Source organism: Akebia trifoliata, chromosome 8, assembly GCF_017979445.1.
Source record: "Akebia trifoliata isolate Shusen 1 chromosome 8, ASM1797944v1, whole genome shotgun sequence".
Classification (NCBI taxonomy): Eukaryota; Viridiplantae; Streptophyta; class Magnoliopsida; order Ranunculales; family Lardizabalaceae; genus Akebia; species Akebia trifoliata.
This window is the reverse complement of record NC_141382.1, coordinates 35,887,908-36,032,086: the sequence shown is the minus strand read 5'-3', so window position 1 is coordinate 36,032,086 and position 144,179 is coordinate 35,887,908. Positions and strand designations below refer to the sequence as shown.

The following is a 144,179-nucleotide window of genomic DNA, read 5'->3' as shown; positions in this document are numbered from 1 at the left end:
CAATGACATATCTCGACTTGACGTCCTAGCTTGGTGAGGTTTGTGACTCTTGGTACAACAATTTGGATTCAAATCTTTTCACTTATGAATTACATACCAACAATCTTACTGCCTATAAAATAAAAAATAAAAAGAAAGCAAAGGGTGAGTACCAAAACATGTGATGAAAACATTCCAAAACATATGCCATTACAAGAGGCACTTCTCAGAACGATTTAACACCAACATTATGGCTCGTAGGACAGACCAAATCGTAGTGTCAATCCCTACAGGAGTGAGGGATCACGCTTGAAGCACGAACACCATGTGGAACATCACGGTTAAAGAGCAATGCTGTCACACCTTCCCCTACAATGGAAAGGGAAGTGCCCGGGAACAAGTGGCTTGTTTCCTATAAGTCATGGGGGAGAATACGGTCTTGTCCATATCTTTATTAGGTCTGTTAGAGCAACTCCAATGCATGACCTATCCCACTACCCATCCCCTTTGAACTACCATTTTGGGTTGTGAGTCCAAAATAATTAAGGGTCTCCAACTCGCTACCTATCCAACTACATTTTTTGGGTCATGAAATTTTTAGTACCCAAAATAGGTCACTCCACTTGGTTAGCCATCCTTTTTGGAGGAGGGAAAAAATTAAGACAATTAGCTGAAAATAATTCAATTTCAAATAATTTGAAACCTCATTTGAATTGAAATGAGAATAAACTATGAGAGATTCTATTATCACACCAACTTTTGCTAATGCCACCCCCAATTCATATGTAAATCACTAAAGATTAGCACACATCTTGGAGTGGCATTAGCAAAAGTTGATGGGAGCAATAGTGGCTTTCTAATATATTTATGGATAGCAATTTTTGGGTAGTGCGGTTTAAATGCATACCTCATGGATATCAAGAGTGGCTACCCATAAGCACTTGATGACTCATAAATGAGAATGGGTATGGATATCTCCCTTTGAGTTGCTCTTGTACATAATTTCATTACTTAACATGCACACTTACAAATGGGATTGTCAACCATGACTGACTAGACCAACTAAATATAAGGGTTAAGCTTATAATTTTCAAGCCTATAATATAATCTTAAACAATCCAACCAAATAGTCTATATCTTTGAAAATCTATCATCCTACTTAGCATTCATTACATACTATCGACAACACATTTTGTGATCTAACTCGAAATTTGTGAAATAAGATCATAAATAATTTTTTTATTGATTTTTGATAAAAAGTGGTGTAGATCTCAGTATACTCGATTAATGAAGTGTTCTCCTCTGATTAACAGTCAAGTACAAAATAATAATGAATGTATAGATTTCTTCTCTTCGGACTTCGTGTTTAATCAGTTGAGAAAGCTACTTTTGTAATGGCTTTGTTGTACTTGATCTTTCGTAAAAAAAAAATTGTGTGGATTTCTTATTTTCGGACTTCGTGCTTGATCGGTCAAGAAGGATTTCTTGACTTTTGGAGAAGAACTTTAGGTTTGATATTCTCTTTAATTGGATTTCAGGACTCTCTTGAAGAGTCTTGCTTTGTCTTTGGAGGATGGCTTGAGAGCTTCTTCTTCTTTAGAAGAATATCTTTTGTCTTCTAAGAGAAAATAATCTAGGCCCCCCCCCCCCCCCCAAATGAAGGAGGCATTGGTGTTTATAGACTTAAGGTAAATTAAGTATGTCTCTTACTTGATAAGTTAACTTCATCTAATTCCAATTTTAAGGACTCTATGGATTTTTGGTGGACCAAACTCATTTATTTGGGTGTAAGGGCCAATATTTAATGTGAATTAGTTGAACTTATTGGACCATGGGTTTTATCTACAAAAATCCAAAACCCAAATTGTAGATGTACGTATCAATGAGCTTTATTTTGATGCATGGACCCATTTGTGGCTTCTAAGAGTTTATTTTTATTGATAAGTTTGTAAGGTCCTCCTTAAAATTTTGATGTTTGCAAATTCCCTTTCAAGGACGCTTGTCGGATGTGCGGCTAACGATATCGCATCCTCGAGGCTTTTGACTATGAATGGGTGACTTCTACATCTTTGAGCTCTTTTGTAGAGGTTGTTGCCTTTCCAATTCGAATCGAACATTATATTTCCCGTCTTCTATAAAATTTGAGTTTAAGAGTGGTGGAGATCCTGAACTTGAGGGGGGGGGGGATTTCCACGTAAGATTTTGACTTGTAGTATATAAATTTGTTTCTGAAAAAAATTTTCAACAAATATTTTTTGAAAACATTTTTAATACTTTTTTTTGAGAAATATTTTCAATTATTTATATTGAAAAATATTTTCAAGAAATCTTTTCTTTCCTTAAAAACATTTTAAGAAAAATATTTCATGAAAGTCTTTTTTAAACTTTTAGTGAAAAAAGATTTTCGTGAGAATAATTTCAAAATTTTTATAAAATATTTTCAAGAAAATTCTTCTATTATGAAAATTATTTGTTTTCAAGATTTCATTTTTTTTTTCCAGAAAAAAGAAGTTTTCAAAAAATAATATTTTGTTGAAATCTTTTTTTTCTCAGGTCTTATTTTTGAAAAACATTCTCCTTACTAAATTAGTGAGATTTCAAATCTTATTAAGGGTCGTTGAACTCAAATGGATTATCAAGTTGGCCATCTAATGCCACATCCCTTTAGATTTCATGGACAAAAGCTTAGATCCAAATTTAAAAAAAAAAAAAAAAAATTTCTTTTATGCTTGATCCAAGATTTGAAAATGGATGGTTACCGAATTTCCATTGAACTTTCAAAATTAAAATTCAACGATGTAATATAACCCCACAATGTGAAAAAGCCCAAATTTGACGGTCGTGGGCCGTCAAATTTCATAAAATTCGACGGATCAAGAGGTCGAATTGGCGTCGAATTTTTCATTGTCAAATTGTTTTTTTCAACGGGTTCAATCTGGGAACATCAAGAATTTCGACGGTCTTGGACCGTCCAAATTCAAATTCTAAAATTCATGGGCCTTGGCCCGTCAATTTTTTCTGTAGAATTTTCCAGTTTTCATGTAGTGCCCCCTCCATTTTTTTTTTTCTTTCAAGCAAATAGAATTTTGTCCTTTACAAGCACGTAATATTGTGAAGTATTTGATATGAAAAAATTTCACTCTATTTTTGTATTGAGTTAATGGACTGTTTAAATAGAGTACAGAAGATACACATAATAACAGAAAGATAAGAGTTACAAGAAACCAACTGAAGTTGGTATTGCTGTTCCTATAAATGTGGAGATGTGAAAACGTCCCCACAAGACTTGGTCAATATTGTTGGAGGGATTCTTTCAAGTAGATACATTAATACGCCCCCGCAAGCTATGCGTCACTGGTTGAAGGCTTAGCTTGTCTCAAAGAAGAGTGAATCGAGCAGTTGAGAGAGGTTTGGTGAGAACATCTGCAGTTTGATCTTTTGTGGAAATATAGCGCACATCAAGATCTTGGTTTGCAACTTTGTCACGAACAAAGTGAAAGGCAATCTCCACATGTTTCATGTGGTTATGAAAAATTGGATTTACCGTTAGGTAAGTGGCTCCAATATTGTCACACCAAAGAGTTGGGCATTTTGACTGTGGAACTTGAAGTTCTTTTAGAAGGGATTGAATCCAAGTAAGTTCAGCTGTAGCATAAGCTAGAGCACGATACTCGGATTCGGTACTGGAACGTGTCACTGAACGTTGCTTACGTGATGACCAAGAGATGATATTTGGGCCAAAGAAGATGGCCTAGCCACTGGTCGATTTGCGATCATCTGGACAGCTAGCCCAATCGGCGTCAGAGAAGGCAGAGAGAGTGAAGTTATTGGAACGTTGAATGGGTATTCCAAGATCAATGGTAGACTTCAAATATCGTAGAATACGTTTGACTGCTACCCAGTGATTAATTGTGGGTTGGTGCATATATTGACACACACGATTTACTAAAAAGGCAATATCAAGCCGAGTTATAGTGGCGTATTGGAGTGCACCTACAATACTTCTATACAAGGTTGCATCAGAAAATGATTCACCATCAGTTGTGAAAAGTTTGGTAGTAGGTGAAAAGGGGTTGCTCAAGGGTTTAACACCATCCATAGAGCATTTTTTGAGGAGATCCGCAATGTACTGGTGTTGGGTAAGCTGAAGACCATGGGAGGGATGGAGAACTTCAATACCCAAGAAGAAATTTAACCGGTCAAGATCTTTAATGGCAAACTCCGTGCCAAGTTGATGTATAAGAGACAAGATAGCTGAGTTGGAATTTCAATGATAATCAAGTCATCCACATAGATTAAGACATAAGTAACTATGCCAAAATGAGAGAAGATAAAAAGTGATGTGTCCGTCTTAGAAGGCGAAAATCTGTTGCTTATGAGAAAAGAACTGAGACAAGCAAACCATGCACGAGGAGCTTGCTTCAAGCCGTATAGAGATTTCCATAAACGGCATAGATGATTGGGATAACGGGAATCTATAAAACCAGGGGGCTGTTTCATGTAAACTTCCTCTTGTAATTCACCATGTAAGAAGGCATTACAGACGTCAAATTACCGAATTGACCAGTTAAGTCCCATAGCTAAGCATAGAATAGTACGAATTGTGATAGGTTTGATCACGGGACTAAATGTCTCATGATAATCAACACCTTCTTGTTGATTAAACCCTTTGGCGATAAGGCGTGCCTTATGGCGTTCAATGGTGCTGTCTGTTCATTTTTTGATGCGAAATATCCGTTTGCAACCGACTATATTGGAGGTGGGCTGAGAGGGGACTAGTGTCCATGTCCCATTTTTGAGGAGTGCTTGGAATTCATCAGCCATTGCAGCACGCCAAAGTGAGTTCTTTGAAGCTTCTATGAATGAAGTAGGGACTGGTGCATCATTTGAGGTGGCAAGATAGCAAGAGGGTAAAGGGTAGCGGGTGGCAACATTAAGGACCTTTGGTTTGCGAGTACCATCTCTAGTGCGGGTCACCATAGGATGAGTGCGAGCTGTAGGGAGGGTAGTTGACTGTTGAGAGATTGGGTCCTGAGTAGAGTGATTTTCAATAATAGGAGCTGGTGTACTAGGTGATGGAGATACAATATGTGAAGGCTGAATGTTGTTTGATGATGCTATTGGTGAAGAAGACCTTGGAAGAACCGGTGGTGACGACACAAATGTAGCTTGCGGAAAAGGCTGGGTTGTCTTGCTTGGGCTATCTCTAAAAGGAAACTAAGATTCATCAAATATAACATTGCGACTGATGTAGATGCGGCCATTTTTTGGATCAAAACATCTGTAACCATGATGGTTTGGGCTGTAGCCAAGGAAGATGCATTTTGTCGATCGAAATTCGAGTTTGTGATTACGATATGGACGAAGACATGGGTAGCATGCACAACCGAAGATCTTCAAGAATGGGTAATCAGGTGGTGTTCCAAACAATTTTTCCAATGGAGAGATATTTTTTGTAACTGGAGATGGCATACGATTTATCAAATAGATTGCCGTATCGAATGCGAAGTCCCAAAAATGCATTGGAAGAGACCCGTGAGCGATTAAAGCAAGCCCTGTTTCAACTATGCGACGATGTTTCCGTTTTGCCGAACCATTTTGTTGATGCGTATGTGGACATGAGAGGCGATGTCCAATACCACAAGAGACAAGAAAAGAAGAGAGCGAGCGATATTCACCGCCCCAATCAGATTGGAGAAATTTTATTTGTTTGTTAAACAATAGTTCAACGTGCTTTTTGAATCGAATGAAGCAGTTCAATACATCACTTTTCTTAACAAGTGGAAAGATCCAAGTAAATTTGCTAAATGCGTCCATAAAATGCACATAATATTTATTGCCATTAAAGGAACTAAGAGGAGCAGGGCCCCAAACATCAGAATAAATTAAATGAAGAGGTTCAGAGATCGGAGTGGATGTTGAGGGAAAGGGGAGAGAGTGGCTATTTCCTTTTTGACAAGCATCACACACCGGTCTCTCATTATTGAAAGTAAAATGTATGCCAAGTTTTTGAAGAATGCTCTGAGTAGTGCGAAACGCTGGATGTCCAAGACGTTGATGCCATTTATCTGAGCATTCATGAAGAAGTGCTGTTTTATTGTTTACAGAATGTGCATTGTTTGTCCGCAACTCATAAAGACCGTCAGTGCTCGGCCCTTGAATCAGAATTTTCTCTGTTCGAATGTCCTTGATAGAGAAATGAGACGGATGAAATTCAAATGAGCAATTGTTATCCTTAGTAAATTTGTTGACAGAAAGTAGATTTTTGGTAACCAAAGGCACATGTAAAATATCATTCATTTTGAAATGAGATGTAGGAGTTCGAATAGTAGATTGACTAATATGATGAATAGCCAAACCTGCTCCATTACCAATTTTCACCGAGTCTGAGCCAGTGTATCCATTTGAGAACGTGAGATTACTCAAATCTGAAGTAATGTGATGAGTTGCGCCTGTGTCAGAGAACCAACTTCAGACGGTTGAGTATTGATAGTAGAGGAGTAAGCCTGGGCCGTGTGTGTATTAGGCGGAGCATATTGGAAAGCTTCATTAAAGCGATTGCGACATTGGAGAGCAACATGGCCATAGCGGTTGCATACTTGACAGATGGGGCGAGAGCCAGAGAATGACGCAAATGAATCATTGGATCCATGGCGTTGGTGGCCAGAGGATTGGCCACGGCCGCGATATCTAGGATTGCGGTTATTGTTATACTGTTGACCACGGAAAGGTTGCTGGCCACGATTTGGATCAGATGTAGAAGTGCTACGATGAGCAATGTGGGCGACAACACCAAGGTTGCTGGGAACAACATCTTGAGCGATGCGATATTCTTCTGTCAAGAGGAACCCAAGCAAATCAGCAAGGGATACAGATTCGACACGAGTAGAGATGGAGGTGCGGAAGGGACCATATTCGGAGGGGAGACCGTCGAGGATGTAGAGCAAAAGATCCTCATCTTGAATGGGACGAGCAGCAGCATCAAGTTGGTGAGCAAGCGTCTTTGCGTGTTGAAAATATTTCTGAATAGGGTCAGATCCCTTTTTGAGACATTGCAACTCCATACGAAGTAGAAGAATGCGTGCGCGAGAATGTGCCGCAAAGGAGGTCTCAAGTGTTTGCCAGACTTCTTGACAAGTATCAATTCTAATAATTTGGGGGAGCACCTCATCAGAGAGGGAAGTAATAAGCCAACTAAGTAAAAGTTGGTCTTGACGATGCCAATGAACAAATTCTGGATTCAAGGTGGAAGCAGCTGATGTAGTAGCACCTGGGATCATTCGTGGAGGACATGGAGTAGAACCGTCCACATAACCAAGGAGTTCGTTACCACAAAGTTGTGATAAGATTTGGGAGAGCCACATAGGATAATTACCAGGTTTTAATTTGGTATTGATAGCATGAGAGTGGGAAGAAGAAGATGGGAAGAAAGGTCTGGTAGATGAAGAAGACAAGGTGCTGGATGTATCACTCATGTTTGAGGAGAAAGAAGAAAAAGATAATAATATATGAGAGATGATCAGATTGAGGGCTCTGATACCATGTGAAGTATTTGATATGAAAAAATTTCACTCTATTTTTGTATTGAGTTAATGGACTGTTTAAATAGAGTACAGAAGATACACATAATAATAGAAAGATAAGAGTTACAAGAAACCAATTGAAATTGGTATTGCTGTTCCTATAAATGTGGAGATGTGAAAACGTCCCCACAAGACTTGGTCAATATTGTTGGAGGGATTCTTTCAAGTAGATACGTTAATAAATATCAACTAATATTTTAGAGGAAAATTATTAAAAGAGGGTTAAATATTTTAATATTTACAAAAACAAATCTATTTCTTCAAAATTTACTAAAAACAAATTAAGTCTATGGACAGTCCAACGTTTTAGTAACTTGATGGACTGTCCAACGTTTTAATGTGTTAAAATACATTGCTTTGCCATGGGTGCCTTTTGAACAACTAAAAAGTTGGATTGTCCAGCATTTTAATAGCTCTCTTTAACACCCCCAACAATTAGCCTTCATTTAAAAGAGTCGTGCTGGGGTGACACAGTATTTACTGCAATTCTCACAATTCTGACGTGGACATGCATTCATAACCGTAGATGGTTTGTACTTGTATCACGAGGAAACATATCTATGGTTATGTGCACATCCCACGTCAGATTTGTGAGAATCGTAGTAAATACTTTTTGTCATTTTAGCATTCTCCCATTTAAAATGCTAGATATTCCAATGTTTTAATAGCTTGGTTTTTTCACAGTGAAAGAGGGTTAAGACAAGGTGATCCTCTGTCACCTTATATGTTCACTTTGGTGATGGAAGCTTTTTCTTGCATTCTGCAAGAAAAAGTTGATTCTGGGGAGATTCTTGTTCCAAAAATTTATGGTGTTAATGGGATTTCACATTTTATCTTTGCAGATAATGTTTTACTCTTTTCTAAATTTTTTGATTCTTCTATTCTTTCTATCAGAAAGGTTTTGGATACTTTTTATATCTTTCGGGTCTTCAAGTTAATAATAAAAAAAGCTTAGTGTTCTTCAGTGAATCATGTTTGAACAGAGATTTATCTTTGAGCTTATTTGGATTTAAACATGGTAGTCTTCCAATTAAGTATCTTGGCCTTCCCATTTTTTCTTCCCGTTTAAACCATCATCTTTGTCAACCTCTTATTGATTGTATTTATAAAAGGATTGAAGGTTGGAAATCGAAATTGCTTTCTTATGTTTCCAGTTTTAATATACATTGGTTAGCTTCTTTTAAAATCCAAGTCATTATTTAAAAAAAAGTCGAATCTATTCTCAATAAATTCCTTTAGGGGTGAGTCTTCTCTTGCAAGTTGTAACCATCTTGTCAAATGGAAAAATGTTTGCATCCCATTTGTTAATGGGGCTCTCGGTATTCAACGTTTGAGGGAAGTTAACAAAGTAGGGATGGCAAAGTTGTTTTGGAATTTGGTAGAAAATAAATCTTGGTGGTCTCATTGGATATGTGGGATCTGGGAATTTGTGGTAATGTCAAGCCCCTCAAAATGCTTCTTAGGCATGGAAAGGGACGCTTAAGGCTAAGGATTTTATACTAAAGCACGCCCATCTTTTTTATTAGAAATGGGGAAAATACTTTTATGTGGACGGATCCATTGATAAAGGACAAGAGTTTAATGGCTACCTTCGGTAAGAGAACAATTAATATTTTTCGAAGTCACAAAGATGTAAAGATTTGTAATTTTGTGATGAACAATGATTGTAAGTTTAATAATCCACATTCTGAGAGGATGCAAGAAGTGATTGACAAAGTTAAAATCCAGAAAATCCCAAGGAATTTCCTGCAAGATCAAATCCTTTGGTCCTTAATGCCAAATGGTGGTTTCTCTTCAAAGAGTGCATATGAGGCTTATTGTGGTGATAGGCAAAAATTGGGATGGGTTGACATTGTATGGAGTAATCCATAGGTTCCACGGTTTTCTTTGATTTCATGGCTTGTAGCTAAAAAGAAGATATCCACGATGGATAATCTACGACGAAGAGTCTTATACATTGTATCTCGTTGTATTTTATATCTAAAAGTTGAAGAGAATGTTGATCATGTGTTTATGGAATATCCATACAGTAGTTGGATATGAAAGACTTGCTTGCCACAGTTTGGTATTGCTTGTGTTCATGTAGGTAATTTCAGGGAAGTGCAAGTGATTAAAAGCATAAAATTCCCTAGTAATTAATTCAGATCTGTTTTAATGCATTGATCTACCATATATGGAGATAAGAAAATAGAAGACTTTCTTAGGGACATTTCTTGTGGAAAGAGATGATGTTTTCACAAGTAGTGGAGGACAACACTAGATTTGTTATTTGGAGGTCATGTTGTAGTTGATGATGAGAAGGGTGAAACTCTTATTTTTTTTTTCCATTAATGGAATATTCAATGCATCATGAATATACCTCAGGTCAAGCATCTATTTTGGATTTGCCCGAGTGAAAGTTAACATAGATGGATCTTAATCTTTATTTGGGGGAGGCTTTGATTTTATTCGAAGGGATTCAAACCAAAAGTTGATTTTTGCAGGTTGCAGAAGGATCGAGGAAGGGGACATTATTTTGATCGAACTTAACGCAATTTTAGAAGCTTTAAAATTTGCTAGCATGAATAATTACTTGAGAGTAATTATTTCCTCAGATTCTTTATATTTGATTAAATTGATAAAAAAAAGATATTGCAACATCTTGGAGATATTGGGAAATAGTGAAGGAAATACAATCTTTATTGTTGGATTTTCTAACTTGCGAGTTTGAGTTTTATTGGATAGAAATCAATAGTGCTTAGGGTCTCATGGAGTGGGGTTTTTTGTAAATGAGGATATGACTAGCATTTCATAAAAGTTGTCAAGGATTCAAGTAGAGGATAGGAGTTTTACTCTCTCTCTCTCTCTCCCGGTCTTTGTATTTCACACAAGTCACATCAAAATTTTATGACTTTGCTTCACTTCAGGAATTTTAGGAAGAGTTGGAATCTGGAGACACCATGTGATCTTTATGGGAATTTGGCCAATATTCAGAATGTCATCTTACACAAAATTAACCGACTAACTGGAAAAGATGAGGAGCCATGATCGAACAAGCATGAGCCCATCTTAGTAAACTCTCATCATGTACAAATTTTAGGTCAAGTTCCCATGACATTATTAGATTATATATATATATGGGAAATGATCGGTACGCTTTACTCTACACTTTACCCTACATGTTTTGTCTTACATGGGTTAGAAGTTTTGGAATGAGCTGATTTTTGGTGAGAATGATCTCTATGGTTAGAAGATCCTCCTCACCAAAAATCAGCTCATTCCAAAATTTCTAACCCCATGTTTACAAGTTGAAAAATTGTGGACCGTCCATTTTTTGTAAATCATTTTTGATGGGGTTAGAAGTTTTGGAATGGGCTGATTTTTGGTGAGAAGATCATCCTCACCAAAAATCAGTCTATTCCAAAAATCCTAACCCATGTAGGACAAAACACGTAGGATAAAGTGTAGGGTGTCGAACGGGACCCTATATATATAGGATGCGGTTCATGGGTAAAAATAATGGCTTTTCAAAATATGGGTTAAAGATTTTGGATTGAGCTGATTTTTTGCGAGGATGGTCACTATGATGAGAAGATCATCCTCACAAAAAATCAACTTAATCTGAAATTTCTAAATCCATCAAAAGTGATTTACAAATTATTGGTAAAAAATCAACGGTTCACATTCTAAATCACTTTTAATGGGATTAGAAGTTTCAGATTGGACTGATTTTTTTTTTCCGGATGATCTTCCCATCATAGAGGTCATCCTCACAAAAAATCAGTTCAATCCGAAACTTCTAACCCATATTTTGAAAATTTATTAATGTTACATTGTTTTTACATATGTCCCTAGATCCGTGGTCCCGTTAGGCACCCAATCATTTTCCCAACAATTTTCCCAACATGTTTTGCCTTACATTGGTTAGAAGTTTTGGAATAGGCTGATTTTTGGTGAGGATGATCTCTACAGTTAGAAGATCCATGAAAGTGTAGGACAAAACACGTTGGGCAAATGGTTGGGTGTTAAACATTTCCCTATATATATTTTGTGTGGGAGAAGAGAAAAGATAATAATTTGAGGGGCTACTACCAATGAGGTGGAAACCTTATAAAGAATCAAATTACATACGAAGATATTTTTTTTCCTTTCCTTTCATTTTTTATCCTTAACAAGTTTTGAGTAATTACATGCTAGCAAATGTGTGTATGGAGTTGCATGAATCCATGGAACATAATAAATAATAACTCAAAACAACAACAAAAGATTGATAAGGTTGATGAAGTGAAAATTTTGTGACTAACACCTATTAGTGTCATGAAGATCAGTCATTTGTATCATTGTGTAGACACCCTATTTTTGCACTCACTCAATTTTTTGACTCGTCAATCCAATTATGGTGGTTCCCGATGATAAATGAATATTCTTAAGATTTTTGTTTCTCACAAAAATGATCAAATTACCAAAATACCATTAACGTCAAAACACCCCTAAAAACAACATTATGCTTAGGAAAACCCTTTTGAATACAACAAAAACCTAATTTAACTCTAACCCTATAAAAAAAACTTTTATAAAAGGCAACTCTACAACTAAATCTCAAAAGATCTTCAGAAATCCTAGAGGAAATAAATCAAAACTTCCTCAAACTACTCCCAAAACTCTAAATTTAAAGTCCCAACTCAATACCTAACCTTCAAACCTTGATTTTCAACCCCAAAAACACATAAAAACCCTAAAAAATATTTAAAAAAGTTAAAGAACATTTAGATTTAGAAAAATGAGTTCTCATCTTCGAGTTCGGAAGCAAATCTAGAAGTGGATATAGACCAAGGAACTTCGCACGAGGAATGCTTACCATCAATTTCTGAGGGAATTAATCACCACAATCACATAGGTAAAATTGGTAATTTTCTTATCTTTACTCTAGATTTAGTACATTTTTACAATGTAGATTCTTTTATAATAGTAAAGACCGACTTTCACTGGGCGGGATTGTTACATAACACCTTGTAATCCCGTAACCTGATCCCTATACCCATAGTCTATTTGTAAATTTTGTTTTTATCTTGTTTAGAGTCAGTTTTCAATTCCTACACTGTAACCTTAGGTAGCGGCTCCAAAAATTAGATCCACACCAACGGATTGAGGGCGTTTTCAATGGCAACTTCATTGGGGAGTTCGAAGATCAAACTTGAAAATCTCAAAATCAGTTACATTACAAAATTGCCTTTTTAACCTTTTTAAATTATATTTTAGGTGTTTTCTTTATTATTTTGTGGCGCCCTTGTTGAGCCAAAAAAAAAATCGAAGACTTAAGGGTCAAAATTTTGAGGTCATAATCGATAAAAAAAAGAATGTAGTTGCTACAATAGTGTTGTACGTAGAGAGGTTTGGAGAAAAAAAAGGAAAAAAAAATATTTAAAGATGAAGGGGATTAAAAAATGGGTTGTGTCTGCTGTGCATAATCGAGAAGGATGAAGAAAAGACGTAGAACAAGAAAGAAAAAGAGCGTGTATGCGTATTTGATGAGGTTTATGTGTGTGCTATGGCAAAATAGTTTTGCTAAAGAAAAAGTAGAGGAAGGAGTTGCAGTTCTGTGAAGTCAAAGGAGAGGGGCAATCGAGCAAAATTAAAATAAAAAAAAAAAGATGTGGGCTGTGTGTGTTTTTTTTTTTTCGATCTTCTATCGTACGGCAAAAAAAAAAAGTGGAAATTTGAAAAAAAAAAAAAAAAAAAAAAAAAAAAATATATATATATATATATATATATATATATATATATATATATATATATATATATATATATGTGTGTGTGTGTGTGTGTGTGTGTGTGTGTGTGTGTGTGTGTGTGTGTGTGTGTGTGTGTGGGATGTGTGAGAGAGAGAGGGAGGGGTATGTTTGTGTGACTATATGTGTGTGTGTGTGTGTGTGTGAGAGAGAGAGAGAGGGAGGGGTATGTTTGTGTGACTTACCTGAACAGATCATTTTGTGGAGTTTTTTATTACTTATTTTATTAACTTTGTTATTGAAAAAAACATCTAAGAGTCGTGATAATTTGAGTATCCCACGTGGCATATTCAATCGATCACTTAACGTGACAAGTTCAAGTTTGGGAATCGTAGATATGTGTTTCTTAGGAAACAAGTTTCCCTCGAGATACATCTTTTTACGAGGAAATGCAGCCGTGTATCCCGACGAGTGCATATCTACGATTAGCAAACTTGTCACATCAGAGTAATAGATTGAATATGCCACGTGGGATAATCAGATTATCACGACTCCTCCGGAGTGGGACAGACAGACTTTACCAAGTTTGTTTTGTTGAAAAACTCCTTAATATATCAAGTTTTTCATAACATAATTTACATTGGGACCCACCTCTTTCAAAGTTAAAGATATTGCAGGCGATTCATGAGTTTGTTTATTCAAGAAACATTGAAATGGGGCCCACGTTTTTAAATGAATCAAATTATTTTTGTCACCATTTGCAATAATGTGGTCCTCACATGAGATTTTTTTTTTTTTTTAAAACACTTTCCTTAATAAATTAGTGTGGAAAGTTTCTTTGCCTCCAGTGCAAGAGCTTGGGGAAAGAAAATTTTCATTTTTTTTTTTTTTTTTTTTTTTTTAATTTGCTCATTGAATTTTAATTTGGATTTGGGATCTGGGTAAGCATACATTTTCAACACTTTTTAGATCAAGTTATAATATTATAAAAAAAGAAAAAGTAGTCTGGTTCTTGTTCAGAACTTTAAAATGTGTAACAAGTTATTAAGTAAAGGGGGTTTTGCAATAAAAATTCAACAGGTGGGTTTGCCCAATAAATTTCTCACCAAATAAATAAATAAATTGTGAAATATGGAGTGACTTCTTTTATGCAAGTCAACCCAATCGAACATTTAGTGTATCATGCAATATAATACCCTACTAGATATGTGTTCTCAATGGATCATATGATATCTCCATGATCAAGTTTAATCCAAGATTATTGATTTTTTAGGTAACCTAATGCTATGGATATCATGTTATATTATTTGTCATTGATGCATGCTCTTGATACATCACTTTGCCATGATACATATGTTCTACTATGATCAATCATTCTTGAATGCTTGATGATATCATATAATACATTAATTATTATTCTTGCTATGTGCTTTGATGCTTCATATGATCTATTGTCATGATACATGCATAATCTGATTGGCTTGAGGCTATTGATTTTCTTGATACTTATGCATATATTTTTGGATTTAATCAGGCCTATTCATTCGAAAAACGCCCTGGGCGCATCCCTTTATTTTGCACACATTCACAAGCATGCATACTTGCATTTGCATCATTCTTTCACCTCTATTGCCTTATAGTTGGAACATAGTCAATCTAGTCCCTCAGGACACGAGTGACGTATGCGAACACTATAACTTCAGTTCATTACCTTCGGATATATTAAACTGGAGTACTACGTACTGTTTAACCAGGAGAAACTGGGAGGTATATCGATGTTCTAGGTTGAAGTGGCCTAAGCTTTGTCCCAATCTAACCTCAATCATATAGTGAGCTTGGAAATCCAAAGCTAAGCACGGTCCCACTAAATCACGAATCGAACCGACTATGGGTGTTTCTAGATTGCATTTTTTTAATATAACCATCAGGTAAATGGTCAGATCGGTCCACACTGCTCAATTTAAACCCACAATACCGGTTTAACCCAATAAAATCAACCTAATTGATGAAATATGTTAATCAAACTGAACTAGTTAAACCAATTGGCAAAAGAATCTAATTGATCAACTTTAAATCAGTTAGACCAATTGGTTAAATCCATTTTTTCAATCCATTAGATCAAACTGATTCTAATTCAAACCAGTAAACCTAACGTGTCAGGTAAATTAAAAATCCATATCGAACCAATTGGATCGATTGGTTCTAATCACTTCATTCCAACCATCCCCTGTCAATCGATCTAATTAAATGAATTAATTGGTTGACCAATTTCATCAATTTGAGTTGTAAACTGATTTAACTTGTTAATTCACCATTTAATGTCTTTGAATTTTTGACAAGCAATCAAAAAGTGATCATAGACTAGGATATTGTTCTATATAGGTAGAGTCCATAATCAATTTTTTTTTAATTTTATCTCAAGGACTTAAAATAACATTTTAAATTATCATATCATCATTGCTTCCAAAAGGCTCAAGCCTAAACCATTTTTGGCTCGAAATCCATCTTGTCAGAGAACAAGCATTGAGCCCAAGTCATTGTCTCATTGTCTGTCAGACCTTAGGCTTTGAGTCCTTAAGACCATCATACACCCTTTTCTCGATTTTCTCATGTAAAGGTCTTTCATTTTTGTTGAGTCGATCTCATCTATTGATTAGCTTTTTTCATATTTATTGAATCAATCAATCATTTTATGTCCATCATAGAGTTTTCCTATTGAGAAAAATGAATGGATCTATTGATAGCCTCATGCGCAACGAGTGAGCGATGAAATTAATCGAATTAGGCTCAAACTAATAAATGAATTGATGAATATTAGGTTGAAGGATAATCTTGAGAACTACAAATTAGAATAAATGTATCCCAAGAGGAATATGAGGAAATAGTAAACTTGCTTAGAAAGTTCAAAATTATTTTCGCATGGCCTATGGGAAAATATTTAGCATAAGCATTGACTTGTTCATTATTATGTCTCTTTGCTTCCAAATGCACAATGAATCAAATAAAAGGTTTATCAAACTAGATTAGAAGGTTGCCTCAAACTCAAGAAAGAAGCCATCGAGAATGTGATAGAATATCCATGAGAAAACAGTAACATGGTATCAAAAAGTGGTTAACCCTCGATCTTATCATCTTTGACAATTGATTACTACTCTAGATATCAAGATTAGACATTGTATTCGCAAAGATACTAAAAACGTTGTTGGTATTGATTTGAAAAAATTTTCTTACACCCTTTCAGTTTACTGCCCTTCATCATACTACAATCATGGTCAGTAAGGAATAGAGAATACAACAATCATTGATATTAATGAAAGGTCAACCATTCTGAGCATAGTAGGTCGACATTTACGAAAGAATCGGCCTCGCCAAGGAGAAGCAACTCTTAGAATTACATTAAATTCAAATTTATCGAATAAAAGTGGAAACACGATAATTAGAGACTTCATCTATTCATCTCAGAAAAATCTTTACCAATGAAGAAGTCAAACTTTGAGACACCAATGGAATCAAGTTGATAGTGTCAACCAACTTTTGCTAGATCAATCGAAACTGCACCTAAGGAAGTCATTTTTGGTCGTATTAATATCCTTTACTACTTTGATTAAATTTAAATATATTGTCACCCCGTTGCAACCTATGAAGATTCTAAAATTACGTATTTTGTACCGTGTATAATTCTAGAGGAGGGTGAATTGGAAAATTTTAAAAAAAAATTGAATATTCCAATTTACCTAGTTTAGTTAATTTAATTATGTGATCACCTAGGTTTATTTAACGATTTTCGATTTTGATCTGATTCTCTAATTTGCAAATAAAATAAATTACACTTAGAATTTAGACATTCAACTCATGTCATTCATGACATTCAAAACATTCAGGCGTAAATATTGTGAAAATACAAATCAAACAAGAGACACAAGATTTATAGTGGTTCAGTAACCTGCCTACATCCACTCCTAAAGTCATCTTCACAAATGTCTTGGTCTTCACCAATCAATGAGATTTTCAACTCACCTCAAATCGTGCATGAAATTTTTTCCTAGGCTAAATCCCATAATCTTCTTGTTTGAGAGAGGTAACATCTCACTCTAACTCTAAGTTTTGTCCTTAAAAAACTTATAACCTTATTACTTGACAAGAGTCATCGACTCAAGCAAGTGCTTGGCTTTTGACAAGGTGAAACCAAGAAACACCTTTAAAAGATTTTTCAAATTAAAAACAAAATACAAAAATTCACTTAATACACAAATTTTATCAATCAAGATATTGAGTTCTTCAGGTCTTTAAGCTCTACTTCTTCCGTCAACTTGTGCTCCTTGCTTCAAGTGATGTACATATAGATTTGTGGGCTTCGAAATCTTTGGGGAGATTTGAGCTCATCTACTTGGATTTTGGAATCGCCACCATTCAAAGAGTTTGAGTGTAAATAGACACTACTAAAATTATTTTAAAATTTATTTTTTATTAGTTTATAGTGACTCTCTAGGTAAGAGAGTTTGGTTGAAGGACAAGGAAGGTGTTAAGCACATTGTCCCTATCATCCAAAAATGATTACCAATATGACCATAGATGAAGTTTTTAAAACTATTTTTTTTTTAAGATAGACAGAGTTAAGAAAATTTGATTATAGTTTATTTCTAGAAAATAGGCAAATTAAGATGATGAGCAAATCCTTACTAGAAATAGGTGCTTACTGGATTTTTTTGTGAGCCAAAAACTTTGGTGGGAATTTACTTGGATTCCATCATTTTTGAGTCCTTAGGCTTTAAAGAAAGATTATGAACTCATTTGAGAGTAATTATTTATTAGTTTAACCTTTAAGATGTATCCATGGGTTGGACACCACCATTGAAAAGACTAGGAATTTTCATGCATGATTTCTATCCCTTTTAGGACTATTTTTTGTTAATTTAAAGAGTTAGGTGAGGATCTAAAGAGATCATCCATTTTGACTCTTAACCCTTTTGTAAAGAAAAATGTGGTGTGTGGGGGGATGTGTATGCATGGGATGGACTTAACAAAAGAAAATTACTTCCTAAGAAGATTTACTCTCTAGCTCTATTGTCATCAAATAAAGAAAAAAAACTATTATTCTAGGAAACTTATAATGCAAAAAAACTAAAAAATAAAGCCTATGCACTACGAATTTAAATTTCATAAATAAAGAAATTAAAAACAACATATTCTAGTGCTCTCAAAGAGCTTATTGAGGATTTATTGGGGGGGATCACTTTTAGGAGGGATTACTCTCTATCCCCAAACCTTTAGACTAAAGATTAGATATCTATATTATTAAATAAATATGAATGAAATCTTGAAATTAAGTAACTAAAGTAAATAATAGGGAGGTGAGGATAGGAGATTAGAAATGATAGTTGTAGTAGATCTTCTTCCATCTTATTCTTATTAATTCTTGTCCTTTTTAGATTTTTCTTCTTGAGATAGTTTGAACAGAATTTTTGGAAGGCTTAGGAGCTTTAAGAAAGAATTTTGATAGAATTTTGAAACTCTAATTCTTTGTCTTCCATTTTACTTTGAAAATATTTTCTATTTATAAGACTTTGGGAGACCTTTGGGGGTAAGCTTATCTTAAAACCTTGATTTCCCAAATATTCTAGGAAAAAATTTCATGAAAAGCTTCAATTCTACCTTCTAATTTTGACTTTGATTGTCTTTAACCTCTTGTAACACACCAATCTCGATGATCAGGGGATATAATAGTATTTGCATCTAAAGTTCTAAATAATTCTTAGTGGGGGTTAAATGGTCCTAGATCTTATGATTTGGGCCAATTGTGAGAGATCTATGTCAAATGGCATGTAATTTGATGACGGTTTTTTGTCTTTCTTGGTAACTCCTTAGACTAACTCTCTAACAAACTAGGGATACAAAGGTCTTGAGTACAAATTCTAGAGATTTCTTGAGGTTGGATAAAATGGTCATAAGTATAGAAAGTGGTCAATTTACTTTGAATGCCATGGAATCCTTTTGAGATTTGAAAAAAGTTATAAGGGAAGAAGAGGATTTTTGACCTTAATGTATCTCAACAAACCAAAGTCAGAGGATGTAATTATTTTTTAGTAGGGACTAAACAGAGCTTTACTCAAGTTTAGGAGAATAAGAGGATTATCAAAAGGTCCATGGTAGGGGAGATTTGAAAATTTAAAACATAGGTAAAAAAGAAATTATGGAGGATTTTCTTGGAGAATAAGTCATTAAGAGAAATATTTTAAGAGTCATTTCTTGTGAAAAATCTCATGCACAGATGGGTTCTCTAATTGCCTAATTGAATTGGATGTACCTCAGGTATGATAAAAAGAAATTATATCTGGTTATACTTAAAGTAAGGCTAGTGCAATTTTAAGCTTGCACATCACAAAGGTAAAGTCAGTACAAAAAATGACTTGGCCATATAATCTGTATGACCAAACAAAGCTATTCTTGGCCTTACAAGCCATATAGCCAAGCCAAAATTAATTTTTTAATGATCAAAGTTGACCATCTTTGATTGGTCCAAGTGGGTCCTATTTTTTATTGAAATTCTCTCGATTTGATCTTTAATGCATGGATTCGAACGAGCTCTCTATTTCCATGACTGAGAAGTTAGGCGTAATTGTTCCCACGAAAATCAAGGTAAATCGCTAAGTAGGTGCAACCACTCAGGCGAGAATCATGGAAAAAATCTAAGAAGATCTAAAGACAAAAAATCCTATAAGTACAAGGGTGCAACACACCAAAAAGGTATGAAATTTCTCTTTGAGAATACTTTATTAAACTAGCACTAGATATTCTAACTTGGGCGACCGAGTGATTTTGTTGCAGGCCCTCCCCTGAGCACAAGAAGAAAAAAGTATTCATATCAGCGAGGATCACGAGGTAGAGCAAATTTATGCATCTATAATTTGTCACAATTTGTAGGATTCGTTACAAAAAGAAAAATGACCAACATGGTGAGAACGAGAGGAGAAGGACGTAGGGAGCCAGCAAATCCCTTACTAATGGACCCACCTTCAGTACCACAAGATCCAATGATAGCACTGCATCATTTACTAATAGAAATGAGGAAAGAAATACGTAAGAGATTAGAAAAGCAAAACGACAATATCACAATAATAAAGAGTAAAAAAGAAAAACTAAGACAAAAGCAAAGTGAGGGGACTGAAATAGGGAAAATCTGGTAAGGGAGGTGGAAAGGAAACTCTACCCCGCGCAGCAGAACGGATCGAGGATGAGCGTACTGTTGACTCAACCTGTTCCGATGCTTGGAACCCAATTATGAGGGAAAAAATGGAAGATGTTGAGGAAGAGAGATGAAGAAATCATTTGAGGAAGAAATCCGGGACAACAAACTCATAATGCAATTGAGGAACTCAGGGGGACACCATTCTCACCAACAATAATGGGATCCTACTCCTCGAGGGCATTCCATCCACCAAAATTCGTAACATATGACAGAACAAAGAATCATATGGATTACATCCTCCATTACTGAAGTCAAATGATCTTGTACCAGAATGAGGATTCATTACTTTGCAAGCTCTTCCTATCAACTTTGAGGCAATGAGCTATGTCGTGGTTTCAGAGACTGTCCACAAGATCAATAACAAAAAATTTGAGTTGGAAGAAGCCTCCATCTGATAGTTCATCCACTTATGTAAAAGGAAAGTCGGAGTAAACACACTTTTCCATCTGCGATAAGAGGTCAACAAGAGTATCCGATCTTTTATCACTCATTTCTGGACAAAAGCACTAGCCATCGAGAATATGGATGAGGTGACCGTTTGTGCGGCCTATATAGCAACGGTTGTCCTTAGAACCCAATTACATGAGTCATTAATCAAGTCTGACCCATCACGACTTGAAAACCTCTACACAAATGTCAAGAAGTATATCCTTGTGGAAGAGTTACTAGAGAGTAAGAAGCAAGTAGTATAGACAGTCGTTGTTAGTACGACAGATCCTGAGGCCCCAAAAGCCGCAACCTAGCCAAGTAATGGGGGTGGTAAGAAAAGACGTCGGGAACAGAAAGAACAATCAAAATGGAAAACAGAATGCGTATACATGCAGCTCAACGAAAAGCTATCAGTGATATTAATGCACATCTGCAATGATCTGCGCTTCATACAACCACCTCGTGATTACTGAGAAGAATCGAATAAGCCATACTACGAGTATCACAGAACAACAGACTACCCGATCGAATATTGCTACAGGTTACAACATATCATATAGGATATGGTCGAAGATGGAAAACTTAGAAGATATGTAGCAGTTACTACCAGGGAAAGACGAGGAGATAAGAGAGACGAAGATCAAAGACCAAGACCTCAACCACCTAGGAGAGAAAGAAAACATGAACTCGAGGGTAGTGCACACAATCGTAGGGAGATATGAATCAGAAAGGTAGCCAAGACATATGGCTAGAGCAATGGTGAAGAAGATACACCACAAAGTCAACATCAACCAGGTATCTTTGGGGGCCAGCAAAGCACGGAGATCGTGTCTTGTCTCAGGGGAACAACACGATATTGTTTACTGAAGATGACCTCTGAGGTAGAGCTACGTCTCATCAAGATGTACTCGTAATAGCATTGTTAGTCGAAAATGTAAATCTTAGGAGAATTTTTGTGGATGTTGGAAGCGCAGTGGACATCTTTTTTTTAGGAGCAGCAAAGAAGATGGGGGTATCGACAAGCCTTGAGTCGACTTAGTCCACTGTTTTTGGATTTATCGGAGTCCCAACTACTTCAATTGGAGAAATAATCCTCCCAATGGTGGTAGGATTGTAGTAATTGATGCAGATTCAGCATACAATGCCATTCTTGATAAGAGATGGATACACAAGATGAAAGCCGTCCCATCAACATACCATCAGGTGATACAATTCCCAAGTAAGAAATGAACGATAAAAATCAAAGGAGACCAAGAAATGTCCAAGAGATATTTTACAATAGCACTCAAATCCAGAAAATGTGATAAAGCCGAGCCTTAGAAGAAAATGAAGGAACTACCACTTGAAGTCAAGCAATTGTAATAATTACAGAAAGAACAGGTGGCAGCGATTGAGGAAATGAGCAAATAGATCTCGATACCAGCGGAGGGCAGCTAATTAATATTGGGACGTCTCTACCAAGGGAAAAACGAGATATGTTGGTGCAGTTTCTAAAGGCCAACAAAGATGTTTTTGCATGGTATTTTGAAGATATGTCAGGGATAGATCTTCTTATCGCATGCCACTGATTTAACATCAATGAAACATTCTGACTAGTTCGGTAGAAATCGAGGAGATTGTCTTTAGGCTTAAGGTAAAGGGTAAACAAGGATATTAGCAAACTCTTGAGAGCAGGATTCATCAAAAAAGTCAAGTATCCTGAGTAGATAGCTAATATTGTAGCCATGACAAAAAAAGACGGGAAGATCAGGGTCTACATCGACTTTACCAATCTCAACAAAGCCTCCCCAAAAGATAGTTTTCCCTTGTCAGATTGGTTGATTCCACCTTGGCACATGAAAAGATGTTGTTCATGGACGGATACTCAGGATATAACCAGATTCCTTTGGCAGTGGAAGATAAAGAAAAAACACCTTTCACAACAAAGTAGGGGTTGTTCTGTTACAAAGTAATGTCTTTTAGGTTAAAAAACGCTAAAGCAACCTATCAAAGACTGGTCACCAGAATGTTTGAGAAGATGATCAGGAGAACGATAAAAGTGTACATCGACGATTTGCTAGTAAAAAACAAACAAGTAGAAGATCACTTAAGAGATCTCGGGGAGACATTTGAGCACTTGAGGGGTTATTGGATGAAGCTAAACCCAAAGAAATGTATGTTCAGGGTGTCTTCCAAAAAATTTCTCAGGTATATGGTTATGAAAAGAAGAATTGAGCCAAACTCGAACCAGATACGATCCCTGCTTGAGATGTCGAGTTTGAAAAATCTAAAATAAGTGTAGGTTTTAACCAGATGGACAGTAACTCTCGGCGAACATGATCTGCAGTTCGAATGACGAACACCGCTAAAAGAAAAAGTATTGATAGACTTCCTGGTCGATTTTTGTATTGAGGACCCCGATTGGTAGGAGGAGGAAGCCGAGGTAGTAGAAGAATTCAACGCATGGAGTACCTAATCAAGGTGGAGAATGTTTGTGGATAAATCATCAAATTGCATTGCATTAGGGGTCAGCATAGTACTAGTAACTCCGAGCAATGACAGACTTGAAAAAGTATTGAAACTCTAATACAGTGCTTTGAATAACAAGGCAGAATACAAAGTTATTATAAACGAACTCAAAATGGCAAAGGAGTTGAAGATCGCCATACTTATAATGTCTATCGACTCCCAGTTAGTTGCAAATCAATTTAGTCGGGAGTACCGAGCTAAGGATGAATGGATGACAAGGTACTTGGCGTTGTTGAAAAAGGAACTTGATTGGTTTGCACAAGTAAAAATAAGTAGAATTTCGAGATAAGAAAATAGACACGCTGACTCACTAGCATTTATCGCTTCAATGCTTGGAGATTCGGAATCACAAGTGATACCCATAGAGTACCAACAAAAAGAGAGCATCAATTGTCAGATGGAAAAATGTATGAAGATTGACTGAGAACTAGATTGGAAAAACGATTACATATAATACATTCGGCCAAAACCTCTTTTTGAAGACAAAAAAAGGCTAAGAACCTCCTCTATAAAATCAGGAGGTACACACTAGTCAACGGAGAACTATACAAAATGTCATTTGGGGGACCACTCCTAAAATGCCTGAATTCAAAAGTATCCTAGCTAGTAATGGCGGAGATACACAAAAGAATATGCAGGAATCACTCGGGGGCGGTCGTTGGCAAACAAAGCAATAAGCAATGGTATTTTTGGCCGAAAATGTAAGAGGTATGTAAGATCGTGCGACAAGTACCAAAAACACGTTCAATTAAACGTCTGACATTTGGACGAGCTTCATTTAATAGTAGTTCCCTGGCCATTCGCAATCTAGGGGATGGATATTGTTGGACCCCTACCTCGGGGAAGAGGGGGTAAGATGTTCATATTAGCATCAATGGGCTACTTCACGAAGTGGATAGATGCTATCCCACTCATTCTGATAAGGGATGAAGAAGTTATCATGATGTGCTCACATCATAACACGCTTCGGGATCCCATACGCAATAATCTAGGACAACGATACTCAATTAAAAGAAAATCGAGTGCTCTCGTATTGTAAAACATACAGGATTTACTCACTCTAGTCGTTGTCGAGGTATCCACAAGGGAATAAACAAGCAAAAGCTTCAAACAAAATAATACTAGATAACTTAAAGAAAAAGTTGACCAAACATAAGGGAAGATGGGTAAAATAATTACACAACGTATTGTGGGCATACTGAACGACGGCCATACAAGCCATGAGGTTAACATCATTCATATTAGTATATGGAATGGAGGTTGTTATCCCTACCAAGGTACAAGTCCCGACAACCAGAACTCAGGTTGCCAAAGCAAGCGTGAACAATGAAATGATAGCACAAAACCTTGATTGGTTAGATGAAACTCGAGAACGAGTAATGAAAAAACTTACACAATATCAGCAACAATTGAAGAGATTTTATAACTAGAGAGTGCGAAAGAGGGTGTTTAAGGTCAAAGATATGGTGCTACGGAAGGTATTCTCCAACACAAAAGAGCTTAACAGTGGGAAGTTTGGAACAAACTAGGAAAGGCCATATATCATACATAAAATAGGAGAGGCAGGAGTATATTATTTAAGAACTATACCAGGAGATGTAATCATGACACCATGGAATGCTTTCAACCTTAAGAAATATTATCAATAAAGATTCTCTCTCCAAGATTTGCTACCTTCAATTATTTAATAAAGTCTCAGAATAATGTTTTGAGCTCTATCTGGGATTTTGGTCGATTCATCTATTATACATCAAAGTCTTGGCCCTTCACTAGAGTCGAGCCCAATTGAAGAATTGGTATAACATAAAGCCTTAGCCCTTCACTGGAATCGAACTTAACTAAGGAGTTGGTATAGCATAAAGCCTTGGCCCTTCACTAGAGCCGAGCCCATATGAGAAATTGATATAGCATAAAGCCTTGGCTTATCATAGAAGTCGAGTCCAACTGAGGAGTTGGTTTATCGTAAAGTCGTGGCCCATCTAGGAGCTGAGCCCAATTGAGAAGTTGGTTTATCTTAAAGCCTTGGCCCAACATTAGGGTCGAGCTCAGTCTGTGACTTTGATCAATCATCCTATTATTTATCTAAGATTTTGATCATTTCGATATCCAAGCTCGATCTGAGGCTTCGGTCAATTATTCTATTATTTAGTGAAAACTTTGGCTCATCACGGAAACTGAGCTCAACCATGTGGGGTTGGTGCAAAAATTAATGTTCTGAGCCTTAGATTGTTTCAAGGTCCAAGTCCGATTTGAGACTTCATTTGATCGGATTTAATTAAGTCCAATTTTTTTTAATATGGATCATCGGTCCTAGGTGGAGTTTATTGGGGGATTTAAGGAAATTGCCTTGTAAAACAAAAGATAAAAGAAAGAAGAAACCTACTTTCATTAATAAAAATTGAATTCATTACAAACAATTACAAAATCTTTCCTAAACATCGGCAGTACGGTTGGCATCTTCGAGAACATTTTCCATGTCTTTTGATATTTTGGCAAGGTCAACAGGAGTAATGGCAACCTTCAAAACCAGCTCGTCTTTCTTTAGTTTAGCTTTTATCTTATTATAAGCCTCCAAAGTCGACTCTAAGTCATCGAGTTAGGCTTGGAGAAGGGTGAACTGGTCCTCGAGTGCCTTGTCTTTCTTCGCTTCCTTGGCATCCAACTCCTTCTTGACCAAGGCAATCTCTCCCTCCACCATGGCGAAATCCTTCATCGCCTGTTCCAACTCAGACGTCACATCATCCAGGTCACCTCGGATCTTCAAAGAGTTGGACATAATAGCATCCCTTTCACTTTGAAGCTTTTTTACGATCGCCTCAATGTTGTCACGATCGATAAGCGTTGTATCCCTTGACTAACCGAGCTTCATCACGCCGTGTTGAACCTAAAAAGGAAAAAAAAATTTAGAGCTCAGTAGATAAATACTAAAAAGAATTCAAGGGAGTTAAGAAGTCTCACCATGTCCAAAGCTCGGAACACATTGTTGAAAAATTGAACGAGGTCCGCCACAAAGTATTTGTCAGTAGTCACCATATCTCTCAGAAGACATGATGATTCAAACATTGCTCAAGCAACTCAAGAGTTGGTGAGGGTAAAATCGTGGTCCATGATATGTCGGTCGATCACAGAAGGGAAAATGATTTATAGGGTGTTCGGAAGCCCAGTTTTCCTGTGCCTAAACCCAATGGTGGAAGTTGAGGTCTATGATGGATTTGCAGGGGTCGGAGGCGGAACAGCAACAGTAGAGGCAGGGAGTTGGGGGTAGCAGGCCCATTTTTAAAAGGCTGGGGGTCGATACCCCTCCTTTGCCTTTTTAGAAAAGGTTGCTCGTCTTTTTTGTAATCTATTCAAATGTGGGAAGGATGTACGTCCACCACCTCGTCGTCAGAGGCGTTAGAGTCAGTGACGAGTGCCGGTCGGTTGGATAGGAGGGACATATCCTCGTCGTCTACAAGTCGACGAGGGAAGTTTGGTCGCCTTGTTCGATTACCCTCTCTGCGATAATCAATAGATATGAAAAACTCAATTGGCATGGTGATACAATTCTGAGTCGGCGAATATGTATGTGATAATCTCATAGTCACCGACGCCTTTATCCTTACTCATACCTGCAATCATGGGAAAAGAAAAGTTAAACCTCAGAAACTAAATGTAGAATTGAAAAATGTTGAAGGGATAAAACTCACCGAGTCCATTAAAAGAGTTGAATGCAAGAGAGGGAAGCTCGTCCCCAAGCACGCTCTCCCACTAACCAGTCAATTTTATCGAGAATAAAAATCATTCCTAATCTGAGTCTGAAAGCTTGAACAAGGACAACTTCCCCCTCCTTTTGGTTAAGTAGAAGAACCCTTGTTTTTTGGGGTACCTCTTCAGGACGAATTGGGCCCTTATATCGAGGAGTCTGAGCTGGAGACCTTTTTCCAATCGAGTATTCATTTGTTCTATTGCGTAGATTAAGTGGTCAAAGTTTCTGCTCATTTGACCTGGAACCCTCCAATAGAAATTTAAAATCTCCCGAGTTAGCTTGCTTAGAGGGACTCGGAGGCCAACCTTAAACTATCCCCAGTATACCACCATGGTACCCTGAAGGAAGTCCTGAGAAGACGAAGGCTCATCCATGAAAGACGTACCCACATCATTAGGGATAGCATAGGTTTCCCTGATCTCGGCTAGTGGAGGGTATGTGGGGGAATAAGTCTTCCCCTAAGCCATAAAGGAAGAAGAAAAAAATATAAGAAATGAGATTTTTTTGAAAATAGGGGAAGGGTCTTGTAATCTAACCTCGTGATCGAAAGTAAACACTGGATGTGGAAAATTTGAAGAAGAAGACTCGCTGGTACCGAGCTAGTCAGAGCTTGGAAAACAATAAAGCAGAGCTCTAAGAGAGAAAAACAGGGAGTAAAAAGTAAAAAATGAAAAATGAGAAGGAATGGGGTATTTATAAGCAATGGATCATCGAGATGTGCAATATAATGAAAAGCCTAGATGCACTCGAAAGACGAGGCAATAATAAGAAATACGGCGTATTGATTAGCGTAGGAAATGAGGCGAAGGGTACAAACACGCTTGCAAAACCCATCAATACCAAAATGCCACGTGTGTACAACGCATAAATGCACCACACAATAGAGCAGTCAATGGCACGTATTACGAAGGAAATCATTTAGAGCGCGGTCAAGGAAGTTTGAATGATCGAACTTTAAATTTAATACTATCAATAAAAACCTATCGAACTACCACCCAACTAGAAATTGCCATGCGTCCTCCATTAAGTCTATGGTCTTAGGGTCTCAGATCACGATCCAAAATCCCGAGAGGGGGTATTGTGGAGGATATTTCTTGAACAAGTGACACATGGTAATCTCGAAGAATTGTAGTCGAATAACCAAATTATGACATAAGTTAACCGATCATCCGACCAACATTAAAACCAATCTCCCAAGCTACATTGGTGTGGAAGTCAGAAAAAATCTCGTAAAATTTGGGGTGTAACTATTCCCATGACTGAGAAATTAAGCGTAACTATTCCTGCAGAAATCAAGGCAAATTGCTAAGCAAGTGCAACCACTCAGACAAGAATCATGGAGAAAATCCAGGAAGATCTAAGGGCAGAAAATCCTATAAGTACAAGGGTGCAACACGCCAAAAAGGTATGAAAAATTCTCTCTGAGAACACTCTATTTGATTGGCACAAGAAATTATAACTTGGGCATCGAAGTGGTTTTGTTACAGGTCTTCCCCGAGCACAAGAAGAAAGAGTATTCATATCAACGAGGATCACGAGGTAGAGCAAATTTTTGCATCTACAGTAGATTTAGATCGAACTTCTTTTAGCAAATTTGTTAGGTACCTACTGAATATTACCTAACAGATTTGATACACTACAAAAATGACGTGCATTTAGGTCAGAACTTAGGGCAATTTTTTAAAACAGCCAGTATTTCCTTAAAAACAACAGCATTTCTTTAAAAATTGTCAATAATTTCTCGATCAATTATTTTAATTTATTTTAAAATATATAAAATAAAGGTACTGACTATTTGTAAATCTGATAGAAAAGAAGCAATGACGTTTCTTATAAATTGTTAATAATTATGGATGTATAGGATTGATTGGTATAGTGTTCGTCGTTATATCTTTTAGAAAAGATTTCTTTAGCATATAGTGACGAGTGTGGCCATCATTATTGAAAACTAAGGTTTGAGAGTTAAATATGGACTCGGGACTTTAGATTTAGAATTTTTTGAAGTATTGAGAGAGTTTTTGACATCTCTTTTCTAGGATTTTTCTTGACTAATGAAATTAGGTAATAGAGGCCCCTTTTAAAGAGTTTTATGAATATTAGGATTTGGATTAGATCTCTTAGAAATAAGTTATATCTCTAACTAATCTATTAGGTGATTTGGATAATATTTTAAATAAGTTTTATTTGAATTTTGAATTTTTTGATTTATGTAGAATGAGAATTTTTTAAATTTTGGAGAACCCCCATCCCAATGGAGAGTTATTGATTAAATTATATTTTGAATTCTTTGAGACCTCTAGTGGAGGGTTCTTTATTAAATATCAAGTAGGCCTCATTTGAATAAATTGATCGTCACTTGAAATTTGAACCATGGGCTTAATTAATTGAATTTTTTTGTTCAAAAATTTTAATTTCATTTTTTAAGATTTGACTTTAAGTTAATTATTATTTTAATTATTAGTTTCAGATTTTTGAATTTTAGAGTTAGAAAATTATTGTTTTGCCCTCAAAGAGGACTTGTTTTGGGATGTCATTTTTTGACGTTTTAAAATATTTCAGAATTAATTTTTTATAAGGAATTCGATTAGAATATTAGTTTGTGTCACTTATAGATTTTTTATGTGAAAAGATCGTGAATCCTATAAGGAGTGTTTTCATAATTTTGTCAAATTTTGTGAAAATTAGCTAAATGGTTTATCTAGTTTTAGTTTGTTATTTTATGTGTTCGAAAAGATTTTTTTAAATGTAATGTGGATTCTAAGGATGTTCTGGTGTTAGGGGTATTTTAGTAATCTAATCATTTTTTAGTGATTTTTCTCGTAAAGATTCTTTTTATCTCAAAATGATGATTTCTATATTTTGGGGTTATATTTTCCTAATGTAGCATGATTTCTAAAGTTTTACTTGCTTGAAATATCTCATCTGATCTTTGGAAGTACATCTAGTGACAACTAAAAATTTTAGAATTTTCATCAGTCATTAGGAACCGTCGCAATCGGGTTGACGAGTTGATTAATCAAACAAGTGTAAAAATGAGGTGTCTACAATGTGTTTGTACTTGGTCCATGTGTTCGATGCATTTTGGATAGATGTGTACTCATGGATAGATGTGTACTCATGGCTTGATGAGTCTACCTTAACTTTTTATTTGATTTGCATATGTGTTTCTCTATTGAAAATTACTACTCTAGTAGGAATCGATTTGCATTGCAACCTTACACTCACATATCAAATATTTTACATGGCTTTTTATAGTATTTGTTTAGATGTTGATTATGTTCCTATGAATTTTATTTTAAATTTTTTTTTATTAAGGACGGTTTTAATCTGTCAGGTATAGTTCATCTATTTAATTATAGAAATTAATTCATGACGGTTATAAACCACCTCTAAAAATCTAATAATCTTCTTAAATCACATTAATTAAAGATGATTTTCAAACAACCTCTAAAAATATAACAACCACCCTTAAATCATATTAATTAGAGGTGGTTTTAAAACCGCCTTTAAATTGCTATTATTCGAGACGGTTTTGTAACCACCGTTACTTAGCCACTAAAAGTAATTAGCAATACCACTACAGTGGGCGTATGACTAAACTGCCCTTATATATATTTGAGGCAATTTTTAATATTTGATGGCAATTTAAAATCGTCACAAAAAACTTCATTTTTTGTAATGATAGGTACCTACCAAATCTTTTAAAAAGAAATCGGTAGATACCTACTAAATAAAATTTTCTCCAGTAAATCTATGAATTTGTTATGATAATATTAATCTGTATGTACAGAATTGGTAGGTATAGTGTTCGTCGTTATATCTTCTAGCAAGGACTTCTTTAGCATATAGTGACAAGTGTTAGTCTGTTTTGTTATAGTATACCTACCAAACATGGCAAATGAGAAGCATCCGGTGGACACTTGGGTGGGTGCAGTGAGAACAAGACAAAAAATTAAAAAAGAATTTAGGTGTGTGCAATGATACACTTTGTCTTTAAGATGGGTATCACGAGGAAGTGGGTACAATCAGCCATTTTCGTGTGTGCAAATAGCGCTTCCTTCATCATCGAGTCTAGCCCATCACTGCCATCAAATGAGATTTTGATTAAATCCGTTGCTTATGGTCATCCGATCTAGAAAATCTCCTCCATTAGACCATGTAATAAGGCTCACTTCAAATGCATTCTCATCCAAATTACCAATAAAGTCAGAAAAGAAAAAGAGATGAGAAAACAGTAAAAGTAGTGTCAGCTGACGTTTCTTCTTCCCAATTCCCACCATTGGTGCATTGTTTTCTTACCAAGAGAGATAAAAGCTCATTCGCCACGTCTCTCTCTCTCTCTCTCCATTCTACTCTGTAACCCTCAAGCACCAACATAGCCCTTAAAAACAATTACATTTCATGTTCCTTGGCTTCTTTACTCTTATTTCCGTCTGGGATTTTGATGTCTGGTTAACTCTCACGACTTCTGCATCTTTGGGTTCTGTTTCTTTCAACTTGAAAGTAGGTTTCACAATTGAAACTTAGTTGATTTTATGAAGTTTTTTAGCTGACCTTCACATGAAACTGCTCAAAACATCATTTCTTTTGATGGGTTTTATCAATTTTTCTAATAGATTGTTCAAGTCCTGGTGATGTTCTAGAGTCTTCTAGAAACTGCAACAAATGGGTTCAAGTGATAATGCTACGGTTACTATATGCAAGCCATTCTCCATAAGGTACATGGGTTCTTTTCAAATTCCTGTATAAGGTGCACACCCATCTCACTACATGCACAAAATTGATGATGGTGGTATATAATTTGTTGATTTTTTTAGTAGAAACCTTGTTTTTTTTTTAATCATTTTTTGATACTTGGTCGTTGTTTCGTACATAAGATGTTCAATATTGATGGAGTGGGGGTGTTTGATTACATCCCTCCCACTTGGGTTTTTGTTTCGAGAAGATCAATTTGAGTGAAATGGGATGGTTAGTGTATCATCAAGAGTGTATTCAGAGTGTAGAACTAGTGGTGGGTTTATATTTTGATTTTCGGCTTTTGCAAATTTAAGTTTCGATGGTCATTAATCTCCAAATTGTTGAACACTTCAAATTAATTGTCGTCCATGGATTTAGTACATAAGATCTTTAATGTTGATGATAGTGGTGTTTTCAGATTGCATCTGTTCCATTTGGTGATTGTTTCAAGAAGATCAATTCGATTTATGTTGGTTGGTTTTCGTATCATCAAGTGTGTATTCAGAGTGTAGAACTGGTGGTGGGTTTATATTTTGATTTTTTGGTTTTTGCAAATTTAAGTTTCGATGCTCATTGTTCTCCAAATTGTTGATCACTTCAAATTAATTGTCGTTAGTACATAAGATCTTTAATGTTGATGATAGTGGTGTTTTCAGATTGCATCTGTTCCATTTGGTGATTGTTTCAAGAAGATCAATTCGATTTATGTTGGTTGGTTTTTGTATCATCAAGTGTGTATTCAGAGTGTATTAACGTCTAGATTTGTTTCTCCAAGTTCTAGATTATGGCTTAGTGCATATGATGTTCAATGTTGATGAAGTGAACTTACTAGATTACATCTCTTTCACTTTGGGTTTTTTTTAAGCATTAAATTTTGATTTTTCAGTTCACAAACTTAATGTCCAGTGCCTTATTGATCTCTAAATCACTTACATTCTGAAGCATTTCCTAGATTTGCTTCTCCTAGCTCTTGATGTATGGGTTTAGTTCATAAGATGTTCAATGTTGAGGAAGTGGTCGTTTCGATTACACTACTCCCACTTGGGGTTTTTGTCTCGAAGAAGATTCATTTTAGTTCTACTGGTTGGTTTGTGTATAATCAAGCTTGTATTCAGAGTGCATAACTAGCAATGTGGTTTATATTTCATTTTTCGCAAACTTATAGATTTTATTCTAACAAGTTCTAGATCTATGGGCTAAGTTGCATAAGATGTTCAATATTGATGAAGTAGGATGGTTAGATTACATCCACTCACTTGGGTTTTTATGTCAAGAAGATCAATTATATGGGATATTCAATATTAATGAAGTGTGAACTACTTGGGATGGTTCAGTTTTAGCAACCTTAATGCTCAAAGCCACATTGATCTCCAAATCACTTAACATTCTGAATTATTGTCTAGATTTGTTTCTCCAAGTTATAGATTTATAGGTTTAGTATATAAGATGTTCAATATCAATGAAGTGGCTGTTTTCAATTACATCCCTCCCTCCCACTTGAGGGCATTTTCCTCAAGATTATTAATTTGAGTTATGTTGGTTGGTTTGTGGATCATCAAAAAATTATGTTTACAGATCACCTAACATGCTCAAAGCCACATTGATCTCCAAACTGTAAGACAGTTGGAATTATCATGTAGATTTATTTATATAAGCTCTGCTTGTATGTCTTCTATCTTTCCTTGAAATACTATTGTTTGTGATTTCAAATTCTATGTGAACATTTGTCATCCATGCCATTGAGGGATCATTATAACCTTGTACTGCACAGTTACAGTAAATTTCCTTTGTAGCTGTTTTTTAGGGATCCTACCATGATTTCATGTTAATTACTAGTACTATTTAACCTCATCTACATTTTCACTCTTTAGAAGGAATCTCATTTTATTTTTATTTAATTTTTGTATTTTAGGGAGTATGTTTTTGCAGCTCGCCAGAAAGATATCCGTTCTAATTGGCCATTTCCGGAGGAATATTTGCATCTTTGCATGAAGCATGGTGTCACCAAAGTTCTCCCACCCTTTGAATGTCAAGATTCCTCGCCGAACCGATTAAACAAAGATGGGGGTTCCAATTTTTCCCAGGAAGACAAAGCACATTTTGGTTCAGATAACAAGTCCGGTGTGGAAATCGGTGGAGATGGGGAAGTTATTAAGACAGTGGTCTGAACTATGATGTTGTTGTTCATCCCTTGGCTTCAAAAGTTCACATATCAACTACCAAACCAAGTTTTAATTTCCATGCAGATCTCACATCCTCGGTAAACCTCCTTGGTCTGGGCTAGCTAGACTCTTCATGTATGGTTCATTTTGTTTGGTTTTATGAAATCCTTGAACTTATCAAAAAAAATTATATTTGAATCAGTGTCTATCAACAGTGCCTTCTACTAAGAGGTCGATGTGCAAGCGAAAGAGACGCAAGGGGAAGCTTAAAAAACAATCAATAGTGGATATTTATGCCAAAGCAAGGTCTTGTACATTGAAGGATCTGGACAATATCAATGGGTCAAACTGAGATGTTGGTCGATCTAAGAAGCAATTCCCTACATTGAGTTTGATTGTCATCTTGTTTGTACAAACTATAGTCCAGGCTTCTACGAACCAATTATGTTTCGACATCTCTGTAAATCGCTTATATGTTTACTAAACTGTTGGGTCAACATCAATTCAAGCTTCGAAAGTTGCAACTTGGGTGTTCTAAACCTTCACACACCAAGTTAAGGGGGAGTATTAGGATTTGTGTATATCCTGTGGATAGGTAGCCATGTGTTCTTTCCTTGTTAATTTATCATGTAAAAATACATATATTTCTTAGGTTAAATTATGAGGGCTTCTATTGCGACATCAACTTGTGCTAGTGCCACACCAATTAAAATGTGTGCAATCTTTGGTGATTTACATATGAGGAAATGTATTGTGTATATATTATAGATGCCATTAGTATCAATGAGAAAGCTAGCTTCTCTTCTCTTCTCTCATTCTCTGAAACTTCACAATATTCTTACCATATAATGAAATATTCAAAATATTTGTAATACCATAAAGTACTCTTTCATTTTTAACCATAAAGTACTCTTTCATTTTTAACCACATATATACAGACACACCCTCCTAATTATGGTTCTCGATATTACATTTGGGTAACCAAAGCCTGTTTCTTTTTCTTGAAGGGATTGCAAGTATAAAGTCTTTCTTATCCTACAATATGATTAACCAGACATGTGTGAACAAGAAGGTCAAGATCAAAGAAAAAAAATGTTTTCAATCTCCTACAAAATTAGATATTATTTTTGTGAATATTGGAGGATTAAAATAGTTTCCATAATATTATCTTTACAAGAATTTCTAATGATATAATTAAAAAAGAATTCTCGACGAAAAATCACATTGGAGAATTATCAAGATTATTGTTTAGAAGCCAGAGGAGTTAGTGATAAAATATATTTTTTCAAAGTTTTGAGGATCTTGTGAACTGAAGACAGTACATAAAAGGAAACTCTCTGTAATGCTCTAATAAGATTAATTTAAAAATATATAGTAATTATTTTCATATGGAAATGGAGAGTGAGAATAAACCAAAACTTTATAGGCTAAGTAGATTGGAACCAAACGGATCGATGACATACCTGATACCTCTAATAAGGGATGTCCCACTCAATCATGAATGATTGAGTAGGGCATTTTTACCCTTTGAGATATATTCAACTTCTTCAACAGTCCACCCAACCCATGCTTTAAAACATAGAAAGAAACTAAATCATATTCTTCTTTTTCTTTTATGGTGGGTATGCTAGACTTGAATCCACAACCCCAAAAAAATGCATTTGTAAAATGTCAACTAACAAAAGCTATTGGTAAAAAAAAAAAAAAAGATAAGAATTTTGTATGTATTGGAATCCATTTCAAAGTCAATTCCATATAAGAACCTCTCATATGTTGATTAAGGTCTATTTTTATTTTTTATTTTTTTATGGATATCTAAATGTTCAATGATTCTCCCTTTCTATTTTTTTCCAACACATCTCTAGAATGATATATATGATTATGAGCATTAAAATTAATAAATTATTATTATTTATTCTATATTATGTGGATAGATGTGATCCTATTTTATTTTATGGAATGCATCATTTCCCTTTCTTTTGATCTATTTCCCAAGGTTTTGTCAATTTTGAATGTAATTTTATTTTGGAATATAGTTTATTTCATAGTAAGTAATTTTCTATATTTTTTATTATATTCAATGTCACTATATATTTTCCTCCACCATACACTAATTAAGTCTCTGACCCTCTTATGGGTGATGGGGAGTGTTGAATGTATATTTTCCGGATGTGTCGTACCCCAATTAAGTTACATGACCCTCTTATATTCATAGTTCTCCCCATCTCCAACACATACAAGAAAAGAAAAAAGAAATAAAAAAGATGAGGTGGAGGTTAAATTTGACACCAAAGTCCGTCGAATTTACTCCTTTTTATTCACATAGTGTTTAAAAGGGTAATTTACCCCATTTTCACATAGTGATAGATTGGTCTTTTAGACTAGTTGGTTGGTTAACATTCAATAATTGATAAAATAGCAACAAATGGGCAACCTTGCAATCAGGGCAATCAAAACTGGAGATTTCTTGGATTGATCTCCATCACTTGCAAGGAAATCATTCACTAGAATGAATTAGCTATGCAAGATAATTCAAAAGTACGTATGATAGTAAGAAATATACATTTGGATTTTTTTAGGCTTCGTAAAAGTTAAAAAAGTAATTAATTCACCACTTCCACAAAAAAATAATTGTGTCATCTTTGATTTATGAGTGAGATATTAAATCACAATATTCTCCAAATTTTTCGAAATTCATAAATTCTCCAAATAAGGGACCAACCAATTAAATCAATGGATTAATCGTAGATTTGTAGATTAATCAAAATATTGTAAAACTTTATCCTTCAACCTCAAAATTTTATCTTCTCTATTCTTTAAATCTTGAGAATGAGATAAGGATTTTAGGAAAGCTGAGTTCAAGATAATGAGTGTAGACAACCAATTTTTGCCTAGGCCGAATTCGAAAGCACCAAAAACCTTTCGAGAAGGGGTTTGACCTGAAGAAATTTTCAGAGGGTTCAAAAATCCAAAATTTACAAACAACCAAAGTCCGAAGACCATTTTCAACAAAATTTGACCTGGCCAAGGGTGACCCACGACTAGAAGACTTTATAAGCTTAGTCAAAGGTGACCCATGGTCAGGCAAAATTTTAGCCTAGCCAAGGGTAACCCATGGCCAAAACAATTTTTAAAACTGGCCAAGGGTCACTCACGGCCAGACACAAAATTTGCTTAGTCCAAGGGTGACCCACATCCAAGTATAAAATTTGCTCAGGCCTTACTTTACCTAAGGCCAATTTTGTTGGGTAGTTTTCTAACCTATGTACACTCGAATTTTGTTAGGATTAAGTACCCCTTAACCCTCATTTTAATAGTTTTTTCCACAAGAAATCCTATCATTTTACTCTTTTACCCTTTCTTTAATTATCCAAATAATTCTTTCATCTTGTTTTTAAGTAATTTACCAAATCCTCTAATAAACACTTTAGTTTTGCTTGATCCCCATTTAAGGTTAATAACCCCCATTAACCTTGGTTTGTTGAGACTCATCAAAGACAAATCTCTCTTTTACCCTTCACATATTCTTCACAATTCAAAGAGTTCCCATGGCATTCAATGTAATTTGACTAAATTTCAAAGTCTATGACTACTTTGTCCTCCTTAGAGAATTATCTAGAATTTGTGCCTAATGACCAACCTATCCCTAATTGGTTAGAGATTCTTTCAAGGAAAATGATCAAAGAGGTAAAAAATCTATCATCTAATTACATGTCATTTGGTTTAGTTCATTCATAATTGACTCAAGGTCAAGGTCTTAGGACCATTCTAACCTTCATCAATAATTCTCTAGAATTTTTGGATCTCTACCATCATACCCATTGATGATTAAGATTGGTGAAATCCAACTAGAGGATAAAGACTATCAAATCCAAGAAGAGAGAGGTAATTTGAGATTTCTCTAGAGGTTTTGTTGAAAATATTAGAAACCCTGGGCTTTAGGACAAGTTTATCCCCAAGGGTTTTACAAAATCCTATAAATAGAATCCTATCCAAGGCGAAAAATAGGATGAGCTGAAGTAATCCAAAAATTTTGTCCAGATATCTTCTCAAACTTTCAAAGAATTTTTAACCAAGAAGAAGAAGAAGAGACCAAGGTGAGATGTTAGAGTTTAATTTTCAGACTTTTTATGTAATTCCCTCTCTAAACCCCCCCTCTTTTACCTACTTCCTTCTTTTCATTTAAGCAAGTTTATTTCATTATTCTTTGTTTGTAATGATGTAGATTTATTTGCCTTAGTAAGACTTGGAGGTAGAGAGTAAAACCTCTTAGAGGTAATCTCGTCGTATAAGCCCTCAATAACTTCCATGAGAGCATTGGAGTAGATTAGTTGTATATTTAGGGCCTGTTTGGATACTAGGAGCAGAACTACTCTTCCAAAGAACAGGAGCTGAAGTACTCTATGGAGGAGCTGGAAAAGTAATTCTGTGTAGAAAGGGCGTTTAGCAATCAACTCTGTGAAGTACTGGCAGAAGTACTTTTGTGCTGGAAGTCTGTTTGGGAACCATACTGACTTCTCATGACTTCTAGAAAAAAGACCAGAATACCCTTATATTATACCAGTTACTGTTTTTTATCTTTTAGTGTCATAATATGCCTTCAAACTATACTGTTTTTGACATTTTAACTATAAATATTAATATAATATAATATAATAAATATTAATATAATATAATATAATATTTTAAATATTAAATATTAATATAATATGTTTAAATCCATTATACTCAAAATTTTCAAAAAAATTTGACAGACTGTTTTTGACATAGTATGACATAATATTAAAAAAAAAAATTGACAGACTGTCTTTTAGTGTCATAATATGCCTTCAAACTATACTGTTTTTGACATTTTAACTATAAATATTAATATAATATAATATAATATTTTAAATATTAAATATTAATATAATGTGTTTAAATCCATTATACTCAAAATTTTAAAAAAAAAATTGACAGACTGTCTTTTAATGTCATAATATGCCTTCAAACTATATTGTTTTTGACATTTTAACTATAAATATTAATATAATATAATATAATAAATATTAATATAATATATATATAATATTAATATTAATATAATTAAATATAAATATTAATGTGTTTAACTATAAATATAATATAATATAATATAATATAATATAATATAATATTTTAAATATTAAATATTAATATAATGTGTTTAAATCCATTATACTCAAAATTTTAAAAAAAATTGACAGACTGTCTTTTAGTGTCATAATATGCCTTCAAACTATATTGTTTTTGACATTTTAACTATAAATATTAATATAATATAATATAATATTTTAAATATTAAATATTAATATAATGTGTTTAACTATAAATATTAATATAATATAATGTGTTTAAATCCATTATACTCAAATTTTAAATTTTTTTTTTAATATTAATAAATGTTTCTTTCATTTGATTTAAGGGCAAATGAATTAGGAATATTTTCATAGAAAATTAATAAAGTTAAGGGTATTTTGGTCAAACGAACCGTTAGATTTTGACTCTCCGCAAAATGAGTTTTGAGAAATAGGTTTTCTCGACTTCTTCACAAAGAGTAATTTCTTGCTCTTGCGCGGAGTAACTCTTCGAAGGAGTTGTTCATCAAAACGCATCCAAACGATTTCTAACTCCCCGCAAGAGTCAGAAGTAGCCAAGGAGTCCTATCCAAACGCCTACTTACTTTCTTGCAAATTTCAATTTCTTAAACTAGTTTTTTTATTTTTATTTTTTTTCTACTTTTCTTGCAAGTTTACATTCCTAGAATAAAGATTTTTCTACTTTCTTTCTTAATGAGTTTAGAATTAGAGAGTAATCCCTCCTTGGAAGTAATCTTTTTTTTTCTAAATCCATTGCATGTATATACAACATGCATATACATTCACTTTGTTATTCTTTAAAATAGTTAAAAGTCTAAGGTGAGGATCTACCTAAATCTACACCTAACTTTCTAAGCTAACAGAAACAATCTCAAAGAGGACATATCTCATGCATAAGGTTCCTTGTCTTTCATGATGGTGTCCAACTCATTGACATCTCCTAAAGGTTAAACTAACAAAAAGATGTTCCCAAGTAAGCACATAACTCTTTAAATGAACCTTAGGATTCAAGAAGGTGAAATCTACATGGATTCCTACTAAAATCCTAGACTCACAAAAAATTATAATAAGCAATATTTTTGTTTTAACTTACTCATTAGTCTAAATCTTTCATTTGCTAAAATTAGATTATAGGTCTTTTGTTTCATAACTTTCTTTATAATTCCTTCTATTTACAAAAAAAAAAGAGTTTCTAATCTTCACCTATGGTCATATATTAGTAATCATGTTAAAATAGGTGGGGCAAGGTGCCTAACTTCTTCATTGTCCCTCAACCGAACCTCCTTACCTTAGATTTCTAAGTAGATCATTTCTCCTTATCTTTTGGACATGTGAGTCATTACAAGTCAACAAAAATAGAATTTAAAAAAAAATTATAATGTTCAATCACACTTTAATTGAATGGTGACGACTCTTAAACCCGTGTAGATGAACTCAAACCTTCCCAAAGGTTTCAAAGCCTGTGTATCTACAATGAGTTATGAAAAGAAACCAAAAAAACACCATTTGCATAATTCTCTAGCATTTTCCAAACTTTCTGAAAATTATTCGAATTTATCAAACTGAACCTCACCAAATAATTACCGAATCCAAAACTTGGTTATTGTGTTTAGGACTAATGTTATTCACTATTTAATCTAATTAACCCATAACTGCCATCAATGAGATTTGATTAAATCCAATGATTATGATCAATCAATCTAGAAAGTCTGGTCCATTGGACCATGTAATATGGCTCTCATCAAATGTATTCTCATCCAAATTACCAATGGAAAGTTTCTACTAGCAGACCAACTTTTACTTAACAAATTAAATCGTTATCTATAACATATAGTTTGGTGTGTTATATGTAAGAATGGTGGGTTAATAGAAACTCTCTTGCCAATATTAACTCCACAAAAAATAAATTAATAAACAGCAAAAAGTAGTTTCAGCTGACATTTCTTCTCCCCAATTCCCACCATTGGTGCATTGTTTTCTTACCAAAAGAGAAAACCTTGTTTTCCACATGAGTCTATCTCTCTTCATTCTACTTTGTAACCCTCAAACGCCTATATAGCCTTAGAAACAATTACATTTCATGTTTCTTGGCTTCTTTTACTCTTATTTTCGTCTGGGATTTCGATGTCTGGTTTACTCTCACGACTTCTGCATCTTTGGGTTTTGTTTCTTTCAACTTGAAAGTAGCAGGGATCACAATTGAAACTTAGTTGATTTTATGGAGTTTTTTTAGCTAACCTTCCCGTCAAATAGTTCAAAACAATATTTCTTTTGATGGATTTAATATGCTTTTATCTTTCAATCTTTCTGAATTCTAATACATAGTTAAGTCCTGGTGATGTTCTAGAATCTTCTAGAAGCTGGAAAAAAATGGGTTCAAATGATAATGCAATGCTCACTATCTCCAAGCCATTCTCCATAAGGTAAATGGGTTATTTTCAAATTCCTTTATAAGGTGCACATCAATTCTATATACATGAAGATCATGCTTCACTACATGCACAAAATTGATGATGGTGGTATATAATTTGTTGAATTTTTCTACTCGAAACCTTGTTTTTGATCATTTTTCGATTCTTAGTTGGTGTTTCGTACATAAGATGTTCAATGTTGATGAAGTAAGGGTGTTTGATTACATCCCTCCCACTTGGTTTTTTGTTTCAAGAAGATCAATTTGAGTGAAATGTGATGGTTAGTGTATTACTAGTGAGGTTTATATTTTGATTTTTCAGTCCTCACAAACTTAATGCTCAAAGAAACATTGATCTCTAAATCTTTTAACACTCTGAATTATCTTCTAGATTATAGTTTTACCCAAGATCTAGATTTATGGGTTTAGTACATAAGATGTTCAATGTTGATGAATTGGGAGTGTTTGGTTACATCCCTCTCACTTGAACTTTTGTTACAAGAATATCAATTCGAGTTATGTGGGTTGGTTTGTGTATATTGAGAGTCTATAACTAGTTTGACATTATTTTCAGTTTTCGAAAACTTAATTCTCAAAGCCACATTGATCTCCAAATCATTTAACACTCTGAATTATTGTCTATGGGTTTATTACATAAGATGTTCAATGTTGATGAAGTGGGGATGTTTGATTACATACCTCTCACTTGAATTTTTTTTTGAAGAAGATCAATTCAAGTTATATATTTTGGTTCAGTTTTAGCAACCTTAATGCTCAAAACCACATTGATCTCCAAATCATGTAACACTCTGAATTATTGTCTATGGGTTTATTACATAAGATGTTCAATGTTGATGAAGTGAGGGTGTTTGATTACATACCTCTCACTTGAATTTTTGTTTGAAGATGATCAATTGAAGTTATATATTTTGGTTCAGTTTTAGCAACCTTAATGCTCAAAACCACATTGATCTCCAAATCACTTAACATTCTGAATTATTGTCTAGATTTGTTTCTCCAAGTTCTAGATTTATAGGTTTAGTACATATGATGTTCAATGTTGATGAAGTGAAGTACTAGATTAGATCGCTTTCACTTTGGGTTTTTTTAGCATTAAATTTCGATTTTTCGGTTTTCGCAAACTTTATGTCCAGTGCCTTATTGATCTCTAAATCACTTACATTCTGAAGCATTTCCTAGATTTGCTTCTCCTAGCTCTAGATATATGGGTTTAGTTCATAAGATGTTCAATGTTGAGGAAGTGATCGTTTCGATTGTGTTGGATTGTGTATAATCAAGATTGTATCCAGAGTGCATAACTAGCAATGTGGTTTATATTTCATTTTTTTCAAACTCATAGATTTTATTTTAACAAGTTCTAGATCTTTGGGTTTAGATGAAGTGGGATGGTTAGATTACATCCTCCCACTTGGGTTTTTGTGTCAAGAAGATCGATTATATGGGATATTCAATATTAATGAAGTGTGAACTACTTGGGATGGTTCAGTTTTAGCAACCTTAATGCTCAAAGCCACATTGATCTCCAAATCGATCACTTAACATTCTGAATTATCATCTAGATGTGTTTATATAAGCTCTGCTTGTTTTCTTGAAATACTGTTGTTCATGATTTCAAATTCAGTGTGTACGTTTGTTGTCCATTCCTTTAAGGGATCATCATAACCGGTGTACTGCATTTGTAATTCCAAGTTACAATAAATTTCCTTTGTACTTATTTTTGAGGAATCCTACCATGCATGATTTCATGTTAATTACTAGAACTGTTTAACCTCATTTACACTATCACTCTTTAGAAGGAATCTCATTTTATTTTATTTTTTGTATTTCAGGGAGTATGTATTTGCTGCTCACCAGAAGGATATCCATCCTAATTGGCCATTTCCGGAGGAATATTTGCGACTTCGCATGAAGTATGGTGTCATGAGAGTGCTCCCGCCCTTTGAATGTCATGATTCCTCACCGAACCGATTGAACAAAGATATGGGTTCCAAATTTTCCCAAGAAGACAAAGCACATTTTGGTTCCAATAACAAGTCTTGTGTGGAAATTGGTGGAGATGGAGAAGTTTTGGAAGTAGAGAGTGATTATGGAGAAGACAATGGTTTGAACAATGATATTGTTCTTCATCCTGCCATGACTTCAAAAGTTAACATAACGACTACCAAACCAAGTTTCAATTTCCATGCGGATCTCACATCCTCAGTAAACCACCTTGATCCTAGCTAGACTCTTCATGTATGGTTCATTTTGTTTGGTTTTCTGAAATCCTTATAATTAACAAAAAAATTATTTCGGATCAGTGTCTTTCAGCAGTGCCTTCTACTAAGAGGTCGATGTGCAAGCGAAAGAAACGCAAGGGGAAACTTAAAAAACTATCAATAGTGGATATTTATGCCAATGCAAGGTCTTGTACATTGAAGGATCTGGACTAGATCAGTGGGTCAAACTGAGATGTTGATCGATCTAAGATAAGCGATACTGTACATTGAGATTGATTGTCATATTGTTTGTGTACAAACTACAGTCCAGGCTTCTTCGAACCAATTATGTCTCAACGTCTCTGTAAATCTCTTAATTGTTTATTAGACTGTTGGATCAACATCAATTGAAGCTTCTAAAGTTGCAAGTTGGGTGTTCTAAACCTTCACACAACAAGTTAAGGGGGGGTATTAGGATTTGTGTATATCCTGTAGATAGGTAGCCATGTGTTCTTTCCTTATTTATCATGTAAAGATACATATATTTCTTAAGTTAAATTATGAGAGCTTCTATTGCCACATCAACTTGTATTAACACCCAACCAATTAAGATGTGTGCAATTCATTGGTGATTTACATATGAATTGAGGTGGTGTTAGCAACAGTTGGTGTGGCAATAGAATCTCTCTATATTATAGGATAGTTGGTGTTTTTCTTCACACACACTTAAGGAACTGTACTGTGTATATATATTATATATGCCATTACCATCAATGAGATATTCAAAATATTTACAATACTATTAAGTACTCTTATTTTTAGCGACATATACAGACCCTCCCCCACCTCCCCTAATTATGGTTCTCAATTTTACATTTTGGGTAACCAAAGCCTATTTCTTCTTCTTGAAGGGATTGCAAGTTTAATGTCTTTCTTCTCCTACGACATGATTGACCAGACATATGTGAACAAGAAGGTCTTGATCAAAGAAAATTCTGTTTTCAATTTCCTACAAAATTAGATATTATTTTTGTTATCGATCTTATATAATAACAGTTCATTTTGGGCAGAAGCCCCAGCTGTTAGTGATAAAAATATGTCTTTTTCAAAGTTTTGAGGATCTTGTATAGTGAAGGGGTTGAAGATTAATTTAAAACTATATAGTAATTATTTTCATATGGAAATGGAGATCAGTGAGAGTAAACCAAAACTTTATATACCTCTAAGGGATGTCCCACCCAATCATGAATGATTGAGTTTGGCATTTTCACGTTTTAGATAAATTCAACCTCCTCAACAGTCCACCCAACCCTTGCTTTTTTGTTTTTTGTTTTTTGTTTTAGAAGGTATTCGTGAAGTTGGGTTCTAAGGTAGTCCAACCCAAGAAGTGGGAACACTTTTCACACATCTTACCAACTTGCTAAGTTGGCATCTTCTGCACCCAACCCCTTGCTTTACTTATTCCAAACCTTCTCAACACCGATTTCCATAAATAAGCTTCTTCTTCTTCTTCTTATGGTGGGTATGCTAGACTTGAATCCACAACCCCAAAAATTGCATTTGTAAAATGTCAATCAACCAAGCTATGGGTCTGAGCCCCAGAGATTTCTTTTTCTTTTGAAAACAGAAAAAAAGGTCTGGGTTTTTTTTTTAATATATTGGAATTCATTTGAAAATCAATTCTACAAGAACCTCTCGTATGGTGATTAAGTTCTGATTTAATTTGTTATTTTTATTTTTTCCAACACATCTCTAGATCAAATTCTATATATCATGTCAATGATATGATTATGGGCATTAAATTTAATAAATTATTATTATTTATTCTATATTATGTGGATGGATGTGATCCTATTTTATTCTATATTTTTTTTATTGAGTTGTGTTGGAGTGACCTCAAGTTGGAACCTCATATCGCACTTCTTGAAAAGCATCTATGATTCTATACACTTTCACGTCAAGATGTGCAATATGAGGTTCTAGCCTTAGGTCACTTCAACAATATTCTTTTTTATTATCTTCAATGTTTAGTGTATATTTTCCTCCACCATACCCTAATTAAGTCTTATGACTTTCTTATATTTATAGTTCTCCCCCTCTCCATCTGATTTGTCTTCTGGAATAGTTGGTTGGTTAGCATGGTATTAAAATCAGGTTCGTATAAATCACAGGTTTGATACTTTCTAGTTTTCACTCTTGAGTGTGTCATACTCCAATTAAGTCTCGTGACCCTCTTATATTTATAGTTCTCCCCCTCTCCAAAACATTACGAGAAAAAAAAAAAAAAGAGGGAAGGGGGATTGGTTAAATTTGACGTGAAGATCCATCAAATTTACCCCTTTTTCAAATGGTGTTTAAAAGGGCAATTTACCCTCTCTTTTGTAAACATAGTGACATATTGTCTATTAAAATAATTGGTTGGTTGGTTAACATTTAATAATGGATAAAATAGCGACAAATGGATAAAACTTGCAATCAGGGCAATCAAGACTTGAGATTTTTTGGATTGATCTCCATCGCTTGCAAGGAAATCATTCACTAAAATGAATTAGTTATGCAACATAGTTCAAAAGTATGTATGATAGTAGGTAAATATACATTTGGATTTTTTTTATGGTTTATAAAATTTAAAAAGTAATTAATTCTCCAAATTTTCATCCATTGGACCTTGTGATAAGGCTCTCATCAAATGTAATCTCATCCAAATTACCAATATAGAGTTTCTACCGGTAGACCAACTTTTACTTACAACACACCAATCCTTATCAAATTAAATCGTAATCAATAATTAGCTATAGTTTGGTGTGTTATATGAAAGATTGGTGAGTTAATAGAAACTCTCTTACCAATATTAACCCCCTGAGTCCAATTTAACTCAACAAAAAATAAATTCACATACAGTAAAAAAATAGTTTCAGCTGACGTTTCTTCTTCCCAATCCCCACCATTGGTGCATTGTTTTCTTACCAAAAGAGAAAACCTCATTTTCCACGTCTCTCTCTCTCTCTCTCTCTCTCTCTCTCTCTCTCTCTCCATTCTACTCTGTAACCCTCAAACACATATATAGCCCTTAGAAACAATTACATTTCATGTTTCTTGGCTTCTTTTACTCTTATTTTCGTCTGGGATTTCGATGTCTGGTTTACTCTCACGACTTCTGCATCTTTGGGTTCTGTTTCTTTCAACTTGAAAGTAGGGATCACAATTGAAACATAGTTGATTTTATGGAGTTTGTTTAGCTAACGTTCCCATCAAACAACTCAAAATACTATTTCTTTTGATGGGTTTAATCTGCTTTTATCTTTCAATCTTTCTGAATTCTAATACATAGTTAAGTCCTGGTGATGTTCTAGAATCTTCTAGAAGCTGGAAAAAAAATGGGTTCAAATGATAATGCAATGCTCACTATCTCCAAGCCATTCTCCATAAGGTAAATGGATTCTTTTCAAATTCCTTTATAAGGTGCACATCAATTCTATATACATGAAGATCATGCTTCTCTACATGCACAAAATTGATGATGGTGGTATATAATTTGTTGAATTTTTCTACTCGAAACCTTGTTTTTGATCATTTTTCGATTCTTAGTTGGTGTTTCGTACATAAGATGTTCAATGTTGATGAAGTAGGGGTGTTTGATTACATCCCTCCCACTTGGTGTTTTGTTTCAAGATGATCAATTTGAGTGAAATGTGATGGTTAGTGTATAACTAGTGAGGTTTATATTTTGGTTTTTCGGTTCTCACAAACTTAATGCTCAAAGACACATTGATCTCTAAATCTTTTAACACTCTGAATTATCTTCTAGATTATATTTTTACCCAAGATCGAGATTTATGAGTTTAGTACATAAGATGTTCAATGTTGATGAATTGGGAGTGTTTTATCACGTCCCTATCACTTGAACTTTTGTTACAAGAAGATCAATTCAAATTATGTGGGTGGGTTTGTGTATATTGAGAGTGTATAACTAGTTTGATATTTTAAATTTTCATTTTTTGAAAACTTAATTCTCAAAGCCGCATTGATCTCCAGATCATTTAACACTCTGAATTATTGTCTATGGGTTTATTACATAAGATGTTCAATGTTGATGGAGTGGGGGTGTTTGATTGCATACCTCCCACTTGAATTTTTGTTTCAAGAAGATCAATTCGAGTTTTTTTGGTTGGTTTGCGTATCATTAAGTGTATATTGAGAGTATATAACTAGTTTGATATTTTAAATTTTTAGTTTTCATAAACTTATAAGTTCTCAAAGCCACATTGATATCCAAATCGTTTAATACTCTGAATTATTGTCTATGGATTTTAGTACATAAGACATTCAATGTTGATGAAGTGGGGTATTTAGATTTTGCATTCTTCCCACTTGGATTATTGTTTCAAGAAGATCAATTCGACTTATATTGGTTGGTTTTATGTCTCATCAAGTTTTTATTCTGAGTGTATAACTAGTGTTGAAGTTGAATTTCAATTTTTCAGTTTTCGCAAACTGTGTTCAACACCAGACTGATCACCAAATCATTTAGTATCCTGAATTATTGTCTAGATTTGTTTCTCCAAGTTCTAGATTTATGGGTTTAGTTCATAAGATGTTCAACGTTGAGGAAGTGGTCATTTCGATTACTCTCCTCCCATGTGTGGTTTGACTCAAGAAGATTAATTTTAGTTGTATGCATTGGTTTGTGTATAATCAAGAATATATTCAGAGTGCATAACTAGCAATGTGGTGTATATTTTTTGATCTCCAAATTGAATAACACTCTGAATTTTCAAATAGATTTTATTTTAACAAGTTCTAGATTTACAGGTTTAATTGCATAAGATGTTCAATATTGATAAAGTGGGATAGTTAGATTACATCGTCCTACTTGGGTTTTTGTGTCAAGAAGATCAATTCAAGTTATATGGGTTGGTTCAGTTTTAGCAACCTTAATGCTCAAAACCACATTGATCTCCAAATCACTTAACATTCTGAATTATTGTCTAGATTTGTTTCTCAAAGTTCTAGATTTATAGGTTTTGTACATAAGATGTTCACTGTCAGTTTAGTGGCTGTTTTCGATTACATCCCTCCCACTTGAGGGTTTTTTCTCAAGATTATTAATTTGAGTTATGTTGGTTGGTTTGTGGATCATCAAGTTTGTATTCAGATTGTATAACTGTGGTGAGGTTTATATTTTGAATTTTTTTTTTTTTTTTTTAATATAAGCTCTGCTTGTTTTCTATATTTTTCTTGAAATACTGTTGTTTGTCCTTGATTTCAAATTCAGTGTGAACATTTGTCGTCCCTTCCTTTGAGGGATCATGATCATTACTGTTGTACTGCATTTGTAATTCCAAGTTACAGTAAAAAAAATTTGTACTTGTTCTTGAGGAATCCTACCATGATTTCATGTTAATTACTAGTAATGTTTAACCTCATTTGCACGTTTACTCCTTAGAGAGGAATCTCATTTTATTTTATTTTTTTGTATTTCAGGGAATATGTTTTTGCAGCTCGCCATAGGGATATCCGTCTTAATTGGCCATTTCCGGAGGAATATTTGCAACTTTGCATGAAGCATGGTGTCACCAGAGTGCTCCCACCCTTTGAATGTCACAATTCCTCACTTAACCGATTGAACAAAGATGTGGGTTCCAATTTTTCCAAGGAAGACAAAGCACATTTTGGTTCCAATAACAAGTCATGTGTGGAAATTGGTGGAGACAGAGAAGTTAAAGTAGGGAGTGAGCATGGAGAAGACAGTGATCTGAGCTGTGATGTTGCTCTTTATCCCATATCTTCAAAAGTTCACATATCAACCACCAAACCAAGTTTCAATTTTCATGCGGATTTCACATCCTCGGTAAACCTCCTTGATCTTGGATAGACTCTTTATGTATGGTTCATTTTGTTTGTTTTTATGAAATCCTAATACTTACAAAAAAATTATAGTCGGATCAGTATCTTTCAATCGTGCCTTGTACCAAGAAGTTGATATGCAAGCGAAAGAAACGCAAGGGGAAGCTTAAAAAACGGTCGATGGTTGATATTTATGCCAATGCAAGGTCTTGCACATTGAAGGATCTTGAAAAGATGAACTGGGATATTGGTCTAAGTGTGATACCATACATTGGTGATCAAAGTGTTATAAAAAGTAAAAATATGTTCGAAGTAAATGGAAGTGTTGATGTTGACTTCGATTGCAGACATAAATCAGTAGAGGGGTTCTGGAAGACGAAGCATCCAGGAGATGACAATGCAGAGATTGGCAAAGTGATGGGTAAGAAAAGACGGATAATGAAGATTTATCTCAACAGATGTAAATTCAAATCTCAGAACGGAAAAGCGCTCTCTCTTAGAACAGATGAAACCAAGGTACAGTTTCTGATGCTGATATCTTCTGCTTTATGGGATATGTCTGTCAAGATGCTTCTGAAAAAATTATGGATAACAAAATACCGGGCACTAGCTTTAGAAAGACACCACAGATTTTGTGAATTAAAACTCGTCCGTATTACCTAAGCAATCTCTAAACATTTTATATCTTCTGTACTTCTGATTAATGATCTTTTGACTTGATTACCAGTCTCCATCTTCCCTTTAGTTGATTCTTTATCTTCTAAGTTGATGTGAAAGACATATGCCGAGTCTTTCATAGTTGGAGTTTATTATGTGCATTCTACACAGACTTTAAGGAGGGAACATGTCACTCTATCTTTCGAATTTCATGGGATTGATTACAATTGCTACTGCCATATATTTCAGCACGATAACAGAAAAATCCATAATGTTATCCATAGCACAGGCATCCCATATATTACTCCTAAAGAAGAAAGTATTTCATTATCTTTCCATATTCAATAAAAGTATACCAATAAATGACATAAATACAGTTTTATAAAATGAATTTCCAACTTATGAACAAATACTTATTTAAGTTACATCTCAAAAGCACCCCCCCCCCCCCCCCCCCCCCTACCCCACACCCACCCACAAGCATGGAAAATTATCTAATATTAGAAAATACATATTTGAGAAATAGATAAGAACATCTAATGAATTCTAAAAATTGAACTAGTAGAAGTGCAATACATTTTTTTCTTCGAAGTAAGAAATAACATTCAATGTGCAAATAATTTAAGGTTATCCTAGGGAAGAGTCTAACTACTAACACAGATTAATGATTATGATTTATAAATATTTTCATAAACAGGATAGAAGAAAAAAACTAAAACTAATATTTGCTCAAGAATTAGGTAGTGGAACTTAAAAGTGGAAAACATAGTGTCTTTAAGGAGAAGATGGGTAATGAATGAACATAAATAACAATGTGCAATGAAATAACATGTTAAATAAAAGAATTAGCAAAAGAAGTTCGTATTGGCTTTGTAGCTATGTGATTTTTTATGAGGAAAATTGCACTACCACTTGATTTGGAGCTGCCACCATTATTTTTTAGAAGAGGGTTGGCCACCCGGAAATTGTTTTAGAAAATTGTTTCTGTTTTGGGCATTGTAGTCACTCTCATTCACGGATAAAAGCATTGGTCTACCTAGAGTCTAGGTAAGGAGGTTCAATTAGAGAATAATGAAGGTGTTAGGCACCTTATTTTCTCCACCAAAGCATGGTTTCCTTCAATTTGGCCATTTTTTAGTATTGTCGAAATGAAAGAGAAAATGTATGGAATGCATGAGAGGTGAGTATGTGTGCATTGAGTGAATAATGTACCCCTATAAAAAGAGATTTAATGTAGGTGTGAGACATGAAGGAATAGCCAATTGAGAAGAGTACCCCCAATGAGTCTACACTCTTTGGATGAAATGGGAATGTTGGCCTATGTGTTTTAGGGACATTCCATGGTTGGAACTCCCCTGACGCGTTGGCCTTGATGCATGCATGTCATGGCTAGAAATTTAATGTTTCAACCTCTCAAGAGAGAGACGTTTGTATTCATCATCACCATGCATGTGAAGGTGTGTGCATTTGTGTATATTATGATGCATGGTATGGGGTTAAGAGGGCTTCAACCTCCATCCTTTCAGTTAAACCGCCTCAAGGTTGAGGTTCAACCTACTTGGGCTGAAGTAGGGTTCTCTATTACATCCTAAGGTTATCTAAAAAGAAATTAAAGAGGGGGAGTAGATGAAAGGGGAGAAGGGGAATGCACTACTACAAATTAAATCCTACTCTAACCCACCTTGTATGCTTGAGTTCTTCTTCTTCTTCTTAAGTACTTAATGAAGTATTTATGTTGGATCCTTTTTTAAGAGAATAGAAGGAGAGAGAGAGAGTAGAGATTTGTGTAGAGTTTAAGTTTGAGAGGGGGGCATGAGAGCATGAGATTTCTTAAGGAAGATGGGGGTTTGTAGAGTTTTGGGACACCTTTTAGGGTCAAAAGGGTCCAATTTAAAAAGGTAGGCAAATGCAATGGATTTTAAGGAGAATATGATTGGAATTTGGGATTAATGGAGGGTAAAAATGGAAAATGGGCGGTATGGGCTTTTCGACCCATGCCTTTAGGTGAAGCCCATGTGGGGTTGCCCATTCTCATGAGGTGGGGTGAAAATCCAACTAAATGGGGTATGGGGTGGTGGTATGAGCGAATGGTTAAGTGATGGGACTAGGTGAGTTGATTAAGGAAAAGTGGAGAGGTATAGTATGAGGGTGACTTGTAAGATGGTTTTAGAGAAAATAATGGGATTAGGTGATGACATGTGATATGGTGGGGGGAGGGGGGTTGGATAGCTTTGGAAGAAAATAATAGGGTTTGATTGATTGAATTTGGGAGCGTGAGGGAGGTGATACATGTGGCAAGATTTGTGAAAATGGGTTTTTGCTTTGTTGGACCTTGACATGGATCAATGGACTTTGATTGGGGGTTTGGAATAGTGTTGGATTTAAAATGGTCATGGGTATGGGATTGGTCTTAGAAGTGATATGGAGATGAGCTTTGAAGTGGTGTAGGAATAGTTTAGGAATAATGGTGGGCATAGTGGTTGGAAGAAATTGGAATTGGTTTTGGTTAGGATAAAAAATGGGTTTAGAATGGTAATGGGCTTAGAAAAGGGTAGGTCTAGACAATGCATGAATGCATGAGAAAATGCAAAATGGTACTTATTTGTGGGCCCATAGGCCAATTAAAGCCTTTGTTCTTTTATTAGAACGAAAGGGTGGATTTTCGAATATTTGGGCCCTTGCGCCTTTTGGTCAATAATTAGGCTTGAAATGCACTTTTGTGGGCCTTTTCGTGTAGGGCCCATACAAATTGGATTGTCTACAGGCTTAAAATAGATTATTGTTCGAGAATTGGCAACAAAATCAAAGTGTAGAAACTTTAAAAAATATAAAATGGCTAAAGAGAAGCAAAAAAGTAGTAAGTGAAGCCAAATGTCAGGCATGTGATGATTTGTGTAATAGGTTAGGTTGAGTGTTTTGTTATCCGCTTCCGCTCATGGGTGTCGCGTGCTCACGTATAGTGCCCCAGTTCGACCTATGACCCTCTTATATTCATAGTTGCGCCTTCCCCATCAAATTGGTCTTTTGGGGTAAATGATTGTCAATATGGTATCAGAGCACTAGGTTCATATAGGTCACGGGTTCAAGTCTCCTCAAAGGAATATTCCACCCTTATGGGTGAGGAGTATTGAGTGTTGTGTTATCCACCTTAGCTCCCAGGTGTCACGTGCTCACGTACCGTGCCCCAATTTTGGCAGAGAATATGATGCATCATATTCTTTTACAAGTTCGACCCGTGACCCTCTTATATTCATAGTTGTGCCTTTCCCATCAGATCGGTATTTTGGGGTAAATGGTTGTCAATAAGAGATATATTTACAAATTTACAAGAATGAAAGTGGAAAACTAGATTTGTAGATTGAGTTAATTGCATTAGGAACGAATACTGAAGGGTTTTGGTAAATAAGACCCCAACTTTCTTTGAGGAATCCTTCATCAATTCTAACTTTTCCAACGGGCGCCATTGTGTGACTTGCAAAAAAGACTTAACTCAATGAAAGAGAAGAAAAGTCTATTCTTTTTTCTTTTATTCATCAATCTTCAAAAAAACTAACTCAATGAATTTATATAAATAACTCCTTCAGAACAACTTAGAAATCTTCTAAAATACTAAAAAGTAACTTCCTAATTTATCTATAACATATTGCTAACCTTCTAATCCTATTATAACATATCCCTTCCAGATAATTTGGATTTTGAATCACTCATCAGTCCAAAAACTTGTCCCGAAAAGCCCATGAGATTAATGAGATGTTACAATCTATGGCATCCATGAGTGGAGACAAAGCAACGGGTCAAATGGCTTTTCCATAGCATTTTGACTCTGTTGAGGAGCTTTTTGACTCTCTCTCAAATAACATGTGTAACCTTTATCCCAAAGATGTTAGGTGCTGATGACATCTCAGAAATCAGGCCAATCAGTCTTGTGGGTTAACTAAATGTACTAAATCATCATAAATATAAAGATTAAACGAGGTACTTCACATGCTTGTGGGTTTTTGAGTGCAATGTGGTTTTTTTTCTTCCTCTTATATGGGTCTTCCTTTAGACATATCTAAGATCCAATCATTGAAAGGAGAAGAAAAAGATTTTGTCTCATGAAATGCTACGTATCTTTCAAAAGGGGGAAATCAACTTTTATCAAAAGTGCATGCAGGTATTCTGGTTTATTTCTATCACTATTATCATTTTTTTTTAAGTGTTGAAGTGCATCTTGAAAAGTTAATTAAGTATAATCTTTGGAACAATAAGGAAGGAAATGGAAGCTTTCATCTAGTAAAGTAGAAACTAATTTGCTCTGCAAAGAAAAATGGGGGATTAGGCATTATGGGATTTAGGATTATAAACTCAACATTAATCGGGAAATGGTTTTGGAGTTGATCAGACAAGTTTGTGGAGGAGTTCTCAATGCGAAGTATGGAGAAAGGTTGTTTGGACAAGAATTGGATAGGTGAAGTCCTACTATGGTTGCAGTGTTTGGACAAGCATTGTCAAGGTTCTACTCAAAATTCGTATGAGGATTGCCTTTACGGTCAGCAGAGATAATAAATTAAGATAACGAAGAATTGGAACATACCAAAACACATACTATGGAAGCCAATCTGTAAAATTAGGTTTACTTAGTGGCTACAAAATGTAATTAGTGTGAACTCAATCCAAGGCAGATACAAATAATCACAAATATGATACCATGTTTTGAGGAAATTTTTAGTTGGTTCCTGCCTCGAGAATGGATCTAATATGTTTTGCATCGTTACTGTGGTATCCAATCCATTGGACAATAAACTCAATTCCGCTTTGAGTCACCAAGAGACTTTAGGCATATGTCTTGACCGAAAGGCGCATGCTTCAATCACACCTCACGCCAAGGCATATACCTTTTGGCTGCCTCAGGGTGTGTTTTTATGCTTCATCCTTATACCTTGGGGTGTTTTTAATGAACCTCACCCTGAGGTATAAGCCTCACATGCCTCTAAAACCAATACCTTTAGCTAGAAGCTTCTTTTCCTTTTACTTAGCTCCTAGAAAATAATGTTCAATCTGCATGTGAAGAATATGGCTTGCATTTGTTCTGAGCTGTATTGAAATTCTTTTGTGTATTATTAGACCCTCTAGTGATAAAACCTTGGTGGTCCACTTTTTTTTTCCTACTATGATATTTGCTACTTTGGTGAATGTTAATAAAACCGATTATCAAATTTCTCCAGGAATTGGTTGCTAAACTTCAGGTTTAAAATCATCACAAGGAATTATCTTGAGTAGGAGTGAAACTGAAACTCTCAACTGATAAAATCAGAAATCTCAAAACATTAATGTTTCGGGACCTTTGTATCTGCCAACCATGATTATACTTTGGGCTTCTTTTATTTAGCTGATGATTTATTAGAGCTTCTACTTGTGCACGATGAATGATTTATAAAGCACGCATTTACTTTATTTAGCGAAAAATTTGTACTGACATTAGTTTTCATTCAGGGGAAGTGTGTTGCAACAACTGAGTACAAGTTTGGAACTGCATTCGAAGGCATAGAAAGGGGAAATCCTGAATGGACACAGCTGAAAGACAGTATCATCCTCAGGAAGGAATCTGGACATTCAGAGATAATGGATCTTACAACTACACATACAAAATGCTTAAAAGGTCACAACAACAATTCTCGTAGAAATCATTCTCCAACAATTTCTACACTCAAACACAGAAGATGAAGCCAAAATGGAGCCGCACACCCATTGTGTAATTAGATCAACCTTGACATAAAAAGATTTAGATCTTTTTTTGTTTCTCAAATCAGTGTAGGTGAGTCAGACATAGAGTGAAAGAACATCGTCATTTGGCGATGTTAGTGAAAGCAGGACACAGGATTTAGCAATAGAGATCGAATAGAAGTTCAGATCTAAGTGTTAAACTTTATCAAACCAGTTTAAGGTCTTCTTGTTTTTCTTATGCATTTCCAGGCTAAGATTGTGATCATCAAAGCTCTATATTAGTCATCTGTGGAGACGATATCTGTGATTAATACATGTTCTTCAAGAATATTTTCTTACTAGCTCAATTCACGTCATTTTCAATGTTTATATTATTTTTTAGTCTTCGACTTCCTCTAAAGAGAGTGTGATGCAACGAAGAATTTCTTGTTCTCCATATCTTCTCATTACCTAAATCTATATTTTTCCAATCTTTCACTCATGAATTCAATTTGGACACCAACTTTTATTTATAATGCCAAACCTTTTCAAAGTAAACAATTTCTTGAGATGTAAATAGTTATTCTTCGTTTTTTCACTATGGTGCTCCATCTTTTCTTCTCCTAGAAAATCACATATCATTTCTTCTCTAAACGTTCTCTATGAAGGAGAAAGATCAAACCCATTCCTTCTTCAAATGGTCTTTTCAAAGAGAGGTTTTTGAAATCTGGGATTTCTTATGGGAATTTTTTTGTTCAAAGAAAGTGATATTTTGAAATCTAGTATTTCATATGGGACTCTTTTGTTCAATGAAAATGCGATTTTGAATTCCAGGACTTTTTAAATCTAGGATTTCTTGTATGTTTTTAAAATCAAATTCATCTCTTTTCCTCCCCTCTTTTCTCATGTTCTTTCCTCATTCACTTTTTAGGCTTTAGGGATTTTTTCTCAAGTTCTTTTTTTTAAAGCAATTCTAGAAGATGACTTTGGTCTCTTTAATCTTATCTGGGTGTAATGTATATTGGTATGTTATAATAAGTAAAGGTTGTGTGCCAATTGAAGTTCACTTTTTTAATGGAGTGGAAAAGGTAAATGACATGATTTATTGAGTGAAACCCATGTACTGCATAGGAAACAAGTGCCTCAAATTCAAACTTTAAGAGCATTGCAAAAGTCCTGACTTTGAAGCAGGCAGCGTGCTTCAAATTTTGAAGAAACCTCCTCGTTACAAGACACGTGTTTTGAATTTATTTCACACCGCTAAATTTCTGCAAAATTTTGAAACACCTCAAAAATGCCGTGTAATACAATGGAGAGAGTTCCTTAAAAGTTTTGATCCAGATTCTATTATAATTTGGGTCCCAATTTTCCAGTAATCAAACATTTGGTAAACCAATAACCAATAAATGCATGAACTTTGATAGTTTAATGAGCTTTTTACGACATAAGCAAAGCTTGTTTTCACTCAGGGGTTCTGAATACATTTTTGAAGAAGCATTTGTGAGATTCCTCCCGATGCTTCCCACCTCCAGTGATCTAAATAAAGTTCAGGATCCTTCTGCAACTCTCTGATTATAGAAGCAGAACACAAAGATCATCAACATTTAGGTCAATTTGTATAGAATACAAAGGTTTGGCACGGATTTTATTTCCTGAAAAATGCGCTAGGAGGCCCACAGTCCTGGATTTTGCTTATACACCTTCAATCATAGAGCCATCTCTGCAATATAATACACTTCATTTGGATAGGAGCACAATACACATCTTCATACGGATCGGGGCACAGGGCTCACTTTGCACACCTCTGTATTGAAGCCGCAGTCCATGAGCAAGAGCAGCCATGCTCGCTGTTGTTCTGAAAGACGATCCCGTGGACCTTTAACTTCAACGAGTTTGGCCTCACCTGTGTATTCTCCAGTGAAGCGCCAAAGAAACAAATCCGGCATCCCACTTGACCAGCTCTTGTAATCGTGTGCCAAGAGCCGACAAAGTGAGGCCAGACAAGGACCGCCGACACATGTAACAGCAGCTCGTAGGTCAGATAAGGAATGCCGATCCCAGTTAACACCACGACAAGCTGTTCCAACATGTGTTTCCCATGAAGTAATGAGGATCTCCTCAGCCACACCTCCATGAATTTTTTGTAGATGAGATTCTATTAAGCTCTTTCTTGCTATGTAGAAGTTATCAGTTTCGAGATCTAAAGGAGCTGTCTACACCAAGAAAGATCAACCATCAGTTGAGGAATAGTTGATATAACACAATATTAATATTTTCTAATTTATACTAAGATCAATAACCCCCCGTACCTGAAATCGGGTATGGAAGACATCTGGTACATCCGCAAAGATAACATCCCACATGATAAGCCCGAAAATAGTCATCCAAATGCCACTCTCTGTGTGCACACCTTGCCAATAACCACCACCTTCCTTAGCATAAAACTGCAAAGCCAACTGCTCCACACCACACTGCTCTCCTTCTTCATCATAAAACCTGTTCTTCATACCCAGGTCACAGTTCAAAGGCCTCCCCAGAACATGCACCTAACTTATCAGCCCGAAACAACCATTTTAGTCATATAATCAGATAGTCAATTATGTCATTATGAAAGAGAGAAATAAGAGTATCAGGCTAATGGAGATATATTCTTCTTTGAGCTTCAATTGGGGCTGCAACTCAGGCGGGTTGGGGATCAACCCATGCCCAACCCACACTTAAACACCAACCTGTGCCCGTGCCCAACCCGACCTCGGGTATAAAATGCTCAACCCAAGTCCGGTTGGTCAGGTTGGCTCATTCCTCATTAATACTAGATAATTTAGTAATAATAATGACTTTCATAAAGATAGGTGGTGTGTAAAAAACTATAAAATTTATAATCATTTGTCCTAAAAAAGAAGATTATGATTATTAAAAGTTTGAAATGTGAATTGTGAATAAGAAAGAAACAAAGATATTTAAAAATAATTTTAGATTGTAATCATATTAAGTTCGGGTTCGGGTTCGGGTTCAGGCAATCCAATGTCTATGCCCGTACCCAACTCAATTCAATTCAGTCAATATTGCCCAAACCTGATCCAAGGTCAGGTTGAACCCATCGGGTTCGGGTTTGGCCCACTCAAGTTGCAGCCCTAGCTTCAATCACACCAGCTTGCAAGTTGTACTCAGAACCTGGAAATCAAGAAACAAAAGTATTCACCTCCTTGATTTTCCTCTTGACAGATTCCGAAAAGCTAGGAGTTTTCCAGCGTCTTGGTGGTTTTCCCAAGCGTAATACCCGCCTTTGTAGTGCCAGTTTTGAACCAGCACGAACCCATGGATCTAGTAATCCTTCCTCAGCAACTGAGAGGCTCTCGTTGAGATGACCAATGTGCTCTAAATCAACCGATAGCCTTAGGGTCCAATATCCTCTTCTTCCATCACAACTGATTCTGCTTAGCAGCCGCTTCAGTAACCTTATGGCATCTTCATACCTGAAAAAAGGATAAAGAGAAGTTCCTTTATACCAATAAAAAAGGCCCAACTGATTGTGTCTACTTGAAAGATCAATCATATTCACTACACGCTGGCTTTTTGTATAAATAACAACAAATTTCATTAAATTAAAAAGAAAAAAAAAGAAAAAAAGAGTACGGGAAGGAAAAAATTTCCCTTGAGAAAATAAATACAGAGACTACTAGAACTCTAGTGGGGGGGAGTTTCTGGTACATCAAAAAATCAGCATGTCCAATGTCCAAAAAAGTGGTGTCCTGGCATCTTTAGAATCCGTGATGAAGACCAATCCATCAACAAGCACCCTACGCATTACAAAGGGCTGGGATCTTCTGTGCCCATTCTTCAAAGATCATGTCACTCTCATGCTTTCCAAATTCTGCAACAGATCGCGTATGGAATCATCCTCCATAAAATCTGTTCTTTTCTCCCCAAATAATCACATTGTTGTGAACTCAAGATATTCACAATGTCTCTAGGAAAAACTCATGAGCATCCAAAAATAGATAAGAAGCGCCACCATACCACATGAGCAACTCTACAGTGAATGGAGAGATGAATGGTGCTCTTCACCTTTTGCTTACACATCAGACATATGTGTGGTATTATAAACTCCTTATGGTTTAGATGGCCAATCACAAGGATTCTATCCATAATCAATATCCAAAGGAACACCTCAAACCCAGGGGATCCAAGGATCACTATGTCGAACACAACAATTGAGCAGACTAAAGAACCATCTTATTATTAGAAATCATTAATTAAATAAACTCAAAGCACGATAGGATTCATGTCCCTTCTTAGGAAGCCAACCTCCATGGCCAGTTAGCTTTGGGCAGATTCAATATGATCTTTAAGAAAAGAATGAGCTTGGTAAGTACAATACAGTAGAGTGGGTATTAGGGTAGACCTAACATGGGATTAGTTGGATGATGGAGGAAAATTCAAATACATGATGTGGTATTTGGCTAAGAGACTCAATTCCTTGGAGCTCGTCTTCTCAAACACTTACTAATTCTCAAGCGTGCTCTTAGCCATAGGCGCTTGTTTTCTTAAACGCTTATTGGCTCCCTGATGCACTATTAACCATATTTGCATGCCTGCTCAAGTGCTTGCCTTCTCATACATTTATTGGCTCTCCGACGACACAATATCAACTACATTTGCTTGCCTTCTCAAGCACTCGTCTTCTCAAATACTTATTGGCTCTTTGGCATGCTCTAAACCACAATTGCTTGCCTTCTTAGGTGCTTGTCTTCTAACACACTTATTGGCTCTTTAGCAAGTTCTTAGCCACAAGCTACTACCTTATCAAGCATTTGTCTACTCAAAAACTTATTGGTTCCCTTGCGCATTCTTAGCCAACATTGCCTTCTCAAACGTTTATTGGCTTCTTAGTCCGCTCTTAGATATAAGCACTTGCCTTCTCAACTACTCATCTTTTCAAATGCTTATTGAGACTTTGGCACACCCTTAGCTACAGTCATTTGCCTTCTCAGGCACTCGTCTTTCACACTTATTGGCTCCCACTTGTCTTCTAAGACACATCCTTATACACAATCCTTTTCCTTCTCAACCACTCGATTTCTCAACCGTTGATTCACTCTTAGGCTCACTTTTAGCCGCAAATGCTCGTCTTCTCAAACACTTGTCCCCTTAGACGCTCGTTGACTCATTGGCACTCTCAACTATAGTCGTTTGCCTTCTCAAGCACCCATCTTCTCACATGCTTACTCGCTCCATGGTCGTTCTTAACCACAACCACTTGCCTCTTAAGGTGTTCATATTGTCATAGACACTAACTAGCTTTCTAACAGACACCATAGTTGCGTTTTTTTCTCAAAAGAATTGTTTCTCCTTGGCATGCTCTTAGCCAAGCCACTTGTTGTTCCCTGACGCGCTCTTAGTCATGACCCAATGAAAAAGACTTATGATCTGTGATGTCCTCATCACTTCCCATTTCAAGATGTATCTCCTACTTGTATCTATTGAGAAAGTAACAAAGTTGCAGATGGTTTATCAAATCTAGGGTGCAACATCCAAGAAAATAAGGTGTTATCTCCACTACATGAGCTCCTTAGGTCCATCAGAGGCCATTCTTGACAAAGTTGGCTTGCTCCACATTAGAATTTGATTGTTGTAAGAGGTAAGGTCCTCTTTCAAACCCTTCGATTTTTCTTTTGGGAATTCTCTTCAGACGATGATTTCATTTAATTAGTTGTGTTCTTTTATCTTTTCGAAATGTAACGGACAACTCAACATTTGTTTTTGAAATATTTGAAAATTGGTTTAGTTGGGGCATTTCGCTTTTAACGAATGATAAACCAAAGGCTCCCGTTGTGCAATTTCTTCTGTTATTCTGTCCATACTCGAACTTTATAAAGTTCTTCCAATCGCTTAAGTGCTTAACATATGACCTATCCAAAAAAAAAATGCTTAACACCTAACAACTGTATAATCCTCAAGCTTCTACTATTCACACAACATAAAAGAGAAATTTACATCAAGAACTACGTATCTTGCCTCACTCAAACAAATGCCTCTGCAACATAAACATAGGTAGGCACACCCCCATCATTAAAAAAAAAAGTCATATTAGGGAACATAAGTCTTCAGTTACTCTAACAAATGAATCAATCCAAAAGAAGAGGTTGACACTGGCTTAAACCAAATCGATCTTTCTGAAAGAGCCTAAGCTACCAGAATACAGCTCATGAGAAGAAACAAATATGCCAAGGTGAAGCTAGGCCACTGATAATCCAATTGTCTGCATTAGAAACAATAGAACTCTAAACAAAAACCAGTGATAACTGAATGACCTCCATACCTGCGCTCACACTCAAAAAAGGAGACCCCTAACACGACCACTTTTGAATAGACCCATGAAGCCGAGAAAAATGGTAGAAGTGTCCCCACAGATTCAGGAGCAGATGTATGAGTAACTTCACTAGAATTTGATATGCGACCATCAGATATTTCTATGCATCTTATCACCATATCAATGGTGTTTTCATCAAGCGATTGGTCCATTATTTGTGCCACTTCAATAGCCTAGGCAAAATCCAAATAACTACGAAATTAGTGAAGGCTAACAGGTTGGTTGTGTTCCCACAGAGAAACAAAATAATACCTCTTCATATGCAAGCAGGTCACTTCGACCAGGGAATATTTGGTGTGAAACTACACAATTATAAGCTGGATACTTGACTAGCCCCAAATCAACCATTAGAAAGGCTGACAGATCCTGCTCTCCATTAAGGAAGAAAAGCCTCTGCGCGAATTCCCAAGACTGAAAGACTTAGGGAACTTCAATGCAAAAGGAAACCAAAGTCTTTCAAATGAGAGAACACCAAAGAATCACCTGGACACGCCATAGAAGGTACTCAGCAGTGGAAGAAATCCGAACACAGGTCCCTGTCCGATCCAAAACCATACTTGGTAGAGATGGACTGCATTTGCAATAGAAAACAAGAAGCGGGAAGTGAGAACTGAATGAAACATCGTAGAAAGCCAGATACAAATAAGAAAGCTGAAGAGAATCCTTTTATACCACATCCCATCTTCGTATAAAGTTGATATAGATGCAATCAATTCCTGTTTTCTTGTAGAATAGCCTGTCTGAAGCTTCGGTAGAAAGAGAAAAAAGAAGATCCATAATCAACAACTAAAAACATAGGAGCAGAATTGCAAGTCCAGAATGCTCTCATGAAATCTATGGAATTTTTTCCACAAATAATCCAGAATTGATTCACATTTACTATTCCTGATCAAAACCCAAAGGTGTGTGATAACCATGTTAAACTGGAAAGTAACAATGAAGTCCAACACAATCACGGCACCAATAGATAGAAGGCAACTATAATGAACAACTACCAATCATGTTCAAAACTAACAATTAATAATAAAGAGGAATTCCTAGCAAAACTTAGATTTCAAAATAACCTGTATACAAATTGGTAGCGTAGACTTAGCTTTTTCCTTCAACTAGTGGCATGGATGCTATTGAGATCTCCAAAACATAGACCCTTTGCTGAGATATACAAAACAACATTTTCATGAAACTGAATGCAGTAGAGGTAAGGAAGGCTTGGACCCAGATGAGCACATCAAGGGGATCTAACAGAAGCCCTAATAGTAAAAAAATAAAGGAAGGCATAGACCCATTACTTGGTTAACATCTTGTAGCGCAACTTTCAGGTCATGGGTCAAGTCCAGCTTACCCGTTCAAAAAAGAAAAGGTAATAAAATAAAGTAGAGAAGGTTTAGATCAGAACAACAAAACCAATGACATCAGGTGTGGAAAAAAAATGCAGTGCAGGTTGACAGATTTGAAAGGGCAAGGGAAGCTCGAAAAAAGGAGTGGATTGTAATAGTGAGAAAAGATTTGAAGAAAGGTGATTTAACAAAAGATATGGTTTGAGATAGTTTCGAATGACAAACAGGATTCAGTATCTGACTCTGGATTGTTGAGTGGACATGAGGGTGACAATGATGATGAAGGGGATGAAAGTGAGTTGTTGACAGAGCAGCGACTAGTGCACCAAATGAAATTGCTGTCAGGCTTTATCCTTACTAAAACTCAAGAGACAATTATGTCCTTACTAATATTTCAATTGATAAGGGGGGAAAAGGAATCTAAATCAAACTCAAATGTAGCAAAATTCCTACATCAAAGACCAATCCCTAACTACCACAAATATCTTGACAGCAATTTACCAAGGAACAATATGTTAGCAGTATAGACCGGGCAAGTATTTTTGTAGATATCTAGCACTGACTACTTCAAATCACAAGAAAATTGTTTAAAACTTAGCACTGCTACTTCAAAGCCCCTAATTTAAGGTCAAGGAATCAACTTTATCCTGACAAGACTTATCGATTCCTCATACGCCTAGTTCTGACCAAGCTAGAACATAAAAAAATCAAAATTCAGAAATTGAAGATTAAGAGAAACTCTTCCAAAACTCTTTAAACAAACCAAACACAGGAAAAGTCAGTGTAAACAACTTGACTCAAATAAAGCCAATCGACAAAGTTCTAGTTCGGGTATTATAGGATCCTTACTAGATATAACTAACAGCCCGTCCTGCCTTCTCTACATGTTTCATTTTTCAATAAGCAAGTGAGTTGGGGATTAATAATTAGTAAGTGAAGGCAGGTTTTGTACCCATGTCTTCTCTAAATTATTGATAGACCATATTTTTTGGTTTATAAGCCTTGAATCATACTAAGAGGAGGCCTTGTGGAAACAAAAGGAAACAACTAAAGATGGAGTAAATCTTGTGGTGTATAGGAGGACTATGATGTAGGACATTTAATTCTAAGTTGTTTCCTAATTCTATTAGGATTTGTTTCTATTTTCTAGCTTTAGTAGAATTTATATTTCTAATCCTAGTAGGTTTGCTATTTCGTATTTATTTTAGGAGGACAATTCCTGTTAGTTTCTATTTTTTTTTCTAAATTTATTTTTATTATTTAGGCTATAATTAGAAGTGTTTAGAATTAAGAAGTGTCCAATTTGAGTTCTAATAAGATTAGGAAGTTAGTATTTTGTTATACATAGGTTGGGAATGTTAATTTTTAGTGTTTTAGAAGGTTTCTAAATTGCTGTGATGGAGTTATCTATATAAGGAGCTCCAAAAACGAAATTCTATGAATTCAAAATAAACATATCAATTCAACTATCTTTTCTCTCTTAATTACTTTTAGCTTTATGTCTTATTTTCTTTTAAGTTATTGCTTGTTTATCAATTGAATCTATTGATTCAAATTGATTTTGAGTGTTCCATTGAACACAACCTATCGAATCTATTGATTCACACGCTTTCGCTACGTCAGACTGAAACTGATTATTCATTCAAAAATAAGTCCTCTTTCAAACGGAAGAGGAATAACATGACATCAATAGCCGATGACATAGCTACATGGCAAAAGTCGATGTGGATTTGGAAAGCCTTAAATGATTGAAATGCAATGAATGATAAAGTTGAACGTTAATATCATTGAGATAATTATAGTAAAAAAGAGTAGACAATGTTTGACCCGTATCTGTCCACATAGTAGGCTTTTACTGTGCAGTCATCAGAAGTCAATGCATCAATATAGGAGCATAATCTATGGCAGCATCCAAATTTAGGAGGAACCATCCAAAATGCTCCAATTAGCAAATATAGGACAGATATAGAACTTAGAAAAACCCCAACAATAATCAATAAGTTAGCAAAACAAAACAAGCACATAACAGAAGATTAGATTTTGACAGTTTGTAACACACATTCTTTATTCCATGCACAAAGAAAACACTGGATGAAAAAAGACGAAAAAAATGTTAAGAATATAGAAGCTAAGCTTTTTATACAATCTTTACATGTTACAAAAATATATCCTAAAAAAACAAGAAACTAAAATAAACAAAATTAAAAAAAACAAAAAATTACAAACACGTCACGTTCCATTTCAGAATGTTTTGGCAGAACATTATGGTTTTGGCCAAGTCAGAATGAAACATTGACCCCAAAACATACAACATTGGATGTTTCAAGAATGTTTCGGATTATCTTGGAATATTTTGATTGAGACCATTTTGATTTTTGTCCTAACCAAAAAAATTGCCTCAAAACGAGAACCATGAAAACAAGTGTATCATAGTAACAAGCGAAACAAACTAGAAATTAAAGCAAGAGGAACTGCTTAAACATATTGTCTGATAAAATCCAAAGCATGAGGAAAATCAAAACTGAGGGCCCAATTGGCCAAAAGCATTGAGCCATAGTTAGATTTCCATATCAATCTACTTAAACGAACCAGATCAATGCTCCTTTGTAAAGACTAAAAATGCAGGGCAACTGAAGTAAAACATCATAGATTTGAGACAAAGACTAACTGCTCCCTAGTAGATTACACAATCTAGCCTTCAATACTATAGTACTTTGGAACAGGCATAGTGAACAAAAAGGACTGGATATACAGGATCCTCTACATACAAAAACATTGTGACATAATTACATAAGTCAAATAGCAAAAATCTGAAGATGTTGACCATGTGTTTAAAAAGTCCACACATTGGATATATAGAAATCTTAAATTTGGTAAAGATAGTGTACTCTTACAAGTAAGGTAATTGGAATACATGATATATGAAAAACGCTCTCCTCCCATGCGCCTATGTTTCAGTTACGTAGATAACTCTCTCAATTATTTATTATTGTAAAAAACCTCTGGAGTAAAGGTTCATTGAGGGCAAAAACAAAATCCTCAAAAACTTCTTTCCATGCCTTTTTCAGCCATCAACATTGGGTGAATCTTCAATGAATCAGCATAATCCAACCGGAATATTGTGACTCTAGTTGATGACATGTCACCAAAGAGAAGAGAATTCAGAACTTAATCAGAATCACATAGGGCATATATTTACTCCACGCCCAATGCAAGGAACAGAAAGAGAAAAAATTTCCCAAGGGAAGGGTCATGAAAAAGGACGACAGAGGGAGTTAATCCCAGATATATATATAAAGAACATATAGATTCAATAAAAAATTTCAAAAGAGTAGAATCCGACCCTATAACATTATATGCACAAAAAATATACAAACAAATGCATTGGTATGAACTTTCATCATCAGTACCATTCATTCAGATGATTTGGTAATTCTAATATTTGAATTAAAGGGAAAGGTAATTCACTTATCAGGTGGTAGTAAAGGTAGATTTTCTTGATATCGATGCCATTAATACGACACCAGACCTAGGTGACATTAATATTTCAAATTAAACGTGACAAGTCATTAAGTAGTTTATTAAAATAAATTTTACCAAAAAAAAAGAAAAAAAACCCTAGCAATAAGCAATAAATTATCAACATTACATGTATACATACACACAAACATCTACAAACCTTCAAACGCATCAAACTCAAAATTTCTCGTAGCTCCGAAACTGTAAGCACATCTAGAACCTCCTTTATATCAAAGTCATGTTTCTTCATGGATTTTAAGGACCAGATAAAACCTGTTGCTGAAATAGGAGAAAAAAATTAGAGGAACAAACAATCAAGGTTTTCAAAGATTTCAACTTCCACACAGACAATAAAGTTTCAAGATTTAATTACCACAGAGTCCCTCAATTGCTTGTTGAGAATCCGATATTTCTGGGTAGGAAATATTAGACATTTGAAACCATGGGCCTAAAACCATACACCACAATTTGCATCAGTCTTGGAGATGGACAAATATCTCAAACTACCACTTGTTAATGAACAAAAATTGATTCACATGTTAATAAGGATCCAATCTAGTATCAAACCAGGATCTAAATGTACAACTTTAAACAAAGGAACGCAATTCTGTAGTCAAAAGTTATGTTTGAAAAAGTGATTTGAATCAATGGTTACTACTCTATTTCATTAGAAGGTAAAGGGTTTGAAAGACAGATATATTGTTCCCTTGCCTTTCCATCTCATCGACCATCTCCATGAGTAAATTAAGCAATGTGTTTGAGAAAGATAACCCAATTGTAGAATGCGTCAACGCTGTCAAGCATACAATACTAGGCAAACCGGTTAATAGGCTGAATTTTTTTCAAGTTGGTCGGACATGGCAATCACAATAGAGACAGCAGATCACTGACGACATCATCATGACATCACCAGTACGAGATCCCCCAAAGCATAATAAACAAGGACGGCAAATAGGAGTGGCAGTGATGACACCCCCCCCCCCCCCCCAATCCCCCCCCCCCCAATCCCCCCCAACACACACACACACACAAAAGCAATACTTACACAACTCAAAATGCTAAATGTTATACACAAGTCCTGAGTCCAAGCAAGAGAAAATGAGAACAGCACATCAGCAACAGAACTAACGTTAGGTGGACGAAAAAAAAGATGAAGACTCACATTCTAATACAAGTTGAAGTATCAAAAGGACTCAACATGATGACTGTTTGGGGTTGTGGGAAGGATGCGGCAAATTATTATTTGTCCTACATGTATCGTGATTCATGAATGAGTTTATGACACCCCATTACTGCGATACCAACTCCTAAGGTTATGGATGTCTCATCAGATGCAAGCAAAGATGTTTTTGCTTGTTAAGCCTGATGGTCCCGGAAGTAAGGACTGAATTCTTATGCTTGGTAGGAGGTAAATACTCTTATATTTCAGCACACTATCCATTTCAATTTCCAAAGAGTGAATCATTGGAGAAATATTTGTAGAGATTTAAGCCAGGTCAGAACCAGTATTTGCAGGGTGGAAAATTCTGACAAGGAAAGACAAACAACTGAAAGTGGAGAATGAGATGCACCCCCTTTGTAGAAGAAAAGTTTGGCACATGACAGGACCATGGGTTTTGGGTACTAAATATAGGTGGTTCAGTTTGGCAGCATGCTTCTAGTTATTGTATCCAAGGTTTAAAATTTCATTTCGATGCAATGTTTCTGTTTAGGAGAAAAATTGAATAGGTCTCAATCTAAACAGTCTCAGACAATCCAAAACATTCCTAAAACATTCAATATTTTGGATCAATGTTTTTTTTTTTCCAGTCTTGGCTGAAACCGGAATGTGCCACCAAAATATTCCAAAATGACAATTTTTTTTTTTTTTTTGATAACCAAAAAATTTATTAAGTAAAAAAACAAGGTCAGGCGAGGTGACCAACCAAGCAACTACCGATTACAAAGCGGCTAATGTAATTGAAGATTACAAACCCGATCCCAATTAACTACAAAATCGTCAAATCCAACCCCTTTAAATTGATCAAATGCTTTGGACCAATAAAAGAAAGAACTTAATACCAACAAGATTGCCGCTTGAATATCCGACAATTTAGCTTCAAACACTCTCCTATTCCTTTCTTTCCAAATGCCCTAACAGATTGCAAAAGGCAAGAAGCTCCATAGACGTCTCTTAGTTCCTGCTAAAGCATTATCTTGCATAAGCCATCCTTCAAAGAATTGCCTCACTGTGGCTGGGATGCACTTGACGATACCGAACAGCCCAAAGAAATGACCCCATACCTAGGAAGCAAAAAAGGCAATGAAGAAGAAGGTGGTCCCCTGACTCACCGTTGAGACACATTGGACAGCCATTAACCCCACAGAAACCCCTCCACATCAGATTGTCCATTGTTAAAGTCTATCCCAAACCGCAGTCCAAATGAAAAAGTTCAGCTTGGAAGAGACTGGCACCCCAAACAGCCACCAATGGAAACGGAGCTTCCTCCGTCATCTGCAAAGAGAGATAGAAGGTGCTCACCGAAAAAAAACCCTCTTTGCTCAGATTCCAAGTGTGCATGCCTTCCCTGTTTAGATGAACTGCTATAGAATCTAGGGAAGATAACAAACCAGTAACATTATCTACCTCTCAGTCATTGAAGCTTCTATGAAATTCGAAATCCCAAGAGGTGTCTTCTCGCGTATTCACCATAAAGCTCGAAATTGGAAGGCCTTTCTTCAACGACATAGAGTACAGTGAGGGGGACTCATTCGTAAGAGGCCTATCACCAAACCAAATATCCTCCCAAAACCGCACTCTATCTCCTCTTCCCACTCTAAATCTGGTACTAACTCTAAATTCAGGGAGTACTTTCAGAATACCTTTCCAAAGGCCACATCCAATCAAATCCCGTCTTAAACCACTTTTCCACTCAAGCATTGTCACGCCCCGGCCCACAATAGTACCAATATTGTCCCTGAATTAACCACCCCATGGGCCCAGAGTTTTGTTCTTGGGCTTTTACCCCCAAAAGGGCTCGGTACTATGTAGGTTCAGTTTGCTCCTTACAAATACTTCAAGCACCACACTCCTGGGCGATGTGAGACTAAACCCCTCAACCCGTGTCATGCTACCTCTAGGAGTAGGTTACTACATTACATTTGTCACAACCCAGCGCACAAAAATACTAATATTGTCCCTGAATTAACCGCCCCATGGGCCCACGGTTTTGTTATTGGGCTTTTACCCCCAAAAGGCATCAGTACTATGTAGGTTCGGTTTGCTCCTTATGAATACTTCAAGCACCCCACTCCTCGGCGATGTGAGACTAAACCCCTCACCCCGTGTCGTATTACATCCAAGAGCGGGTTACTACATTACATTTGTCACGCCCCAACCAACAATAGTACCAATATTGTCCCTGAATTAACCGCCTCATGGGACCAGGATTTTGTTCTTGGGTTTTTACCCCCAAAAGGCCTTGGTACTATGTAGGTTCGATTTGCTCCTTATGAATACTTCAAGCACCCCACTCCTAGGCGATGTGAGACTAAACCCCTCACCCCGTCTCGTGCTACCTCCAGGAGCGAATTATTACATTACATTTTTCACGCCTCAGCCCACAACAATACCAATATTGTCTCTGAATTAACCACACCATGGCCCACGATTTTGTTCTTCGACTTTTACCCCCAAAAGGCCTCGGTACTATGCAGGTTTGGTTTGCTCCTTATAAATACTTCAAGCGCCCTACTCCTCGGCGATGTGAGACTAAACCCCTCACCCCGTGTCGTGCTACTTCCAGGAGCAGATTACTACATTACATTTTTCACGCCCCGGCCCACAACAATACCAATATTGTCCCTGAATTAACCACACCATGGGCCCACGATTTTGTTCTTGGGCTTTTACCCCCAAAAGGCCTCGGTACTATGTAGGTTCAATTTGCTCATTATGAATACTTCAAGCATCCTACTCCTGGGCGATGTGGGACTAAACCCCTCACCCCGCGTCATGCTACCTCCAGGAGCAAGTTACTAGATTACATTGGTCACGTCCTGGTCAACAACAGCACCAATATTGTCCCTAAGTTAACCACCTCATAGGACCAGGGTTTTGTTCTTGGGCTTTTACCCCAAAAAGGCCTCAGTACTGTGTAGGTTCGGTTTGCTCCGTAGGAATACTTCAAGCACCCCGCTCCTGGGCAATGTGGGACTAAACCCCACCCCGTGTCATGCTACCTCCAGGAGCGGGTTACTACATTACATTTTGCACACCCTGGCACACGACAGTACTAATATTGTCCCTGAATTAACCGCACCATGGGCCTAGGATTTTATTCTTAGGCTTTTACCCCCAAAAGATTTCGGTACTATGTTGGTTCGGTTTGCTCCTTATGAATACTTCAAGCACCCTACTCCTAGGCGATGTGAGACTAAACCCTCAGCTCGTGTCATACTTCCTCCAGGAACAGGTTACTACATTACATCTGTCACGTCCCAGCCAACAACAGTACCAATATTGTCCTTGAATTAACCACCCCATGGGCTCAGGGTTTTGTTCTTGGGCTTTTACTCCCAAAAGGCCTCGGTAGTATGCAGGTTAGGTTTGCTCCTTACGAATACTTCAAGCACCCCATTCTTGGGCGATGTGGGACTAAACCCTTCCCCCGTGTTGTGCTACCTCCAGGAGCGGGTTACTATATTTGCCCACTTTGCAAGGCACACGCCCACGTGTGCACAAGTCAATCCCCTTACTACCAGGCATCAAGCTTTGATTGTCACGCCCTGGCCCACAAGAGTACCAATATTGTCCCTAAATTAACTGTCCCATAGGCCCGGGATTTTGTTCTTGGGTTTTTAACCCCAAAGGCCTCGGTACTATGTAGGTTCGGTTTGCTCCTTATAAATATTTCAAGCACCCCACTCCTTGGCGATGTGAGACTAAACCCCCTCACCCCGTGTCATGTTACCTCCAAGATCGAGTTACTACAAGCATATTGACTCGAAACTTCGTAACAATCACATTCCTCCAAAGACTGTCTGTTTCCACCCCAAACCTCCATAGCCACTTACCCAGAACAGCAAGATTAACAACCCCTAGTTTTTTAATACCTAGGTCGCCCCATTTCTTGGCCACAGTCACCCGCTTCCAACTCACAAGGTTATGCTTGCGCTTACCGTCTTTGTCATGCAACAAGAAATTCTGAAACAACCTTTCCATCCTCAATTCCTCTGATTTGGGTAAAAGTATACTTGGATGGACGAAAGTATGCTTTTAGTGAGGGTCAATTTACCTCCTTTAGATAGGAAATTAGTCTGCCACGCTTCTAGCAGCGTACTAATTTTCTCCACCACCAGATCCCAGATCAACACACTTATAAATGATGCACCCAACGAAATTCCTAGGTAGGAGGTTGGTAAACTGCCCACCTGACAACCCAACAAGGCTGCCACCAAAGGCAGAATATGGATCACACCAATCGCAAACACTCTACTCTTCCTTAAATTTATCGGAATGCCTGAAATCGCCTCGTAACAACATAATATAGCTCCCAACTTCCTAGCTTGCTCCCAAGAAGCATCCAAAAATATAAGTGGCATCCGCGAACTTCAAATGAGAGACCACGGGCCTTACCATCCCCATTGAGAATCTTGTTATATCGCCATTTTCAACTACTCTATCTATCATGCAGCCCAAAGCCTCTACTATTATGATGAAAAGAAAAAGGGATAGAAGATCACCTTGTCTCAATCTTCTAGAGCTTCTTAAGTAACCATGAGGAGAGTCATTCACTAGTATTGAAAAAAAATGGAGTAGAAATGCATTTCATAACCCACTGAATCCATCGAGAACTAAACCCCATTCTTCCCCACATATATTCGACAAAATTCCAATTTACATGGTTGCCTTCTCCAAGTCTAGTTTGCATATCACGCCCAGCTTCTTGTCTTTCAAACATGAGTCAATGCATTCATTGGCAATCAACACTCCATTGAGGATTTGCTGACTTTGATAAAAGCACTTTGAGAGAAACCAATCAGCCTATTTAGAACTCTTTTCAATCTATTTGCCAAAAGAGTTGATATAATCTTATAGGAAATACATATTAAACTAATGGGTCTAAGGTCCTTATTGTTCTTAGCACCAAGAGTTTTCGGTATTAAGGTAATGAAAGTGCTATTAAACCCCACATCGAGAAAAACTTCGCTGTAGAAATCATCCACCACAGTTAGAATATCTAACTTGACAGTTTCCAAACAAGCTTTGAAAAACTCGATTGGAAAACCATTTGGGCTGGGCGCTTTATCATTGCTCATGCTAGTCACAACCTGCCAAACCTCTTCCTCCTCAAATGGACTCTCCAACCAAACTCTTTGCGTCTTCTAAATCTACTCAAACAGGAGGTTGTCAAGTCTCGACTTGCTGGTATGGTCCTCCGAATATAAATCAGAGTAGAAGTCCACCACTCCTCTCGCAACCGATTCCTCTCCCACTAACCAATCCCCATTCACCCTCAAACGAGAAATGTGATTCAATTTGTTTCTAGCATTTGCCATTCTGCAAAAGTATTGTGTTCTGATCTTCCTCTTTAAGCCACCTCACCCTGGATTTTAAACACCAACTAATTTCCTCTAAGTTTGCGAGATCCTTAAATTTGGCCTTGAAATCAAATCTAAGTGCCCTCTCTTCCGGCAAGAGGGTATTACACTCTTCTTTCCTGTCAATCTCCTCAATTCTCCCTAAAATATCTTGTTTTTGTACCTCTACCCTCCCAAATGACTCCTTATTCCACCTAATTAATCTCTCTTTGAGGGCCTTAAGCTTCCTTCAGAAAACAACCCCTACCCTCCCTACAAAAGAGAAACCTTTCCACCACGCATCAACCAGCTCTTTGAAGTTGCTGCGTTTGAGTCACATTACCTCAAAACGAAAAGGCATAGGGCCCCTATTCTGCGAACCAACTTGCAGCAACAAAGGGCAGTGGTCTGAAACAAGGTTAGATAGAGCTTCCTGCAAAAGAAAACCGGACAACTCCTCCCAATATGGGGACACAAGGAATCTATCCAATTGATTCATGATCAAGACTTCCTGATTGTTAGACCAGGTGAAACACCTTCCTTTCAAAGGTAAGTCGATCAACTGATTCCTTGCAACAAAGTCTCCAAATCTCTTCATTCTGTTTGTGACCCTCATACTTCTTTTCTTCTCGAAAGAGAATCTTATGACGTTGAAGTCTCCCCCCCCCCCCCAAACACCAAGGGAATTCCAAAAACAACCCACCGTGTCGAGTTCTTTCCAAAATTGGCCTCTCTCACAATCCTTGGATGGCCCGAAATGAAAAATCTCAAACTATAGTCATATCATTTGTAAGGATAATAGTCCCCCTACTACGCTTGCCCTTCCAATGGACAAAGCAAGAATAAAACTCGAGGAAAGCCTTGAATCACAAAATAGATGTGAGATCATTTCACACAGCCTCTGTCAAGGAATTATGGTATTTTTCTTGTACTCAGAACGTGTTTTTTGTAGTATTGAGCTCCTTGGAATTCTTGAAAGATTATTGTTCAGGAATCTAGGTCTAAGAGCATAATAAAGATGATCATTGATATTGTTGATCCTATGAAGGTAGTGGACTACATTTCAAATTGAGTCAAAAGGAAAGGGTTGCATAAAAGATACTGCTCAGTTCTATTATTGTCCTAGATAACTACAGTATTGGAATTGGGACGTCACACATTTTGTGGAGGGCGAATCAAACAGCTTTTTCTTACTTCCTCATTAACAGATACTGCTTTTTTGTATTCTTAATAGTTCCAAGAGGATCTTTTGTCTACAAATAATAATGATGTGCATGCCTATGAATATCTAACTTTTAGTAATTTTCATACATTAATAGTGGGTAGGGTCTTGCCCAAGCCTAACCTCCAAAAAGAGAAAAAATGAAGTTTGCATAAGAAATGTAATGTTTGCACATGAAAAGTTATGAAAAGAAATTTTTTCTGTAAATTGAAATAGTGATTATTTATTACCTAGAAGGTGGCATGTGCAACTGCAAATATATTTGAAGGGCTTATTTGTAATTTAAAATTTAATTAAAGGATGGTTTTGAAGATTACATGGATTTTTTTTTGAAAACTAACGAACATGTTTTCAGGGAGGTGTAATTGCAATTTTCTAGGTTTTTGACCAAAATGACCCTGATTATATTAAATTTAAATGTTAAGATAGGGGTATTTTTGGAATCCAAATTTTGGTGTGGAACCACTTTCACTCCACCTTTTCTCATTATATATAATAGTAAAGATAAGTAAAAAAAATTCTCTCCACCCTATTCTACAATATTGACATGGGTGATTTTAGAAGACACCTAAATTAAACACAAAACAAAGCAAACAAAAAATGGCAAGTGAACAACCTTTCCGTGTATAAAGTCGAATAAATACCCTCTGACTATCATCTGAGAGTGAACCAAAAGATTCTGTCAACAAATACAAAAAATATCGTATGTTAGCGAGATGGGGAAAAAAAAGAGACAAAAATATCACAAGGCATTGAAAACACCTCAAGTACCTATAAAAAGTTTTTCATCATCAGAGAAAAGTTGATGATGATTCTTCATAACTTCTTGGATTAATAAACAAAAGTTCTGCTGATATTTTACCATGCTAGGAGGAAAATCCTTCACGTATTTAACTACACGAAGAACATCTTTCCATAAAGATTCAAAATCCTTGCGATCTTTATATTCTTTTTCAACAAATGATGTCATTCCTTGAGGAACAATCTGAATTGGAACAATATCAAGAGAATGTTTTGGAAGAGACGTCACACTCCCCTGCAAAACATTTTCACAATATGAAAATTCAGTACAGAAGACTATATCTATCTATTTATCTATCTATATATAGTTTCTCTTAGCAACTATCCAACCCTTCAGAGAAAAAAGACTGGTAGTGAAGTATTACCTAAATTTATCATTTTGTTATACTTGTATATGGTGGTCCTAGTTACAAAATGAGTTGTTCCAATTCAAGAACTTTACGATCTAACAGCACAGACTGGTCTAAGATAATTATTTCTGCTGACTTCTTTTATTGAGAATTTGAAATAGAAGCCTTCACAATATGAATCCTAGGATCCTAATAAACAACCAATACTAAGCAAGAAAACCTTAAAGATGAAATGAGTAGTCAAAAACAGATAAATCTCCGATATAGCACATAATATAGTGTAGACATTAAAATTTCCATGTAAAGGGATGAAGTTTCCAAACCACTGAATTCCACTCATTGGAGAAAAAAAAATGGAAAATGATGAGCTTCTTCATATTAATACTTAAGAAAGGTGAAGCAACATAAAGAGAGCAACAAAGAAAATATATGTTTATTGGAGAACTAATCTATATAATAAAACACAACTGTAGGGCCCACTTTGCAACAGTTTTGTGAGGGATTAATGTCCCACCGTTGCTACAATTGTTATGGAGATAAACGTCACATCGGAGTGGGGTCCACATTAGCCATTTTATTGCCTTTCCTCCCCCTTCAACTTTATTGTCTTTCCTCTCTCCCCCCCCCCCCCCCTATTTTTTAATAATATTCTTCTAATTTTACTATCTTTCCTCTTTTACCCATTTTCCAATAATATCCCTCTAACTTTATTATCTTTTTATTTTTACTCCTTTAACTGCAAAGATTTTTAATAATACCCCTCCAACTTTATTATTTTTTCACTTTTACCCCCTTAAAAGAGATAGAGCTGAGAATAAAATATTTTAAACATGACAGCTGACAAGAATATATTCCAAAAATATGTGGAATAAAGCGAAGGCTGGTTAAGGAAATATCAATCATCTCAATGGAAAAAAAATAAAATCTGCTAAATACTTGCAATACCTCAAAGCTAATGCAATACTTGTCAATTAGAGGAGACAAATATCTAGCCAACTCTCGCGGGAGAAAACCCAGCATTTTTGTGCATCCAGAATCCATTGAAAGCACCTGATTCAAAGGAAACATGTAATGCTTTAAACAGAACAAACCAGAAACAGAATTCCAAAACAAAATGCCAAAGTTCAAATGTAAATGAACCTTGATTGCATTGGGATCTTTAACATTGGTTGGATCTCTCAATAGTGAGATGCTATTCCCTTGCTTTAACTCAACTACATCACCAAATCTACGTCCAACGATAAAAGTCTCAAGAATTTTCACTGATAAGTCATCAGTAGAACCGTCTGCATCAACCTTAGCATTGACATTGTCTTCCCCAGTTAGGATTTCAGATGAAACTTCTTCAAATGCTTCTAAATTATTAGACTGTGAAATCAAGGACAGAAGGCATTGATTCTTGTCGTCATCTTCAATAGTACCAAACTCAGGCAACACTTGAGTGGTATTTTGGGCACAATTGTTGACCAAAACCCTATGTGTTACATTGGCCACAAGATTATTTGATTTGCCCAACTCATTTTTTTCTGCTGATTGTGTGCAAAAACTAAATTGAAGAAGGGTGCGTTGCGTGAGTTTCCGTTTAGTTCCTCTCACTAGACATGCATCTGTGAATCATTTGTAGGAAACATAAGCATCTACAAATAAAGTTTTGGAAGAAAGAAAAAAAAAAAAAAATCAATGCTTGAAAACCATAAATATAATAAAAGTGTCAGCTCTTTAATTCGAGACGATGTAATCAGTAGATCTCCATTGTTGGAAAACAAACACCACCGAACAATCTATGGTTTACAACTTTACATAAAATTTTACTAAATCAGCTGCAAATAGTAACATGGAATCAGATGCAAATAGTAAATGTAAAATTCCCAAAACTAACGCAATTGGTATCCATAATTTCTACTAAACAGCAAACCCTGTAATCCGAAATCGATATAAAAAATAAAAAATAAATTACCTAGATGAGAGTTGACATTGTGATCAGTCCCGCGAATGGTGTTTCCGCAAACAGGACAAGAAACCCAATCAAGATTACGAACCTCAGCATCTCCATGTTTATCGATTTCCAGAGTTCCATGGCCTGATGTTGATGTTGATCCTTGTTGGTTACGATTGGAAGAGGTCTGCAGTGAAATTTCATCTAGATTCGTGAGGAGGATGGATTGTCGATTGGGGAGGATTCTTCTTCGCTTTCCCACCAATCTGATCAAACTTTCTCTTCCTGTCAACATGGATGCCCTAGTCTAGACCCCTACCTCCCAATTCCCATTCTTCTGCTCAGCTCTCCTTATCTATTGAAATAAAAATGTCTAATCTTCCCGCCAATAGAGGAGAATCTATCTGCTCTCCTTATCTATTGAAATAAAAATGTCTAATCTTCCCGCCAATAGAGGAGAATCTATCTGGTGTGAACATGGTTTTCGAACTCGGTTTCTCGTCTCGTCTCGTCTTGTCCAGCCCAATACCGAGTCGTCTCGGACAAGTTTTTCGATACATTTGAGACATCTCATTCAAAAAATCAAAAAAAAATTGAACGTGACATATTAAATCTAGGTCAAAAAAGTGACTTGTGCATTTCTATCGTTCAGCCCTGATACAGAGTTAACTCGGACAATATATCTCAATCTCGGACGAGTTTTGAAACCATAGGTGTAACACCATGTTTATAGAGCCATCACCACCATCAAGTCTTTTGTAGACGTTCTTTGATAGGAATACCAATGGGTCAGTTCCGGGTCTAATTTCGGTTCTCAAATTAATGAAATCAGAATCGAAATCCAAAGCGTCAAAAAAATTCTCTTTTAACCATCTCTTCATATTGATTTTTGTTTCAAAAAAGATTGGGTCATCAATGGATTGGACATATCAAAAACCTGATCCATTTCAATCCAAGAAAATTTGGCCAATTTATCAAGAATTTGGAATCTAAAAAGGATCCAATCCAATAGACTAAAATTGAAAATTTAATGGATGGGTTTTGGGTCAACCATGCTCCAATCTAATAGGAACCATGGTCTTAAAACTCATTTTGACATATCGTCTCATCTGTGAACGAGATCGAGTTGTTTCGGACAAATTTTTCAATACGTTTGGGACATCTCATTCAATAATGAGAACAATGAATGTGGGGTTTTAAATCTTGTCTGATATATTGACTTGTCTATCCGTCTCATCCATGCTTGATACTGAGATAACTCAAGCAATATGTCTTGGTCTCGAATGAGTTTTGAAACCATGATAGGAACTGCGGAATAGAGAATGTTTGAAAATATATAAATGATGCTTATGTATCGTATACTTTGCATTTTACTTGGATATATAATCATATTAAATTTTATATATGCTTTTGTCAAGTCAATTTGGATTTGAATATATTAACAAATACAAATTACATTGGATTTGGTTCAAAGATTAAAATGATTGGAAAATTACTTAATCCACGTGAGGGAGGGACTTCTCTCTAAACACTGTCCAACTTTTGGACCATAGGGCAGACTAGTGGCTGGTTGCACCCCAATTTTTAAAAAGAAAATATCCTCTTTTGTTTGTCTTTTGTACTCTCTCTTAATATACTAGTTGCACTTCATTTGGATAGCCTACTTGTTCTTCCCAATTTCGTTCATGTTCTCTTTGGCGGCAATTGCAAAGTTCTATCATCCAAGCTTCTTATTTTAAATTGGAGAAATTACATAAATAACCCTGGCAGAAGGACATTTTTCTAAATAGTCTCTAAGTTTTGCGCGGTCTCTTAATAGTTCATTTGGTAACATTTTCCTCTTAAAATGATCCTTGAACCTCATTTCCACTAGATTTAGGGGTATTTGTTTAACGCTGATTTCAGCACATAATGATGAATGCAATTCAACTTCAGCAATCAACACGCTTGTTTACTCCACATTTTTAGCACTTATTGCTGAAAAATAAGTGAAAAGCATTAAGTGAAGTTGGATCACTAAATTTTTTTGTTGAAACGGTAAGCACCGTTATTTTTCAACACGAACAAGTATGCCCTTATACTTGAAATGATAGACCTCTATGTCCCATGGATAATGATATAAGCACCCCACAAATTAATAAGGCAACCCACATTAATGATATCTCTCTCCTATTTTCTCTCTCATCTACGTATTTAAATAATATTAATTCAAATTAAATAATATTAATTCAAATTAAAATATAATATTAATTCAAATTAAATAATATTAATATAAATTAAAGAGAGAGAAAATTTATAGTTTTAATTACAAAAAAAATATCACTGATCAAATTGTAGGTGTACTTACTTCTAACCATGAATCATGTTTTCCTTTCAACATCCCATTATTGTTCAACATGTGCCAATCTGCCTTGGATTTTATGTACTGGATATGCATTAATGGTAGGGCCTTACGCTTGTTGTTGATGATGGTTTCGTAGACTCAACTTTGCCGCCTTAACAATCTCGCCTTAATCCCTTGGATTATTGTTAACAAGGAATCTTAGGCTTTTTTCAAGACCGGAGTAGATCACCAAACTACGTACCAAGTTATAAGTAGAGTTGAGCTTCTGGTTTAATTAAGGAAGTAGAATTGGTTTTTCATCCTTCTTGCGCTCTCACGAAAAATAAGATTAATTGAACGAAACCTGTGAAGGGTTGGTTGAAATTAAACATAGATGGCTCTAGTTTGAACAATCCGAGATCATAATGGTTCTTTAATCAAGGCCGCTGCCTATTATTTAAGTTCAAATTCAAATAACTTGGGGATGTGCTAAAACTCATTATTGAATCGGATTCTATGGTTTTTAGAAGCTTGCATATTCTTAAGGAAATCAGCTAAACACATTAATAGCTCAGACGTTTGTAAATTCTTTCTTTTTTCAATAATAAATGACGATTTGCTTGCTTATAAAATAAAATTGTACCAGACATGAGTTCTCTTCTCAAATTCGGCTGCCAGAATGTTTGTCTACAACATGGACATTTCTGTCTTTATTGGACCAATTCCACGAATCTAATGTACAAGGGAGGTCCACCAAAAGCCTTGTGGGGCTTATGTACATTAGGTTGGCTTGACTACTTCTTACAATAATTCATTTATTCTTTTAATGTTTTCTTCTCATCATCCTCATCCAATCACTACAATGATTCATGGCCAAACCTGACCAGACCAAATGTCTAAACTTGGGCACTATTTGGACTTTTTGAGTTGTTTGGGACTGTGATGGATATTGGATAATTAATTCAAACTCATCCATGATCAAGATGTGTGAACGTTCCTGGAAAAAAAAAAAAAAAAAGCTTTCAAATCAAACACCATAACAATTATGTGATGTTGATGATCAAGATCATCAACACCAAATCCGATCCAAAAAATCAATATTTTCAGATGTAATCCTGATCAAATTCAATTTTATAAAAAAAATATAACTTGTTCTACCTTGTGCAATAAATTAATCTACAAAAGAAAGAGATGGGAACAAGACTCAACAGTAACTAATTTGTTCTTATAGATCAATGCAGTGCAGTAAACCTAAAGAAAGAAACGTGGAGGGGCAGAAGATCAAAAAAAAAAAAAAAAATCCTCCACAATCTTAGTAGCCATTAAAGAGCCAAGAGAGGGATTTCTGATTTCTGATTTCTGTAATAAAAGTGCATGTAAAAATTACAAAGATGGTAAAGTTGAGATATTGCTTTTGTGGGCAAAATCCAGAAAGGAAACAAATATCTGTGCTAATTGGAAGTTATACGCTGCTGATGCAAGTTCTCTTGTGTGTAAACCAAGCGCCTATTGTGGGACACATATTGGTAGATAATGCCGTATAGGCACTGCTTGAGGCCCGTGACATCGAATGTTTCAATGAACTTCATATCGGTGACCCTGGCTTTGACACCGGCAAACTGTTGGTACTCCTCCAATACAGAAGACAGACACCAATTCTGCAATTTCCTTAGGCAACCCACGAGGCAACCTGTCCGGTGCTGTTGATGTACATTTTGAATAAAAATGATTAATATCTAGCATTAGGCATTACTGTAACAATTTTTTTTATAAAAGCTCAAAAGCAGACTCAGAACTCTCCCAAGTTACTCAAACTCAGTCAAAGATTTTAATAAAAAGCTAATCTAACTATGTAAGGTTAATAGTGATATATGTTGATACCTTTCCCTGATTGCAATGGATCAGAACTGGATAATTTCGAACATCTGGGACACCAAAGGATAAAATGGGGTCAACAAAAGGTATTTAAAAATTATAATCAGAAGTTGGGGAACTATTGTTTTAGTTCAGTACCAAGTAAGACTTTCAAAGCCTCCGTGATAGTATCCTTTGGAACACTCACAAAAGGCTCCTGCTGCAGATACAAAATGATTATAAATAATAGGTTTCATTAAGTCTTAGAAGAGGTACCATAAAATATTATTATGAGATTCAGTAACAATTCTTCAATCAAATATTACATTTGCACATTCCATTACTGTCCTTGCCTATTTTATTAAAGTATCACATACGATTCAAGCATTCATTGCACTAATTTCTAGGATGCATCTGTAATATATATATATATATAAACATTTTGGGATATTGCATGATAAAACACTTTTGTATGGCACCAAAAATTATCCTTTGATGTTTCACTCACATTAAATCTATATAAGCCTCTAGCACTCAATTTAGGATACTAAATCACTATAAAAACTGACTATGTCTAAGCCCTAGAAACTTTAGTCCCACATTGCTTATAAAGTACGATCCCTTCCCATTCTTGAATTGTAAATGTTGGTCACCAAAATAGCACACCCATGAAAGTATTTTCAAAACAAAGTGGTCAAGGAAGCAACGCACAATTAAGGCATTAGGCCTACTAGCGTCTGAGGCAGAGAGACGCAAGGAAGCCAAAAAAAAAATGAAAACTTTGACAAAGCGTGCATTAATGGAAAATATGGCCACATATAGTAATTTGGAATGAGGTTCATGAGCTGACCCCAAATATATATGGAATAAGGCTATGAGATATGATGGGACAGATCAAGTTTGAAGAATTTCTAATGATCATAATTTTAAGTAATAGTTCAGTAATCTGCAATGTTAATACGTACGTATTAGACCAAGTAGAGAAATGATATCACGTAGGGAACTAAAGTGTAGCAAGTATAACATGCAAGAAAAGCCCCCCTATTAAGGCCTGGTCTTGCCTCCCCGATAGAAACTTCTAATTCTCCAACCTACATCCCTTATGCAGGATGATCTGCCTCTTGACTTTTATCTTTAGATGCTTTTAGTATATTTTCAGAAGCAAGGTGAGCACAAACGTGGTCGAACATAAACAAGAAAGCAAAACACCACTTCAAGAAAAAAATCTCTTTTAAAGCACACTAAGATTGCTCTACTTCTCTTGAGTGAATGTCATAGTTAATTGCAGTTTGCAACAGACAGTAATCAGCAATATCAGGAGGTTTTTTTACTCTTTTAACCGAAACACCTTAATTGTGATATCTTATATACAAATTACCTAGGAAATCCCTAATTCAGCATGCTCATCTTGCAAGTTCTATAAAACTATTAGTTTTTTCTTTTTAATATTTTATTTTCCTATATAAAGAAACTTGGTCAGTGATAACTTTCCTTAACCACAGTGTGTGGACATGTGGCTGGCAAGTAAAGGATTGTGAAGGGTTCCACTAAAGATATCGGTGGGGCAAATAATCAAATCCGATCAAACAAAATGATCATTCCAATCTATGATCTGCTGGAAAAAAATCCAAGTAAATCTTCCTGAAAAGAATCTTTAGATCAAATGATGGTTATCTATCTTCTTATAGATTTAGACTGAGAAGAAAATATAAGAGAAGAGATCAGAGAAAACGTAAGAGTGTTGAAACTAAATTCAATCATAGTTGCAACTCACAATAACTTATTACTCCTTAACGCTTCTAAACATGCTGATTTTCACACAATAAGATGATTACACCCTTTTTTTCCCCTTCTTCCGAGATAGGTATACAATGATTATGCTTGTAAATAATGACGATCATGAGTTTCGTGTACACAAGACACAAAACTCTATGGTGAACAGTTACAACTCCAACGAGATATGGGCTTAACTTTCCACATCATTAATGATTTTCTAATTTTTGTGTATTGGTGGGGTTCATCTCATTTGGTACCGGAGCCAACACCACGTCTAGATTTCAAACCCGAGGAGTGACTTGGAAACAAGGCTACTAAGGGGGACTAAAAAAGAACGGTACTATGGTTAAAGATGCCACAAAGTGGGCACCAGGGATGTTAGTAGAAGTGGCGACCTCAGGAAAGGGTATCGGCCATGGAGCGTGGTGGTATGTTATGACCCCAAAGAGAGATGGGCTTAACCTTCTGTACCATTAACGCCTAGTTGGTGTATTTGTTGGGTCGTTTCTATATGGGCTTGACCTTCTGCACCATTCACACCTAGTTGGTGGATTTGTTGGGTTAGTATCATAAACGGTTATCGATATATGATTAAATGATTACAGGTATATGAATAATGATTCATAATAAGAAATAGCCATGGTTCAGAAATCAAGTTTGCTCAATAAATCTTTCATCTTTTATGTAAAAAAAACCAAGAACACAGGAACAATGTGCGAAGAAAGATACTAATAATTCCTAATAAAACCAAAGAAAAAATAGGAAAGAAAAAAAAATTACCTTCTTGCCTTCGATTCCAAACTGCAAAAGCCGAATATCATGAGATCGAAGAAATTCAGAATTCTCTTCAGGATATGGTTCAGGACACAAGTATCTGATCCACATTCATCCCTATTTCAATATTTTTTATTTACTTAAATTTAATATAAAAATCAAAGACTACAGTAATAACAATTAGAATCATCAGCAAATAGGAAAGAAATAAAAAAAAACCCCAAAATCCACCAAAAAAGAAAGAAAAACTCACATGATGGATCGAAGATTTAGAGTTTCGAGGAATGAAAAATTAGCGGATTTAGGAAAACTAGATCTGTAGATCCCTCTTTCGACCATGGAGAAATTAGAAGGAGGAACAAAAACATCTTCTTCTTCTCCTTCGATCATCAATCCCATCGCTTCGAAAATTTTAGAGACAAAAGAAATTATCAAAGAATCGAAATCGAGACAATTGCAAAGATCATAGAGAGAAGAATTTTATAGAAGTTAGGGTTTGGATTGGTTCTCAGAAATTTAAACGCAGTTCGTTGTACGGTTTCACAAGGATTCATCTTCCTCTCTGTTTCCGAGTTCAAGTTGGAGCCTTTTTTCTTTTAATTTGTTTTGGATTTTCGATGGTTTGGATAAACTTAAAAAAACAACAAAATTAGTTAATAAATAATATAATAATATATATATATAAAAAGGATGATTTGGAGAGCCCCCTCACATTTTGGTTAATATTATATAGATAACCCTGTGTTTTTAAACGAATAACATGATTCCCTTGACCTCAGTCTTCTCAAGAGACTAATGATAGAAAGTCACAAATGCCCTCATCTTCAACCTCTAGACAAAACACCTTTGATTTTTCTTCATTCAACTATAAAATTTCAAGCAAATATTGAATTGTTATGGAAGTATAAAATGGTAAAATTTTGAATGGAAAAATCTAGGGAAAATTATTAGAAGAGAGTTAAATATTTTAATATTTATAATAAAAGAAAAAATCTATTTTTTTAAAAATTATCAAAATTGAATTAAGTCACTAGACAATCTAATATTTTAGTAACTCGTTGGAGACTGTCCATCGTTTTAAATGTAATTATGAAAGCACCCCACAAATTAATAAGGGCAACCCATACCATAGTCGAATTATTTTGTCTTATACGAGTTAAAAGTTCAAAATGAGCTGATTTTTTGTGAGGATGATCTCTATGATGAGGAGATCATCCTCACAAAAAATCAGCTCATTCTAAAACCTTTAAGGCATATAAGACAAAAATATTCGACTATAGAATGGGTTGCCCTTATTAATTAGTGGGATGCTTTTATAATTATCTATTAAAGTAAAGCTATTAAACGCTAGATAATCCAACGACTTAATTCATTTTTTGATAATTTTTGAAAATATATATTCTTTTTTGTAAATATTTAAATATTTAATCCTCTTTTAATAATTTTCCCAAAAATCTATGATTTTTTACAATGATATAAAAAGCAAGGTAAAAAAAGATTGATTGAAATAATCATTTGTCATAGATATTGAAGAACTTGAAAATATTAGTTTTGGGAAGAAAAATAAAAATGGTTTTTAATAAAAAAATTGATGAATTTTGAATAAAAAAAATTAAGGATTTTTTAAAAAGGATTAACGATGAAAATAAGGCTAAATAGATTTTAAATATATATATATATATATATATATATATATATATATATATATATATATATATGTATATACATCATAGAGATTGAAGGAACTTGAAAATAACCAGTTTTGAGAAGAAAAATCAAGGGACTTTTGGCCTGAGGATGAAGTTGAGAGCATTTGAGTCTTTTTTCCTTTAGTCTATGGAGAAGACTGATGTCAAAGGGTGACGCATGTCGTCAGTTTTAAAAGACAGGGGTATTTATAATATTCATAAAAGTGTGGCGGCATCATAAAAAAAAGGAAAATAAGAAAAGAAAAAAAGAGAAGCGGCGGAAGGCGAAACGGATTCGAATCCCTTTGAATTAGGGAAGAAAAGTCCGAGGTTTTACAAGAATAGGATTCTAACCGTTGATCAATTATCTTAAATTCTACAAGATTTTGACACGTGTCCAGATACTTTTTAAAGGAGTTTCCTTTTTAAATTCTGGATTCTGACGATTTGATTCGATATGAGGACGAGAGGTGACGCGGGAGTTGGCTCCCTAACGTTCCGGAATATTTTACGGACGAAAGTGATGTGTTCTCTGCACTGGCAGAGGAGAGAAGAATTCTCCACTTTCAGGGGATTTTTACACCATGTAACAAGAACAAGCAATTTTTTTATTTTATTTTATTTTATTTGAAGAAGATAGAAGGTCACTCAAACTACCAATTATAATTGAAAAAAAAAAAAAAAAACCTTTCTTTAAATTGAAAGAGTTAATTTTCACCATTTTTAAATTTTGAGAGTTCGATAACTGGTCAATCTCAAAATCTAGGATCAAAACTAAAATAAATTGATTTTTTTTTTTTTTTTAACTTTTATTTGAGATCTGAGTTTATTTATGAAATTTCGAGGACTGTGACGTTTGGATTGCCAAAATGTTATGTTGGCAATCCATTTGAACTCAACGATCCTTAATAAGAATTGAAATCTTACTTAGTAAGGAAAGTGTTTCTCTTTTATTTATATTTGCCTTCTATTGATTAATTTGATAAAAGGACATTTTTATAATTTAATATAATTAATATGAATTTACATCAATTATATTTACCCTTCTTCCTTACTAAGATAATTTATAAGAATATTTTTTTTATAATAACAAATGAGTGAATAACTAATGAATGATAGGGTAAATTACCTTTTCGTCTACTGAATATGACAAATTCCAATTCCGGTACGTTGTTCATTTTAGTTCTTAAAACATGTTTTCTAACGAGTTCGTCACTTTTATAATTATAGATCTTGTTGATAAAATACCTATAATCTAATCGTTAAAAATATCAAAGATATTTGACTTTAAAATTATTTGCAATCTCACTAGTAATTTATCAACGAAATCATTGAATATAAAAGTGACGACGAAATTGAACTTTTTTTGTAAAAGTTGTACACGTTTGGGAATTTTATCTTAATGATACTCATCCTAAGAGGGTCAATGGGTTTTGGTTGGATTCCTAAAGTATCTAGAATTGGAACCACCATATTTTTTTTTTTTTCTTATTTTGGATCTAAATAAGTGGAATTAAAATCAAAACCGCCAAAATTCGTGGGTACCCTTCGATTCCAATCTTCAAGAATCAGAGTGATACAAAAAATATCTATTGACAGTAGAATTTCATCATCTTTACATAATAAATATGTGAAAACGCCTTTTAAAAATCATTGTAAACTATTTTTTCCTTTTAAGAACACAACACACCATGTACACAAGTTTAAGCCACATAATTACAATTTGTTCTAATAAGGAATATGAGTTATTTTTTTTTTTTTTTCAAAAATTAAAATCCATAATCTTTATAAGTAATAAAGATCTAAGATAGATGCCTTATTTAAGTTCAAATACATAATTTATATAGAAATCCTTTGAACATGTCAATAAAAAAAAATATATCAAATCGATTGGATTCCATTTAATTTTTATTCCAATTTTGATTTGGTTCCAGTAAAATGGGTACCCATTAACATCCCTAAATCACCTTTCTCTCATTAAAATAGTTTAAGATAGTGTAATATAAGGTATTTTTTATAATTTAAAAAATTAACTAATATAGATCACCTTCTATATACCATTAAAAATTAAAAATTAAAAATTAAAAAAATAGGAAAAATATTGAATACTTACATCTTCTCTTCTCTTTTGAAAAACTGAATAATTGCCTCAAGAAATAACACATAGAAGAGAATATCTCCTACAGTTAATTTCCCCAATGCCCACTTTCCAAGAGATTGAAATCTCCTTTTGTTATCTCTACATTGGGGTGTTTTATATATACAAAAGTTTGGTTGTGTGTGTGTGTCTCACACGCCATCACTTTGACAATAATGGGCAAAGTGTGTTGCACTGAAATTGGCTAAGTCAATGGTTCACAAAGTCTGAACCGACCATACTATGTGATGTTGGAACTTAGAAGAAAAGAGTTAAAAACAATATTATTTAAGAATCTACATTAGGGGTCTGTTTGATTGAGCATGAAAAATGAGTGGAAATGCGTTTGATTACTATTTTTCTTGGGATTCTAATTTCCACCCAGGAACGAAAAATGGATTCCCACTCCACTCCTAAATTAAAAAGAGAGTTATTATTGGCACACCAACTTTTACTAACGCCCCACCAATTGTGTGCAATTCTTTGGTGATTGGTTTACATAAGAATTGGCATGGCATTAGTAAAAGTTGGTGTCGTAATAGCAGCTCTCATTAAAAACCATTGTTTTAGAACTCAAGAACTCATCCCAACTCGGATGTTAATTGAGTCGAGTTGCTAACCTGTGAGTTGAGTTAATTCTTCAACTAATGAGTTATCTCGAATGAGTCAAATAAAAATTTATAAATATTTTAAAAGTATTTTTTAATATTTAAAATACATAAAATATTTAATATTTTTTCACCACATGTAACTGAACGGATCATGTGCATTTTCGAGTTGATTCCAACCAAGTCGAGTTTGAAGTTGACTCGACAAGTTTTTAAACTATTCTGAAACAAAAGGTCAACAGGGTTAAGGCAGACTCAGACCAACTACAATCGAAGAATCAGGACATCATAGGCATCTTGATAAATAACAGAGACAAGGTCGCTTTTTAATATTTCCTTGGTGCCATCTAATGGTAGAAAACTAATTCCCACATTAATCATTATTATTCCACTGTAGGAATTCTAATTCTCTGCAATTAAATAGACCCTATAATATTTTTTAATAGGAGTGGCCCAATATAGCGGGTAAAGATGCACCAAGATTTATGATTGGGCACTTTTTGGTGCACCTTTTGACCCATATTAGGGTCACCCAAGTTCGGTTTAGTCCTAACCTTTGGATAGGGTCACTAATCAGTCTTGCAATATGAGGACTGCTTTTAATGATTTGACTCACCAACACCAAGTTATTTTTGATGTATTCATATCATTTAAACCCGAACGATTGGCTCAATAGCAATTTCAGACTGATAAGCGATTAATGCCCGTAGGTCGTGAGTTTGATATCTAGTATGAGCATTAATTCCTCAAGGGCCACTTGTGAGGGTGCTCGCTCACTTGGTGCGTGTGATGTACGGGCTTTGCATGTACCCCGGGACTAATCCTTGAGTAAGACCATGTTCTATGGATTGGGCACAGTTCAGAAACGGGCCGATCCGCTATGTACAAGGATACCCGATTATAAAAAAATAAAAATAAAAAAAAACCTACCTCTATCGACTCACGTGTTCAAATAATAAATGATTATTTGGATCCAATATTAATCATACCACAAATTGATTAGTGGAGTCAATACATCGATCAACTCAACCTTGCAGCTTGAAAATGTACCGAGTCAAGTTAGAAACTTAACTGAGTTTTGATAATATATTTAATATTTTTATGAAGAAAAAAAAAATATTATTATTTATTTTTCATAATAAATAATTATTTAAGATTGGAAGTACAATAATTATAATTATAGTAAATAAAAAAAAAATAACGAGGAGAAGAAAAAGAAGATGAGACATAATAATATACAAGATTCAACGACTATGTCCCTAATCCCTTAACCCAATCCATTATATATGGGATCGGTCAAGTATGGGGTCAGTCAAATGCCATGGTGACGGCACTATGTGATATTAAGTCAAAAAAATAACAACATACATAAACCCAACATGAGATTGGAGTAAGACTTGGTGTGTCGAGCTAATTTGATTTATTAAATTTAATTTTGATTTGAATAAGGATCTAGATCAAGTATTTTATTATGTGATGAGAATTTGGTCATAATACACGGCCATGTTTCAACTAATTTAACATGATAAGATTATTATTATAATCACAAAACATAATTTAATATGATTGTTATTACTTTTCCTTATTTAACTTATTAGACATCACATGTGTACAACAAAATTATTATATAGTTTTCAATTAAAATGCAATGCTTTCCCCCACATTCCATCCAAAAGATATTTTTCTTGTTCGACGATCACTTTTACATTACTATAGCAACATTTTTTGAGGAGAAATTAGAACACTTACATATTTTATTAAATTATTATTTTAATATTATTTTTTTACCGAGTTTAGTTGGGGTGACACAAAGGGAGATACAAGGGTGACAAAAACTCATAGTGTCGTGCACACTACCGTAAATGCTTTTTCGCTTGCACGCCACCACATCATTTGTCACCTTTGTGTCTCTGTTTGTATTATTCCAACATTTTTCTTATCAAAATAGTTATATATACATGGGGACGATTCAAATTATAATAATTGTGACAACATCTATGACAATAACTCTTATCTTATATGGGTAGGAGGTGGGCTAGCCCTAATGAGCCACATATATCCAAATATGTACATTTGGGTTCTATATCACATCATCTTAGAAGACTTTCACTATTATGACTCACTAACTTATGGAAAGTAAATGAAATTTCATATAATGTTGGCACACGTGTTACATACTAAGAAAAGGACATGAAAGGCTCAGTGAAATACGTACGGTAGTCAAATTTTGTAACACAAGCAACCATAGCGTGCAGTAATGTAGTTGTTTGGAGTTGACGGTAGCCCTTGTCCAAATTTGACTTTCTTGGCAAACAAGCAAAATTGACTTAATAATTCAAGATTCAAGATTTTTTTTTCTTTCTAGGGGAGGGATGATCCGGATTTGAGTGAGTATTTGAGATGCCCATATGTTTTCAAACGGATAATGTATCCCTTGACCTTGGTCCTCTTTGAGAGACTAACATAAAATGATCTAACTATCCTCCCCTTCGATTTCTAATAAAAAAACCATTAATCTTGGAAGTGCTTTATAATGGTGGCCACTTCGTGAATTATTGTTATGTACGATTTGGTTTAGTATTAGAGATTTTTGATTGACCTATTTTGTTTTGAGAGTAGTTAGGAACTGTAACACCCCGGATTTTCAACTCATATCTCGAGGAAATTAAGTAGTGAGATTTGGAAGAAAATATCGAAGGAGAGACTTAGAGTAAAATACTCGGATCTTGTTATGATTAATTTCGAGGAAAATCAACTTCGCCATTAGATTCAAAAGGATCGAAATATATACATTAGCCTGTAAGCAAGTCTAAATTCGAACTCGGATAGAGAAGTTATAGAATCCTCGAATTTCGTGTTAAGTGGGACCCAAAACAGTGGAATTTCGTTAGAGCGAGAATCGAAAAGATTTGATGACACCATTAGATCCGAATCGAAAAATTATTCGAAATGGTATATTCGTTTGTCGCTTTCCGAATCCGAATAGTTAAGTTACGGTCGAAACTAGAAATGAGGGAAAATTACAAGTATGCCATCAGCTTTATTATAAAAGAAATCTTATTTCTTTTATTTCATTTCATTTCTCTTCTTCTCCAAGGAAACCAAACGGCAGCCACTTCTCAACCCAAGGGTTTCAACCCATTCCCTTCAAGTTCTAGCCCGAACGAAGCCGAGTTGAACCTCGACGAAGAAGACAAAGTTGTCGGCCACGTCGAGAGCTACAACTTCACCATCTTTACTTACCCATTCTTGTTCGTTTTGTCCATCCTCCATCAAAACCAGCCGGGTAGTTCGAGTAAACCTCAACATCTTCCATCTAAGGGCTTCATCGAGTTAGGAGCTAGGTCTATACTTCATTGTAGAAGCGAAGGAGAACGTCGTTGTTGGATACTTTGCAAACCCTCGCTCGTTTCGCATCTAAGTCAGCCCAACCTCAACTCTCGAGCCATCCAACCTCGAGTTGTAGTGTTAGCTTGGATCCTTGGCGTCCACAACCAAGTAAGGGACTTCCAATTCTTATTGGTAACTTTAGATTTCTCAAATGTGCATTTAGGGTTTTAAAACAAAACTTATTGTTTGCTTTTGAATCATAGACGGTTGTTGTTTGATGTTAAATTCATGATAGAAGTAGGTGTTTTGTTTGTGTTTTATCGAATTTTAATAACCAAATCGTGGGTGGGTTGAATGATTCAAAGAATGGAAGAAGAATCCGAAATATGGATCGAAAACTCGAAGGTTCGAGTAAGGTTCAGGCTGTAGGTGGGAAAGGTCGGTGCCACCGGCACCTACCGAAGGCATTCTGTCGGTCCCACCGACAGAATGTTGCTTCTGCCACCGATGAAATCAAGAAGCCGCCGAAAAATTTGTTCTGTCGGCAGGACCGTCGGTCCCACCGACATCTGCCGATGACCAATCTGTCGGTTCCACCGACAGAATCTTGATTCTGCCACCGACAGCCGCCGACAGAAACAGTTCTCTTTAGAACTGTGTTCTGACTCTTGGTCTGACTTCCTCACACCTTATACACTATTTCTCACCCTTTATTTCATTAAAAACATTTAAGTAAATGTCCTCTTTAATTTTTACTTTCCATTTACTTTAAGTTCTTTAATGAAATTAAGGTTTTACCCCCCATTTCGGAACAATGGGAATGGTTTTAAGATCCAAATCTCAAAGGATCAAAATCCGAATTTTGGTTTCAAGAACAAAACGTATTTTTCGACGTTTTCGGCAAGTTTTCAAAATGAAATAACTTTCGCGTTTACTTTGAATTAGATTACAAAAACTATATGGTTGTCGAATCTCGTGATCAGACTTTCATTTCGAAAAACCCGTTTTCAATTTCGAGAACTTTGAAAAATTGAGTTTTTGACACTTAGCCAAATTTTCACCAGCTTTCTCTATTTTTAACAGCTTTGGTCCCGAGCATCGCTGGGACTTTATTTTTAATAAACTTTGAGGTTTTTAATGGAAAGACCAAAAGAATGACTTTGAAAGATTGAAAATGGATGATTGATTTGAAAAGATGAAAAATGAGAATGTTGAAAGAATGGGAAAGGGATGAAACGGTAAAATGTCAGAATCACACCCGAGGGGTGATGTCTGCCTTTTACATTGTATGTTGTGTGTAGGTTGGTGAAAGGATATCCAGGTTATTAATGAAAGGGTTGCATGTTTATTTCCGATTATGTTAGCGCTTGCGCTGAGTACTGTTATTTATTTTTAGGCCGCGTGGCCACGGTTGCATGGTAGGAACTGGATATCCGTTCTCAACCCTGTTCTGTTAATTTCTCTTTTTGTTTTAAATGAAAAACTATATATATGCGTAGCTATTTTGTGAGCTGTTAAAGGGTTTGTGAATGCCTGAAGGGATAGTGCGTCACATCATCCGGAAGGGTGCACTATCCTGGGATGTACGGTAGGGACCACCAAACTCATACGTGGTATGAGACGCGTATGAGAGTGGAGTCACAACTGGAATCCGGGTCCATTCCTTTCTTATCTTTACCAGTGAACGTGTTTTGTAAAGGTGGTCGTATACGAGTGGAGTGTCATTTGGGAATCACATGCACGCCTGATAGGCATAGACGAAGATGATTAGTCAGTGATCACTAACAATCTAGTAGTAGTCGAACGTTCTGACACATCGAAAAGAGACCCATTGCTTACGGTCACGTCAAACGGCCAGCCTGAGCCGGATAAATGGTTCCGCAAGCGTGGTAGACACGACCAGCCACAAAATCAGGAACTACGATGTTATTGGGGAATATCATGTCCTGACTGGGAGCGATCCAGTCGTGAATCCCAACTCTTTAATTCCAATACTCCACCACTTGTATTATGTATCTGTTGTTATATTTCGAATTATAAACTGAAAAGCATGTCTATCGTTTTAATGTTGTCAACGGTATTTGCATAGAATGGAAAATGTATAATGAGTATGGATGATTGATGCCATGTGTAATCTTTAAACTGTTTAGTTGCTCATCCCTGGCTATATGTACCAGTTGATCGTATTTTATCTTGTAAAACCTTGCATGTATTAAAATATTCAGTATGCTTTATTCGATCATGCTTAGGAAGGGTTATTAGTAGGAATTGGCTGTGGACTTGCTGGGTAACTTTCGTTACTCACCCTTTCCTTCCTATTTTTTTTAGTTTCAGCACTTGCAGCTACCGAGACAGGCGTAGAGTCAGTATTTGAGGAGTATCTGGTCGGTCAGACCGACGATCAGAGTTTATTGCCTGGTGAGCACTAAGGCTACATCCGTTAGAATTGCCAGTTTCGTCCAGGATGTATATAGTTTTTGGATTGAGAGTTTAGGCCTATGTTAGAGTGAGAGTATTTTGTAAGCCTGTATATGATTAAATCTTCCGCACTCTGATCTACTTACATGTTAGATGTAATTAGTCTTCCGCTGTTCATTTCCTGTATTTACATTTTTATATACAGGTTTGGTTATAAATTGGTTTATCAGGTTTGAGTTCCGTGAAACGCTAACATAAACAGAGGAGACCATGCCGAAATTCGAGGTGCCACCTAGTACCTTGGGATTTGGCCTTGGGATTTGTGTTAGCGTTTGGCGGGGCGCCACAGGAACTGTGTTACTTGGTTTGTTGATTCGAGTATGGATTTTTGGTTTACCTCTTTAGAATTAACCCAATTTGTAGTAGTAGGTATGGGTAATTCATTTCTTGATTCTCTTAGTTAATTTTTTTTAAAATAAAAATAAATACGTAAGCTTATTTTTAATGAGTTTAGTAACTTGATTCTGGCGGGATTTAAAACTAAGGCCCTGTTCTTTTGAGTTTCAGGAGCCAATTTTTTTTTACTTTTAAACAAAAAAAATCAGATAAATAATGTTCGTTTGGATTTTTTTGACTCCTGCAAATTTCAATTGAAGTCCAAAAGTAACTCCTAAAAAAAGTTGTCCAAGATGAGCTTCTTCAAATGGCTTTTGTGGGAAGTAAAAAATATAAAACGGTTCAAGTATAGTTACCAAAATACCTTTTGTCTTTAATCAAATTTTCAACCAAATTTAACCTTAAAAAATAAAAAAGAATTACAAAATACCCTTTATCTTTACCAATTATCAAAATAGCCTTCATATTTACTAAAATACCCTTTATCTTTAATCAAAATTTCAATCAAATTTAACCTTAAAAAATAAAAATGAATTATTAAAATACCTTTCATCTTTAATCAAATTTTTAACTAAACTTAACCTTAAAAAATAATAGAGAATTACCAAAAAATCCTTTATTTTTATCAAAATATCCTTTATCTTTAATCAAATTTTCAACCAAACTTAACCTTAAAAAATAAAAGTGAATTATCAAAATACCCTTCATCTTTACCAATTATCAAAATACCTTTCATCTTCCAAAATACCCATCATGTTTAATCAAATTTTCAACCAAACTTAACCTTCAAAAATGAAAGAAAATTATCAAAATACCCTTCATCTTTTAAAATACCCTTCATCTTTATCAAAATACCCATCATCTTTAATCAAATTTTTAATCAAACTTAACCTTAAAAAATAAAAAGGAATTACCAAAATACCCTTCATCTTTACTATCAAGACTAAAAGTAATTCATCATCACTACTTTATTACCAAAACACCCTTCATCTTTATGTGGATGTTGGATTGTATATTATGCATGTATTTTTTTTATCATATGTTAATTTTTATGAGGATGCTATCGAAATTTCGATAAAATTATAAGATTTATAAATTTATTTAAATTGAAAATAATTATTTTTATAATTTTTTAATATAAATTTATTATATTTATATATATATACTTAGTGTAATTATATATTTATTAAGGTATCCTACTCATTTTTAATGCATTATCAATATTAAAGGTAGTCTGGTCATTTTACCAGAATCCAACAATAAAGAGTTATCAAATGAACATCAATTTTTAGTTTATGTGCTTATGTAACGAACAAGCTTCTGCTGGATGTGACATTTTAGGCTCTGGGCTTCTACTTCTTTTAGAAGCTAACTTCTTCTAGAAACCAATTTCTAGAGTTGGAGTTGGCTTCTGTAAAGAACAAACCGTAAGTCTCTAGCATCATTACCCAAAGATTTTACTAACTACCTAGTTGTTTCCCCTCTCATGACTCACAGCTCAGGATCTCAGATCTGAATTAGGAATTGAGGGATAGTAACGAGTTCTTGACTAATCTAGTGCCTATTGTAAGGAGAAGGATCTGTGATCCAATCCCGCAATATAACAAGGTGATAAGTCTTGTTTTGCATTATAGAATCTCTATTGAGCTCTAAACTTGAAGTTATGATTGAAATAATCTCTTGATTATATTTGAATTAGAAATCCAGATCTAAATGAGAAATTCATTAAATTTTGAGATCAAATTTGCGATTGAAGATCATAATCAATGATAAAACAATGAATTCAAGAATTTAGAAATTTGTTTTCATAAATGAAAATGAGATGAAATCAAACGTAAATAAGTCGAAATCCAAGATTTAAATTTATAACCAAACAAAGAGATTCAAGAAGTTGTAAGATAAAGAAAATGAATCTTTTGCAAATCTGAATGAATTCTTGTTCCATCGAATAAATGAATAAGAGACACTTAGATTTTATGTAGTTCTTCGTTATTATCTCTCAAAAGAATTTTCTCAAGACCGAGAGAAGAATCTCTAGTTTTAAATTAATCTCTCCTCTCTTTAAAAGGAAAAATTATCTAAAAATAATTTGAAAAATAATAAAAAGATCATCCTTCAAACAAGAGTTCCACCCTTCTATTTATAAAAATCATATAGGGAGGAGACTTACAAATTCGGCCCTTTTTAAGCAATGATCAAAAATAACAATTTGAGTAGAATGAGTGAGCTCCCCCACAAAAATGAGGGAAATTATAATTTTTTAAACGAACTGAAAGACTCAAATCATTATATCAATGTTATAGAGATTTGGACTTATCGTGATTTTGGCCAAATACCTAATCCAAAGTAGCAATTTGGAGTTGGACACCGATTTTTTAATTTCTTCATTGATCAATCATTGATTTCTTCAAATTTTGAATGCTTCACTTCCTTATTTCTTCCACAGACAAAGCTCATAAGACTCTAATCATCAGCAATGGTGCTTGGTTTCCAAACAAATAATTTGATCGTAATTCATGACATGGGCCCAACTTGACATATAACACAAGTTGACACCTACAAGTCAGATTCATTAGTTTGTGCATCAATGAAGAAGGAAGATGAACGAACACACATAATCAAATTTCTCAAAATTATATGTTGTACCTTCTTTGTTTTGTTTGTCGAATTCAGTGAACCGAAATGGTTGGGTTCACAAATTGGTTGGTAGGTGGTTCGTTGTATTCCAAGAACTAAGTACAAACTAGTTTGCTTTTGTACTAATTCATGATTCGGTATAGTAAGAACAAATCTAGTAACATATATTAGGAGGGATGGATGGTAGAAATCCTTTTTAACAATTGGAATTCACTTACGCTGTGTTTGGATTGAGAGAAAGGAAGGGAAAGGAAGAGAAAACAGCACCCTTTCTCCTGTTTGGATTGTTAAGTGGGGAGGGAAGAGAAGAAAAACGGAGGGAAAGGAAGGGAAAAAAGTGAAAATTTTGTTCCCTCCAAAAATGGAGAGATTCGGAGGGAAGAGAAGAGAGCTCATTTTTGTTCCAAATTTGCCCTTATTCTTTTCAAAATTTCCAAATTTTATTTATATTTACAGGCCATTTATTACTACATACACCCCAAATGATAAAACACATTAACCTGATTTCAGAAACCCTAGAAACGAAGTAGCCGAACTTCGAACTTGAGCTTGAACTCGGGACGAACTCGAGTAGAAGACGACCTCTCTCTCTCTCTCATTCTTTGGTTTCTTCAAGAACCTTCTTCAACATCACCCATATTTCTCTTTTTGAACCTCACACATCTTTTCTTCTTCTTCTTTTTTCAAAAACCCTCAAAAATCTGATTTCAAAAACCCTAGAGAGGTGTAGAACGAAGAAGTTGAGTTGAACTCGTGTAGGAGACAACCTAAGGTATCCTCTCTCTCTCCCATTCTCTTGGTTTTCTTCAAGAAACCCTCTTCAATGGCACACATTTCTCTTCATCTTCTTTTTTCAAAAATCCTTACACCCTCTGATTTTTTTTTGTTTTTTTTTTTTGTAACAGTGGGAAGTCATCATCTTCGATCTCAAAGTCATCAAGAAGGTAAATTTTTTGAAAACCCAGATCTGTGTTTTCTTGAAATCAAGAAAGTTTGATATTAGATATACTTTTCTAGATAGCTATATTTTTCGGCAATTGGATTCTCCATTAGAACAGCTGGAAGTGTGAATTGTTCATGGATTTGGATTCATAAATATGGGTCCAACATGCATTGGCACTGTGAAATTATTTGGCTAATTCAGGCCTAGACCCATAGTTAGTTGGTTTGATGGATTACAAACCACTTTTGAGGGTGTGGGTTTAGTCCAAAATTGTGTTTGCTAATTTAGGTTGGCTTAAAAACTGTGTTGATTTGGATTAGAATTTCTTTTCTGTAAGTTTGGAGGTTTATAAGTGTTTGGTGGTTAGGAATTTGTAGTTGAGAGTTTAGAGATTTGGGTTTTTACTTAATAAAATAAATTGCTGATTTGATATCGGTGAAGGCTCTCTGCAACTGATGAAATCTAAAAAAAAGATCACTAATTTTAGGAGGAATTTTATAGCTAATAAAATAGAATTTTAAAATTTTTTATAGATTCTATACTTCAGACTCAGATCATGAAACCCAACCAACACATATCAACTAGGTGAACTTCGAGCTCATCAATGCTTTTTGGATTTGACATTCTACTTATTTTTGTGTTGCTTACTTGCTTTAGATGCATTGTGGACTTGCTTTAGAATGGTTCATAAGTTAGGAGATAATTCAAGTTATTTCTAATGTATTCAGAAAAATATTTTTCTTATTTGTTGTAGTACCTAAAAGAAATTAATCCAATTTCAATTTTAAATTCAATGTAAGATCTTTTTCTCCATTTCATATTTTTAGATATGGTTTTTTTACAAATTTTTTTTTTTTTTCTGATTTCTGGTATTCTAGGTGTTTAATCCATCTTTGTTTCTAGTTAGGTTCAAATTATTTTTAATCAAATTCGAGTTCTTCGATTATAGTGGAATTCTAGGCATCATTCTACTATCAGTTTCATTTGGTTGGTAGCTTCTAATGCTAATATTCATTTTTTTTGTGGAAGGAACCCAATTGACTAAAGACAAATCTAGCAAAAAAAAAAGAGAGACCTTATATTATTGGTTATGCAATCGATTATGACACTGGATTGAATATTGATTGCCCTTTAAATGGTTCACATGTATATTTAAACTTTTTTTTTTTTACAGCTCTTTGTGGTGTTATCGTGTACAATTACTTGAAGTTCAAGGAATCCCCTACATCTCAACTTCCTATTGAAAGTATCCCTGAAGAAGCAATAAAGGTCAGTTTTTTTATTTATTTATATATTTCATTGAGTGTGTATTAGAAAGTTCATCCAATAAATTGGTTTTTATTCTCACTCCTATTCTTGCTGATGTCATACCCTCTATTAGTAAGAAGGCTTGCTACTTTTTTATTGCTAAATATAAAATATTTTCTCCTTTAAATAATGATTTTACCATAACCGACTAAACCCATCCAATAGTCCAATGCTTTGCATTATCGAATTTGGCAACCTTTGATGTAGGGGATCTCCTCTGTGATGGTGTTATTGAATTTTGATTTTTTTGCTTTAGGTTCTCTTTGATTGTATATCGTCTTTTAATTTTCATTAAAAAAGGGGCATAAACATATAGATTGTACATGTTCATCTCACCTATATAGATTAAAAAATTTCTCGTGTTATAATGTAGACATATATGTGCACGGTTAATTACTACATAGTTGTTATAATTATTATTGTAATTGTTGTAGTTTCTAGATGGATAGAGAGGAAGAATTGGATGATTCGTTTTATGAAGATTTTTTTCATCGTTGTCAAATTTGGAAAAAACTTGTTGTGGAATGGGATCGAAGGCGTCGTATGGCTGCACACGTGGTTTGTCTTGTGGCTGCCTATTTGGTTAAGCAGTCTGAGTATAGAAATTATGTGGATCGCTCTATAATGCCGAACAATTTAGAAAGAGAGTGTGTGAGACACGAATTGATGAACGAACTTAGGACTAATGAAAAATGTCGTGATATTATACGGATGGGGCCTGAAGCTTTTGAAAATTTATGCAATTTGCTTCAAACTTCTGGTCGACTTACTCACACTCGACGTGCTACAGTTGAAGAGCAAGTTGCTAAATTTCTTCACATATTGTCACAAAATGTAAGGAACCGCACCATTTCATTTTTTTTCCGTCGTTCTGGTGAGACTATAAGTCGTCATTTTCATCGTGTTCTACGAGCCATAATATCATTAGCCGAACTCTATCTTAAACAACCTGATGGATCAGAAGTTTCTCCAGAATATTCAACAATAGTAGATTCTACCCATACTTCAAGGTAAACATAATTATTACTCTCTTACTTTTATATAAATTTCATTTAAATAGTAAAAATATTATTTTCGTAATAGAATTTGATATATTACATTAATATCAGGATTGCATAGGTGCACTTGATGGAACACATATTCGTGTGAAAGTTTCTAGTACAGATGCACCAAGATATCGTGGAAGGAAGGAATATCCAACACAAATGTATTGGCAAGCATGTACTTTTGACTTGAAATTCACATACGTCTTACCTGGATGGGAAGGAACTGCATCAGATTCAAGGATAATTAAAAATGCACTAACAAGAGAAGATAATTAAAAATCCCTAACGGTAATCTATTTAACTATTAATATATATTTCTTTTATCTAATTAAAAATACTATTGTAATAATGACTTTTAATCTTAATAGGTAAATATTACCTTGTTGATACTGGATATATGCTTAAGAGTGGACTTATGACACCGTACAGAGGTGTGCGTTACCACTTGAAAGAATATTCTACACATGCGCCACAAAATCCTCGAGAAGCTATTTAATCATCGACATGCCTCCTTGCGCAATGCAATTGAAAGATGTTTTGGAGTATTGAAGAAAAGATTTCCTATTATAAGAAGCACGACAGAGCCCACTTACTCAATTGACAACGCAATCAGAGATAATTTTAGCATGTTGTATTCTCCACAATTTCTTAATGGGTGTTGATCCTGATGAGCGTCTTATTGCTGAAGTAGATAGAGAAATCATGAATGAGTTTGAATCTCAAGAAGATGTTCATTTTCGAGAGAATAATGATGAAGACTCTAGACTAGGAGCAATTTTAAGAGATAACATTACAGCTACCATGTGGAGTGATTATGTATTGGATTAAGTGTGACCTTTTTATTGTTTTTTTTCTTTACATGCAAATTATAACTGGATGATTGGTATTGTAAGACTATGTTAAGTATTGGTTTAAATTTTGACTCTAAACGTATTTGATATTGGATCTATTTTAAATGTATTATCTTGTTTGCATAATAACTTTTATGTTACAAATTATGCCTTAATTAATATAATTCTTTATTTCTGTATATATTATAGATGAGCAAATCTTACAAAACAGATAAGGAACAAGTTTTGAAATGGAATGAGCAAATGGATGCGGTTCTCATTGACGCATTTGTTCATCAGAACGATAATGGAAACTGAGTTAATGGGACTTTCACAACCACGGCATACGAAAAAATTGTGGTTGAACTGAATGAAAGGCTTGGGTACGAATTTAATAAGCAACTCGTGAAGAACCGCATGACAATGGTTTTTATCTTTATATGGGTTAGACGTTTCGAACCGTTGGAATCGTTCAAATCCTTTATAATTGTGTCGTGATAATATGACACCCCCTATGCCCTCATCACAGAATCGTAAATCATTTGCCTTGAAGTACACAAGGAAAGATTTATATTTATGTGTATTCCGAGGAAAATTATCTACGATTCTGTGATGGGGTATTAGAAAATCATTGCACTTTATAATTATGGGGGTGAGGGGGTATTAAGAAAGTAAGGTTTTACTAACTTGGCTGCATTTTAAATAAAAGCGCCCTCCTTAATTTCGCCCTATTATATTAGAGAGGGAATTCTAATTATACTTTAGAATTGGATCCGAATATATTTTTGTAAAAAAAATTCTTTTGGGCATTTTCAGTATAAAATATAATTTTCAAAGTGTATTTACTACACACTTTAACGTGTTTTATTAGGACACTTGTTAACAAAATCCGTATATTAGAGAAATTCTATTGCCACACCAACTTTTGCTTGAGATGTCTTAGTAAAAATGGGTGTGGCAATAGAAACTCTCATTTTAAGCATTCAAACGAAAGGTACCCCTAAACTGATCTTGTACATTTGATTATTTATATTTTATATCATTGTACAAGTGAAATTTTTTTCTTTAGACTATGAAGGGTATAATAGTCATTTGACAATAATAATTTCTCTTCTCTTCTCTTATGAATCCTAACCAAACAGGAGAAACTTGATTTTTTCTCTTCTCTTCTCTTTCAATCCAAACAGGGTGAAGAGAAACTAGTCTTCTCTTCCCTTCCCTTCCCTTCCCTTAATGAGTTTCTCTTCCCTTCCCTTCCCTCAATCCAAACACAGCCTTAGGGGGTAGATGGTTTTAAGTATACTCTTAACGGGACTCCAACATTGACATTCACTTGGGTAAGAAATGTAGTTTGAGAACAGAAAGGTGAAGAGTGATTAGAAGTTGAGGTTTTGTCAATCGTTAATGGTAAAAATTTGATTATTAAATAAGAATAAAAACGGTACATCTTTAAGAATCTGAATTTCCAGTTTTGTGCTAAGCTGATAAATCAATAGCACGATACCACGTGTACAAAAAATTGGACATATATAAAGTCTTGATCGCATAACCAGATCTTCTCCCGAAATTTTCTCCGTTCTCCAAGGAGGTTTCACAAGAACCCTCTCCTTTGGATTACACATGGTATCCCAACAATTAATCAAAATGTAGGGACATGAAATAGATACAAAAAGCAACGTGTCATGTTACGAGGAAAGTCGGACTCCTTCAAACTTATGGGCTTTTATATCAACATATTTGTGCTAAAAAAGTCTTTCAACTATAGGAGACTTGTTCCACTTCATTTGCATGGATGTAGAATTGAAACTCACATTAATTATCAAATGAAAATAATAATAAGAAAACGACATGGAAACCTTACAGTTAAACGTGTTCCTTTGTCAAATTTTTGGAACACAAGCAAACATAACGTCTACTAATGTAGTTGATAATTTTTAAAATATTTTAAAATATCTATCTGTGCTTTTTTCATTCATGATTCACATTTCAAACTTTAGTCAATCATCATCTTCATTTTCTTATTTACATTTGCTTATAATTTCAAGTATGTAAACTTTGAAATATTTTTTAGGATAATTAATTACGAAAGATCGTATCATTACTAAATTCTCTAGTATTGCAAAAGAATGAACAAGCTCAACTAAACTGATTTGGGTTGGGCTCGGGTTGTTGAGCGTTACATGCCTGAGGTCGGGTTGGGCACAAGTGTGGGTGTGTGTGCTTGTCAAGTGTGGGTAGGGCACAGGTTGATCCCCATACCCGCCCGAGTTGCAGCTTTTTTTTTAAGGGGGTTTCAATGTGGCCTATTCTTCGAATTTGACTTTCTAAACAAACCACTATTTTGACTTTACAATAGGTTTTTTTTTTTATTATTGATTTATTTATTTTGTTATTGTTGTTGTTGTTGGAAAGAAGAGGATGATCCAGGTTTTGATGAATATTTGAGATACCTCTGTGTTTTCAAAGCTGATGACATACCCATTGACCTCGGTCTTCTTTGCAACACTAATGTAGAATAATATAAATGCCCTCATATTCAACCTCTAGTAAAAAAACTCTGATTTTTCTTCTAAAGATCTGTCATCTTTAAACTCCTTAAACCTCTTTAAAAAAAAAAAAAAAATTCACCTATTTGACCTTATTAGAGGCGCAAGTTACTCGACCTGTGCTCTATTGATTGTCAGTCTGATATGATCTCTTTTATGATGATTTGGATAAAGATCATCCTAACCGAAAATCAGCTCATTCCTAAACTTTTAACCTATGTAAGACAAAATAATTCGGCTATGGTGTGGGTTCCTCCTATTAATTTATGGGGTGCTTTTATAATTATCTTTTTTTTTAAGGAGTTATAATAAGAAAATAAATGATGATGACTCATGGACGTGTACCACTCGATGTTTGTGGGTCACAAACCTGTGAAAAAGCTATACCATCCATAGTCCAAGCAGTCTAAATTGACAAAGTAGTACTGAAAATGTAGTTATCTGCAACTCCAGTGATTTCTCACGAGACTTGTCTCATTGTCAAAAGTCCAAATTGAAAAAGTCCAACTAAAACTAAAACAAACATCTAATGTCATTTATGCAAAGAAGAAAGAGTACAAGTCAACAAACAGATTGCTAGTTCATTATAATTTTTAGGCATATACAGGATCAAAAGGTTTCATCATTTGTTGGGTAATCTTGTTTTCGTATTGCAGTTTTTGACAAGTAGTCATTTTTATTTTACGACATTCCTTCCATCTAGCTTTCATTACGTACTCAAGGGCCAATCTACTAAAGAAGAAAATATACTATTTCCTGCTGAATACAGTTACACACACAATGTGATTAGCCGATTGCTAAGATTATAAAATCCTCAACGACCCATATGGGTCTACTGGGGTTGCAACTTGAGCTGTCCAAACCCGATGGGTTCAACCCGACCTTCTGTCAGGTTTGGGCACAGTTAGCTTGGGTTCAAGCCAAAAAAAAAAAAAAAAAAAATTGACCCAACCACATTGGGTTGGGGTTTGGGGCATAGACATCAGGTTGCCCCAACCTGAGCTTAATATGCTTATAATTTCAAATTAATTATAATTATCATCTTTTTCTCAAGATTAGCTTATAATTTCACGTATGAGAGCTTTGAAATGTAATTTTAGGTTAAATAATTGTAAATTTTACATACCACTTATTTCTGTATAAGTCATTATCATTACTAAAATATCTAATATTATGAGGTATGAACCAGCCTGACCAACCCAACTAGGGTGGGCTTGGTTTGGGCAAGGGCATGGGTTGGTGTTTGTCAAGTGTGGTTTGGACGCAGGTTGTACATTGGTGGCAAAGACCTGATACTCAAAAACATGATTTAGAAATTGAAGTGAGATGGAATAGCTGTAGATCAATGCAACTACATACGTAGAAAACAACTGTAACTAACAAAAGTGTTTGTGCTTGTCCTCGAGCTCAAGACTTGCAATAAAATTAACAGCTCTTAGACTGGAATGCAAGCATTGGGTACATGGAAACGAACAGATCGAGATGGTTCAACATTTCATGTCAGATGAATAATTTTGTTCGAAGAGAAGATTTGAGTATTCTGCTGCAGCACAACAAAATAACTTTTTTATTTTTTTCAAAAGAAAACACTGCAACAGCCTATCAACAATAAACATACAGCAAGTACTCTTTTAAGTTTGAATAAGCTAGAAATTAACATTACTCAATTCCAACAAAATATCTGATAGAAAAAGGATAGCCAACTCATAGAAATGGTTTTGGTATATAAAAAAGATATATTTTTAATACCTTGTTTGTCGTTCTCTAACATCAAAATTTCAAGAGCTGGCCATGAGCCAAGATGAATCTCAAGTTTTCCAAGAAAATGTTCAAAAATAAGCTAGGGACATAAGATCTTCATAAAAGATATGAAAGAAAAGCTAATGATACATGAGTCTGACTCACACTTAAAAATGCAGCATTTTGTTTAAGATGGTTCACCATGTCTTACGTCTTTCTATGAGAATCGACAGCGAAAGGGATCCTCTCCTGGACCAACAAACATTTCAACAAACCCAATGTAGTAACGGAAGACAGGTTTTAACATGGTTTCAAGTCAATTATCGTGTAAAGCCTTCGTTAGATATAATCTGCTGAAGCTCTGCCCAGCAACCCTGCAAGTTCAATTTGGAAAATTATAATAACAAGAAATACAATCCACCAATATCAAGAAGAAAGAATATCTCATCCCAAGGCATTAGCAGTTTTATGTTAAATAGAACTAAGTGAAGAAATTACATTAGGTAAATAATGTGCAACTGGCTAGACTCTAAACTAACAATAACACCAAATAAGGAATAATCTACATCATGTTCACCCTTTCAATCTATCTGTTAAATAAAATAAAATCAAAACCAAGGATAGCTTGCACTAGGACACTGAAGTTCCTGACGAAAACCCTAAAAACAAGAAAATATAATGCTTAAAAACAATATATGCATTAATTGGTTCTTGGAAAATTCCAATTCCAAAATGAGAAATTAGACTGTTGTATACACCAGATTAGAACTCTTTCAAATTGATGACTAATTGATGTTCAACATTCGGTGGGTCCCCACTTCCCTTAAACTGAAATATGAAAAGATTATAGATGTGTTCTAAAATCCTCAAGCATCTTTAAGAGTGTAAACCAGGAAGGTTCGAAAGACAAAGGAGAGAAGAATCTCAATAAAATCAAGACTACAAAATGAAGGAAGAAAATTTGAAAGTCTTTTTGCTTCTCACCTTGTGTCAATTTTCACAACATCAAGCATAAGAAATTCATCTACTTTTAGGGTTTAGTGTTTCAGGGCATCTAGCAAAAGAAGATGTGAACTCATAGTCGTTACTAAAGACATCTAGCATACCCGTTAATTTGGTTGCAGTAGTTAGAAATCTGATTTGTAATGAGAAAGCTATCCAGACGTGATGGCTCCGGGAGTGGCTTAAAGATAGTATTGGAAGGATCCTCCTCAGGCAATGGTTCTTCTCCTGCGGCTTTACGTGCCATGTTCTCCGTCCTATAAGAAGGGAAAGAAAAAAAAAAAAAGGGCACAATAAATAACTGAGATGACCTAAATCAAATAGCTATACTTAAGGGGAATGAAGATATCTGAATCGAAAACCAAGAGATTCAGCATAATTTGTCATCAGAAATAATTTAGAGCAGTGAATGCAGGATTAAATACAAAAAAAAATGTGATTCAGATTTTATTTCTTTACTTTTTCATTTGGGGTGTGGGTCCAAGAAAATACAGATGGATAAAATAAAATCTGTTAGAATGTGTTACAGTAACACAGTCTAACAAAATCTAATAACACAAATTAAATATTTGTTACAATCAATTATGAGGTTCATCAAGAAATGAATATATCTGAGTTGGAAAGGAAATTCAGAATAATTTATTTAACATAAATAATTTAGAACTGTGATCGTTGTATTACAAAAAGTGAAGGAAAACTCACTGTGATCAAATAAGCACATTGTCAGCTGTTTTTTATTTGGGGGGGTTGTTCCAAGAAAATACAAATGATAAAATAATAACTTTTTTGTGTGTGTGTGCTTATTGTGAGTATCCAAGCTTCTGTTGGGAGAAGCTCGTTAGCATAAAAAAGGATTGTTCCCTGCGGCAAGGGATTCCGAGTGACTAAGACAGAAGACTGATCAGCTGACTTTGAAAATGGCTTGAGAGAGACGGATAGAGGGTTTCAAACCTCTTCCTTTACTTATAGGGAGTTCGATCCATTGTGAATCAAACCAACTACCCCCTCTCTAGCCGTTAGCTTGCTCTCCGCCCTCGGAAAGTCCTACAAGCAAATGGTTGAGTCAAGGGTCAACCGGACCCTAGAGGGTGGTCCCAAGGAATTCATTGCTTCATGGGGTTTCGAACACTTGACCTACCCTTCCTGAGGAGCTTATCAAGGCTTGGCTTGCCACTAGGCCAACCCCTAGGGGTAAATGATAGAATAATAACTCAAAATATAATAGAAGAATAAATATTTGTAACAATAGATGGTGTGATATTAAAATGTGGATCAGGATCCGTAAACGTCCAGAAAGTTGACATCTATGCTCAAACATGGCCATTGGCCCACAAAGCATTAAATAGATATTTTTTGGAGAGAATGATATCCTCATTATGATCATCCTCACAAATAAGAGCAAGTTAAGGGTGAAAATGGATTTCCCAATTGTTACACTTGTAAACCACTTTCTTTAGGTTAGAAATATCAGAATGAGCAGCATTTGTGAGATTGATCAAGGATGTCAACCGTCCAGGCGTCTATGGATCCCAACCCAATATAATAAGACCATTCTTAACTTTCATATTTATACCTTATCAAGCTATTAATACTGGGTTTGTTCACCCCTCGTAGGTGCACTTGGTGTACAACCTTTACCAGGTTGTGACAGCAGAATAGTACATCACCGCATAAGCAAGCAAATCAAGTTTATGATAAAACAAAGCAACAAAGTATTACGATAGTTATACTCTAAAGAAACAAATGTAAAGAATGTTCCAAATTCTTACAATTTCAAATAAATATGCAATTAATTACCTTCTCTTTTGAAGCCATGCCTGCTGCTGGGCTTGCTGACGTGAGAGGTTTCGATAGTAGAATTGGAACTGAAGAAACAACAAAGCATTTAATAAATCATGCTAACAGGCAATCCTGACAGAAGATAACAAATCCTATGACAAAGGGAACAGTGACCTTTTGTTGTTCCATTGACAGATCATCCATGCATTCAATTAAGAACTCCAAATTCCTCTCCATAAATGGTTTAGTTGATAGTTGCAGACGATCATAATCACACTGTCAAAACATATTGGTAAGTCAGTGGAAAGGAAAAAACACAAGGTCCTTCTCAAACTACAGGAGATTAAATGAAGTATAAAACCTGGGTGACAGGTGTATCCGCTTCCAGTTCTGTCATAAAAGCACTGATAAGTGCAGAATTTGAAACTTTGATCTGGGGAAATGTAAAATGAGGGGCATAAACATCTGTATGGATATCAACAACCTGACTGCTTCATTAACAATCTAACAACAACAACAACAAAATGACTTTAGGTCTCCATATCGAGACCTGGATCATCCAGGGCTGAGACAGTTGGATGATCGAATCATTAGGGAATAAAATGGGTTGGATTTTATCCGAATCCGAGTGATCTGAATCCGAATGTAGTGGGGTTGGACACTTGAAGTAAACCAGAATAAAAAATGGATAAATTATGGGTTGATGGCCCTTGATCCAAGTTGGATACCTCGATCCTAGTTGGATATGGATCCATCCCTATATCCACCTAGTCCCGAATGATATATTGCTTTGCAAATTATATTTTTACATTTTAAAAAATATATTTTCCCTTCTTAGAAGTATAGCAATCAAAGAAAAAATATAGCAAAAAAAAAAAGGTTGAACGCCTCGAAATTACCGACCCGAATCAAGTAATTCAGTCGGTTTGGATCCGGGTTTATTAAAAGCAAAATGGTTTAGATATGGTTTTCGCTAATAGGCTCCGAGTCGGATCCAAATAAAAAATTTAAATCTGGATCTGGGTATGGATATACTCAGATCCAGCCCAAACCCAACCCATATTAAGCCCTAACAATCATCCAAGCCCAAATCAGTGTGTGTTAAAACTAATACAGGGCCAAGTCAAATGAGTTATAGACGAGTCAAGGCCAAGTGAAGCCAATCCAGTGTAATTACCAATCCACACTTGGATAGGACCCAGCTCTTAGCGAGAGCTTATTGATTGGGTGCGACCATGATTTAACAATCATTGAGTTATATCGTTTTTCCAAAAACCAAAACAAAACAAAACAGAATTTTATATTTTATTCATAAATAAATATATAACCTATTTTTTTAAGTGTTAAAGATGAATGTTAGAATTAAAAATTACGTGTTTCCAGTCTTCTAAACATTAGTGTGCAAATCTGGTAAATTAACCTAAAGAAGCAATGACAAGGCATAAGATACATACAGGTATTTCCTCAAAGATATCTACCCACGACAAATTTTTCTCCCTCAACCTGTTGGAACAAAAGACAGACACATTTAGTTTACAACCAATAATTCGCCTACATAGACTATTTTCCCATCAAAAGGAAAAGCCAATACTTCTCTCCAGTGAAATTGTTACTGCGGTAAAGGGCCATGAAAGAATCTGAGAGCTTCAAGGCCTTGAGAGCTAAAACGCCTTGATTAGACCTTGATGGATCATATATAATGCACACACAACGTCGAATATTCTCCTGCAACAACAATATATTGACTTATAAGTTATAACAGGATACTTTAACTACCCACCAGATTACAAGTACATGCAGGTTAGTGTCTGGTGTGGTAAATTTTAAACAAGGTTTGGCAGACCAGAGAAGAGAAGATAAATGAATTCAAGCCATCGATATTTTTTATTTAATTTAAAAACGAGATTTTCTGTGATAAATAGGCCTAGTAAAAAGACCATTATAAATACCATATTATACTGTCCAAATAAATCTTCAGTAAGGCAAGAGAGGGAAAATTTGAAAGTCACACAGAAACCATGAAGAATCAGAATTGTTAATATGGAAATAATGAGCTTGGAGAAATGGCAAGTAGCAAAATACTGATTAGGTATGACCAGAAACTACACAAACCAGTTACTGAATACGATGTAGCAGTAATTTTGGAATCATGTTGGCTTCCACATTTAGTTTAAGGCACCACTAGTTCAATCACAAGAATTCAGTTTTCAAAGCAAAATGTCATTCCTGCACCCCCATTCAAACTAATATGGAACTTGGACACGGAGAACTACCAAGACATTACAGTAGTTTAAAACTAGGAAAATTATCAAAAAGAAAATTTAAGAAAAAATGTTTTACTTCAACATGAAGATAACATGGCAGATAAGGTGTTGTGATGGAGGTTTTTCTAACAAATCTTTTTACCAATCCTTAGTCTTTAGTTTAATTCCAATTTGATGCAGGACAATGAATGTTACATTAGGATGATGAATTTGAGATAAGACTTAATTAATATAAGCAATGTAAACATAAATCATGAGCTCATGCATTCATAGATATGCAAGAGAATCCAAGCGACAATCAAAAAACAGTCCTAAGGTTCGTCACAATCCTATAGTAATAGCAATTCAAGTATACTAACAATAAGTTCCAATGGAAGACAAGTCTTTCTTTGGTCTAGGATTTCGATTAGATTTTCAAAATAGATTTCTAAGTTCAATTTCAATGCAAAAATAGCCAAATAAGTAGTGTTGATTTGTTGGGCAGTAAGTTAAAAAGGTTTAGAAAAGTTGTAGGCTAAAAAAACGGAAAGTGATTAGGTTTTGTGTAGTTGTTAAGGCGTTGGACAACAAGTAGAGCTTAAAAAAATAGAGTTTAAACTGGTTTGGAATGATGTGGTTCGAGTAGGGAAGGGTTGGGTTTTTATGGCTATTAGGGTTAGGTTTCAATGGATGAACGAATTTCGACGGGGTTTTGGGGTATAGAATAGATTGGCTAGGGTTTATAAATGATTTAAAGGTTTAAAACAAAAAATTAAAAGAGAAAATGAAAAAGATGATAGGAAGAAAACGGTAAATACCGACCTCAATAGAGAAGAAGAATGCTACTTTGGACTCACTCCAAAATGGCCTCACACCACATGCATTGTTGGAATATCAAAAAGCTCAATCTTTATTTCTTTCATTATTAGAGAAAAATTACAAAAATAAACATGTACTTATAATGTTCTCTAAACCCTAAATTTAATCTCAACCACCTAACTTACATAATAATATTCAATGGTTGTAAATAAACCTTAAACAACTTAAATAAAACAAAGCCAAAAATACCATCTATGTCCCAATCCTGTAACTTTATTTCCCTTTTCAGCCTATGAAAATGCACTAAAAAATCATTATAAATTATAAAATTACCCCTAAACATCTAATCACCTTCTATTTTTTTATTCTACAACTTCTCCAAACCTTATTATTTGATTATTTTTTTGCATTAAAATTGAACTTAAAAATCTATTTTGAAAATCTAACTAAAATCCTAGGTTAGAGAAGAATTTGTCTGCCATTGGAACCTATTGTTAGTACCTAAATTGCTATTACCGTGGGATTGTAGCGGACCTTAGGACTGTTTATTGTCGCTTGGATTCTCTTGCATATCTAGAAATGCATGAGCTCGTGATTCATGTTTACATTTCTTATATTAATTGAGTTTAATCTTAGATTCATCATCCTAGGGTAACATTCACGATCCTGCATCAACTATGGCATCAGAGCCTAGGTTTAGGGAACATAAAATTAACAGATCACGTTGAGTGAAGATGGACCCAACATGTATGTTTTCAAGGAAAATAAAGTTACAATATTGAGACATAGAAGGTTTTTTTTATTTTGTTTTATTTAAGTTGTTTAAGTTTTATTTACAATCATTGGATATTATTATGTTAGTTAGATGGTCGGGATTAAATTTAGGGTTTAGAGAACATTATAAGTGCATGTTTATTGTAGTAATTTTTCTCTAATAATAAAAGAAATAGATATTGAGCTTTTTATATTCCAACTACGCGTCCACGTGAGGCCATTTTAGAGTGAGTCTAAGGTAGCATTCTTCTTCTTTATTGAGGTATGTATTTATTGTTTTCTTAATATATATTATTTCTCACATTCTCTTTTATTTTCTATTTTAAACCCTTAAATCATCCATAAACCCTAACCAATCCATTCTATACCCCAAAACCCCATCGGAATTCCTTCATCCATTGAAACATAACCATAATACCCATAAAAACCCAACATAACCCTTACCTACTCGAACTGCATCGTTTTAAACAACTTTAAACCCTGTTTTTTTAAGCTCTACTAGCAGTCCAACACCTTAGCAGTCGTGGCAAAACCTAATCACCTTCTGTTTTTTTAGCTTACAACTTTTCCAAACTTTGTTAACTTGCTGCCCAACAAATTAACACGATTTATTTGGCCATTTTTGTATTGGAATTAAACTTAGAAATCTAACTGAAACCCTAGGCTAGAAGGAAACTTGTCTTCCATTGGAATCTATTGTTAATACTTGAATTGTTATTATTGTGGGATTTTATTTATTTTTTTTGATACGTATAAAATTATATTAAAAAATAAGGAACACAAAAATACAAAAAGAGAAGGCCGTGATAACTCCTCAGTAAAGAAAAGCAAGAAGAACCAAAGGCAGGGCTTAACACTAAGTATTACAAAAAGAATCCCATCTAAAAACAAAATCATTGAAAGTACTCCCCAAGAACTCCTTGTTCAATTTGGACAAAAGGTACAACAGTCCAAGATCTCCATAAAGACGCCATGAGAACTTCTCGCCTTACTCTGGAACACCATGTTATTTTTCTTGTTCCACAACCTCCAAGCAATAGCTGAGGGAAGAATAGCTTAAAGGTGCCTTTTTCTGAAGGAGAAAACATTTTTAGCCCACCCTTCTAACAAATATAAGAAATTGTGAGGAAAGATCCAATTTATCTGGAATTACCCAGGAAAAGAGACCAAATATTATAAGACAATGAGTAATGAAGGTCAACAGATTCCCCATCCCCCGAGATAGGGGGCAGAAATTAGGAGTGATCCAACCCCAAATGATCAAATTGTCCATCGTTAGAATCCTCCCTAAGAAAGCCAACCAAACAAAAAGGAGACCTTAGAAGGAACTAACTTAGACCAAATGATAGACTCCGAGAAGGAACGCTCAGAAAAAGGAAGAAGTGGCTTATGAAAAGAACGAACAAAGAATCTCAGATCCTTTGTCCATTCCCACCTATTTTGTTTGTTCTCCCTGAGATGGCAAGAATTCAAGATATCAAGAAAAGATGCCATCTCTGTTAACTTCCAATCGTTAAAGTTTCTCTTGAAACCCAGATTGCAAGTAGTAGTGGGATTGTTATGAATCAAACAGTGATGAATTGGGCAATTCTTCTTCAAGGAACAAGTGCATAGGGACAAAATTGAGTTGATAGAGGCGAGATGCCACACCATTTATCTTCCTAGAACCTAATTTTGTCCCCCGAGCCTACTCTAAACCTAATACCTCTATCAAAGTCCTCTATAACCTTAAGAATCCTCTTCCACACACTACACTCATACGTGCCTTTAGCCTCACCACTATACCAACCTAACCTCTTCTCCCCGTACTTGGCCTGAATAATCCTCTTCCACACACTACACCCATATGTGCCTTTAGCCTCACCACTATACCAACCTAACCTCTTCTCCCCGTACTTGGCCTGAATAATCCTCCTCCACAAGCTACCCTATCCTCGCCAAACCTCCAAAGCTTTTTACTTAAAAACGCTCTATTAGCCAATCTTAGACCTTCAATCCCCAATCCCCCCATTTTTCTTAGGCATGCATATCAAAATTAGGACTGTTTTGATTGTCGTTTCGATTCTCTTACATATCTACGAATGTATGAGCTCATGATTTATGTTTAGATTATTTATATTAATTGAGTCTAATATCAGATTCATCATCCAAAGGTAAAATTCATGAACTTGAATCAACTTTGGTATCAGAGCCTAGGTTCAGGCAACATAAAATTAGCAAATCGCCTTGAGGGAAGATGGACCCAACATGCATATTTTTAGATGAACTAACAACTAAGTTGTTGAACTTACGTCAAACGCACCTCTTGGGCATATCTTTGCTTTGTTCATGACTGTATTAGAAAAGCGAAGAGCATAGACAATTACGTGAACAATGATATGAGGAGCTCATGCAACAAAACTTATGTTGCAAGTACAATCGTGTTGGATACTATAAATTGAAGTACTCGAACTAGGATAATGAAGCAGATGAGATCAAAATCCATGCGCCAAAACTTAAGACAGGTAATGAAGAAATTTATGAGCCTAATTTAAGTGAGAGTCAGATTGACAAGTGTGAGGCATCATTATTGGTTGTTGAAGAAGAATATAAGTTTGAAGAATTTAAACTGGCATAGGAAATTGTAGGACCACTACATCCTTTGCTTTTAACACCAATTTTATCTCATGAAAAAGAAAATGCAGATAATCTTTTGGATATATCAATAAGTTACATTATACATGGAGCATTTCAGAGTGTCATCTTCAATTATTGCCAGAAAATAACAGTCCAATGACTATTTATTTGCTTTGATGATATCTATTGGAGAGTGGAAGGTGCATTGGTTGAGAAGTAAGCCGAGATCACATTGCATGTGGATTATAGGAACTTGATATGTTGGAGAATTACCACAATTTTATTTCACCAATGAAGAAATCTTCTCAATTGGGAGAATTGATGGGGGCATCAATGCTTGAAGAACATATTTTATTTTATTTTTATTTTTTTGGGCCTATTTTAATGTTTTATTAGCCCATGGTTTTAGTATAATATTGAGGGGTAGCTTGATAAATTTAGTTTACATTTTATTTAAATTTATAAGGATTGAAATTTAGGAGAGAGAAAGTTACAAAAATTAGGTTATTTATTAGGTATTTTAGTTTTATTAAGATTTTTAGATCTTTTTTCTTTATATAAAGATTGGATTGAGATTTTTTTTAATGAATAGAGTTTTCTTTCAACGGAATTTGCATGATGATGAGGGAAGAAGAGGAAATATGAGGGTTATGGAATTTGGTTAGGGATTGGGATAAGGATTTAGACTAGGATAGGCTAAACCCAAAGAATTTGGATTACGACCACAATCCCCCTATGACTATAAGAGGAAAAAAAAATGCAAAATTTTACAATTACGATATTTTCAATAGGATAAAGGAAAGAGTTAAGGTCTGGAGGTTAAGAATTAAGGGTTGTGGGAAAAGGGTTTCAAGAGGTTAAGATTCAAGAATTCAAGGTTCATGAATTCAAGATTCAGGATTCAATAATTTCATGAATCAAAGAAATTAAGAAATCAAGATTTCTTGAAAAATTAAGAAAACAATTAAAAATGGAAAAGATGATTGAAAAGATAAAAGAAAATGGTACATTAGAATCACACCAAAGGTTCTTGGAATCACACTAAGAAAGTCTATTGAAAGAAACATTCTTTATTCATTAACTCTCTATGTTAAAAAAAATCCTAATATAATCTATATATAAAGAAAATAATCTAAGAATCCTAATAAAACTAAAATATCAAATAAATAACCTAATCTTCATAACTTTCTCTCTTTTAAATTTTCAACCCTTATACACTTAAATAAAAGGAAAACTAAATTTACCAAACTACCCCTAAATATTATACTAAAACCATGGGCAACTAAAACATGAAAATAAGCGCAAATAACATAAAATAAAAGCACCCCCCCCCCCCCCCAAGAAAAAAAAAAAAAAAACTATTCTTTAAGCTTTAATGTCCCCATCAGTGGCCTTTTTCATTTCGTCGACTGCCTTACATAAGGTTTAACTGTGGGTCACAATCTTTTGTGGCACCATTGCTGATTTCAGTTCTCTATATATTAAAAAAAAAAACAAGTACTGACTCTGTTATTCATCTCCTTATTCATTGCAATTTTCCCCATGTTATTTAGTCTCATTTTTCAAACTGATTGGATATTAACAGATTTATGTTAACTAGACTGTGATTGATATATAAATTTCAACTAGCAACCCAGACACTATTTGTTCACTTTTACTTGTATAAAGTAACAATTGGTAATGAAGTTTCGCAGTATTGATCTTTGATACAGACCTAGACATCCAAAGGTGGGGCATGTCTTCAATTAAATCATTGATATTTTCTATCTTACATCATATGGGTCTATTTTCCAATATCATTCATTTCGGCTTTAACACATGCTTTCAAATCAATAAAGTCCCATCCAAACAATAGAAACAATCTAAGGACAACTAAGAAGCAAGAGCAGAAGTTATTCTAACTTAGACTGCAGTAATTACATTAGACACAAGCCTAAAACAAGAAATGCAACAAAAAATATAGCTACCTGATAATTCATAAAGGTCTCAATCAGTTCCACAGTCTGAAAAGATCCTAGTAAAGTTGATTGGTACCTAATAAATGTTTAAGAGAAAAATGTGATACAACGGGATAAGGAATAAGAAAAATACATGACCAATGTCTATCATTCTAGGTTATCATCATCAAATATTTTACAAAGATAAAAAATAACCATATAGCTAAAAAACGGTGCTCAGGGAATAAAATATTTCTAAAACAACCTTGTAACTAGATAAGATGACACCATGAACACTTGCATACACAAGCTATCAAAAAAATTAACTAACCAAATCAACTTATTATGAAAATGTAAAATATACTTCTCCGAGGAAATTTCAAAGGATACACTTGGGTGTTTGATATGCAACCTAATCTACAGACTTCATTTTTCATCAACATATAAATATATAATAATCTTCCAACCCTAGAAGACAAAATTTGATGACTAATTGATACTTCTTAATTTGAAACGAAAGGGATGAAAACACCGGGAGCCAATCCAACATTAAAATATTGCCATTGAATCTGATTCTTCCTGTAAGAAGCTGGATCCCCACACGTCCCAGCTCTTCCAAGGTTTCATGCCAGCCTGAGATCAGTATCTCACTGATGACATTTTAGATGAAATTTCACCAAATCATATAGACAAAATAATTGATATCCAGGTGTTGTCAGCTATTTTTCCTACCATATCATTGTGGCTCTAATGCCAGTGTACACTTGCATGTTTACTTCTATGTAGAGGCCTGAGCTAGTCTTCCTAATTTTCGACACAAGGAAAGGAATTTTCCACCATTCGATTGTGACGAAATAATAATGACTCTTGATCCCGTTTGTGAGTGTTATTCTACCTCTTGCAGACTTGTTACTGTATATCATTTAAAATGAAATAACGTCACGCAGTCAATGTCACTGGCATTTAACCTGATGGACCTCAACATAAGATGGCATCTGTATTGAGGAAAGTAAACCTATTTAAGAATTGCCTGAAACAACCAATACAATGGAAAACTGTTGCATATAGGAAAAAACTGAAATCGATCTGGATTTCACACATTGTAACTAAGTGCAAAACTGCTAAAAAACATTAATATAAAAAAAAGTAAGTTGAAGCCACTCAAATAGCCACATGCTTCCATTATTATGAAAACCACAATATGTAAACAAGAACATACCATCCAACAGTGTTATTGTCGACATTAACCTCTCTCAAGCATCTCATCATTTCAAGCTGATAATTAGCCCCATCTGCCTCGATTTCCTCATCTTCCTCTCGAATCTGTCATTGTGATATGTGAATAGAAAAGAGGCATCATCACCATCACCATCAAAGATGAAGGCATGAAAATAGGAAAGGAGAATGTTACAGTTATGTCATTTCTTGAACTGAAGCACATGTTGTAGATTAATGCCGATAAAACTATGTAGAAGAAATGGAGAACTTCACATACCGGGAAGGGGAAACAGTTGGTAACTTCGAGAACACTACCAACATCTAATCCAAGAAGTTGCCCAGTAACCAAAGCTGGTGAAAACTCCTTGCAGTGTTTGATAATCTTCAATATGGCCTGCTCAACAGAGATTTTAACATGAGTATTTTGAGAGTATGGTCATCTCTGCTAGAACTTGCCTCACATGCACACTAAGAAATTTCAAATAGTCACAAAAGAAGCACAAAGGTTAAACCTTCAAAATACAATACCAAATATTCTATAAATTACTTTTCTAGTTGAACAGTTATCAGATTTGTATACAAGTAATATGAAGAAACATTGATAAAACATATCGGTCATATTAGCAATATAATCTGTATATGAACATGGAGTTGTTATTTATTTATCTCCTCTAATATTCATTTATATTTTAATAAAGGTCTATTATATTGCCACACCATTATAATGACTGAACACCAGACTTATAATAAAATGACTCCATATCATTATATCATAAGAGAAATTGTTATCATATAAGGTTATATAACCACACCCCTAGAGTAATTATAAAGGGCACCTCCAGGTTTTGGTGGTACTTATGGATACCCCCGTGTTTTCAAACTGACAACATTCCCTTAGACTTGGGTCTTTCGTGAGAGATTATAAGTAAAATGAGTGGAACGCCCTTGCCTTCAACTTTTGCAAAAACTCTTGATTTTCTTAGTGTTTGGTATATTTCTGATTTTTCTTGCAGGGACCAGATTCTATGGTGGTTGTTTCCCTTTACTATGTCAGGATCTTTGGAACGAGTGGAATATGAGGGCTTTTGATGGCAATGAAAAAGATATTCATTATGTCATTCTAGACATCAAACCCCATATTCATCTAGAAGCCATATGCTTTAAGGATTTCAAGATTTTTTTTTTTTTTTTTTGGAGACGAAGCCGGTCCTTGATGGGAACATATAAACACATGATGGCTTAATTTTTTGTGTTTAGCAGTGGCTTTTTCGATTTCTTCAGGTAAGCTTTCTCAAATCTCAACCTCCCGTTGAATACTTTTTTTTCCCTTCACTTATATAAATTTACATTGGTTGTCAAAAAAAATTACATAATAAATACAAGTAAATATGCTAGTTCCAACCAATCAATAAAAAATTACGTCCAAGGCGATCACCAAAAGAGTTTCAAATGGGAATTCGGTAAAATGGGCATCATCCTTTAGATTTGTCAACCAACATCTTTTCAAACTTGTATTCTCGATCTTTCCAACCATTATTGAAGCCTTAGTAGAAGTTTGTAGTAATCCATTTCAATTGCACATCAATAATGTTCAATCCCACCTATTTAACCCTCCAATCAGAAACACATTCAAAGTTCTATGCCTTGAACAGCATGGCTATCAAAACTACAATTCATCAATGGCATAAAAAGAAACTACCAAAAGTTGATCCTTATGTACACAAACAAGAATACCCACATCATTAATTCTAACTCAATTTTCAAAAAAATAAATAAAATAAAATAAACAAAAATAAAATAAAAAAATAAAAGACCCAACATCAGAAACAATGAGAGTTCACTTTCTCCCAACTCTTGTCTTTCCCAATTTCTTTCAATCCAACGACTCTTTAAAAAAAAACACACACACACACAAAAGCAAAATTGATTGAAAGAGAAAGCAAAGAAGTCTCAGATATTACCAATCCCTCGATCTGAACAACCCTAAGAGGCGAAGCAACCTCCTCGGATGCGGCGACTTGAAGGAAAGAGCGAGCCATAGTTGCTGCACATCACAAGTAAAAAAAAAAAAAAAAACCTCTTCAATAATTTCATTACCAGAGAGTGGGAGGAGAGAAGAAGAAGAAGAAGTTGTACGGACGATTAGCCATGGCGATGATGAAGAAGGCAGATTGTTAGAAGAAGTTTCGGAGGTCGAAGTGAGGAAAGGGAAGCTTTTTAGGGCTTCGCCGATAGTAATTGTTAAAAAAACAAAAATTAGGAATTTCTTTTCTAGCTAAACTTTTCCTGATATGTGATATGGGACCGACTAGTTGCACACCACCCACTACCAATTGCACTCCATCACTTTAAAATTCCACTTTACACACCTTTGGATGATTACACTCCAAAAATAATTAAAAAAAATGTTGCACTCCTCTTTTTTGGGGAGGGGGCTCTTCCTCAACTATGCCTGAAGAAGTTATTGCTAGTTCGATAATTTTTGCATGAAATTTTTTTTTTTTTGTTTTAGAATCATGTTTACAAAGTTATGTTCTCTTAAAATATACATGATCAATTTAAATTCTAAATAGAGATTTGAAAATCAATGCCTTAATTAGGTTGGAGCTAAAGAGAACACGGACAAAACCAATCACAAAACATAATCAAAGAATACAAAACTATAAGTTAAAATAAAGCTTAAACCTAAAAATGTTAGGTATTGGAGTGCAAGTAGTAGGTTAACATGGAGGTTATAAAAAATAACATATTTTTTAAGGTTGGTGTGCAACTAGTTGGTCCCATATGATAATACCTTGGGTTGTCAATGGCTAGTATTGGAATCCAAAATTTTTTCTTACTATCCGATGGATATCAATAAGCAATATTCGAATCCAATTAGACTTTCGGATATCCAATTTGTTAACGGAAAAAAATCCTAGAAAAAAAATTACCTTTGTCTTCACCCTGCACCATAGATTCTTGATCTTTTTCAAGGGTTTTTACTTGAAGTTGAAGATGAAGGATTTTATAGAGAAAAATCAAGGGTTTTTGCCTTGATGTTTAAGGGGGGAGAGAGAGAGAGAGAGATTGGAGCCGCCAGAGAAGACGAGGATTGATCGGAGAAAGTCACCCATCCCATCCATCCTTGCTTCTCGATTGAAAATGGAGAAGGGTGAGAAGAGAATGGTTAAAATGCATTTTTTGTGTAAAATAAAAAAAAATTATTATATAAATATAATTATTATTTATATTATATTTGATATTATCGAATCGGATTTATTGATATCCGTACTCATATCCGAAATCATATCGAAGATTAAAAAATATTCGAATCCGATATCTGAAATTTTCTAATACAGATTCAAATTTGGAGTTGGACTATCCATTGACAGGCCTAATAATACCACACCATTATATTATATATGAGTACACTTAGAACTTATAATATAACTAGAGTTCACCCATGGTCATCCTCCTTAGGGTTAAGATGTTAAACAAAGAAGAAGAAAAAAAATTACAGGGTATTATTTATATATTAAAAAAAACTTTGGGATAAAATGAATAAAAGAGAAAATATAGTAAAGTTAAAGAGGTATTATTAAAAAAGATAAGGAGAAGAATAAATACAACAAATTTTAATGGATCAAGGGAGCAAAAATAGAAAAATAAAATAAAATTGAGGTATATTATTAAAAAAATTGAAGTTAAGGAGTAAAATATGAAAAATAATAAAGTGAGTTAAAGCTTAAAGGAGTAAAATAGGAAATATAGTAAAATTATTTAAAAGGAAAAATTGATTGGGGGAGGGATTTTTATTCTAAAAAGTCCCTAACTATTGGGCGATAGCTTGATTGTCCATTTTGTCAAGTTTTTATCCTTTTTAATGGTCCGTCCCTCAACCTCATCTATAGTCATAATGTTATTGAAATATGTAAACTACCCATCTTCTTCACGATTTCCAACGGGGATAGAAATCATTTTCGATGGTTTTTTTACCGTGAATGATGATTGGAGATGATATAGTCCTAATTTTGAAGATTTAAATGTATTTTCTTTATTTATAAAATTTATAAAAAAAAATGTGAAGAACAAAGTTGAGATTCTAATTTATTTATTTATTTTTTAGATTTCATCATAACTTTTGATTTTAGTGTATGTGTTTGCTACTATGATATGTGCATTTTGGTTTTTTTTTTCTTTTTTTTTTTTATAAATAAAATTTTCATTAAAAAGCAAGGTCGGCCTGATGCGACCAATCAAGCGTAAACAATTACACAAAGATTAATCCAATGGAATACAACACACACTCTCCCATCTAAACACAAAGTTCTTGAAATATAAGCCCCTAAATTCCTTATACACTTTCGACCAAATAAACAGAAGACCTAAAATTGATAAGATAAGAGACCGCAAATCCAACGCTTTATCCAAACAAAGTGCGTATGTTCAGTTCCAACTAAAGACACCAACAAATTGCGAAGTGTGTAAGGTGTTATTTGTTAAACTGAACAAATAAGTGCTAAATGATTCTAAGTGCTAAAACTGTATAAGCGCTGAATTTAAGTGCTGAAATTGTTATCTATTTACCGATCTGAATTGTGCTGAATTGATTCAAATTAAGCACTGTAATCACATAAATCTGTTTATTACTTAATGTTGAAAACTGGTAAATTGATTATATTACCCTTTTCAATAGGTATATGTTTAAAGGGAAATTATTAATAAAATCCAAAAATAAAAATTATTTATTAAAAAAATACTAAATTTAATGAAATTCGTTTTGGGAACCTAGCCGAACAAATTCTCTCTCCTCCACATCATTTAAAAAGTAAAGTTAAAAAATTTAATTCAAATTAAAAAATAATATTAATTCAAATTAAAGAGAGAGAATATTAAATATAAATATTTCGTTAAATATTAAATATTCCAAAAAAATAAAAAAGGAAAGAGAAAATTTCTCTCTCTTTAATTTGAATTAATATTATTATTTAATTTGAATTAATATTATTTAATTTGAATTAATATTATTTTTTTAATTTGAATTAATATTATTTAAATACGTAGATGAGAGAGAAAATAAGAGAGAGATGATATTGGTGTGGGTTGCCTTTTTAATTTGTGGGGTGCTTATATCATTATCCATAGGACATAAGAGGTAATATCATTTCAAGTATAAGGGCATACTTGTCCGTGTTGAAAAAGACCGATGTTTATCGCTTCAGCAAAAAAATTAAGTGATCCAACTTCACTTAATGCTTTTCACTTATTTTTCAACAATAAGTGCTGAAAATGTAAAGTAAACAAACATGCTGATTGCTGAAGCTGAATTGCATTCAACATTAAGTCCTGAAATCAGCGTTAAACAAACATCCCCTAAGGCTCTAAAGTATTCGCTTTGCATCAGAGAAAGAATTTTCCATGAAAAGCCATGTCTCGAACAAAATCCTTATCACCCTGGGAGACACCAAGCAAACCCCAAAAGTACGCCCACACCTCAACAGCCACACGACAAGGTAACAACAAGTGATTTGCGGATTCTATGTCTCTAAGGCACAACGCATAATAGCTTGCCCCACAGAAAATTATATGCATGAAAAAGTCCATTGTCTGAATCCCATATAATATCATTGTCAAACTCAAGAACTACACATTTGAAAGCACTCTTGGACCCCACATTGTCGCCTCTAAGGATTGAGAAGGGCTAGCACTAATGATGCATTTTGGGTATTTTGAAAATATTTATCCAATATCAAAGTTGATAAAACAAACGAAAAAAACATGGATCACATTTACAATGTTGAGTTCACCACTTTTTATTGTCGAGTTCGAAATTTTTTTAATTTTTTTGAATTCAAGCTAATATATACACCACAATAGGCTCTTACAATTTTTTTCCCTCAACAATTCTTTGAAAATTGATGAATTCAACAATAAAAGTTGCTTGGCCTTTGGAGGTCAAATAATAAGAGTTATTTTACGAAATCCTCTCGCATAGTCATCTCTTTGACTTCCTCTCGTGTCAATTCTGTTGTGTTGGCATGTGTTAAGCCATGGAGTTGCCATTGCGGTATATTCATATTTTTTCCATCAATAGTTTTCCAATACGTAATAACTGAAAATTTTGACAGGTCAAGGCTCACGAATTTTAGAAACCAGGGGACCATGGCGGTGGGTTGCTGTGGTAGTCCTCCCCGAGATTAGTCGTGGTGCGCACAAGCTGGCCCGGACACTCGGTTAGCAAAAAAAAATAAAAAATTAGAAACCAAATATTGATGACATAGGTCCGTGAAATTTTGATGTTGCACAGATTGACGATTTAGAGCCATCAAATTTCTCCCATCCTCCATTAATTTGATTGTTTTGGTCCGTAAAAAATTCGACATTGAAAAATTCAATGCCTTAGTCCATCGAATTTTATAAAATTTGATTGCCCTAGGCTGTCGAATATGGGATTTTTTCATGTTGTGTTCGATTCACTATCCCATTATGGTGCATCTTCCCTTATTTTCCTGTCCCATGATGGCGTTAGAGCCAATTTCTCCTATTGTCGGGTCTCTAGATGCTGCCTCAGATCTTCATTCTATTTTGTTATGTGTTCCATCCTTTCGTGCATGTCTTCTTGTCTTTTCATCATCTAAGCTATTTGAGCCATTATGGCATTCTCTCGGGCAAGTTTCCCTTGTTGGTTTGCTCTTGTAGATTTTGTTGGTCTCACCATTATAGCTAACAAAATTGTTTCCTACGGACAGCGTCTAAGATGTAGAGGTTAATTCTGAACTTATTTGGATACTTCAACCGCAGCTTTAACGATGAGTCCTTCCCCTTTCGTCAAATTTGAGGAACTGATGTAGTACATGTCAAACACTCTCCGTTGCTTAAGTTAAAATAGAAGTTGCGAGGAGTAACGACTAGCAAAATTAAACTACCTTCCAAAAGTCCTATCCTTAAGCTTCATGGCCTTTTTCTTACTTATAAGCTAATCCCATTTCTTAACCATCTCTTAGATACATTGCCATTTTCCTTGTTCATAGGGATTTTACTTGCTAAGAGGGATTATAGAATATTCGATCATGGATAGGCTCGTGTGGTTATCTTCCTCTATCGCCCAGGCATTTCATTTTACCTTAATTGGCATTTTAATAATGTATGTGGTCTTTTCTTTAGGCTCAGTTTCGCCCTGGGAATTATGGCAGCAAACCATAGTGGGTTGCATAATTGCAATTTTCCCGAGTTGTGTTCGAAAGACACCGTCCAAAACCCCAGGTAGCTTTTCCGAGTGATCATTTCCTAGATATTAGGATTAGCTAATCGAGAGTTCTCACAAAGTGGAAAGTTACCTACTTAGGAAAGAATGTGGTTGATATGGTTAATTACTCCTAGATTATGGGGATACTCTCTCAATCTAGTTTGAAAAATAACATAGCTTGCCCCAAGTATCTACTTTTCTCTTCCAATAGGTCCTCAACTAGACTCAGGTATGTTGCACTAATTAGCACATCAGGTGCCCTGGGGTTGAGTTGTGTAGGAATATGATCTTGCCTAACCTTCCAATCCTTCTCAGATCATGCCATGTGAAGGTTATGAACTTAATCCGAGTTTCATCTTATACATAGGGGAGTGGTTTGAAGTTTGAACCTGATAACATCAATATCCATAGACTCTACCAACCAAGCTAGTGGCCACCTTCTCCAAAATACAAGTCCCTATGACTCCATCATCCATTTTCTTAAGTTAACTTACTAAATTACAATAATGATCTAAAACTTTATATTTTATCATAATAAAGAAGTAAAAGTTCACCTTCCATGTTCGTCTCCAAGGTCCAGGTACTAATCCCCCTCCTACTAGCATCATACATGCATAATTTCATGGTACAAAGTCGTCTAACAATCCAATCCATCTGAAGCCATATGGCTATACGAGTAGCCTCCACATCTGTTTTCGCAAACAAGTCAATCAACAATTGTTGCATTAAGCAAGAGTTTCATATGAAATTACTGGTCCTAAAAATGAAGATATACACATCTTTCCCTTTGTGCTATAGGAAGCGCCCCATCGTGAATATAAATATATTTATGTTAAGCCTAAAATAAGGTAATACAAGATTAGGTTTACCTTCCTTGATCATAAGTTAATGTTGCGTTTTCTTGATTTTTTTCAAAATGGTCTTCAAATACTTAAATTACTAAATAAAAATTTGAAAAAAAAAATCAAAAGTTCACTGTTAAATCATCAAGAAAAAACTACTTTGGCTTACGATCAAGGGGGGGTGAACCTAAACTTGCATTTTGCAAGGGGGTAAACCTAATATCACCAATTTAATAGGGGGTGTTTCTAAAATATTGAAATAAAAGCATTGGAAACTTGTGGATGAGAATTGTAGGAGACAAGCCAAAGCATCAAGACTTGATTTTACCACAAACCAAGTTTGCAATCAATAGCTCAAGAAATCATTCTCCAGGGAAGTGTCCTTTGAGATTTTTCTTAGAAAGACTTCCAATCATGTGCTAGATTTGGTTCCTTTGCAAAATTAAAGGTGGAACAAGCAAAGATACAAATGAAATGACTAGGAATGCATGAAATCCAAGAGTAAGTGCGAATGAAATTAGAAGAAAGTCATGTAAAATCAATACGGATAAAAATAGGCATTCCCAATCAAAGTGTACTTTCAAGATAGAGTGATTCCCAATCGACACAAAAAGTTGAATTCAATGAAAGTTGACCCATGTAAGTGTCGAAAAAAAATCAATGACAATGCATATTGGGTTAAACCTAACAAAATGGTTAGACATCTCTCATACTTTCAATGTGATGGACCTTTTTGAATTTTGCTAAGGAATTGAATAAGCAAACTAGAAGGCAGTCTTCTTCCCAACTTTGGGGGAATAATGCAAGTTGTGGGCATGACTCATTTTGTGGATTTTTTTTAAAACTTTCATGTAGTGTGTTGGGTACGTAAAGGGTAATTTAATAATCTTACTTTCTTTAGTTAAGTCTCTACGAAAGGATGGGTTGTAAAGAATCAAAACAACGTTTGGCTATTTTTCTTAGTGAGAACACTTCTTGCTAGATAGAGTTTGGGTTTGTGTACCTCTCTACCATAATGGTTCATCTCTAATCCTCTTTATCGTCTTTCATTTTGTTTGTGTTTTATTCTCTAATCATAGAAAAAAAGTTTAGCTCTAAATAGAACACTATGTTTTGAGTTGGTGTACCTGAAAGTTTTTTTATGGGAATCAAGTGTACTTAATAATGTGACACAAGAATGATTTGGGATTTTACGTATCATTTAATCTATCGTAATTTGGAATTCGAGCCAATGAGAGTTTTGGTTCCGTGTGATTTTCTTCAATAATTCTGAACTTATTATAGTGTCAGAACCATCTCTAATGATGATCACTAGCTTGTGTTTTGCGACGATTTAACATGAATAAAATTGATAATTGTAGAAAGTCCAATGAAAAAGCATATAGAGTTGAATAATTAAAGGAGAAATACTATGGCTAAGTCTATGTGTAATGGATGCGATTGGGAATGCGATTTCTCCTAAGCCTAAAGGGTGATCGTTTACGGACATTGTTGCTCGTGCTAACACACTCATGAATAAAGATCCTGTTGATCCCGCCCCGATAGGTCCGCAAAGAGAATTGAAGGAACCTTCAAAACACTTCAAAGAGCTTGCGATTTCCTTTTCTGAAAAGGATGTTAAAGTGAGATTTGAAAATTTTAAATTTGCTTTGGTGGCAAAAAATTTCAAGTCACGTAGTGGTGTTGGAATTTAGAGGGTTGAATTTGAAAACCTTTTAATATTCATTGAGTTTAAACCATAGGGTAAAAACCCAATCCCAACTTTATGCTTTAGTTGTTAGTATTGATTTTGCCTTGTGTAAATTTAGTTCCACATCCATTAGAAGAAGAGTTGATTTGCAACTCTTAAACAGTTGTACTTCTATTAACTTTAAAGTTGATAGAAGTAGTGGGTGGGCTCACATGCACACGCGCGGGGGGGGGGGGGGGGGGGGGCAAGAGGAAAACCCAAGGTTAAGATTTGGATTCACCTGTCTGAAAACCTAAATGCATGTGTGCACGTATTTATATCTCACGTGAGTACGTGCGGAGACTAGTTTTTGCTTTAATTATCAAGGCTCATTTTATTTTAAATTCTAGATGCTTTTAATTTGTTTGTATTGGTGTCTGTTCTGAACTAGTACAAAACAAAGAGGTTTGTGATTGTTCTAAACAATCACTTCCTCTTTTATTTATATGCTTATGTTTAGTCAATTTAACACATAATTTTTTCTCTTATCTCTTACTTACAAATTTTTGTTGTTTTATTGACATCATTATACTTTTATTCTTTATTGTGAGAGCACACAATATTGTTGAGTTCAAAGTTACGTTCTAATTATAGCACCCTCTTGGAAATGTGGGTTGTTGTATCATGGAGAATGAACGCCTATAGACTATGATACCGTAGCATGGACGAATTTTGTTTTAGGACAATGTGTTGTGCATGCCTCAACCATTACTTTCACCTAACGTATTTCTATTACATGCAATTTAAAAATTAAGAATTATTTCAAACTTTTTCTCTCTCTTTGCATAGGAAATCAGTACACATTTTATAATAGCGGAAGTGCTCACTGTCATCTTTGTGTTGAAAGCATGCGTAAGTTGACTAGGGACTAGAAGTTATTGGGTTCTTGTGAAGAGCTGACTTTAGACTATCAACATCTTCTGCTGAACTTCTCGATTCAAGCAGACATGACGAATATCTAGTTGAAGGAGAGATTCACCATTGAAAACTGTGTGATGCGAGTCTTTAAATAACTCTATTTTCTTGTCCTTTAGATAGATATTCATCGGTTATTCCGGCATGGATCTCCTTCCCTAATTGCCTATTTTTTTTTTCTACCAAGAAGCAAATCTAAGAAGTCTGGCGTTGATTGTGGGTGAGGTTCATGTAATCGACCACGCAACAAGAAAAAGAACGCGTCTCAATGGGGCTAAAGTCTGTGTGTTACTCGATCTCCTTAAGTATCATCTTAAAAAACTTTGGATTGGGCATGACCAATCTATATTCTGGTAGCAGATCAACTATGAATCAATCCCCCATTATTGCAACCGTTGTTTTTGTTAGATATATCTAAGATAGTCTTCTGCTCCATGATGAAACAACTGATTGTTTTAGAATAAATAAAATTGCTCTAAATTTTTTAGCACTTCCCTCACAACATTAATTTTCTTTTTCTTTTTAAGTCCTCCTATGAGCAACAATCATGAGTTTCAGAGGTTTTCAAATATTTTCGTGAACAATTTGACTGTCGAAAAATCTCCTAGACACAAATTTCTTATAGTCGAGATCTGCGAAAAACATTCAAAAACACAAAGAAATCTTTCCCAATAAAGTCGTAGGGTTCTAAAACTCATCCATATAAAATCTCAAGGCTCCAATACCTCTTAAGATAAAGTCACAGGGTACCATGAAAGCCTTAAACATAATCTGAAATTTAACTACCATACCACACCACAACCAACTACTAATAAGCAACAACAATCCATTGATCTATGATTACATTATGGATATTTTTCAACTATAAAGACAATACCTCTAAACAAGGGATTTTAATCACCATGAGAATAATAAGGGTACATCAGACCATAAAAAATCTGATTTATACCAAGAAAGAAAATAAGAAGAAAAATAAAAAAAATGGGAAAGGAGAGGAGCGAGAGCCAAAATTTGATCACTAGAGAAGTTCTGATACCATGAAAAAGATCATATTAGGGTTTAGAGAAGAAAATAATGGAGATAGTGAGAGGAATCCAACTTGATTCTCGCACTATGAATTATGGTATATATATATGGGAAATGTTCGGCACCAAACATTTTGGCAAACATTTTGCCCAACCATTTTTGTCCTACATGGGTTAGAAGTTTTGGAATTAGCTGATTTTTGGTGATGATCTCTACGGTGAGGAGATCATCATCACCAAAATTCAGCCCATTTCAAAACTTCTAGCCCCATCAAAAATGGTTTACAAAAAAACGATGGTTCGTGATTTTTCAACTTGTAAACATAGGGCTAGAAGTTTTGGAATAGGCTGATTTTTGGTGATGATGATTTCCTCACCGTAGAGATCATCCTCACCAAAAATCAGCCCATTCCAAAACTTCTAACCCATGTATGGTTGGGCAACAAATATTTTGGCAAAACATTTTTCAAAACATGGGTTAAAGGTTTTGGAATGGGTTGATTTTTGGTGATGATGATCTCTACGGTGAAGAGATCATCATCACCAAAAATCAGCCCATTCCAAAACTTCTAACCCCATCAAAAATGGTTTACAAAAAGTGAACGGTCCACGATTTTTCAACTTGTAAAATGGGGCTAAAAGTTTTGAAATGGGCTGATTTTTGGTGAGGATGATTTCCTCACCGTAGAGATCTTCCTCACCAAAAATCAGCCCATTCCAAAACCTCTAACCCTTGTTTTGAAAAATGTTTGTTGCTGAACGGGACCCATATATATATATATATATATATATATATATATAGAGAGAGAGGTAGCGTTCAATAGCCAACAGTTTGGCAAACATTTTGGCAAACACATTTTTCAAAACATGGGTTAGAGGTCTTGGAATGGGCTGATTTTTGGTGAGGATGATCTCTACGGTGAGGAGATCATCATCACCAAAAATCAGCCCATTCCAAGACCTCTAACCCATGTTTTGAAAATGTGTTTGCCAAAATATTTGCCATTGAACGGGACCCTATATATATATGGGTAGCGTTCAATGGCCAACAGTTTGACAAACATTTTGGCAAACACATTTTTCAAAACATGGGTTAGAGGTCTTGGAATGGGCTGATTTTTGGTAAGGATGATCTCTACGGTGAGGGGGATCATCATCACCAAAAATCAGCCCATTCCAAGACCTCTAACCCCATCAAAAATGGCTTACAAAAAATGGACGGTTCACGATTTTTCAACTTGTAAACTGGGGCTATAAGTTTTGGAATGAGCTGATTTTTGGTGAGGATGATCTCCTCACCGTAGAGATCATCCTCACCAAAAATCAGCCCATTCCAAGACCTCTAACCCATGTTTTGAAAATGTGTTTGCCAAAATGTTTGCCATTGAACGGGACCTTATATATATATATATGGGTCCGTTCAGCAACAAACATTTTGGCAAAACATTTTTCAAAACATTGGTTAGAGGTTTTGTGGAATGGGCTGATTTTTTGTGAGGACGGTGAGAAGATCATCTTCACCAAAAATCAGCCCATTCCAAAACTTCTAGCCCCTATTTACAAGTTGAAAAATTGTGGACCGTCTATTTTTTGTAAACCATTTTTGATGGGGTTAGAAGTTTTGGAATGGGCTGATTTTTGGTTATGATGATCTCCTCACCGTAGAGATCATCCTCACCAAAAATCAGCCCATTCCAAAACCTCTAACCCATGTTTTGAAAAATGTTTTGCCAAAATGTTTGTTGCTGAACATTTCCCTATATATATATATATATAAATATATGGGTCGGGTTCCTGCAAAACACATTGCGACACACATATAGACAACGTGTTTGTCTTATATGGGCAAAAATGTTTGGAATGGGCTGATTTTTTGTGAGGATGATCTCTGTGATGAGGGGATCATCCTGGCCAAAAATCATCCCATTCCAAAACTTCTAACCCCATCAAAATTGATTTACAAAAATTGGACGGTCTATAATTTTTCAACAAAAATTGGACGGTCTAGAAGTTTCATAATGAGCTGATTTTTGGCAAGGATGATCTCCTCAACACAGAGATCATCCTCACAAAAAATCAGCCCATTCCAAATATTTTTGCCCATATAAGACAAAACACGTTGTCTATATGTGTGTGTTGAAATATTTTTGCCCATATATATGGGTCAGGTTCAAACGACAATCATTTCAACACACATATAGACAACGTGTTTTGTCTTATATGGGCAAAAATATTTGGAATGGGCTGATTTTTTGTGAGGATGATCTCTGTGGTGAGGAGATCATCCTTGCCAAAAATCAGCTCATTATGAAACTTCTAGACCGTCCAATTTTTGTTGAAAAATTATAGACCGTCCAATTTTTGTAAATCAATTTTGATGGGGTTAGAAGTTTTGGAATGGGATGATTTTTTGCCAGGATGATCCCCTCATCACAGAGATCATCCTCACAAAAATCAGCTCATTCCAAACATTTTTGCCCATATAAGACAAAATGGTGTGTCGCAATGTAAGTCTCAATATGAGTCTTAGGAACGTGACCCTATATATATATATATATTATTACGACCCCTATTACGACTCACATTGCGACACATCGTTTTGTCTTATATGGGTAAAAATGTTTGGAATAAGCTGATTTTTTATGAGGATGATCTTTGTGATGAGGGGATCATCCTCGCAAAAAATCATCCCATTCCAAAACTTCTAACCCCATCAAAATTGATTTACAAAAATTGGACGATCTATAATTTTTCAACAAAAATCAGACGGTCTAGAAGTTTCACAATGAGCTGATTTTTGGCAAGGATGATCTCCTCACCATAGAGATCATCCTCACAAAAAATCAGTCCATTCCAAACATTTTTGCCCATATAAGACAAAACACGTTGTCTATATGTGTGTAGAAATGGTTGTCCTTTGAACCTGACCCTATATATATATATATATAGAGGGTCGCGTTATTACGACCCCCTTTGCGACACACCTTTTTGTCTTATATGGGCAAAAATGTTTGGAATGGGCTGATTTTTTTGTGAGGATGATCTCTGTGATGAGGGGATCATCCTGGCAAAAAATCATCCCATTCCAAAACTTCTAACCCCATCAAAATTGATTTACAAAAATTGGACGGTCTATAATTTTTCACCAAATATCGGACGGTCTAGAAGTTTTGGAATGGGATGATTTTTTGCCAGGATGATCCCCTCACCATAGAGATCATTCTCACAAAAAATCAGCCCATTACAAACATTTTTACCCATATAAGACAAAAAGGTGTGTCGCAAAGGGGGTCGCAAAGGGGGTCGTAATAACGCGACCCTATATATATATAGGGTCCCGTTCAGCACCCTAAGTTTTACCACACACTTTAACAAACGCGTTTTGTCTTACATGGGTTAGAAGTTTCGGAATGAGCTGATTTTTGGTGAGGATGATCTCTATGGTGAGGAGATCATCCTCACCAAAAATCAGCTCATTCCAAAACTTCTAACCCCATCAAAATTGATTTACAAAAAATGGACGGTCCACGATTTTTCAACGTGTAAACATGGGGCTAAACATTTCGGAATGGGCTGATTTTTGGGGAGGATGATCTTCTAATCATAGAGATCATCCTCACCAAAAATCAGCTCATTCCAAAACTTATAACCCATGTAGGACAAAAAACGTTTGTTAAAGTGTGTGGTAAAACTTAGGGTGCTGAACATTTCCCATATATATATAGGGTCAGGTTCAAAGGACAACCATTTCTACACACATATAGACAACGTGTTTTGTCTTATATGGGTAAAAATGTTTGGAATGGACTGATTTTTTGTGAGGATGATCTCTGTGATGAGGGGATCATCCTGGCAAAAAATCATCCCATTCCAAAACTTCTAACCCCATCAAAATTGATTTACAAAAATTGGACGGTCTATAATTTTTCAACAAAAATTGGACGGTCTAGAAGTTTCATAATGAGCTGATTTTTGGCAAGGATGATCTCCTCATTACAGAGATCATCCTCACAAAAAATCAGTCCATTCCAAACATTTTTGCCCATATAAGACAAAACATGTTGTCTATATGTGTGTAGAAATGGTTGTCCTTTGAACCTGACCCATATATATATATAGGGTCACGTTATTACGACCCCCTTTGCGACACACCTTTTTGTCTTATATGGGCAAAAATGTTTGGAATGGGCTGATTTTTTGTGAGGATGATCTCTATGGTGAGGGGATCATCCTGGCAAAAAATCATCCCATTCCAAAACTTCTAGACTGTCCGATTTTTGTTGAAAAATTATAGACCGTCCAATTTTTGTAAATCAATTTTGATGGGGTTAGAAGTTTTGGAATGGGATGATTTTTTGCCAGGATGATCCCCTCACCATAGAGATCATCCTCACAAAAAATCAGCCCATTCCAAACATTTTTGCCCATATAAGACAAAAAGGTGTGTCGTAAAGGGGTCGTAATAACGCGACCCATATATATATATATATATAGGGTCCCGTTCAGCACCCTAAGCTTTACCACACATTTTAACAAACGTGTTTTGTCTTACATGGGTTAGAAGCTTTGGAATGGGCTGATTTTTGGTGAGGATGATCTCTATGGTGAGGAGATCATCCTCACCAAAAATCAACTTATTCCAAAACTTCTAACCCCATCAAAAATGGTTTACAAAAAATGGACGGTCCACGATTTTTCAACGTGTAAACATGGGGCTAAACAATTCAGAATGGGCTGATTTTTGGGGAGGATGATCTTCTAATCATAGAGATCATCCTCACCAAAAATCAGCCCATTCCAAAACTTCTAACCCATGTAGGACAAAAAACGTTTGTTAAAGTGTGTGGTAAAACTTAGGGTGCTGAACATTTCCCATATATATATATATATATAGGGAAATGTTCAGCAACAAACATTTTGACAAACATTTTGGCAAAACATTTTTCAAAATATGGGTTAGAGGTTTTGGAATGGGCTGATTTTTGGTGAGGATGATCTCTACGGTGAGGAGATCATCATCACCAAAAATCAGCCCATTCCAAAACGTATAACCCATCAAAAATGATTTACAAAAAATGGACGGTCCACAATTTTTCAACTTGTAAACATGGGGCTAGAAGTTTTGGAATGGGCTGATTTTTGATGAGGATGATCTCCTCACCATAGAGATCATCCTCACCAAAAATCAGCCCAATCCAAAATCTCTAACCCATGTTTTGAAAAATGTTTTGCCAAAATGTTTGCCAAAATGTTTGTTGCTGAAAGGGACCCATATATATATATAGGGTCGGGTTCCTGCGACACACATTGCGACACACATATAGACAACGTGTTTGTCTTATATGGGCAAAAATGTTTGGAATGGGCTGATTTTTTGTGAGGATGATCTCTGTAATGAGGGGATCATCCTGGCAAAAAATCATCCCATTCCAAAACTTGTAACCCCATCAAAATTGATTTACAAAAATTGGACGGTCTATAATTTTTCAACAAAAATTGGACGGTCTAGAAGTTTCATAATGAGCTGATTTTTGGCAAGGATGATCTCCTCACCACAGAGATCATCCTCACAAAAAATCAGTCCATTCCAAACATTTTTGCCCATATAAGACAAAACACGTTGTCTATATGTGTGTTGAAATGGTTGTCGTTTGAACCTGACCCATATATATATATAGGGGGGCGTTCAAGGGCCAACTTTTTAGCAAACTTTTTGGCAAATTTTTTTTCAAAACATAGGTTAGAGGTTTTGGAATGGGTTGATTTTTGGCGAGGATGATCTCTACGGTGAGGAGATCATCATCACCAAAAATCAGCCCATTCCAAAACTTCTAACCCCATCAAAAACAGTTTACAAAAAATGGACGGTCCATGATTTTTCAACTGGTAAACATGGGTTAGAAGTTTTGGAATGGGCTGATTTTTGGTGAGGATGATCTACTCACCGTAGAGATCACCAAAAATCAGCCCATTCCAAAACCTCTAACCCATGTTGTGAAAAATGTTTTGCCAAAAAGTTTGCTAAAAAGTTTGCCCTAGAACGCTACCCATATATATATATATATATATATATATATAGGGTTGGGTTCCTGCGACACACATTGCGACACACATATAGACAACGTGTTTGTCTTATATGGGCAAAAATGTTTGGAATGGGCTGATTTTTTGTGAGGATGATCTCTGTGATGAGGGGATCATCCTGACAAAAAATCATCCCATTCCAAAACTTCTAACCCCATCAAAATTGATTTACAAAAATTGGACGGTCTATAATTTTTCAACAAAAATTGGACGGTCTAGAAGTTTCATAATGAGCTGATTTTTGACAAGGATGATCTCCTCACCACAGAGATCATCCTCACAAAAAATCAGCCCATTCCAAATATTTTTACCCATATAAGACAAAACACGTTGTCTATATGTGTGTTAAAATGGTTGTCGTTTGAACCTGACCCATATATCTATATAGGGTCCCGTTCGCCACCCTTAGTTTTACCACACACTTTAACAAACGCGTTTTGTCTTACATGGGTTAGAAGTTTCGGAATGAGCTGATTTTTGGTGAGGATGATCTCTATGGTGAGGAGATCATCCTCACCAAAAATCAGCTCATTCCAAAACTTCTAACCCCATCAAAAGTGATTTACAAAAAATGGACGGTCCACGATTTTTCAACGTGTAAACATGGGGCTAAACATTTCGGAATGGGCTGATTTTTGGGGAGGATGATCTTCTAATCATAGAGATCATCCTCACCAAAAATCAGCTCATTCCAAAACTTCTAACCCATGTAGGACAAAAAACGTTTGTTAAAGTGTGTGGTAAAACTTAGGGTGCTGAACATTTCCCATCTATATATATATATATGGGTCCCGTTCGGCACCCTAAGTTTTACCATACACTTTAACAAACGCATTTTGTTCTACATGGGTTAGAAGTTTCGGAATGAGCTGATTTTTGGTGAGGATGATCTCTATGATGATGAGATCATCCTCACCAAAAATCAGCTCATTCCAAAACTTCTAACCCCATCAAAAATGATTTACAAAAAATGGACGGTCCACGATTTTTCAACTTGTAAACATAGGGCTAAACATTTCGGAAAGGGCTGATTTTTGGGGAGGATGATCTTCTAATCATAGAGATCATCCTCACCAAAAATCAGCCCATTCCAAAACTTCTAACCCATGTAGGACAAAAAACGTTTGTTAAAGTGTGTGGTAAAACTTAGGGTGCTGAACATTTCCCTATATATATATAGGGTCAGGATCAAGGGCCATATGAAAAAACATATGTAAAAACAATGAAACATTAATAAATTTTCAAAATATGGGTTAGAAATTTCGGATTAAACTGATTTTTTATGAGGATGATCTCTATGATGGGAAGATCATCCGAAAAAAAAATTGAGTCCAATCTGAAACTTCTAACCCCATTAAAAGTGATTTAGAATGTGGATCGTCGATTTTTTACCAAGTTTTTTCAATAATTTGTCAATTACTTTTGATGAATTTAGAAGTTTCTGATTGAGCTGATTTTTTTTGAGGATGATCTTCTCATCATAGTGACCATCCTCGTAAAAAATCAACTCAATCCAAAACCTCTAACCCAAATTTTGAAAAACCATTGTTTTTTCATATGTTTTTACATATGGCCCTTGAACCGCCCCCTAAACTTCTAAATCCATTAAAAGTGATTGACAAATTATTGATAAAAATTGACAAAAATCGATGGTCCACATTCTAAATCACTTTTAATGGGGTTAGAAGTTTCAGATTGGACTGATTTTATTTCGGATGATCTTCCCATCGTAGAGATCATCCTCACAAAAAATCAGCTCAATCCGAAATTTCTAACCCATATTTTAAAAATTTATAAATGTTACATTGTTTTTACATATGTTTTCTCATATGTCCCTTGAACCTGGCCCATATATATATATATATATACAAAATAAGAAAGGGAGCGGTTCGGCAGCCCTAAAGTTTGCCAAGTTTGGTGCCAAACATTTTTTGTAAATCACTTTTGATGGGGTTAGAAGTTTTGGAATAGGCTGATTTTTGGTGAGGATGATCTCTACGGTGAAGAGATCATCCTCACAAAAAATCAGCTCATTCCAAACCCTCTAACCCATATTTTGAAAAATGTTTGGCACCAAACTTGGCAAACTTTAGGGCTACTGAACTGTCCCCAATAAGAAAATAAATAAAATTACACATATATAAAATGGGTCCCGATCCCCATCCTAAGCTTTACCCTACACTTTAACAAACATGTTTTGTCCTACATGGGTTAGAAGTTTTGGAATGGGCTGATTTTTGGTAAGGATGATCTCTATGGTGAGGAGATCATTCTCACCAAAAATCAGCTCATTCCAAAACTTCTAACCCCATCAAAAATGGTTTACAAAAAATGGACGGTCTACAATTGTTCAACTTGTAAACATGGGGCTAAAAATTTCGGAATGGACTGCTTTTTGGTGAGGATAATCTTCTAATCGTAGAGATCATCCTCACCAAAAATCAGCCCATTCCAAAACTTCTAACCCTTGTAAGACAAAACACGTTTGTTTAAGTGTAGGGTAAAGCCTAGGGTGTTGAACATTTCCCATATAAAATATCAATACATGTAAGTTTCAAAATCGGGGCATTTTGGTAGAGGAGTGTAGATTGAAAGAAATCGAAACTAATGTTCGAATTGAAAAACCGAAAGCACCTAAGCCTCAAAGAAACCTATTGAAAGATAGGCTGCGATTAGAGAAGGATGATGGTAGGTAAAAGTAAGAAACTGGCTGAAATCCATTGTTCTGTAAATTCCTCAGAAGATGGTGATGATGTGAACTTTGGGCTACATGGTGCTCTGCTGGGTGTCCAACGTGGCGAGGCTTCCAAGGTTAATGACATTTCTCCTACTGAGGTGGAAGACGTTATAGCTAAGGATCCACAATTTCAACATTCAAATTCTTATGGGCGAATCTGTGATCTGATAGATATTGGAGGATGTTCAAAAGAAAAGAAAAATAAAATAAAATTACAATTTGTGATCTGATTCTGCAGGAGACTAAGCATGTGTCTGAACTCTGGGAGTGAAAACGAGGTCCTCCGTCTTTTGATGGGGTAGGAGATGATGCTGGGAGTGCTAAGTCCACCGAGTTGAAGACTATTTGGGCAGATCATGAACAATCCTTGTGGAGATAGAAATCTCGAGGGGTTTCCACCATCTTTTTGAAATACCATTAGAAAGATCAAGAGAGAAGATGGTATTTTTTTTTTCTTCAAGGGCGGGCTTAGGTGCAGTTTATCTAGATAGCTCTCTCTCTCTCTTAACAGAAAATTGTGCAAAATATCAAAATAAGAAGGAAAAAGTTGCAGGAAAGTGAGAGATATTGGAGAGAAAAAGAAGAACTTGCATTATATTCCTTATCATATGTTTTTACATGAATCATACCTCTATTTATACACGTACATTGATAGCTAATTATCATAACAGAATAACAAACTTGCTAACTAACATAACTGATTGACAGACTGATTTGTACAGCTAACTAACATAACTGACTAATAGATTTGTACAGCCAACTGACTAACAGACTGATTTGTACAGCTAACTAACATAACTAACTAACAGATGTGTACAGCCCACTATCATAACTGACTTATGATCTAATACTCCCCCTCAGGATGGATTATAAATGTTAATAACACCCATCTTGGAAAGAATATTAGAGAAGAGATTGTAGCCAAGAGGCTTAGTCAAAATATCAGCGAGCTGCCCAATTGTGGAAACATGTAATGTTTTCATAGTTCCTGCCAACAGTTTTTCTCGAACAATATGACAATCTATATCTATATGTTTTGTACGTTCATGAAAAACTGGGTTGGCTGCTATATGCAAGGTAGCCTGATTATCACAAAAAAGCACAGCTGGTTTGGACTGTGGTGCAAATAAGTCATTCAACAAGTGCTACAGCTAAGTAATTTCACATGTTGTTGTTGCCATAGCACGGTATTCAGCTTCTGCTGTAGACCTAGACACTGTATTTTGCTTCTTGGATTTCCATGAAATGAGTGATTGGCCAAGAAATACACAGAAACCAGTAATAGATTTTCTAGTATCTCTACATGCAGCCCAATCTGCATCACAGAATGCCTTCAGTTGTAGATCATTTGCTGAGGGGAAGAATAAGCCTTGGCCAGGATTGCTTTTGATGTATCGTAGGACACGATGAGCAGCTGCCAAATGAACTTCAGTGGGATTTGCAACATACTGACTTCATTGTTGAACAGAAAATGATAAATCAGGCCTTGTAATGGTTAAGTAGAGAAGTCTACCCACTAATCTCCTGTAGCAAAGTGGATCTGAAAGAGGCTTTCCGTCGGTTTTGGATAATCTCAAATTCTGGTCCATAGGAAATGAGGCTGGTTTACATGCCAAATAACCTGAATCAGACAATATGTCAAGAGCATACTTTCGCTGTGAAACTGTAATGCCTTTTGTGGAATGAGCAATTTCAAGACCAAGAAAGTATTTCAAAAGTCTCAGATCTTTGAGCTTAAATTGAGAATGAAGAAATCTCTTTAAAACATCCACAGCAGCATCATCATTACTGGTGATGATTATATCATCTACATAAACCAGTAATGCAATGAATGAATTCTTTTGTTGTCGAGTGAACAAAGTATGATCAGCTGAAGATTGGATAAAACCATGAGCTATCAAAACAGATGAAAACTTGGAGAACCATTGTCTTGATGCCTGTTTGAGGCCATATAAGGACTTATTCAGTTTGCACACAAACTGAGAGCTAGTGGAAGGAGCTTGAGCAGAAGGTAGAAACTCCCCCTGAGCAGATGATCCCTTCGAAGAGCAATGAAATCCAGGAGGTAAAGACATGTACACCTCTTCTTCTAAGTCTCCATGCAAAAATGCATTGTTGACATCCAATTGGTGCAAAGACCATTTTTTGGATGCAGCTATGGCTAAGAGAACCCGTACAGTGACTAACTTGGCAACTGGTGAAAATGTTTCCAAGTAGTCCAATCCTTCTTGCTGTGTATAGCCCTTAGCAACTAATCGGGCTTTGTATCTTTCCACAGAACCATCAGATTTATATTTGATCTTATAAACCCACTTACATCCAACAACTTGCTTATTAGGAGGTAAGTGAGTTATAGTCCAAGTTTTATCATCTTCCAAGGCTTTAATTTCATCAGCCATGGCATCACACCACTGATTATGTTGAATGGCTTGTCTAAAAGATGTTGGTTCTTGTTGAGAAGAAAGGGAGAGTGTAAATGCTCTATGAGCAGAAGAAAGATTAGAATATGATAAAAAAGAAGATATTGGATATTGAATACCTGAGATAGAACCTTTACTCAAAGAATCAGATGATGAAGTGGCCGCTATTGCATTAGCTAAGTTACAATGATAATCTGCCAGATATGATGGAATTTTGTGAACTCTAGTGGATTTTCGAATTTTAGGCTGTGGAGTTACTGAATTTTGTTGAGAAACAATTGGAACTGGTATGTGATTTGGAGTTTGATTATTTGTGGGTTCATTCATGGAGGTTGGAAGAATATCTTGAACAATCTGATTTGTAGGAGATGTGAATGTATCAATAGAAACAAGATCATCTGTTTGAGGAACGGGTATGACTACTGACTGGATGGAAAGATCATGTCCAGTTTTGAATGAAAAAACTGATTCTCGAAAAATGACATCTCGAGATAAGAAGATGGCATTTGTTTCTAAATCATAGAGTTTGTATCCCTTGGTGCCATATGGATATCCAAGAAAAACACAAGGATGAGCTCTAGGTGCAAATTTAGAACGATTATGAGATAAGGTTGATGCAAAACAGAGACAACCAAATACTCTAAGATGAGAATAATTTGGTGATGTGGAGAATAAGACCTCATATGGTGTTTTATTGGACAGTAGAGGAGAGGGTGTTCTATTGATTAAGTAAGCTGCTATGAGAACACATTCACTCTAGAATACAAGGGGTAAATTTGCATGGAATCTAAGAGATCTTGCCACATTTAAGAGATGTTGGTGTTTACGCTCAACTACACCATTTTGTTGAGGTGTAGCAACACATGTTTGTTGATGTAAGACTCCTTTAGAAAAATAAAATTCGGGCATAGCAAACTCAGCCCCTCTATCAGTCCTTATAGTTTTGATATGAATATCAAATTGTGTTTCTATGAGGTTAAAAAATGACTGAACTAGAGAGCGAGTGTCAGATTTATTTTTCATTAGATATATCCAAGTACAACGTGAATGATCATCCACAATTGTAAGAAAATATCTAAAACCAGTGATTGACTCAACAGAGAAGGGACCCCAAATGTCACAATGTATCAAGTCAAAAATTTTATTTCTGATAGAATGACTAGTAGTGAATGGCAATCTTTTATGTTTTGCCAATGGACAGATATTACAATTGAAATTTGAAGAAGTATGTATATCAAGCAACAACTTTTGTAGTGTTTGAATCTTATTGAGAGAGGGATGACCTAGCCTAAAATGCCAAAGATCAAAGGAAGAAAGGTTTACAGCAGAAAATACACTAGAATCCATAACAGATGCTTGCAACAAATATAACCCAGCAACTTGTTTAGCCACTCCAATCGTCTTCCATGAATGTAGGTCCTGTATGAAACAAGAATGAGAAAGAAACAGAAAACAACAAGAATTTTCCGTGAGCCTTTTGACTGAGATGAGATTAAAAAAAAAGATGGAACATATAGAACATTATGAAGAACTAATGAGTTTGAAAGTTGTACAGTTCCAACATGTGTGACAGGAACACATGTTCCATTTGGTAATTTTACTGAAGTGTTTATAATAGAGGTAATTGTAGTGAGATGTGAAATAGAACTAACCATATGATCAGTAGCACCACTATCAATTATCCAAGAAGTTGATTGCTTAGAAACAGAATCAGGTGAATTAATCATACCTGATAAACTCAAAGAGTTTGAAACAGAAGATAAGCTGCTTGTAGCATTCATTGCTGTAGGCGGAGTGGTTTGTGAATAAGGTCGTAGAAAGGAAAGAAGTTGTTGACACTGTTCTTTGGTGAAAGGGAAAGGAGGAGTTGAATTTGAAGCCATGGATGCTTCATCAAAACCAGTGGAAGATAATGAAACTTGATGTACAGAAGATGTTTTGGTTCTTGGATTCTGACGATATCCATGTAACTTGTAGCATTTATCAACTGTATGCCCAGTAAGACCACAATGAGTACAAACTGGCTTAGGACGTTGCTTCTGATAATTCTTGATCATTGTGCCAGGAACATTAACATTCTTGCTGAACAAAGCAGCAGTTTTAGTCATCAAACATGATCCCACCACCTTTTTTTGCTTCTCTTCTTGTAAAGTAAGGGATAAAACTCTATCAATGGATGGCATTGGATCCATTAATAGAATTTGCCCTCGAATGTGTGTAAAAGAGTCATTTAGACCCATCAAAAATTGAACAACATATTCTTGTTGATGTTGATCTATTACTGTCTTTAAAGCTCCACAAGAACACCCCGGATTACAAGAACAAC

General features: G+C 35.1%; 5 protein-coding genes and 1 long non-coding RNA gene across 12 annotated transcripts in view; 2 read left to right on the top strand and 4 right to left on the bottom strand.

The window, feature by feature from the left end:
- The first annotated feature begins 31,226 nt into the window (after positions 1 to 31,226).
- LOC147396614 (uncharacterized) lies at positions 31,227 to 34,782 on the top strand. Its single transcript, XR_015180236.1, has 4 exons — positions 31,227 to 31,701; positions 31,815 to 31,916; positions 33,848 to 34,195; positions 34,300 to 34,782. It is a non-coding gene; the product is annotated as an uncharacterized LOC147396614 (long non-coding RNA).
- Positions 34,783 to 41,543: 6,761 nt separating this feature from the next.
- Positions 41,544 to 56,400, top strand: LOC147396613 (uncharacterized). Of its 3 annotated transcripts, none has more exons than XM_086451569.1 (4): positions 41,544 to 41,637; positions 49,328 to 49,694; positions 49,784 to 50,206; positions 55,823 to 56,400. In XM_086451569.1, exons 1-4 carry the CDS (start codon positions 41,585 to 41,587, stop codon positions 56,051 to 56,053), a joined length of 1,074 nt encoding a protein of 357 aa, XP_086307695.1. In that variant the 5' UTR covers positions 41,544 to 41,584; the 3' UTR covers positions 56,054 to 56,400. The 3 variants fall into 3 exon arrangements, with proteins under 3 accessions (XP_086307695.1, XP_086307697.1, XP_086307694.1); XM_086451571.1 differs by lacking the exon at positions 41,544 to 41,637 and adding an exon at positions 46,754 to 47,273 and having other exon boundaries at positions 49,793 to 50,206; XM_086451568.1 differs by lacking the exon at positions 41,544 to 41,637 and adding an exon at positions 46,762 to 47,273.
- A 1,039-nt stretch (positions 56,401 to 57,439) lies between these two features.
- LOC147396612 (zinc ion binding/nucleic acid binding/hydrolase) lies at positions 57,440 to 78,506 on the bottom strand. Of its 3 annotated transcripts, none has more exons than XM_086451565.1 (14): positions 78,153 to 78,503; positions 77,336 to 77,802; positions 77,141 to 77,245; positions 75,816 to 76,080; positions 75,661 to 75,723; positions 67,635 to 67,709; positions 67,422 to 67,540; positions 63,078 to 63,151; positions 62,889 to 62,976; positions 62,658 to 62,798; positions 62,355 to 62,578; positions 59,235 to 59,508; positions 58,342 to 58,578; positions 57,440 to 58,245 (listed from the first exon to the last, which is right to left on the bottom strand). In XM_086451565.1, exons 1-14 carry the CDS (start codon positions 78,424 to 78,426, stop codon positions 57,799 to 57,801), a joined length of 2,853 nt encoding a protein of 950 aa, XP_086307691.1. In that variant the 5' UTR covers positions 78,427 to 78,503; the 3' UTR covers positions 57,440 to 57,798. The 3 variants fall into 3 exon arrangements, with proteins under 3 accessions (XP_086307691.1, XP_086307692.1, XP_086307693.1); XM_086451566.1 differs by having other exon boundaries at positions 63,078 to 63,145; XM_086451567.1 differs by having other exon boundaries at positions 58,098 to 58,241; positions 78,153 to 78,506.
- A 3,060-nt stretch (positions 78,507 to 81,566) lies between these two features.
- On the bottom strand, positions 81,567 to 88,796 carry LOC147396611 (inositol diphosphatase DSP3-like). 3 transcript variants are annotated; one of them, XM_086451563.1, is made up of 6 exons: positions 88,660 to 88,796; positions 85,112 to 85,259; positions 84,865 to 84,958; positions 82,468 to 82,525; positions 82,336 to 82,379; positions 81,567 to 82,154 (listed from the first exon to the last, which is right to left on the bottom strand). In XM_086451563.1, exons 1-6 carry the CDS (start codon positions 88,709 to 88,711, stop codon positions 81,906 to 81,908), a joined length of 645 nt encoding a protein of 214 aa, XP_086307689.1. In that variant the 5' UTR covers positions 88,712 to 88,796; the 3' UTR covers positions 81,567 to 81,905. The 3 variants fall into 3 exon arrangements, with proteins under 3 accessions (XP_086307689.1, XP_086307688.1, XP_086307690.1); XM_086451562.1 differs by having other exon boundaries at positions 81,572 to 82,154; positions 82,468 to 82,528; XM_086451564.1 differs by lacking the exon at positions 88,660 to 88,796 and having other exon boundaries at positions 81,574 to 82,154; positions 82,468 to 82,528; positions 85,112 to 85,334.
- A 17,653-nt stretch (positions 88,797 to 106,449) lies between these two features.
- Positions 106,450 to 121,160, bottom strand: TIF3H1 (translation initiation factor 3 subunit H1). The gene is made up of 12 exons (XM_086451559.1): positions 121,014 to 121,160; positions 120,835 to 120,917; positions 119,151 to 119,267; positions 118,875 to 118,978; positions 117,686 to 117,752; positions 110,858 to 110,991; positions 110,721 to 110,769; positions 109,628 to 109,699; positions 109,441 to 109,542; positions 109,285 to 109,352; positions 107,592 to 107,744; positions 106,450 to 106,859 (listed from the first exon to the last, which is right to left on the bottom strand). The coding sequence occupies exons 1-12, from the start codon at positions 121,021 to 121,023 to the stop codon at positions 106,802 to 106,804; spliced, it is 1,017 nt and encodes a 338-aa protein (XP_086307685.1). The 5' UTR covers positions 121,024 to 121,160; the 3' UTR covers positions 106,450 to 106,801.
- Positions 121,161 to 140,887: 19,727 nt separating this feature from the next.
- LOC147396609 (uncharacterized) overlaps positions 140,888 to 144,179 on the bottom strand; it is a 3,827-nt gene continuing 535 nt past the window's right edge. The window contains exons 1-3 of the mRNA XM_086450150.1: positions 143,506 to 144,179; positions 143,177 to 143,272; positions 140,888 to 142,279 (exon numbers count right to left, since the gene is read on the bottom strand). The exon at positions 143,506 to 144,179 is cut by the window's right edge and continues 535 nt beyond it. Coding sequence (XP_086306276.1) covers positions 140,888 to 142,279; positions 143,177 to 143,272; positions 143,506 to 144,179 — 2,162 coding nt within the window. The remainder of the gene's footprint in view (positions 142,280 to 143,176; positions 143,273 to 143,505) is intronic.

Bases quoted from the DNA above. Each gene is read 5' to 3' on its own strand.
- LOC147396613 (XM_086451569.1), top strand. From the start codon at position 41,585: ATGGGTTCAAATGATAATGCAATGCTCACTATCTCCAAGCCATTCTCC. The intron at 41,638-49,327 runs GTAAATGGGTTA...TTTGTATTTCAG, and splicing joins TCCAAGCCATTCTCCATAAG to GGAATATGTTTTTGCAGCTC. The intron at 49,695-49,783 runs GTAAACCTCCTT...AAAAAATTATAG, and splicing joins ATGCGGATTTCACATCCTCG to TCGGATCAGTATCTTTCAAT.
- LOC147396612 (XM_086451565.1), bottom strand. From the start codon at position 78,426: ATGTTGACAGGAAGAGAAAGTTTGATCAGATTGGTGGGAAAGCGAAGA. The intron at 67,710-75,660 runs GTTGTTCACTTG...GTATGGTTTTAG, and splicing joins TCGACTTTATACACGGAAAG to GCCCATGGTTTCAAATGTCT. The intron at 62,977-63,077 runs GTATAAAAGGAT...TTGCAAATGCAG, and splicing joins TTATACGAAGATGGGATGTG to TCCATCTCTACCAAGTATGG.
- LOC147396611 (XM_086451562.1), bottom strand. From the start codon at position 88,711: ATGTGTTATTTCTTGAGGCAATTATTCAGTTTTTCAAAAGAGAAGAGA. The intron at 82,529-84,864 runs GTAATTTTTTTT...TTGTATCTGCAG, and splicing joins TTGGAATCGAAGGCAAGAAG to CAGGAGCCTTTTGTGAGTGT. The intron at 82,155-82,335 runs GTATCAACATAT...GTACATCAACAG, and splicing joins TCCATTGCAATCAGGGAAAG to CACCGGACAGGTTGCCTCGT.
- TIF3H1 (XM_086451559.1), bottom strand. The intron at 110,770-110,857 runs GTATTGGCTTTT...TTGTTCCAACAG, and splicing joins AACAATTTCACTGGAGAGAA to GTTGAGGGAGAAAAATTTGT. The intron at 109,353-109,440 runs GTCACTGTTCCC...TTGTTTCTTCAG, and splicing joins TGTCAATGGAACAACAAAAG to TTCCAATTCTACTATCGAAA.